Source organism: Megascapheus bottae, chromosome 6, assembly GCF_031878675.1.
Source record: "Megascapheus bottae isolate mThoBot1 chromosome 6, mThoBot2.hap1, whole genome shotgun sequence".
In the NCBI taxonomy this organism is placed as follows: Eukaryota; Metazoa; Chordata; class Mammalia; order Rodentia; family Geomyidae; genus Megascapheus; species Megascapheus bottae.
Window position 1 is genome coordinate 1,722,745 of NC_143514.1, and position 124,756 is coordinate 1,847,500.

Sequence of the window (124,756 nt, forward strand, 5' to 3'; positions counted from 1 at the left end):
GGGAGGAACAGGGTTGTGGGGAGGGCGACGGCCCCTCAGCTCGACACCCTTTCCTCTGCTCTCCTCTCCTCTGATGAGGGCAGCGTGGTGGCCTCGTGTGGGGAGAACCCGACGTGGTCCAGGCCCTGAGCCACACCGTGGCCTCTGCTGCCCAGCCTGCGAGGCCCCTGCCTCCAGCACACCCGGCAGAAGAGGCACTGCAGGAGGTTCCACCGAGGGCCACACCCCTGCACACTCTTCTAGAATCATCTGAGGCCTGCCCTGCTCAGTGGGCAGCATGTGGAAGTCACTCAGGCATGGCATAGCACAGAGCTGTTTCCAGGCCGATAGCAGGGCTGGCATCCACCTATCTACATATGCACATATCCACACATTCACACACACACACACACACACACACACACACACACACACACACACACACCCGGACTCTGTGAGGCACTACTTAGCCCAGCACTGTGAGGACGAACCAAGCCCAGTACTGTGAAGAAGTACCTAGCCCAGCCCAGGACAAGCACTGTGAGCTGGAATTCTACTGCTAACCCCATGTGCACACACGGGGATAGCTCTAGCCACATTTTCCTGTGAGAGACCCAGGCCCTGGGGACGTTTGGCTTCCTGCTATGTCACTGTGGTAGGGCCCCCGAGGATGGGAACCCGGCCCAGGAAAACTTCCTCTGCACTGGGCCCGCCCCATGCCCGTGCTGGCTTAGGGTTGTGCATTTTTCTCCCCGAGCTATCCAGAACCCTGTCACTCCAGGCAGAGCAGTTCCTCTGCGGGACCCCATCCTGCAGGGTCTCCAGGACTGTACCCCAGGGGCTCAGGGACAACCACCTGCCAACAGCAGGCCTTCACTTTGTCCCACACTTAGAAGTGCAGTGACTTAGGGAGGTGGCAGGTAAAGGTATCTCATGCTATCCACAAAGCAAACAAATACATACAAAAATAAAAACATCTCCATCAGAGTCCAGCAATATAAGTGGGTTGTTTCTGGGGAATAAAATTAGGTTGTTTTTCCCCCCACCTCTTGTATCTGAATTTTCTATGCTTTATATTACCTTCGTATTAGCAAGTAGAGGTTTATAAGGAAACTATAATTAGTTTGAACTTTGGGGTGCTTTCCAGTGAATGCCTGCAAAGCCCATCTGAACTCAATGAAGGCTGACAAGGGGCTCTTACTTTTCTTGGGTCCAGGCACCCCAGATTCTGCCTGAGCATCAAAACTCTACATTTCCTAACAAAGTGCTCACCTCGGCCCCATTCCCCCCAGGCCCATCTCTGCAGGCTTCTGAAAAAAAACCATGTTTCCTGGTGGAAGCCTGCCATTTGGTTCAGCCGGCTTCCATCTTCTTATCTGAGGATTCGTGAATGGGAAAGGTCTGCTGGAACTTCCTCAAGGCCGGAAACCAGGCCTGCCTCTGGCTGGATTATGTATGGACTCTTGGTTACTTAGGTGGCTATTTGACCTCAGTTTAATCATCTGTAAAAAGACAATGATGGTGATTACGATGATGGTGGTGGTGATGATGGTGATGGTGACGATGCCTACCTGATAGTTTTCGTCAGAGGACAAGATGATCCTGGTGAAACAATGACCTGATACATGGCTTAGGGTGAGAATTCCACTTATGCTACCTTTACCTTCCAGAGCTTGGCAGTGGTGAGTGAGTACAAGATGTCTGTCTATACATAGCCCCCACCCCTGTGGGTTTCATATGGATAACAAATAGAGCTCTATGTGGTGAGGGCCCATAGCCCAGGTTTCTAGATCTTTCCCTCCCCCCTCTCTCTTTCCCCTCTCCTTCCTTCATTCTCCCTCTCGCCCCATGTCTGTTATTTCCTAACCCAGATTCTGGATGTCCACATCACATTCCTTCGTGACTCATCCCGAAGCAAGATCCTCAGGTTGTGGGGGTGTCCACTGATTCTCTGCACACAGTGAGGAGAAACCTTCTAGATTAGTTGGCTCAGTGCATGGCATGAAGGCCCTGTCTCTATGGCCTTATTCTTACATCGGCTTGGGGGTTATCTCACATTGACATCACTGCCTGTCAAAAAAAAAAAAAAAATCAAGGCTCTGTATGTCCTTGTTTGTCACCTGGCATCCAGGCCCTTGGGTTGGTGAGTTTTAGTGGCCATCTTGGGAGTGTGGCAGAGGTGGCCTGTCACACACTTGGGGCCAGGCTGCTGCAGAAGCCCATATGGTCACCCTGTGTGTCCCAGCATGCCTGGCTGCAGGGTGGTCAGATCTCACCAGTGATGTGCAAGTGCAAGTGACAAATTAGGACCACAAAACCTCCCAGGATCGTCTTAGTCTGGCATGTGGCCTTCAGCCTGTGGCCACTGAGCTGTGACCATCATTTTCACTGCCAAGCACAAGAGGTCAGTGCTGCTTGGGCTCTGCCGTGACTTTCTGACTGTAGCGTTCGAATCCTCAACCAAGCAAGTGTGCTCATTAGAGCACCCAGTTCTATCAGTGCTAGCTAAAGGTCACTGGGGCCACAGGCTGTGGGAGGCCAGGCCAGGCACTGGTGCCCTTCTCCTGTGCCCCCGTGAGTGAAAGGGGCATGGGCTGGGGAGGAGAGAGAGAGAAAGGCATGCGTTTTCTCTCCCCTACGGAAGTGAGATCTGTACACAAATGGCTATACCAATGGTAGAACTCAACAGTCAACTTACAGTTTATCACAACACATACCACACTGTGCATGGGTGACTAACATCTGTAGTTTTAGTTACTCAGGAGGCTGAGATCTGTGGATTTCAGTTTAAAGTCAGCCCAGGCTGTAAAGCCCATGAGATTTCTGTTTCCAGCAAAAAGCTGAAAGTGGAGGTGTGGCTCAAGAGGTAGAGAGCCAGCATGGAAGGAGAAAAAGGTAAAGAAGAGCACCTTGGCCCTGAGTTCAAGCCTAAGCACCAGGAGCACGTGCTTGTGTGCCCACACACGCTCACACCCATACACACTTATACACACATATAAGAATCTGAAACACGTTTTGTCCAAGGGGAGTGGGGTTCAAGGTGAGGGGAGTAGAGGAATGGAGAGAGAAAGGATGGGTAAATGCAGTAAAAATAGTCCGTGTACGTAAGTGCAAACGGAACCAGGTAAGCTGAGGAATGGAGAGGCTGGGAGAGGAGGAGAGATGGAAAGGGGATGTGGTTCAAGATGCATTGTATTCCTAAAGATAGTTATGGTGAGTTGAAACCCCTTTGTTCAACCATTTAACCATTCTAACAAGAACTTGTAAATTAGTCAATCGAAAAAATAAAGCCTGCACTTTCAGCTACGGTGGCCCCTAAGTCACTGGGATGCAGTGACTTCGTGATACCAGTGGTATCACTGGACAGGAAATGCTCAGACACCCAAGTCCATGGCTGTCCCTGAGAGGAGGCAGTGATGGATTTATGCGTAACGCCTGCACCCTCATACATGTATGACGCATGTACTTAGAGTTACCCTCGATTGCTTACAATGCCTCCTACAATACTTCGAAGAAAGCAGTGCTGATGCTATGTTTTTAAAGCATGGTGACAAGAAAAGCTATATGTCCTGTTCAGTACAGAAGCAGTTCTTTTCATTGCCCCTCAACCTTGGCTAGCCTCTAATGTTTCCTCTCATGAACCCACAGATGCCCCCTGAAGTAGAGTTTGCTGGGGGGTTCCGTGGGGTGAGGACAGAGTCACGAGGGGGCCCGTGAGGTGAAGGGCACGGCGGCTCAGAAGCGCCCTCAACCCCAGCCTGCGAGGCTCATTTTCTGCCACAGCTCTCCCTGCTGTGTGATTTGTACACATTCTCTCCCTGCACACATTATTTTTTCCCCTTGTCAAAAAAGTTTCTATTTTCTTCTATGATATCTTTCCCCTGGCAGGTCTGCTTTGTGTTTGGTTCTGTTTTTCCTGCCTTTCTAGACATCTCTAACGAGGTCACAGCCAGCCATCTGGCCACAGGTGACCCACAGCCTTCGGGCCTGGCTGGAGGACATGGGGTGAAGGGTTTGGAGGTCAATCGAACAGGAGGTAGACCAGGAGTCACCACAGCCTCCCTCTGGGCTGCACCCCATCTCCGGGGCTGGGTGCTTCTGCACTCCTCACTCATCTCCCCATCACCCCACATCACAGACACAAATACTGAGTCTTGAGATCAACAGACCGCCCAGACTCAAGCCCAAGTGTGTGTTGTGGTGTGTGTGCCAGGACTGCAGCTTGAACTCAGGGCCTTGCACTCTTACTTAGCACTTTTGCTAAAGGCACGTGCTCTACCACTTGAACCATACCTCCACTTGTGGATTTTTAATGATTCATTGCATTTGTCTATCTGAGCTGGCCTCGTACTGAGATCCTCAGATCACAGCCTCCTGAGTAGCTAGGATTGCAGGCATGAGCCACCAGCACCCTGTCCTTTGTAGTGTAGAATCTCAGGGTGACCCTGCACCAGCTTCACTGAATGGAAATGATGCCATGTACAAACCAGCAAAGGAAATGCCAGGATTGCCAAATTTAAGGCATTCTTTTGGGAACTAATCACTGATTTGAAAGGGTGGACCCTCATTTACTTCATTATTTCTGGAAGACTCTGGTTCCTCCAGGAGCTAGGGTGCTGGGGTGAAAGTCTGGCTTCAAATCCGGTCACCCCACATCTGCTGTGGACCGTTTCCCATCAGGGCTTTCCTGGCTTTGTCAGCCTTTACCAGGGGCTGGCCCGGACCTGGGGCAGCCAGGGCCTGCCTGGCAGGCTTTCCTCCTGTGCCAGCTAGAGAGTGGCCCACTGGACTTTAGGAGCTGGGACCCTGTGACCCAGGTCGTTCACTGGAGAACCTGGTGTGGTCTAGATTAGGGGTGCCTTCTCCAGCCCAGACCCCCGAGCCCTGGGCACCAGCGCTCCCGGGCTGGCTTCAAGTCCAAACGCCTGGCCCTTTGTGGGGAAACTGATTTTACAGTTCCTCTATTTAGGACATCAAGATAGGTTGCCATGGAAAAATGACATCTTCTAATTAAAACCAGAGAGGTCACAAGTTTCCCAGAACAAGTAGGGCACAGATCCTAAAAGGAAAGAAATGAAACATTTGAAAAAAAAAAAAGGCAAATAAACCTCCGGGGCTGTGTCAGGCTGTAACTTTCCAAACCTGGATGGACGTGGATACCGACTGCGCGGGTCGCCTGGAGCAGGGCATCGCTCAACCAGGCGGTGGCTCAGGGCTTGGAGCAGGGCTGCCCTGTCAGCTGTGAGCTCCTGGGGTTCCCCTGCTGCCTTCCCACGCAGTGGAAGGGTCCAGAGCCCCTTCGGCACTGCCAAACTCCCTTCCTCGCCATGCACTGAGCACAGCACCCACCCAGCCTGTGCTGGCCTTTCTAGCTGTGGATGCCTCCAGGCAGGCACCAGGATGTGCTGTGTGTGTCAGGGGCTAAAATGTGGTTGATACACAGCACAGGTGCAGTAACTCCTCCATAAAGGAATAATAATAACAGCAACAATAATAGCTGTCTCCTGGGTGCATTATGATGCATCTTCTTTTATAGTACAGGTGTTGTCCCACTAATGAGAAGAAGTTGGATTTAAATCCATCACTGACTCCGGAGTTCAGGAATGTATGAGTCCCCAAGGCCATTTGTCCTCACTTGAGGCAGATGCCCATCCTGTGGCCAACAGGCCCCTCAATACTCGCCCCGGCCCCCTCACAGCCCACTCATTGGCAATGCCACATTTCCAGTGAGCCCTATGCCAGAGCAAGGAGAACCCACACTCCAGCCTGGCCTAGAGAGGAGGGGAGCCCATGATACAGTGGTGTGCATGGTCAGGGTGGTTCTCTGCCCCCTCTTGGTGAGGCTGTCCATGGGGTGTCATGGCTCCCCGAGAGAGCCGTCAGTGTTATGGATACAGCCTTCCACCTTGAGGCCCTCGGAGCCTTAGCTCGCACTGAACTCATCCCGGTCGCCATGGTCAACAATTACATTGCAGCTGGGGGAGGATGTTTCTCCAAGTCCAGCACAGTGCCTCATCCCTGAAATCCTAGCTTTTCAGGTGGCCGAGGCCTGAGGATTACGGTTCAAAGCCAGCCCAGGCAAGAAAGTCCACAAGAGGAGCCGTGGCTCAAGTGGTGAGCTCTGACCTTGAGCATAAAAGGTCAGGGTCAGCATCCAGACCCACAGTTCAGGCCCCAGAACCAGCACACACACACACACACACACACACACACACACACACACACACTGCATGGCTGAGACTCCCCTGCGCTATAATGTGTTAAAGTGCCTGTTAAACCACTAAGAACCAAACACTGTTATCTCTCATTGCTTCTTAACTATCGTAATAATTTACTAGATATCATTGTTATTATTATACTTCAGACAGAAAAATTAGGAGCTAATGGGTAAACTGAGCTTTCAAATATATAATTATTCCTGGGAGAATCCCATCACATAATGGAATTCTGTGAATACAAAATTATTTTCAGGGAAAAGAAAAGGAAGGCACCGTGGATGACCCCAGGGCTGGCAAACAATGGCAGTCATGATGAAGATAATTATTTGTGGTTAAGGAGGTATTGGGGCCACGCTGTCTGCCCACAGGAACAGGGCCTGGCAGAATGGGAAAAAAAGGGGCGTCCACACTCTTCCTCTCGCAGGTCCTTCAGCCAGCACAAGGGACTCAAACCCAAGGGCCTCGCTTCTCTGTGTAAACTGGAGATCCTTGTAATGATTCCATTAGTCCAGCAGTGGCATGTTGGACGCCACCCACAGGCTGTGTTGTGGTTAATGGGACACTGTTTACAGCGGGAAAGACCACAGGGAGCTGATCCCTTACGGTATGGGAGAGAAGATGGCTGAGGAAAGTCTAAGGCCTGTGATGGGCTTTTTAACTCTCTAGACACTGGAAAGAGGAGGATGGTCCTGGCCTGTGGGGACAATGGGTTATGAGTATGAGGAAGCCAAGGGCCCCTAAAGTAGCAGGTACAGCCCCGGAGATGTTGACTCCTGGCCCATAGGGCATCCAGTGCCAGACTGAGTGACTGGAACGGGGCCCATTGGTCCAAGGCCTCCGCTGAGGCTTGCACAGGCCAGCCCAAGTGTGAAATTTGGAGAGAGAGAGAGAGAGAGAGAGAGAGAGAGAGAGAGAGAGAGAGAGAGAGAGAGAGAGAGAGAGAGAGAGAGAGAGAGCGAGAGAGAGAGAGAGTGAGTGTTGGTCCTGGAGCTTTACCTCTGGGCCTGGTACTGTCCTTGATGACTCTGGCGCTCTATTGCTTGAGCCCCAGATCTACTTCTGGATTTTTGGAGGTTCATGGGAGATAAGAGGCTCACAGACTTTCCTGCCCAGACTGACTTTGAACCACAATTCAATAGATCTCAGTCTCCTGAGTAGCTAGGATTATCGGAGTGAGTCCCGAGTGCGTGGTGAAATGAGGACTTTGAGTGTCTTTTCCAGATGAGGTTGTGCAGTCCCTGGGACACATAGGAACAAGATATTGCCTGAAATCATGGTTTTCTGTGTTCTGTCCTCACACCTGTGCCACACTGTGTCATCTGAGGTAGGCCAAGAGTCCACTTAGCAATCTTTGTGTGACAAGGAAATCATCTGGTCATCCTCCAAAATAAAGTAGTTACATTTTGAATTATAAACAATTTAAAATAGATCATAATTTTTATGAAACATCCAGCTTGTCTTCTGCCTTTTCTTCCCTCTCTTCTCCTCCACCTAGGCCAGCCGAGGCCTGTGGGACACAGGAGAGCAGGGAGGCTTTCCACAACACGCATGCTCAGGAAACGCCAACGACTCATTTCCAAAGGCACCCCAAAAGCACGTGTGAGGTACTGCTCCTAACACTGCTGGGTGCGGAGCGCGTCTCTCGGCCTCATTGCAGAGCACAGAAACGAGCAGGTTCGCAGCCAGTCACCTCCCATGCCCTGTCCAGAATGGGCATGCTGGGCTGAGGGTATGGCTCAAGCAGTGGAAGTACCAGGCCTCGGGTTCAAATCCCAATACACGAAAACTCAAAAAGCCAGGTGCAGTGGTTCATATCTAGGAAAGATTTCAGTTCAAGGCCAACCCAGACAAGAAAGTATCCTCATCTCAGCCAAGAAAAGTCAGGGCATGCTGCATGCACTTCATTGGCGCTACATGAGAAGGGTGGACAGGAAGACTGCGGCTCAAGCTGGCCTGGGAAAAATCATGACTGTCCATTCTGTCTATCTGTCTGTCTGTCATCTATTATCGATTGATCAATCTATCTATCATCTATTCACCCGTCCATGAAATACCTTGAAAAGGTGGAGGTTGAGAACAAGTGAAGTATTTAGGTGAGTCTGCTCAAAGTATATTGCATGCATCTATGTAGATATCACAGTGAAATCTCTTTGTACCACTGAGCTTGTGCTAATAAAGAAGGAAAATAAACTGGAGGTATGGTTTAAGTGGAAGAGCTTCTGCCTAGCATGTGCATGAACCTAAGTTCAAACATCAGTCCTGACTTTAAAACAAGCAAACAAGTGAGCAAGCAAGCAACAACAATCAAAACAAGAGCAACATAATTCCCAGAACTGGTGTTTGGGGAAATCAGCCTGCATAGGTGCTCGGGCTCCGTAGCTCTGTGTCTTGATTTGCACTTGCTTCCTCACTTAAGCCTGGGTGGGGAGAGGTCACGCTGGGGTCCAGGGTCAAGTGTGCCCCCACTTCCAGAAGCACCAGACGCGTCTGCTCCCGCCAGGCTCTGAGCAAGAGTGGCAGCGTGTCTTCCACAAAGGACGCCTGTGCTGCTTGGGTTTTATTACTGCCGTGACGAATCAGAACGAGGGCCAGCCGCATGCCAGCTCTTCCAGAGGCCTGACCCCAGCTGCCCCGCATGTGGAAAATGCTATTCATCCACGCCTCCGAAGAAGGGGTCCTTTTTGATGCTAGAAACTTCAACCTTCTAACCAGAAGTCCAAGGATCCGCAGCCAGGCTACGTCCTTTGTGGGTTTCTGAGAAAGACACACTCCAGGGCTTGGGTGCCAGCAAAAACTGCTGCTTTGATTCTGTCAAAGGGTTTCAACTGGGGGCCATGTTGGCTGGCCCTGGGATTCCATAACAATGGTGGTAGTGGTGGTGGCAGCGGAAAAACTTCCAGTGCACTCACCGTAAGCCAAACGCTGGGTGTTTTGTAGGTGCCCCTTGCTGACTGAGTTACTCTGTGGGGTGAGTGCATCACCACCCAATTTGCATTTGAGAAAGAGATTTAGCCCCGAGCTGAGGCTGGCATCCCTACAGGGCTAGGGAGCAGAGAGAGCAACAGGAAAACCAAGTCCTTGCATAGGGAGGCTCCCAGACCTGGTGCTCACCATCTTTCTGGGCCCCCTATATCGAGGGGCTTGGCCTCCACCTACTGGGGGGAGCCCCTGACCTTTGGTTGAGGGGTGCCCTGAACTGCGGGCAGCTGATGGTTTCTAGGCCCCATTGCAGATGCCTCTCCCGGGCTGGAGCTCACCACTGCCCACGAGAACAGAAGGGGCTCATGGAGGCTGGGACACACACTTGGGTAGCCATGAAGAGCACAGTGAGATTTCCTTCTTCATTGCTTAAATCCTGGTCCTGGGGCTTGAACTCCCTGAGCCTGAATGCTCAAGACTGGTGCCCTACCACTTGGGCCATACTTCTACTTCTGGCTTTTTGGTGGTTGTTTGGAGATAAAGAGTCTCATGGACTTTCCTGCCGGGGTTGGCTTTGAACCATGGTCTCAGATCTCAGCCTCCTGGGACTGAGGGCTCCTGGCTGCCCTCTCAGCCATGGTGGAGCCAGTCTCGGCCTCTATCTTCCATCCCTAAGTAGACAGCCAGGGAGACCTAACTTCCTCTCGAGGTTGGCTAGAGTTCCTGAGACATAGCACCTTCAGGTTGTGAACTGAGGGCCATCTGTCTGCAGAGCACCCACGGGGGCAGGTTGACAAGAGTCCAGAGATTTGAAAGGATGTGCTGGTAACAAGATGGCCACCTATGGATGCAAACAGAGAAGTGACCACACCCCACTGGGCAGAGGAACATGGAGCCCTTGTGCTGAGACCCTAAACTGGGGTGATGGTAGGCGCAGAGAACATGCAGCCATGAAAAATCTAGACATCCATTCTGCCGGCTGTGTGGAGCCGTCCTTCGTCAGCATGCACTCATAACTGAAAAAAGTAAGGACGTAGAAAAAGGACCAAGGAAAAACAAGATGATTGGGAGGGGGTGGGGGAAGAGAACGTGGGAGAAAAATATGGGAAGGGGTATCGATGTTCAAGAAATAACATACCCACTACCTGATGAATGTAACTGTAACCCCGCCATACATTACCCTGACAAGAAAATACAATAATAAAAAAAACATTCCTTCCATCTAGAGAAAGATGAGGGTGTAGGTATAAATATATATTGTAAATATCCATCCCTAGTTGCTGATATTTATATAAAGACACACTGGAACCATAAATCAAAATATAATAAAATGAGAAGAACCGGAATAAACAGTCGGAAGGAAGCAAGATTCAACTGAGCATTCTTGAAACGCGTTTCAGGCAAGTGTGATGTGATAAATTCCAAGAACAGAACTTTAAAAAAAAATGAACAAGAGTAACAACAATAGAATATGTCACTGGAATATTAAACTTTATTTTTGTTGTTGTCACTTGTTTCAAGTGGCATTAACCTTGGCATTTCAAATGTTTCTCATTGTGCAAGAAGTTTTTAAGCTTAGCTTTGCCACAGTCACATAAAAGACATGAACAAATGAGATGAAACTTCTATGCCCCTTACATTTGAATTGTACATGCTAGTATAAAGTTATATATATAATATGTATAGTAAATTTCTATCTTTTCTCTGTCCACTGAAAGTTCCAGAAAGCAAGGTTGCCTCACACTGATGAGCTTCTTAGTGGATAAGGGTCTCACAAACTTTCCCGACAGAGCTGTCGATGCTCAGATCTCAGCCTCCAGAGCAGCGAGGCGTGAGTCACTAAGTGCCCAGCTAACGTTTCCATGTTTAACCAAAACTACGATTGACATCTGCGAGTCCATTAAATGCGAGCATCAAGAAGACATGTTCAGTGATGGCTACCAAAAGCAATTCACAGGTAGAAAGTTCTCGTTGAAAGTGGACTCAGCCTCTGGAGACAGTGGAACAGAAAAGGCCGGGGAAGCGAGAGAGCGAGAGAGCTCTGTGCAAAATGCAAAGCATGGGCTTGGTTAGGGTTTGGCTCCATGTACACAGACAATGAAGTGACATCAAGACGGCCCTAGGGAACTGGGGGCGTGGGTGGTGCTAGGAATAAGTAAGTGTTCATTTAGGTAGGAGTGACCCCGATACTAACAGAAAGAAATGAGGTGCAGGCTGACATGGACAGTGCAGAAATGTTAGCGATATGTCATTGTTCCTCAAACCATGGAACGAAAAATAAGTGCAGAAATGGAGGTAGAGACGTTGGGAGGCTTGATTATTATACATGTGATGTTTATGTCCCTGAGGCCTTCCTGTAATAATTCTTAAAATTATATAGATAATTATTTTAAAAAGTCTTCAACAACCTCAATAATTCCCCCATAAGGGGTTATCTACCATGTATCTTCTAGATGGGGCCACAATGAAGATGATTTTAAAAAACAAAGAAGAATGTTGATTTTCGTTAAGTTAAATGTGAGAATGTAAAAATTTAGTTTCATAACGACTCTGTCTTACTTGGTGGAGAGAGAGAGAGCATCTCTTTGTGTCTCCTGTCTCTTTCTCTGGGTCTGTGTCTCTGTCTCTGTCTCTCTGTGTGTATCTCTCTCTCTCACTCGCTCTCTTGCTCACTCTCCATCTCTCCCTCTGTCTGTGCACATGTGTCCTGTCCTGGGTGGGTGTGTGACCACCATGTTCTGTGTGCTTTGGGTGTGGGCACTTCCGGCACAGCAAGGAACATGACATCTGAGGAGCCCTGGCACCTCGAGGCTGGATCTGGCAGGTCTCTGTGCTCCTTAGCACAAGGAAGCACAGCGTTCCTCTGGCTGTGTTAGAACCAGGGAGAGAGGTGGACAGGCTTAGGAAGAAAGCCACGTGGAGATTCTACATTATACGGGAGCTGACGGTGTCTGGCTCTTTGTTTTACTCAGAAGACTGCACTGAAAGCACTGCTGGACTCAGACCCAGGGAGAAGGCTGAAGAGAAGAGGATACTTGAGGGGCTTCTTCCTGTTCCTCCCCCGGCTCAGCTCTGTGAGGGGTGTCCCAGACCTCCCCTCCTCTCCCTATCTCTCCATCTCCCTGTCTCTCCATCTCCCCATCTCTCTTTCTCCATCCATCTCTCCCTATCTCTCCATCTCCCCATCTCTCTCCATCTCCCCTATCCTTCCCATCTCTCCATCTCCCCACCTCTCTCTATCTCCCCATCTTTCCCCATCTCCCCATCTCTCCATCTCCCCCATCTTTCACATCTCCCCATCTCCCCCATCTCCCCCATCTCTCCATCTCTCTCCATCCCCCATCTTCCCTCCCCTGTCCCATCTCTCCCTATCCCTCTCCAGCTCTCCCATCCCTCCCCATCTCTCCCACTTTTCCTCCCTATGTCTCTCACCTTTCCCATCTCCCTTCCTCCTTCTTTGACCATAATGGGCCTGCTCTGAGATAAGGGATCTAATAGGTGGTTTTATTTTGAGTTAGAAAGAGGCAAGCAGTAAACATTTGAAGAGGGGCGAAGTGAGGAGCCACAGAAAGAGAGATGAGAAGCACCCCAGAATGCCCTTCTCCTCGCAGTCTTCCTGCCTCGTGTCACCCCTGGAAGGACGAAGGCTGTGGAAGACTGAGGAGCCCTCTGTTTACAGCTCAGTAGCAGGAGAGACTGGGCTGGCTTTGGAGGGCTGACATTCTTAGATAACAGAAGCAATAGATCTCATGGTCTAAATGTTTAAACTGGAGAGAAAGCCAAAAATGCTCTGTTTCTCTCTGTCTTTTTGCTTTAGCTATATTTGGGTGCCAATTATATACAGAAAAGCCAAACTGGGTTTGTTCATGTCAGGCTGTAGATAGTTGTGACTTGGCAAAGGGCAGTCTTTTTTATTTTATTTTTTATTTTGGAACTTGTCATCAGGATTAATGGGCTTGGAGAAATAAATGTCCAGAGAAATGTTAGGTCCTTCAAGGACCCTGCAGTCCAGACCCCATGTGGCAGGCAGCCTCCCAGAGCCGCTCACTGTCCCGTGGTTCCACGTGGTGTGGCAGAGTGCCAGGCCTACTGAGCTCCTCCTTCCCCAGCTCCACAGAAGACTTCAACAGGGCCCAGGCCCTGTACAGAAAGCTGACCCGAGGCTGGGACCCTCAGCATCCCCTGTGGCCCCCAGGTAGCCTCTGCAATCTGAGGAGCCACTCCCAGGGTCCAGCCCAACCCAGGGTTGCCACCTCCAAGGTGTAGCCCAAGCCAGGGGCCACTTCTTCTGGGCAACAGTTGCACCCTCTCAAGTACTTCTGTCTTCCGGGCTTCCGCCACGTGTGCGACTGACCCTGCAGCATCACGTGCCCTGCAACCCTACCAGGAAGACAGGGCCACGTGCGTGAGGTACAGGCACACATGGTACAAGAGTATGAGATACAGGCATATGTGGTATAGGAGCATGGGGTACAGGCATAGAAGGTACAGGTACATATAGTACAGGCACACAAGGTACAGGCACACATGTGGTACAGGAGCACAAAGTACAGGTACACATGGTACAGGCATATGCAGTCAACTCTAGAAAAACAAAAATATTCCATTTTGAACCCCCCTCCTTCTCTCTCCATCCCAGGAATTGTTCCTCCCTTCTTCCTTTTTTTTGTGCTTCTGTAAAGGAATTGTCAACCTTCAGGATATCTCAAATTATTTACAAAACTTTAGAGAAACCTGCTTGCCATGGTCCATGTGCAGTGAGGAGATGAGCTCTCTGTGTGAACACTGCCCCACATACCTCCCTAGCCCTGGAACTCACCCGAGCCCCCTCTGCCCCACATACTTTCCTAGTTCTAGAAGTCACCCATGCCTCCAAGAACAACGTACCCCTTTCTGTACTGTGCCCCATGGAAGGTTACTAGTGAAGACCTCCCATCCTGAGACCAGGGGTAGGTGAGACCAGGTAAGGCCGCTGGCTCATCTGGAGCTGCTAGAATAATGTTGAGTGACTTTTGTTTCCTTTATAGAGTTTTGAAGGCTGGGATTCTGTGGTCAGAGTGTAGGACCCCTTTGGGGGGCTCTGGTGAGGGTCTTCTACCAGGCTCTGCCTAGACTCAATGTCTAGCCTGAGCCAACCTTTCCCAGATACTCTGCTGCCTCCCCACTCCCCACAGGGGTAACAGGTGGCAGGTAAGGGACAGGACTGTCCCTTGAGCGTAAGGAACATCCCAGGTTTCAGTCACACAAATATCTGCAGATATTTCACCTTGATGGGCCGGAACAAGAGGTTTGGCAGAATGAAGATAACACAGTTCTCTGGGTTTTGCTAGGTTTGACCCCCCCTCCCCAAGGAAATAACATTAGCTCTTTTAGAATAGTAATTGTGTCACAGTAAGCCTGTATTCTTTGCTTGCCTCTCATGTTTCACTTATGTGAACTAAAAGAGAAGCCGATGGCTATGTCTAAGATAAAGGAGAGGCAAACGGTTGTATCTAGATCCTGCTCTGATTCAGATTGGAACCTCACCCTCCTGCTCCTATAGCCAGCCAGCCATGGACTGGTTCCCCTACTCACTCATTCACCCATCCATCCATTTACCCATCATTCATCTGTCTGTCTCCTCATTCATCCACCCACCCATCCGTCTGTTCATCTATGCATGCATGTATCCATCCATCACCCATCATCCACCTGTCTGCTCATTCACAAAACAGTACTGAGTACCAACTTCATGCTTCAGGATTTGCTGGTGAATTCAGATGGGCCGGCAGTCAGGTAGCGGAGAGCAGTACACAGGCTTTTTCAACATGGTATAACTTGTGGACAGATAAGTAAGAGGCCCCATCACACTGTGTGGGCTTCCTGGACAAGTTTCCTGGGCAGAACATCCCTCTCTAGACTTTTACTTAACTCTGTGAACTCCTTGGATTCCCCCGCTTTCTCCCCAGCCAAATGCTTTGCTGGTACCAGATTATGGGTGACTGTAGTGCATGTAGACCAGTTAGGAGTCTGGAAAGATTTCAGGAGGTCGTTTCTATTCTAGCCAATGTCAATGGAACATGAACCACATACCCAAGAGTATACTGAGGGACTTACCCAAATATCACATTCGTGCCTGGTCACAGACGGATCTTGCATGATAGTTATTTTGATTACCATCTCCTAGATGAGTAGAACTGGGGTTTGAAGAGTTTGAGTAAAACGTCCTGAGGTATTGCTAGAGAGCCTGACCCTCCAGCATGGAGAACCACTTTAAAACTCTCACCCAATGTCAAGCTCATGGCATATACCTTCTTAATAAATAGTTTCCCCCTCAAAACTTCCCTGATCCGTTATAGAAATGAATACAATTTCAAAGTCGCATTTCAAATCTCTACCTGTCTTGCTATGGTTTGGGTTGGAAGTGTCCTCTAAAAAGCTTGTGTTTGGAAGCCTTCATCCTCAAGATGGATTAAATCCTTGAGAGGAGATTGGAGGGCTCAAACCTAATCAACAGATTCATCTCTTGACAGATTTGCTACTGGATGTCATGATTGCGGGGTGAAAGAAAGCAGGAGATGGGACTTAACTGTAGGAAGGGGTAACTGGGGCACACCCAGTTACCAAACCCAGGAAGGGTTTTGTCTGCTTGCTTGGTGGTAATGGACTCAGGGCTTTTGCACTTACGAGGAAGGTGCTCTATCACTTGAACCATGCCTCCAGCTTCCTTTGCTCTAGGTTATTTTCTTCATGTAGAGTATTGCTTTTGGCCATCTGGGCTGGAATAGATTCTTCCACCTCTACTTTGTGTGTAGCAAGGATCACAGGAATGGGTCACCACACCAGCTTACAATCCGCTGGTACGATCAGCATGAGCCTCCACACCTAGTCCCCTGGAAGGTTATGTCTTGTTTCTGGCTCCTCCCTGCCTTACTCTTTCTCTGCTACCTGGCTGCCATGAGGTGAGCTTCTCTGGTCTGCTATGGTCTGCCAGGCTGCAGGCCTGAGGAACAAAGACAGCCAATCACAGGCCTGAGGAACGAAGACAACCAATCACAGGCCTGAGGAACGAAGACAGCCAATCACAGGCCTGAGGAACGAAGACAACCAATCACAGGTCTGAGGAATAAGACAGCCAATCACGGGCCTGAGGAACGAAGACAACCAATCACAGGTCTGAGGAATGAAGACAGCCAATCACAGGCTGAAACCTCTCAACTCATGAACCAAAATAAATCCTGTTTCAAAATTGTTACTCCTCAATGATCTATCAGTCACTTCAGGCTGACATTAGATGTTTGAAACCCAGATCCAGGGCCCCCAGGCAGGGCCATCTCTGCCAGTCTGTGTAAGTCTTTCCTGGGAATGTACAGACAATTGTTTAATTTCCTTTTCTATCTACCTGGCAATCAAATCAGTGCTATACCTCGTATTCTCCAGGAAACACTCCAAAGGAGTGTGTGTGTGTGTGTGTGTGTGTGTGTGTGTGTGTGTGTGTGTGTCAGAATTATCTGTCTGTTTATCTCTCTCTCTCCCTCCCTCTCTCCCTCCCTCTCTCCCTCCCTCCCTCCCTCCCTCCCTCCCTCCCTCCCTCCCTCTCTCTCTCTCTCTCTCTCTCTCTCTCTCTCTCTCTCTCTCTCTCTCTCTCTCTCTCTCTCTCTCTTTGAGGATTTAGGTAACAATACATCCAGTCTCAAATCCAAACCCACAACTGTAATCTTCACCTTGTTACTCTGTCATTTATTTATTTATTCTATTCATTTTGTCAGTCCTGGGGCTTAAACTCAGGGCCTGAGCACTGTCCTTGGACACATTGTGCTCAAAGCTAGCGCTCTACTACTTGAGCCACAGTGCCACTTCTGGCTTTTTCTGTGTATATACTACCAAGGAATCAAACCCAGGGTTTCGTGTATGCTAGGTAGGCACTCTACCACTAAGCTACACTCAGGGCCCCTATTCTGTCCTTTAAACACTTGCCTAACATACAAACTAACCCCACCCCAGAACCCTCCATGACTTTCCTAAAACACTTTGCCACCTGCCTCCATTTCACTTTCTTCAGAGAGACTTTTACTTACAACTTGGGACACAGTACGATCAGGCATAGCCACTGCTGTTTTGAAATTAGAAAATGAAGTTGTGGTATCACACGTGCGTGTCACACACACACACACACACACGCACGCACGCACACACAGAGCCTCTACATTTCAAAGGGCTTGTTTATTTCTTGAGTCTCACAAAGAATGTCATTCTGTAAAATACCCTGAAAAATCACCTTTGGCAAATTCTTGCCAGCCTTGACTCTCAGAAGGGCTGTCTCCCTCAAAAGCCAGCTAGAAACTCTGTGCTGTGTAATTAAGTCAAAGTCGTTTGTTCCATTTGCCCCGCAGACTCTGCTCAAAGCTTTGAACTCCAGTGCCTCAGACTCCCCAGCCACAGCATGTCACCAGCCACTCCCGTTTGTGTACTGTGGCTGTCCCTGGCAGCTCCGGCTGGGGCCCCAAGAGGCTCCTGGACACTCCCTCTCACCTCCATTGTTCTAAGTGTGTCCAGATGGCTCCAGCTTGATGTCTGGGTTTCAGAGCCCCACAGAAAAAACTGGGGATACTTGGGGGTACAGTTGTGCATTCCTGGCTCGAGACACAATTTGGAATCTCCACATCCTGCTGTGCCTTGGGGTTCAAGGTTACGAGCATTTGGTTGGAATGGATGCTGGAAGAGAAATCATGAGACAGCCTGGACGCGGCTGGTGGTTAGTTAGCTGGGATATCATGTTGGATCCCACTGGGCTTGAAGTCTGTCTGTTACCCCTGTGCCCAGCGTCTAGACGTGCTGCCGAGACTAAAGGTGCCCACATGTTTGTGTAATGACTGAGTCGCTGCAAGAGACATCTTTCCATGACTTAGCAAGGCTACCAGAAGTCCAGACAGTGTTTTCTCTTCCTCCCACCAAGCTGACGAGCCAGATGAACTCACTGGCTTCCCAGGTGGCTGACACCAACCTGGAGTTTGGCCACTGAGATGACATTGTCCCTTCTCCCAAGCAAAACCGGAGACCCCTGGGTCAAATGTCTGAGAACAGAAGAGGTTTTCTTTCTCTTGAGCATGGTTCCATGGAACTATGTATGTCAGAGTAAAGGGCCTTTTGTACACCCCCCCCCACACACACACACGCACACACATACACTGTGCCCACCACATGTGACAGCATGGAACTGGAGGATCAATCTTCTCAGGCAGGCACATGGATCCAACGAATTGGTGTCTTGTGAGTCACAGCTCTGATAATTAAGAAGGTTCCCATTTCTTTCCAGGCCATAGCAGGAGCCCCCAGCAAGTATGGCCTGGATACATATATACACATATATGTATATGTATTTATGTATAATATTAATATATTCATATGTATGTAGATTATATACATATATATGTCATGACCTCATGCTCTCACTTGGCTTTTTCACTCAAGGCTGTTGCTGTCATCATATGAGCCCAAATGAACTTTCTTTCCAGATTTTTTTATTTTTATTTTTTTTTGCCAGTCCTGGGCCTTGAACTCAGGGCCAGGGCCCTGTCCTTGGGCTTTCTCAAGGCTAGAGCTCTACCACTTGAGCCACAGCACCATTTCTGGCTTTTTGCTGTGTATGTGGTACTGAGGAATCGAATCCAGGTCTTTGTGCATGTTAGGAAAGCACTCTCCCACTAGGCTAAACTCCCAGCCACTATTTCCAGGGTTTTTTTTGCTGGCTAACTAACGATAAGAGTCATAGGAATTTGTCTGCTTAAGTTGGTGTTGAACTGCGATCCTCAGATCTCAGCCTCCCGAGTAGCCAGGATTACAGGCGTGAGCCACCAGGCTTGGCTGGTGTAGGTGTGTGCATCACCTGAGTTACCAACACCTTAATGACAGGGAAGCCCACTCTGTCCAGCCACAAACATCTTTAGGTCCAGAGCCCAGCTGGTCATCTTGTCTCTGGCCAGCCAGAGAAAGGCTAGGTCTAGAAGTAAGTATGTAGCAGCGATCTCTACTTGTAGAATGAAGTAGAACCTGCTTAACTTTTCTGTCACTTCTCCAGTAATGCCACTAACAAAATCTAGTTGGAAAGCTCACCTCACCACTTCCTGCCAGTCCCCCGCCTGTCCCTCCCAGGGATGCTTTGTAAGAAGGTGAGGGCTCTGGACCACTCATTGTCCTGCATCAGCAAGCTGCCTGCCAGGCTCAGGCACACAAGATGCTCCCATGAGGTAGGGAAGGTAGCGTGGCCATTTGGAGATGGGTGAGAACCTTTAGAGTTCTCATGCTGGTTTGTGGAGTTTGTTCCCGTGGAAATCTAATGGCAGATCCCAACCAGAGACCCTCAGAACTGCGATGGGAGGGGCTTATTGGTGGATTTTCCCCAGCTCCAGTCCCCACAGAGTGCCAGAGAATCGAGGACAATAGGCCACACCAGGCCTCATCTCTGCTGACCTCCAGCTGTGTCCCTGCCATCTGCTCATGCTACTCTGCACTATTCCACTGCCCAAACCTGTACTTAACCGAGGGCCTGTGACTCATACCCGTAATTCTAGCTACTCTGGAAGCTGGGATATGAAAAAAGAGGTTCAAAGCCAGCCTGGGTAGACAAATCTATAAGAGTCTTATTTCTAATTCATCAACCAAAAGCACATAAATAAATAAATAAATAAATAAATAAATAAATAAATAAGCAAGCAAGCCAGGTACTGGTGGCTCACGCCTGTAATCCTAGCTACTCAGGAGGCTGAGATTTGAGGATCACAGTTCAAAGCCAGCCCAGGCACTAAAGAACATGAGACTCTTATCTCCAATCAACCACTAGAAAAGGGGAAGAGAGGCTGTGGCTTAAGTAGTCTTGAGCTAGAAAGCTCAGGGACAGCACAAGGCCCAGAGTTCAAGTCCTCTGGCCAACACCCCCCCCCCAAAAAAAAAGAACCAAACACACACACACACACACACACACACACAAAAAAAAAAAAAAAACCAATTCAAAGAATTCCTATGAAGTCCTGAGTTTATCTCTGCTATCTGGTAACAACCATGTCCCAGAAGGCCACCAGCCAAGAGCCTCACTGAGGAGAAATAATAGTGCCTAAATACTAAGTTCCCATCCCTGGGAATTTACCAGCCAGGTGGACAGCTTGCTCAGGCACGTGCTGACCAGCCTGGCAGCCATCCTGTCTGAAGCATGAACAGCATCTACACTCTATCACACCTCGGTGGGGCGTGAAAGTGTTGCTGGGCCAGCATGGGCCTCCATGCTGGCCTGGGCCTCTGCTCTCCCCCGTGGCAGGCCAGGATGGGTCCAGGATTTTGTCGGTGTTGGATGGTTATAGAAGATTTTGACAAAGGAGATCTGCAGCCCCTGGTCATTCTAAGACGATAAGGATCCTTCCATCATGGTGGGTAATGACACAGAATCCAGGTGGGGCTTCAGATGGTGAAGAAGAATGACCAGGTACTGCCCTGGAATCGCACAGCCTGGATTGCTGCGATAGATGGCATAAGCAGTAGCGTTCAAAGAGGTCATCTTTCCTTTTTTTTCTTTTTTGGTCAGTTGTGGGGCTTGAACTCTAGGCCTGAGCACTGTCCCTGTGCTCTTCAGCTCAAGGCTAGCACTCTAACACTTCAGCCATAGCACCACTTCCAAATTATAGTTGTTGGGTTTTTTTTTCAGTAAGGTCACCTTGACCTACAGTCTGTAGGGCCCAAGAAAAATGAGTGCTGACCTGTCCACCCAAGGGCAAGACCTCCCAGTCTCCAGCTCCAGAACTAACTACAACTGGGACGGACCACCCTGCATCCACAGCCCTCTATGGAGGACATGGCCTTTCCAGCAGGGTGACCTTCTAACTGGCTGACATTCCCAGCAGGAGGGGCATAGCTGCTTTGATGTCACTCTGTTTGGCATTCAGTTAACCCCTTACTAACAATGCCTTCTCCATCCACACTTGAGTTTATCCTCAGACTATACCCAGGACTGTTTGGCTCCCAGAAGCCAGTAAGGGAACAGCTTTAACTATACTGAGACACTCTCCTTCATGGGTTCTCAATCATCATCCTCCCAACCATCATCCTTCCCCTGTCCTCCTAACCACCATCCTTCACCTGTCCTCCTAATCATCATCCTTCACCTGTCCTCCTAACCACCATCCTTCACCTGTCCTCCTAATCATCATCCTTCACCTGTCCTCCTAACCACCATCCTTCACCTGTCCTCCTAACCATCATCCTTCCCCTGTCCTCCTAACCATCATCCTTCACCTGTCCTCCTAACCATCATCCTTCACCTGTCCTCCTAACCATCATCCTTCACCTGTCCTCCTAACCACCATCCTTCCCCTGTCCTCCTAACCATCATCCTTCCCCTGTCCTCCTAACCACCATCCTTCACCTGTCCTCCTAACATTCATCCTTCACCTGTCCTCCTAACCACCATCCTTCACCTGTCCTCCTAACCAGCATCCTTCACCTGTCCTCCTAACCATCATCCTTCACCTGTCCTCCTAACCACCATCCTTCACCTGTCCTCCTAACCATCATCCCTCACCTGTCCTCCTAACCATCATCCTTCACCTGTCCTCCTAATCATCATCCTTCACCTGTCCTCCTCACCACCATCCTTCACCTGTCCTCCTAACCACCATCCTTCCCCTGTCCTCCTAACCATCATCCCTCACCTGTCCTTCTAACAATCATCCTTCACCTGTCCTCCTAATCATCATCCTTCCCCTGTCCTCCTAACCATCATCCCTCACCTGTCCTCCTAACCATCATCCTTCACCTGTCCTCCTAATCATCATCCTTCACCTGTCCTCCTAATCATCATCCTTCACCTGTCCTCCTAACCATCATCCTTCACCTGTCCTCCTAATCATCATCCTTCACCTGTCCTCCTAACCACCATCCTTCCCCTGTCCTCCTAACCATCATCCTTCACCTGTCCTCCTAACCACCATCCTTCACCTGTCCTCCTAACCACCATCCTTCCCCTGTCCTCCTAACCATCATCCTTCACCTGTCCTCCTAACCACCATCCTTCCCCTGTCCTCCTAGCCATCATCCTTCACCTGTCCTCCTAACCATCATCCTTCACCTGTCCTCCTAACCACCATCCTTCACCTGTCCTCCTAATCATCATCCCTCACCTGTCCTCCTAACCATCATCCTTCACCTGTCCTCCTAACCACCATCCTTCACCTGTCCTCCTAACCATCATCCTTGCCCTGTCCTCCTAATCATCATCCATAACCTGTCCTCCTAATCATCATCCTTCCCCTGTCCTCCTAACCATCATCCTTCACCTGTCCTCCTCACCACCATCCTTCACCTGTCCTCCTAACCACCATCCTTCACCTGTCCTCCTAACCATCATCCTTCCCCTGTCCTCCCAACCATCATCCTTCACCTGTCCTCCTAACCACCATCCTTCACCTGTCCTCCTAATCATCATCCTTCACCTGTCCTCCTAATCATCATCCTTCCCCCGTCCTCCTAACCATCATCCTTCACCTGTCCTCCTAACCACCATCCTTCACCTGTCCTCCTAATCATCATCCTTCACCTGTCCTCCTAATCATCATCCTTCCCCCGTCCTCCTAACCATCATCCTTCACCTGTCCTCCTAATCATCATCCTTCACCTGTCCTCCTAATCATCATCCTTCACCTGTCCTCCTAACCATCATCCTTCACCTGTCCTCCTAATCATCATCCTTCACCTGTCCTCCTAACCACCATCCTTCCCCTGTCCTCCTAACCATCATCCTTCACCTGTCCTCCTAACCACCATCCTTCACCTGTCCTCCTAACCACCATCCTTCCCCTGTCCTCCTAACCATCATCCTTCACCTGTCCTCCTAACCACCATCCTTCCCCTGTCCTCCTAGCCATCATCCTTCACCTGTCCTCCTAACCATCATCCTTCACCTGTCCTCCTAACCACCATCCTTCACCTGTCCTCCTAATCATCATCCCTCACCTGTCCTCCTAACCATCATCCTTCACCTGTCCTCCTAACCACCATCCTTCACCTGTCCTCCTAACCATCATCCTTGCCCTGTCCTCCTAATCATCATCCATAACCTGTCCTCCTAATCATCATCCTTCCCCTGTCCTCCTAACCATCATCCTTCACCTGTCCTCCTCACCACCATCCTTCACCTGTCCTCCTAACCACCATCCTTCACCTGTCCTCCTAACCATCATCCTTCCCCTGTCCTCCCAACCATCATCCTTCACCTGTCCTCCTAACCACCATCCTTCACCTGTCCTCCTAATCATCATCCTTCACCTGTCCTCCTAATCATCATCCTTCCCCCGTCCTCCTAACCATCATCCTTCACCTGTCCTCCTAACCACCATCGTTCACCTGTCCTCCTAACCATCATCCTTCCCCTGTCCTCCTAATCATCATCCTTCACCTGTCCTCCTCACCACCATCCTTCACCTGTCCTCCTAACCACCATCCTTCACCTGTCCTCCTAACCACCATCCTTCCCCTGTCCTCCTAACCATCATCCTTCCCCTGTCCTCCTAATCATCATCCTTCCCCTGTCCTCCTCACCACCATCCTTCACCTGTCCTCCTAACCACCATCCTTCACCTGTCCTCCTAACCATCATCCTTCCCCTGTCCTCCCAACCATCATCCTTCCCCTGTCCTCCTAACCACCATCCTTCACCTGTCCTCCTAACCACCATCCTACACCTGTCCTCCTAACCATCATCCTTCCCCTGTCCTCCCAACCATCATCCTTCCCCTGTCCTCCTAACCACCATCCTTCACCTGTCCTCCTAACCACCATCCTTCACCTGTCCTCCTAACCACCATTCCTCACCTGTCCTCCGAATCATCATCCTTCACCTGTCCTCCTCACCACCATCCTTCACCTGTCCTCCTAACCACCATCCTTCACCTGTCCTCCTAACCACCATCCTTCACCTGTCCTCCTAATCATCATCCTTCCCCTGTCCTCCTAACCATCATCCTTCACCTGTCCTCCTAATCATCATCCTACACCTGTCCTCCTAACCACCATCCTTCACCTGTCCTCCTAACCACCATCCTTCACCTGTCCTCCTAATCATCATCCTTCCCCTGTCCTCCTCACCACCATCCTTCACCTGTCCTCCTAACCATCATCCTTCACCTGTCCTCCTACCCACCACCCTTCACCTGTCCTCCTAATCATCATCCTTCCCCTGTCCTCCTAACCATCATCCTTCCCCTGTCCTCCTAATCATCATCCTTCACCTGTCCTCCTAATCATCATCCTTCACCTGTCCTCCTAATCATCATCCTTCACCTGTCCTCCTAATCATCATCCTTCACCTGTCCTCCTAATCATCATCCTTCCCCCGTCCTCCTAACCATCATCCTTCACCTGTCCTCCTAACCATCATCCTTCCCCTGTCCTCCTAATCATCATCCTTCCCCTGTCCTCCTCACCACCATCCTTCACCTGTCCTCCTAACCACCATCCTTCACCTGTCCTCCTAACCATCATCCTTCCCCTGTCCTCCCAACCATCATCCTTCCCCTGTCCTCCTAACCACCATCCTTCACCTGTCCTCCTAACCACCATCCTTCACCTGTCCTCCTAACCACCATCCTTCACCTGTCCTCCTAATCATCATCCTTCCCCTGTCCTCCTAACCATCATCCTTCCCCTGTCCTCCTAATCATCATCCTTCACCTGTCCTCCTAATCATCATCCTTCACCTGTCCTCCTAACCACCGTCCTTCACCTGTCCTCCTAAATACCATCCCTCACCTCTCCTCCTAATCATCATCCTTCACCTGTCCTCCTAACCACCATCCCTCACCTCTCCTCCTAATCATCATCCTTCACCTGTCCTCCTAACCACCATCCCTCACCTCTCCTCCTAATCATCATCCTTCACCTGTCCTCCTAGCCATCATCCCTCACCTGTCCGACGAACCACCATCCCTCACCTCTCCTCCTAACCATCATCCTTCCCCTGTCCTCCTAATCATCATCCTTCCCCTGTCCTCCTAACCACCATCCTTCACCTGTCCTCCTAAATACCATCCCTCACCTCTCCTCCTAATCATCATCCTTCACCTGTCCTCCTAACCACCATCCCTCACCTCTCCTCCTAATCATCATCCTTCACCTGTCCTCCTAATCATCGTCCTTCACCTGTCCTCCTAATCATCATCCTTCACCTGTCCTCCTAATCATCATCCTTCACCTGTCCTCCTAATCATCATCCTTCTCCTGTCCTCCTAACCATCATCCTTCCCCTGTCCTCCTAACCACCATCCTTCACCTGTCCTCCTAACCACGATCCTTCACAAGTCCTCCTAACCACCATCCATCACCTGTCCTCCTAGCCATCATCCCTCACCTGTCCTCCTAACCACCATCCTTCACCTGTCCTCCTAACCACCATCCATCACCTGTCCTCCTAGCCATCATCCTTCACCTGTCCTCCTAATCATCATCCTTCCCCTGTCCTCCCAACCACCATCCTTCACCTGTCCTCCTAACCACCATCCTTCACCTGTCCTCCTAACCACCATTCCTCACCTGTCCTCCTAATCATCATCCTTCCCCTGTCCTCCTAACCATCATCCTTCCCCTGTCCTCCTAACCATCATCCTTCACCTGTCCTCCTAATCATCATCCTTCACCTGTCCTCCTAATCATCATCCTTCCCCTGTCCTCCTAATCATCATCCTTCACCTGTCCTCCTAATGATCATCCTTCACCTGTCCTCCTAATCATCATCCTTCCCCTGTCCTCCTAATCATCATCCTTCACCTGTCCTCCTAATCATCATCCTTCCCCTGTCCTCCTAATCATCATCCTTCACCTGTCCTCCTCATCATCATCCTTCCCCTGTCCTCCTAATCATCATCCTTCCCCTGTCCTCCTAACCACCATCCTTCCCCTGTCCTCCTAACCATCATCCTTCCCCTGTCCTCCTAACCATCATCCTTCCCCTGTCCTCCTAATCATCATCCTTCCCCTGTCCTCCTAACCATCATCCTTCCCCTGTCCTCCTAACCATCATCCTTCCCCTGTCCTCCTAACCATCATCCTTCACCTGTCCTCCTAACCATCATCCTTCCCCTGTCCTCCTAACCATCATCCTTCACCTGTCCTCCTAACCACCATCCTTCCCCTGTCCTCCTAATCATCATCCTTCACCTGTCCTCCTAATCATCATCCTTCACCTGTCCTCCTAACCACCATCCGTCACCTGTCCTCCTAACCACCATCCTTCACCTGTCCTCCTAATCATCATCCTTCACCTGTCCTCCTAATCATCATCCTTCCCCTGTCCTCCTAATCATCATCCTTCACCTGTCCTCCTCACCACCATCCTTCACCTGTCCTCCTAATCATCATCCTTCCCCTGTCCTCCTAACCACCATTCCTCACCTGTCCTCCTAATCATCATCCTTCACCTGTCCTCCTAATCATCATCCTTCACCTGTCCTCCTAACCATCCTCCTTCACCTGTCCTCCTAACCATCATCCTCACCAGTCCTCCTAATCATCATCCTTCACCTGTCCTCCTAACCACCATTCCTCACCTGTCCTCCTAACCACCATTCCTCACCTGTCCTCCTAATCATCATCCTTTCCCTGTCCTCCTAATCATCATCCTTCACCTGTCCTCCTAACCACCATCCTTCACCGGTCCTTCTAACCCCCATCCTTCCCCTGTCCTCCTAACCATCATCACCATCTCAGCCCCTAGGATCCCTGAATTCCAGACTGACAAATAATTCAAGACAGATGCCTCATGAGTTGACCCCAGGTCCCTTACCTCAGACGTCTCGCCCCAATGACCAGGCACTTCTCTGGGATGGACCATTTCTTCCAAGCCAGGACCAGCAGGCTCTGTGGCCTCAAGAGTGTGAGCATCCTGGGAGCTCACAGACAGAGTGTGCAGTCCTGTGAGACAGTGGAGGTAACCCCTGGAAAGCATGTCTTGGGCACAGACACAGACGCACACACGTGTGTGCGCATACACACACACACACACACACACACACACACACACACTTGTGCACCTGCATATACAGCCTACTTGAAGACAACCTCAGTCTTCCCCAGCCATCTTAGTCCAGGTTGAAAGTCTTTATTTATTTGTTTGTTTGTTTGTTTATTTAAAGCCATCACTACACTATGCAGCCCATATCAGACACGGAGACCCAGGGGTTGGAGGCAGTGTTGGTTGCTATGCAGAGACACGTTGCCTGGGAAACAGGACAACTGCCGCACCCCCATCTCTCCCCTCCAGGATCTATCAAATCACCCGCAGCCATGAGTTCACATGAGGGATAGCGTGGAGGAGGGTATGGAGGGCAACGTGGGTGATGTGTGGAAATGACAGCTCAGTTCACATCCAAATAACAAGTGAAGAGGTGTCTGAACCTCAACATGAGGAACAGCAAACTCATTCTCTTCTGAGTATGCATGTGTGTGCATGTGTGCGCACATATGGATGTATGTGTGTCAGAGTATATGCTTGCATGCATATGTGCATGGTTGAGTGTATGCATTCATGTGTTTCTGTATGTGTGTATGCAGGTGTGTTGGAGTGTGTTCATGTATGTCTGTGCATGTGTGAACATATAAGAGGCACATACATGTCTGTATGAGAGGATGAGAACAAGAGGGCAAATATGGAAAGTCGCATGATGTTTGTCAACATGATCGAAGGGTGCTGTGAACTCCAAAACGAAAATTGAACTCTGGTCGGCGCCCACTGCCACCTCAGAGCCCCCAGAATCCAGCTATGCACAAGTCCTACATCTTCAAACAGCCAGAAGAGATTGAGCATCTTGCTCAATCACCAGAAGCACGTCTGGTGCATCTTGATCCAAGATGGCAGCCTGGGAGACTCTGGTTGTTGAGGCCTTGGTCCCATGGCCTGGGATGTGGTGGGAATGCCTTGTGGCAAACAGGGTTCTTCCCATCTCTTTTATCCCAGCTTGACCCTGAACCTGCTCTTTGGGTTGAAGGTAGGGTGAAAGTAGAACAAAGCTGCAAGGGATGCGGACAATGCTTGCTCATGGACTCCCTGTCTTGGTGCTTTGTAAGGGGTTAAAAAAACTAGACACCAGAATCTCTGAACCCAACTTCCTCCTGGACCCTCCCAAGTGTCTATGCTGTGAGGACTGGGAGGTCTTACCTCTCATGATAAGATGGAGCCTCTGTGAGTTGTCTCATGTGGCAGTGGGCTGTCTTTCTGTCCTCTGTGGTGGTAATGGGCTGTCTTGCACCTCTGTAGAAAGGAGTGGGTCAGAGGAGATCTCAATCACTTCTAATGTCATAGCAGATAAATTCCAAGTGTCTATCTACCCAGGCTAGTCTAATTCCATTCTCACAAGAACTGCATGACCTGCACACACTCCTCCTCCTGTATGGAAGCAAAATCTGAGGCTCAGATAGGTCAAAGAAATGCAAAAGTCACAGGGAAGCATCAGAGCCAAGGGTTAGACTTCTAGCACCATAATCTAACTCTGAATGCTACAGTCTACCTCCACGCTGCAGCCTGAAGCCAACTCTAATGCAATAAAAAGCAAGATCTTCTCTTAAAAAAAATAATAACTGAAGAAAGCCAGGCACGGTGACTTGTGTCTGTCAGCCTAGCTACTCAGGAGGCTGAGACCGGGAGGATTATAGTTCATAGCCAGTCTGGGATGAAAAGTCCTTGAGACTTTATCTCCAAATTAACCAGAAAAAAAGCTAGGCTGGATGCATGTTTTGAATGGTAAAGAGCCAGCTGTGAATGGGCAAGCTGAGTGAGAATGTGAAGCCCTGAATTCAAGCCCTGGGGCCGGGGAGGGGATGGAAATATACGAATATATATCATATATTTTTACATTGGCCTGCACGTGTGACTCTGCCTAGCAAGATGGTGACTCTGAGGTCAAGTTCCCAGCCCAGTATCACTCAAAATCAGCAAAGAAATAGTAGTGTAGAGGTAGGCTGTCTCACTCCCATGGCATGGCAGGGGTGTGACCTCCTCAGCAAGCCCCTGCTTGGTGTCTTTTAACCCTCTCTATCCATTCACCTCTGCCATTGCTGAACTTCCAGGTCTAGCCTATCATGAATCAGACATGGTGGCTTCAATCGCCTCCCATCCTCTACTCCCAGCAACCCATGGGCTTCTAGAATGATATTGTGGTCTCAGTCACCCCCTTCCCACCTTGCACCTGGTCCTCACTCACAACTGAAATTCTGTCCCAGTGTCCACCTCTGGGCCACCTGCTCCCTGCTGCCAGCCAATGGCTCAGCTGTTCCCCAAGCCTTATCTGTCCCATCCTTCTACCTCCTGTCCTAACTTGTCCTGTCTCATAGCCAGCCCAACTTCTCTCTCCTTTCATGTCTTTCCACTCAGCCCAATCCAGCCAGTCTGCTCTACCACTACCCTTGCTTAGTGCCCCCCCAACCCTGTTATGAGACCCCTGCTGCAGGCAGCTGCTTTCTACAGGCCTCACGCAGCCTTCCACACACCCCTGCCAGTGTGAGGGGGACACTGGGCTCCTCAGAGCCCTGTCCAACTCCATCTTGAGCCAGCTGCTGTTCACTAAAAGCAGTGGTGAACTTTAAGTCTCAGCATCCAGCACAGACAGTTATGGAATGAATGAATGAATGAATGAATGAATGGATGAACAAGTGGCCTTGTCCATTCAAATTTAGGTGATGGGACTTATGAATGCAGGAATCACAGTGGCTCCTTGAGCCTCCTTGGAAGTTCCAGTGCACTGAGTCATTCAATTTGCACACTTGGGTTAAGGTTAGCAATACTTGCTCAAAGCAGGACTGGGCTCCACTGTCGGTCAGGCTCTTTTAGAAAGCACCCTTAGTGGGTGAAATCCTGGCATGTGGCATGGTCAGGAGGCAGGCGTAATGATGCACAGTACTCAGCAACACCAAGTCTCTGACCACCACTGCCCAACCCTGCCGCCCTCTGCACTGCATAAAGACACATGGACGGACCGGGAGTTTGGCCTAGTGGTTAAAGTGCTTGCCTAGCATGCATGAAGACCTGGGTTCGATTCCCCAGTACCACATACATAGAAAAAAGCCGGAAGTGGTGCTGAGGCTCAAGTGGTAGAGCTCTAGCCTTGAGAAAGTCCAAGGACAGTGCTCAGGCCCTGAGCTCAAGCCCAGGACTGGCAAAAAAAAAAAAAGACACATGGACGCCGGCTCACAGTCGCCACCCTGGGTGGTGCTGGTTGTGCCTGGGGAGTGGATGGAGATGGGGAAGGTACCTAGAGGTCAGACACTGTACCCTCGTCAGCAACACCTCAGTTTGCCAAGAGCTCCAGGATTCCCTTGTATCCTTCCTGTACCCCCTCTGAGTCTCTGCATGAGTCGTCTGGGTGGTCTGGATGTGCCTGGCCGTCCTGTCCCCAGGGGCCCACAGGAGTTCCTGCCCATGCCTGGGCACCCTCGGGTTGTGGACAGAGCCTGCCTTCTGCGTGGCTCACGACTGGGGAGCTGCCTGGCCCCTCTTCACCTTTGAGCTTATATTTTCCATACCATGTCCTAAAATATCTTTGCTTAGCACAAATGGAAAAATGCAAAGCCAACATCTTATTATTCTAGGTTATTTTCAGTTGTCTTCCGATGGAAAAATAAAATAAACTCATCTTTACATTAGGCCTTAACCTGCAGCTATTCTGATTACATTTCTGAGACACATAGTGCTTTTTTTTTAAATTTTATGGACTCATCTCACATTTCTCTTTCTTTATCCTTGAATTAATACGACCACCGTATCCATACTATGTTTCAAAGTTGTTTATGAGAGCTGAAATTTGTCCAGGAACAAATACACAAGTCTTTATGACTGGACCCCACCCCATAACATTTTACAAACCCATCTCCACATATGTGTGCGCGTGCAAACATACATGCTCTCACACACACACACACACACACACACACACACACACACACACACACACACACATTCCTCTACTTCCCCAGACTTCTCACCCAGCAATCCAAGGACAATGCTGAAGAACACAGGGCCAGAATACAACGATTAAATTCTGGTTCTGCCACTTATCAGCCTTACAGCCTTGTGAATGGCCCTAGGATTTTGTTACTACTTCTGAGAAAAAAATGCAGGTGGAAACAGTGCCTTGTGAGGAGGACCACGATTAAGTTTTACTAAAACAGGAAGGGTAAATGTGTTTGAGAATGCGGGACTCTCCATTGTTGGTAAAAATGAAAATGGGCCAGATGCCAGGCACTCACGTGTAGCTAGATCACAGACATGAGCCACCGGGCACTATTCTTCATTTGGCCTCCTTCCCAGCATCAGCATGCACAGAACAGCAAGCGTGCAGCTATGCAAGTGTGCAGCAGTGAGTGTGCACACAGAATCGCAAGAGTGCAGCACTGAGAACGTGTGCATAGAACCAAATGTGTGCCTTAGGAAATACTTTCAGGTCATCATTTCAATTTATGAACCCTGTTGGCAGCTTTTGCTCTTCTCTCTCCTGAGGCTCTGCCAAGTTTATAAATACTTCCTCCAAATGACAATAAATTTCGTCTCCCCCAGCCTTTCATTCCATAGATAAAATCTCATTGAGTGAGCTGGTGTGTCTGCCAGCTAACCGATGCTAACCTGTACCTCGCGCTTGGTCTCTTCCGAGTGTTTAAAAGACTCCATAGCACCCCACTGCTCACAGGAGGACCTGGAGACTTCCCTTCTCTTCCAGGGTTCCTCTCCCTGACGGTAGGCAATTCTCCCAGGTATAACTAGATTGGTTTGGCTTTTCCTTGTGGGAGATGAGGGCATCCTTTGGTTTGATGACCCTCCAAAAGTTTAATGGTAATAAACATGATAAATATGATCGTAGGTCACCTCACTTGCTCTTCTTCTTTGTTACCCTCTGTAACTGGCCAGGAGCTTAACATTGTACTCAATACACAGAAGGCAGGCTTTAAAAGACACCTTCTTTATTGACTTGGAACTATGATCCTCCTATTTCAGCCTCCTGAGTAGCCAGGATTACAGGCATAAGCCACGGGTGCCCAACCAAAGATGCCTTTTTTTTTTGCCAGTTGTGGCCTTGAACTCAGGGCCGGAGCACTCTCCTTGGGTTTTCTCAAGGCTAGCACTCTACCACTTGAGGCACAACACCATTTACAGCTTTTTCTGTGTATGTGGTACCAAGGAATCGAACCCAAGGCTCGTGCATGCTAGGCAAGCACACTACCACTAGACCAAACACTTGGCCCAAACTCCCGGCCCCAAAGATGCCTTCTTATCATCACAATTATCAACAGCATAATACATTTCCTCCCTGTGTATCTATTCCATTTCAGAAAATTCTCTTGACTGCTTTGGAAATTTTTAAGTGACTATTTCAGGCTACAGTTATCTTCATTTTATTTTGTTGCTTGAATTGATAATTGAACATTACCACAGGCTCATTACGTGCTGAAGAGAGAAAGAACTCACTGCTGACAGTTAGTTTGACTCATTCCCTTTCTTATTCATTGTCTGCACTATGTGTGCAGAGAGAAAAGACATGGAAACAACAATGAGAAACATATAGGCAGGAACAAAGGTTAAAAGATCAAGGGATGCAAGGGAAGCAATTCTCATTGCTCTGGCTTTTTCCTTGTTTTGTTGTTAATTTCCTCCTTCCCACTCCAAATGTAACATCACTATGCCTTTTTTTTTCTTTAACATCTCACAACCTTGAGCAGTAATTCGTATTTGGGAGGTTTGTCCTATTTGACTAATTCTTTGAGAATAAGATTGATTCCTCCAATGGTCAGCCAGAGGCTTCCCTGGAGCAGAAAGCATGGTGGGATGATCTAGAAGATTCTCCCACCCTGATCACACTCAGGCTGTGTCACTCAGGTGACCAGGGACAGAGGCATGTGGGCCCCTCCCGAAATCATGACTCACCACACGCCACCTGTGTCTCCCAGAGGCCAGCAGAGCTCTGTGCGCCGTGCAGGCTCAGGTCAGGAAACTGCGAGGTACCAAGAGGCTGAGAGCAGCAGGCTGGGCCCTGGTGAGCGGCCAGGACAGCACGGCTCACACACACAGAGGGCTACCTGAGATCTCCCACCAGGAGTCTCACCCCCAGGTCTGGCTTGTGTGTGGAGACCCTGGGCTCCTCACTCTGCCCTGTAAGTCAGAGGCACTGCCATCTCCCTCAGCTCCTCAGAAGCTTCTGTGAGCTGACACACATCCAGGGCCCAGCACCGCACACAGGACATGAGAGCGAGCCCAACCACCAGCCCCCATAGCATTGGTCCCTGCTAGTGGTTTGGTGGTGCTGTGAGGGACAAGATCCAGGCCCACTCCAAGGGACACAAAGGCCCCAGAGGGGCAGTTGAGTCTCTGCTCACAGAAGAGGCCGTTTTCTAAACCTACTGACTCCACCACGCCCTCTGGCGGCAGAGCAGCAGAAGCCCAGGGTCACCACAGGGTCCTGTGACCTGGAATTCCCAGCCAGTCTCTCTTCTCCCTCTGTCCACTTCCCACTTCAGTGTTTCTCACACTGGGGTCCTCAAGGGCTTTGGACAGGACGAGGATCTGTGGGAAGTCAGATAAGCGCCATTCCCAAACCACTCTGCCCTTCCTCCTGGGCCCCTGGGCCTCAGCGTGGTATCCAGAGTGCCCAAGAAGCCTTTGCCACCACACCCCTGGGCCAGGTCTCCCCGTGACACTGTGGGGAGGGGGTCCTGCTTCAGCTCCACCACCACCACCCCCCATCTGAATTTCACAGTGAACTTCTTGGTTTCTAACCAGGACTAACCAAAGAGCTTGCAAATTGAAGTCAGCCAACAGCAGAGTGTTCACTTAACATGAAAGATAAGACCAAAAACAGACCTCAAAAACTAACAATTTTGGCCAAGTCTATGTTGTGTGAGACTTGCCAGTTTCTACTCCCCATTCTAGAAAAAGTGATTTATAAACCAGAGCTGAACTATTTCTTTCAAAATAGCATTTACAAGAAGGTTTTGGATTTGATTCAGCATTCTCTCCACACCTTACAAAGCCTCTCACTCTTCTCAAGAGCTGAGATTTGCCTTCAAATCCCAACAAGTTGCTCTTGAAATAAGATCAAGTTTGTCCAATATGAAGTGGGTTTTTGAAAGCTCAATAGAAACATTGTAATGTGATAATGAACTTCCTTAAAGGTGGTTAGAAATGCAACCCTTCCACACACTTCATGTGTCTGTTTCTCTGCCAATTATTGACTATTGAGTCAAGGAGGCAAGAATAAAAAATACAAACTTGAGTTCCGATTTAGTCACCTTTCCTTATTTAGATGTGCTCATTAGTAATTCAAAATTTGTAAGGATTTTACAGCTGAGTTACAACAGAGAGCCTTAGAATATGCTTCTAGCTGGACACTGGTGGCTCACACCTGTAATCCCAGCTGACATCTGGGAATTGGGGTTAAAATCCAGCCTGGGGAAGAAATCTGAGTCTCTTATCTACAGTTAACCAGCAAAAACTCCCAAATGGAGCTGTGGCTCAAGTGGTAGAGCACCAGCTTTGAGTGGAAAAGCTAAGGGAAAGTGCTCTGGCCCTGTGTCCAAGCCCATTGGTGCTTGAACTAGCACAAAGAGAAAAAAAAGAGAGAGAACAAACTTCAAAATACCAACAACTCTGAGGGAGGCAAAGATCTGGGTGGAGATAATCACGGGTGTTGACAGGAACAGTTAGAGACAATGTGTATTTCCTTCTCACTTGGTCTTGCCGCAACATGGAACCACAAATCTTACCTACAAGTTCACTTTCTGTGTTTGCCGTCATCTGCAGTCAGCCTCAGACCCATGCCTAGGGCCCACTGTGTCCTCTGCCCACTGGTGTCACGTGGTGGCTATCTTGGTTATCCATGGTGTTCAGGTAGCCTTTATTTGCCTAAGGACAGCTCTCAAAGAACAGGGTCATAATCGTGGTGATTTACATGTGTCAGAGAAAAGCCACGAACTGCTTTTCCATAGCAGTGTGTGGGTGCCACACAGAGAGGAAGAGAGCAAGAAAAGGGATAGCATTCACATTTGTGTGTGTACATGTGTGTGGGGGGGGTGCGTGTGTGTGCGTGTTTGTGCAAGTGCATACATGTGTGCCCATACTGGAACTCGGTCTCCAATTCTTGTTTGGCTTTTCCTTTCCAAGCGGGCACTCTACCACTTGAGCCACACCTCCATTTCCAGCTTTTTGTTGGTTGATTGGAGATAAAAGTCTCTCTGACTTGTCTTCCCAGGCTGGCTTCATTTTGTGATCCTCAGACCTCAGCCTCCTGAGCAGGTAGGATTCTAGGTGGGAGCCATTGAGCCATTGATTCCTGGCCCCATTTCTTCTGTTTCAGAGTATGCTGTGATGGTTTCATCTTTATTATTAGTTGGTGCTCTTCATGTCTTGCTGTGCACAACTGCGACATAAAATGAAGAGATTTACATAAAGCAGAGTGAGTAAGAACTGCCCTCCGCAGCCCAGGGAGATGGCTTGTCCACTCCCTGGATGGACAATGCAGCCTTAAGGCTCAGAATCCTCCTGACTCAGTTTCCAGGGCTGAGATTTCAGGCATGAGCCCCTCCACTCTACTTTCTCTCTTTCCTGTCCCTGGCGGACAGTGGAGCTCTGGTTCTCCGGCCCTTGCGTTACAGTGGGATTTTCTCATCCACTACTGTGGTTGCCAGACCATTGAACTTGGAGTGAATTACAGTATCAGCTTTTCTGAGTTACTCGTTTCCAGATGACACCAAAACCTTGTGGCTCTCCATCATATGAGCTTAACACTGGTAATAAATCTCCATAGCTCCACACAGATCTGTTGGGTTTGTTTCTTTAGAGAATCCTAATACAAAAAGAGAGGGCAGGGCAGGGAGTGTGGCCTAGTGGTCACCTCGCATGCACAAAGCCCTGGATTCCGTTCCTTGATACCACATACACAGAAAATGCCGGAAATGGTGCTGTGGCTCAAGTGAGCAAAAAGTGTCCAAGAACAAATGCCCTGAAAAGAGGAAGGAAAGAAGGAAGGAAGGAAGGAAGGAAGGAAGGAAGGAAGGAAGGAAGGAAGGAAGGAAGGGAGAGAGGGAGGGAGAGAAGAAGGGAGGGAGGGAGGAAGGGAGGGAGGGAGGGAGGGAGGGAGGGAGGGAGGACAAAAGGAAAAGAAAAGCATGTTGCAATGACAGTCACCAGACAAACGCGCAGTCGAGGTGCCAGGGTCCAAAGCAGGCCACTGCCACTCCTGGTGCAGACTGGAGCTGCCACATCAGGTGGATGCCCCTGCCCTCCTCCTGCCAGGCTGAGGCCATGGGGTCAGGCCCAGAAGGGAACCCCTCCTGCTTGAGGCGCCCCATAGTGCCCGTCAGGCCTGCAGGCTAACTGCCCGGAATGGCGGACCACTGGGAAGGAGTCATGGAGACAGGAAGGTCTGTGCTTATTTACTCGTTGGGTTCATTCCTGACATCCAACCACTCGTTCCTGTCCTTGTTCGTGATGGCTTCAGAAGAGGAGTCTTCCGGTATTCAGAAAGCCAGTACAAGGAGAGGGTGAGGGGCACACAAGAGAGACAGAAACGGAGAGACAAAGACAGAGACAGAGAAGCTCCAGTCCTAGGGCTTGAACTCAGGGCCTGAGCACTGTCCCTGGGCTTTCTCAAGGCTAGCACTCTACTACTTGAGCCACAGCACCACTTCTGGTTTTTCTGTGTATATGGTACCAAGAAATTGAACCCAGAGCTTCGTGCATGCTAGGCAAGCACTCTACCACTAGGCCAAAGTCACTCCTGGCCCCAGAAGATTTCGTTTGAACAATCATCTTCTGCATTTGTTGGAAGCTGGAAATTCAAAATCTATGAGACCTACTAATAGACCAAGGCCTCTGCATCGGGATCTGGTGCTGGGTGCTAAGTCCTCAGGAGCAGATGCTGGGTGCTCACGCTGATTCAGGTCTCTCTGTAGGTACCATCAGGCTGCTGACGGGCTCTTTGCTCTCTCTATGCTGCCCACAACCCATCCCCACAGCGTTTAGATTCTGCCTGACCCATGCCCCAGTGTGGCTGGGAGTGTGGTACTCGCAGCCACAGGCAGTAAACCTCAATGATGAGGAGAACCTAAGGTCCCAGGAAGCCCTTGAGTGGGGAAGACCCGGGCCTTTGTGGGTGTGGTGGGCTGGGACCCTCTGTGGGTCTGTTCCAAATGTGACAGAAGCAGTGGGAGTCTGGAAAGGGGCAGCAGGCCTGGGGACCCCTTTGGTGGGACTCTCCCTTCCCTGGGGGCCAGGTGGCTGTCCACTCACAATGACCAAGTCTTACAGTTGCAGAGTGACCATGAGCCTCTGTGGGGAATGATTCTTGTCCACTGCATCCCATAGCACTAAAATAGGATTTCACCTACTGAAAGGATACTCCTCAGGGATCACAACCATATTGCCCTGGGTGGGTCTCGAACCAGTTATGTCCTTTAATGAGTAGGTATAAATGTTTGTCTCCACTGCACTCAGCAGCTCTGCACTCTGCTTCCCAGGTTAGCACAGCGCAGGCCCGAGGTGGGTACACAGGCTGTGGTGTGAAGCCTGTTCGTAACATTTGAAAGTTACTCACTCCCGGCTGGTTCAGTGAAGGACGCCTGGACGAAGCCGCCTGCGGGCCTATGGGTGGCACTGACCTTACCCTGTGTAATTTTCTTTTACAAGCGCACAGAAGCTTCATAATATTATTACCGCTAATTTCAATAAATGAAGAAATGCAGATTCTTCAAGGCTCAGATAGAGCCTGGTAGAGCTCAGCACATACCACCTCAAAACACGACTGTGAGAAGTCAGCACACCCCCACTCTCCACCCCTGGCACCTTCTTCCCTGCATTCCTTGATTTAGTCCCCAGCTCTACACCTCTGTGAAGGAAATTTATATCTAAAGAGAATCTGCATTCATAAAATATTTATACTAGGTACAAGGTTGCTTTCCAACAGCTCCTATTATTTGAAGGGTTTCCCACTCCCCTCCCCCCCTGGACTTCTCTCAGATTTAAGTAGAGGCTAATCTTTATAGTCACAGACAGTAACAATAAATTACAATACAATCTTCAGTCATCATAGAATTCTTCCCTTCCCCCTGGACCTCCCCCCGCAAAGCTCCAAGTCCCTCACCCCCACCCCTCTGCCCTGCAAGGTTCTCTGTGAGCCTCACCACCTCGCCCTTCCTAATGCTTGCATTTCAGTGAGATTCCCACGTGTGTGTATGCAAGTAAAATGGGGTTTGTCATACCGATTTGTAGTACGTTGATGTGATTTGCAATCCACCCATAGAAGCAGGTGTCAGGAGAGTAGAGGAGGGGTCTTGTTCCTTCTCTGGGGCCCAAGGCCATGCGCCCCTGTCACAGGTAGCTCTGGACTACACTGGGATGACTGTGTCTTCCAGAACATTCCCAGCGACCTACATCCTGACCCAGGTGCCACTGAATCCAAGCCCAAACCCCTGGGCTCGTGTAGGTCAGGCCTGGCCTGGCTCACATGAAGAGGCCACGATGGTGACAGGAAGCTCGGCTTTGTGCATCCTCGGAGTCAACTATGAGCTGTAGGCTTAAGTAGACCAAGAAATGGACAGAGAAGCAAAAGTGGGTATGGATACCCCAGGCTGAGGGTGGCCTGGCTGGCATCATTCAGTCCAAGGGTCCAGAGATATCCAGTCACTGACGTGGTCAAGCAAGGGAGGTCTGGATCCTGTGAGCTTCCTTCCTGTCCTGGGGTTCAGCCCGGAAGGGTTGATGTGTGGACGAGGCCAGAGGTCAGGACCCTCCCAGTGAGGGGGGCTCCCCAGCTGGGGACCCAGACTCGAGCACATGAGCCTCTGAGGGCTACTTCTAATCCAAACCCCAGCACCCCATACCTGACCTCTTCCATTTGACAGTGTCTGTCCCCCCCATACCTGCCCCTCCTCCATCTGACAGGTGTACCCCATGGTTTATTTCTGTGGGGAACAAGAGAACCTCCTCCTTCTCAGTTCAAAGTCAGCCTGGGCAGAAAAGTGAGTCTGTAAGACTCCATTGCCAACTAATCAGCAAAAAGCTGGACTGGCAGTATGGCTCAGGTGATAAAGCACCAGCTGTGAGCAAGGAAGTCTAGCTACTGCAAAACTCTGGGCTGGTACCTGCCAAGCAAGGGAGGTGATCGGAAGGACAGAGAGTAGATGGCAGGTAGATGGGGGAATTCCATTACAGATGGATATTCCTTTGGCAAATCGCATGTCTTTCAGAGCTACTTTTGTGTCTTCAGAGCTCTGCAGTCTCTTTAGATAGACTTTTTGTGTGTGTGGGAGTAGTTAATGGGGCTTGAACTCTGGGCTTGGGCACTGTCCCTGAGCTCTTCAGCTCAAGGCTACCACCCTACCCCTGAGCCACAGCCCCACTTTCCAAGATAGACATGGTTTTTTTTAATGTCAGTACTCAAGGTCTAAGTGATATCCCAAGGCTGGCTCTTTACTCCTTGAACCACAGCTCTGCTTTCAGTTTTGTGCTGGTTAGTTGGAGATAGGAGTCTTATGGACTTTCTTTCCCTCTGTGGCTTTGAATGGTGACCCTCAGATTTCAGCCTCAGGAGTAGCTAGGATTACAGGTGTGAGTCACCAGCGCCTAGTTTTTTTGTGTGTGTGTTTAATTTTCAGGGAGTTAAGCTGAGGCAACCAGCTGTGGAGAGGCAGGTGGGAAGTAGAGATGGTGATTTGATGGACATTCCAAATGAAGGAGTCATTTGGAAATTTCAATGTGATTTTCTAAATTGTCCAACTGAAAGATTGTCATGAAGGTGGGAGCATGGCCTAACGGTAGAGTGCTTTCCTTAGCACGCATGAAGCCCTGGGTTAGATTCGATTCCTCAATACCACATACACAGAAAAAGCCAGAAGTGGTGCTGTGGCTCAAGTGGGAGAGCTCCAGCCTTGAGAAAGCCCAAGGACAGTGCTCAGGTCCTGAATTCAAGCCCAGGGACTGGAAATAAATAAATGAGTCTGTGAGACTCCAAAAGATTGCCATGGCACAAGAAAGAAAGCTGCATCTTTGCACAAACCAACTCACTGAACAGCCAACGTGGGTTTGAAAATATGTGTTTGGTTTCAAAAGGATTTAATTGCACAGGGCGCTGCTTCTGCTGGCGGCCACTAAGTAGGCAAGATGACCCATGTGGAAGTGACAAGCCACCACAGTTGCAAGAATAGCACTCACTCCACCTGAAATTGCTGCATCTAGGATAGAGCCCCAAGCAGGTTCAGGTTCTTCTGGCTGCCAGTGACAAATTCTATTCCAACTTCCTTGGCAGACAGAGATTGCGTCCAGCCAGCACTGTGCTAAAGAGGTGCAAAGCTCCGTGTGGCTTCGCTCTGGCATATCTTCCACACCCTGACTCTGCCATGGTGCTCTGGAGAGGCCTGAGGCCCGTGGGGATCCTTGGATACACCGTGCCCCAAGTTAGGCTGACTCAGCCTGGCCTCTGCACTGCCCGCTCTGGCCAAGCCCAGGGAGACGGGATGGCTGCTCAGGTTAGATACGGACTTATAAGCCAAACCAATCCCTGGGGCCAGTACTGTGTGTTTGGCAGTCCAACCACTTGCTCTGAGAGCAGCACTAGGTCCAGGAGAGAGGAAAGCCATTGCTCACTCAGGCCTCTGCCACCCACAGGCAAATTGTGCACCCAAACAAGAATACTGCCTCTCATGAGGGCTGCACGCACAGTGGGTGGGCAAACTTCTGAGCTGCTGCCTGGTCTTGCAGGACCTGCAGGGTGGAGTCCCTTGGCTGCTCTGTCACCCCTCCAGGAGCCACATTCTGGGTCGCCCTCCCCCCCCCACAAATCAGAGTTCCATTTGCTTAAGTTCAAGGTGATCTGATGATTTCATTCCTGAGTCACGCTGTGCCTCTCTCAGCCCCACCCATTCCACTCCTTTCATTGCTTGGTTGAGTCATTTGACAAAAATTTTGTGAGTGTCTATTATCTGCCAGATAATTTGATATAAAAGGTATGTAGAGATAAGGGCTAGTCCCTGCCCTAAAAGAGGATGTCTGTCAGATAACCTGATTATTACACCTGTGATAAGTCATGATGTTGGCATATTCTTTTTTAGTAGCCTGGAGGTTTTCAGGAATAATTGCCCCTTCCCCTCCCACCCCCCGACACTGACGTCTACCTGCCTTCCTGCAGGGACTAATGTCCACTCACAGGTACAGGTAGAGAGTAAAAGGCAAATGCACAACTGGTGCTTGTGTTGCACACCTGGATAGAAAAGTCCATGAGACTCTTACCTCCATGTAACCAGCTCAAAATCGGAAGTGGAGCTGGGACTCAAGTGGTGAAGCCCCAACTATGAAGCCAAAAAGCCAAGTGAAAAGCACAAGGCCCTAAGTTCAAGCCCCAGTACTGGCACAAAAACCAAGTGCCGTAACAATAAAATGAAAAGGCAAAGTGCAAGTGCCCCTGGGAATGGAAGATTTTCTATTCACACGGGTAAAACGATCTCCCATCATTTCCAGTGGGTGGAGTGACCTTTGTGTCTCATTTATCACTCAGACTGGTTCATTTCCGGGAGGAAGGAAGGACAGAATGCTCGAGGAGACCCCAGCAGGACAGGTGTGAGATGCTGGTGTCTCCTGCTACTCAGGAGGCTGAGAGCTGAGGGTCCCAGTTCAAAGCCAGCCCAGGCACAAGAGTCCATGAGATTCTTATCTCTAATTTAGCACCAGAAAACCAAAAGTGGTGTTGTGGCTCACATGGTAGAGTGCTGGCCTTGAACTGAAGAGCTCAGGGATGGTGCCCAGGCCCAGAGTTCAAGTCCCATGACCAAAAAGAGGTGGTGAACCCCCTCCTTGGCTAATCCCAGGGTTCTCTTCACAGAAAGTGGCTTCTCATTTTGGAGCCTTTTCCTCATGGAATCTGGGGGCAGCACACCGGCAGGAAAGGCTTCCAGCCCTGAAATTCAGGAGTCCTTCCTGTGAAGCAAGTGGGACTGTGGTGTGTGCTGGGCTGGCTGTGAGCAGGGGCTTGCTCCGGGCTATGGGACCTTGCAGATGCCCCCTGGAGGAGGGGCAATGACAGCTCACTCATGAGATATAGGAACCAAGTTCTATCGAATGTAATCAGGTACATTCCTGCAACCAACCAGCACACAAAGCCAGGATGGGGTGCGTGGCTCAAGGGACTTCGAGCGCCCCAGTACTGGCAGGAACACACAGCAAAGCCAAACCAAACTGCCCCATCCTACTGTGAAGTCCCGGGCACAGTGGCTCACGCCTGTCATCCTGGCTACTCAGGAGGCTGAGATCTGTGGATCGCAGTTCAAAGCCAGCCCAGGCACTAAAGTCTGAGAGACTCTTATCTCCAATGAACCACTAGAAAACCGGAAGTGGTGCTCTGGCTCAAGGGGTGGGGTGGTCGCCTTGAGCTGAAGAGCTCAGGGACAGTGCCCAGGCCCAGAGTTTAAGCCCCATGACAGACAAAAAAAAAAAAAAAAGCCACTGTACTCCCTCCTATCCACCCCTGCTGAAGGGAACATGAGAACTATCTTGTACCCCCCTCCCCACTATGTCTCCCGGCAGTGTAGGTTTCTAAGTCAGATTGTACTGAAGTGGTTATTTTAAGGGACAAATCAGTAATTAACTAATTAATTAGTTAATTGTGCAGTACTGAAGCCTGAACTCAAGGCCTCATACTCCACTGGTGTTTTCTTTTGCCAGTTAATTGGTATTGAATTGCAGTCATTAGATCTCAGCCCCCTGAGCAGCTTGGATGACAGTGCAAGCCACTAATGGCCAGATTCAATCATCCATTTTATCTTTTGGCCATTCCTTTTCTTCCCTCAAATATTTATCAAGTGCTTGTCATGTGTGTCTGAACTTGAGTTTCCATTTCTACAGGCTTTTAACACAAATTCCATCATCAAGTTGCACTCTTCTTGGGAGGGTTGCCAATGGGGTGGGGGGGGTGGCTCGCAGAGACAAAGTAATATTGGCAGAGAGTGGACGGTCCAGCTGCTGGCCAGGCGGGAGGCTCCACACCCTGGCAGCTGGAAACCATCTGGTAGGAAGCAAATCGGATGATTAGTTGCCTGAGGAGTTTCACTGTTTGTCTACACCCCCATAGGGGGAAAGCCTCTGCCTGTGGTGTGCAAAAACAGGGTCAAGTGTTAGGAGAGGGTGCAGATGTGAACGTGCATGGTGGGGGAGGGGACAGTGAGTGTGAGCTCTGTGTGGACAGCAGCCTCTCTGTCTGCCTTGCTGTTGTCACGTGACTGCTGGCTGGGGGGGTTTCACCATCCATGTGAAATGAGAGCTTGTAGATCATTCATTTCTTCCAGTGTCCACATCCTTGAAACTCTAAGAACATTTCTGAGGATTGCCTTGAGTTCAAGCCCCAGTGTGCACTTGCGCACACACACACACACACACACACACACACACACACACACACACACACACACGTGTTCCATTTGAGAGCCAACCCAGATCAAGAGATTTGGTAGAAATCCCTTCACAGAGGCTCCAGCTACCTCGTAGTCTGGAGATGGAGCAGGCCTACATTTTTGGTTTTTTTGGTTGGTTGTGGGGCTTGAACTCTGGGCCTGGGCACTGTCCCTGAGGTCTTCAGCTCAAGGCAACTGCCCTACCCCTGGAGTCTCAGCCCCACTTCCGGTTTTCTACAGGTTAATTGAAGAGTCTCATAGTCTTTAGTGCCTGTGTTGGCTTTGAACCTAGATCAGGAGATCTCAGCTTCCTGAATAGCTAGGATGATAGGCGTGAGCCACCGAGCCCAGTGCAGGCCACATTTTTGGGAATGGTTTTTCTTTTTCTTTTTTTTGTGAGGAGGAATGGTAGAATTTTACCAAGTGTAAAGAGAGAGCTGTCCCAAAGGGAGGAGAGTTTTAACCCACATCATCTTCCAGCCTTGCTTTAAAAATAATGGATTCGGGGCCAGGAGTTTGGCCTAGTGGTTAAAGTGCTTGCCTAGCATGCATGAAGACCCGGGTTCAATTCCTTGGTACCACATACATAGAAAAAAGCCGGAAGTGGTGCTGAGGCTCAAGTGGTAGAGCTCTAGCTTTGAGAAAATCCAAGGACAGTGCTCAGGCCCTGACTCAAGCCCAGGACTGGCAAAAAAAAAAAAAAAAGAGTGGCACGTTGGGGCCGGGAGTTTGGCCTAGTGGTTAAAGTGCTTGCCTAGCATGCATGAAGACCCGGGTTCGATTCCTCGGTACCACATACATAGAAAAAAGCCAGAAATGGTGCTGAGGCTTAAGTGGTAGAGCTCTAGCCTTGAGAAAGTCCAAGGACAGTGGTCAGGCCCTGAGCTCAAGCCCAGGACTGGCAAAAAATAAATAAAAATAAAAATAATGGATTCATGATGTATTCCAAAAGAAGATTCTTTTTCTCTTTATTGTCTGTCTGTCTGTCTGTCTGTGTTTATAAAATCCACACAATCAGATCATCATAGGAGTGGTAGTGTTTTAGTTAGTCTTCTAAAGCTACAGAACAACATCTAAGACTGGGTGATTTATGAAGAGTGGAAGAAGCCGGGCACAGTGGCTCACGCCTGTAATCCTAGCTACTCAGGAGGCTGAGAGCTGAGAAGTACCATTTGCAGTCAGCCTGGGCAGGAAAGTCAGGGCACTCACCTCACTAGTTAACCAGCAAAAAGCTGAATATGGAGCTGTGGCTCAAGTAGTAGTAGAGTGCTAGCCTTGAGTTTAAAAAGCTAAGGGACAGGTCCTGAATTCAAGCCCCAGTACCAGAAGGAAAAAAAAACGGGAAGCTTTACTTGGTTTTTTATTTTGGAGGCCAGAGAATTTTGTGCCAAGGTGCTGGGCAGAGCTCACCTGGGGTGGGGTACGTGGTGCCTGATGGAGAGAGTCCCCCCTGAATACTGGCATTAAGCACATGGTCAACTTCTAAAACAAGTTCTGGGCAGGAGAGGCCAGCTTTCTCCAGCAGAGAGAGAAGGGAATCCCAGGCTGAGCATGGCCTTTCCTACTCTTCTTATAGTGTGAGGCACCTGTTTGCGGCTCCTGAGTGCTGTCTGTGAACCCCTGGAACATCCATCACCCTGGGAAATAGCTCAAAAGAAGAACGTGTGACAGTTCCCTGGTGGGTCATACTGGTACTGGCTACTGTGTTTGTGGGTTGTTTTGTGCTGGGACCGGAGCTTAAACTCAGGGTTTTCCTTTTTTGTGGGGGGTAGGGAGCAGGGGGGTGGTCAGGGGGCTTGAACTTGGCCTGGGTGCTGTCCCTGAGCTCTTTAGCTCAAGGCTACCGTCAGGGATTTCCTGTCTTGCTTGGCTTTTTCACTCTAACACTGAATCCTTCCTATTCCAGCTTTAGATACAGAAAAGATTGGGCCTAGAGGGAAGAGGCAGATCCTTTACTGAGGGATTGAACCTCGGGTGTCATGCATGCTAGGCAAACACTCTACTATTACGCCACATTCCCCGCCCCCTACCTCTGGCTTTTTGCTGGTTAACTAGGGCAAGAGTCTGTGATTTGTATGCCGGGAGTATTTTGCTCTTCAGTAGCAGGGATTACAGGCATGAGCCACCAGTGTCCAAGTCTTCACTTTGAAATGTCCCAAGCTCAGGCCTGGGTGAGGGTCCCTCTGTCACACTAAAGGCATGCAAAGAATCTGCAGCTATCTTCCATCCGGGGCAGGCTCCATGCCAGAGGGACCCATCCCCCTGCCAGACACCCACATTCATTGCCACTCAATCCCTTTCTTGTTGCTGGAAGAAGGAGGATTGCTGGGAGCAGAAGGCTGGTGTTGACCTGGGCTAAAAGATCTGGGTGGAAAGGGAAGCAGCAGTCAGCTGGCCCAGGCCTGGGGGCCGGGGGTGGTATGGGTGAAGAGAGAACCTGCCAGAAGCCTCTCAGCTCTGCCTTCCTCACCAAAATCCCCTCACAGGATGTCTGGGACAGCCAACCTGTGCTGCGGCCCCCAAGACCAGCTCCCAGAGCGCACACACCCTGGCCCTGCCGGATCTTCCCTGCTTCCAGAAGAAGCCAGAAACATGGGGTACAACATGCAATTTGCCAATTTTTAAAATCCTATGCAGGCCAAGCACAACATACCGCTGGGGCCAGACCAGATGTGCAGACCCCCAGGATGTGGGCATCAATTCCACATGAGCCCCCATTTGAACCAAAGACACGAAAGCAGCCACTCCCCCAGTGGGAAGATGGCTGCTAACTCCCCAGTGTGAGTACACACCCGGGCACACATTACTCACCCCGTCTCAGGGCTCTCCTCTCTTCTGTGCCTTGTGTTCACCATTCTGTCCACAGCAAACTGAAGGGGAAGAATACACGGCTGGAAAAGAAAAACAAAAGTTGATGGAAGACCAGCCATGCTCAAACCATCACCTCTGCCCCCACAAGTGGCCTGGGCCAGTGCTCATGACAACATTAGTCGTGTGTGTGTGTGTGTGTGTGTGTGTGTGTGTGTGTGTGTGTGTGTATGGTATTAGGGACTCAGTACTCATTGCTAGATGACATTCTACCACTTGAGTCATGCCACCAGCCTCTTTTGTTCACTGATAACTTTTGAAGTAGAGTCTTGCACTGTATGTCCAGCTCTGTGCTTCTCCGGTAGCTGGGATGACAGATAAGGGCCACCACACACAGCCATTGAGCAAGGAGAGTCTTGAACCTCAATCTGCCTCCTAGACAGCTGGGATTACAGAGCTGGGCTGCCAAGGCAGCAGGGCAGGAATGTTTTCACACTCTACTCAATGAGCAAATGCAAGAATGAACAAGCGGAGGCCTGCTCTCTCCCTCCCTCCCTGCCTCCCTCCCTCCAGGCTCCCAGCCCCTCCTAGCCTAACTCGGGTGCTGAGCCTGAGACCCCAGGAGCAGAGCCTTTATGTCCTACTGAGACACCAGCATCCTGCTGTGGTTGGTGGAGAAGAAGATTCCAAAAAGCAGCACCCCTTTGCTGTCAGGGAGAGCATTTCTTCCTACTGTTGATCACGCCATGCCTGCAATGTGGGGTGTCCATCCCCCACCCCAGAGCCCCTCCCCAGCCTCTACCTTGGGGCCTCCAGTCCTCAGTACCTCTGTTGAGTCCCCCACCCTGCAGCTGGCTGATCAGCCACCATGCCCCAGTCCCAGCCCAGCATCCGCCTAGATGTTTGTCTCTTCCTGGACATGGCTGGTGTCTGCTGTCTGCTCTGATTCAGAAATCCCTCCTCCATGAATGCCCAGGGCCTGGCCATACATGGCCTCCTGCTTGCTGGAGGGCTGTACACCCTGGGTCCCTCAGCAGGTTGATTTGCCTTTGTTGTCCCACCTGATGGGTGGGAGAACTGAAGAGACCTCTTTGTCTTTTTTTTTTTTTTTTGCCAGTCCTGGGCTTGAGCTCAGGGCCTGAGCACTGTCCTTGGACTTTCTCAAGGCTAGAGCTCTATCCCTTGAGCCTTAGCACCACTTCCAGCTTTTTCTTATATATGTGGTACCGAGGAATCGAACCTGGGTCTTTGTGCATACTAGGCAAGCACTCTACCGCTAGGCCAAACTCCCGGCCCAAGAGACCTCTTAGAGTCAGAGCATTTCTCCATCTGTGCCCCTTTCATTGTCCTCTGAGACTTCCTGAAAGCCACAACTAGCTGTTTCTGGGGTGTTGGGGACCGACTGTGGGGTCAATGACCTTGGACCTGACCTTGGACCTGACCTTGGACCTACACAACTGTATACACAAGGAAGTAACTCTTATCAGGATAACTTTAAGCAATGTCAATCAGTTCTTATCAGGATAACTTTAAGCAATGTCAATCAGTTCTTATCAGGATGACTTTAAGCAATGTTAATCCTTTCTCATTTATCCTATATGTAACTTGTTTACTATTTTGTATGAATGTAACCTCTGGCAGTTCCCTAGCTTTAAGAAGAGTATTTAAGGTCGGAACTTAAAATAAACAGGAGAGTCTTAGGCGGCAGTCTGGAGCTCACAGTCTTCTTGGACTGCTGACTTGGGCTGTAGTCCTCCCGAACTCCATCTGTTTGTCTCTCTTTTAATTTTTCCTAGTCCTTGCCCCTACTTCAGGAATCCCAATCTGCGAACCCTGGTTTGCTGCCAGCTGGCCCCGGCACTGGGGGACCTGGCATTTCCTGGTTTCTATGTGGCATCTCCTGAACTCACAGCCAAGAGGACTGCAGGCACTTTCTTTCTTTTCTTTTTTGCCAGTCTTGGGGATTGAACTCAGGACCAGGACACTGTCCTTGAGCTTCTTTTGCTCCAGACTAGCACTCTACCTCTTGAGCCATTGCCTTTTCTGCTTATGTGGTCCTGAGGAATCAAACTCAAGGCTTCATGCATGCTAGGTGAGCCCTCTACCACTAAGCCACATTCCTAGCCCCCACTTTCTTAAGACTATTCTTTCACATATAGTTTTAATCATAAAGCGGGGCGCTGGTGGCTCACACTTGTAATCCCAGCTACTCAGGAGGCTGAGATTTCAGGATTGAGATTTGAGGCCAACCTGGGCAGATGAAATCATGAGAATTTGATTTCCAGTGTATCAGTAAAAAGCTGTGAAAGAGCCGCGGAGACCCGCACCCAAGGACGCACACACGGACCACTGGATGCAATGAGCAAGAGGGTTTTATTCGGGCATGCTCGGGCTCCTAGGTACACGTGACCTCGAGATCCGCAAGGTTCGGGTCAGTGGCTGAGAGCCCCGAACTGTCCTGGGGCTGGTTTTTTATAGGTGCACACACTCCGTTACAGCAGAGCCCGCGCTTCTTTAGCCAATAAGTTTAAAGCATTACAACAAGGTCTGCACGCAGGCAGCCAATAACTTTAGAACAAACCATACAATTTGACCAATCACCATTTAGATAGTGTTTGTGCTAAGTTGCACATCTCTGGCCCCTGGTATGAGGAAACAATCCTTGGTATTCAGCAAGATGTGAGCTCTTGCTTTGGAGGGTGAGGGGCTCTTGCTGCAATCCATTTTTACTACTAAGGGAAAAGGGTAGGTTTAGGCTTTACACAAGTTTTTGCCCAGTTATGAAAGGCACGGGCATTAGCAAGACATGCTTACAAACTATTCTATGACCTCCTGGTTCTGATTAATTTTTAGTGACCATGTACAAGTGACTCTTGGATATGGCTTTCAGATCAATGAGTCCTACAAAAAGGCCACTTTACTCCAATTTAGAAATGACAAAGTGGTCAACATAGAAATAGTTTCCAAGCATGATCTTACCTGGAATACAAAAGTAAGAAAACAAAAGTAAGAATACAAAAGTAAGCTAAGTAACAATCAAAATACAGGAATAGGCTAAATCTCAGGTTTACACCCATCAGGTGGTTGAATGAGATAAGATAAGGATTAGGGAGCTTCCCAAGCTGGGGGAACTGATGGGAAGTTCTCATTCAATTGTCAAGGAGTAGTTTTATGGCCCGCAGGCTCCAATTCCTTAGTTAGCAAAACACCTGGTTATAAGCATGAGCTAAAACTTAGAATGGCAGTCCTATGATTCTGACTTGGGGTCTTTCAGCTGGAAGTGGAGATGTGGCTCAAGTGGTAGAGCACCAGCCTTAAGTGAAAAAGCCAAGCAAGGGAGGAGGCCCTGAGTTCAAGCCCCATTATTGGCTTAGGTGCGTGCGCAAACACACACACACACACACACACACACACACACACACACTTAGATATCTGAGACACTATCACTGGCCATAATGGTTCTTCATTGGAAAGAGATGTGTGCCAGTGATTTGGTTACCTCACACCATGCCCAACAGCTTTGTTTATTTGTTTGAGACTGGGTTTCCTTACGGAGCTCAGGCTGGCCTCAAGTGTCCCATCCTCTTCCTCAGCCTCTGAGCCTGGATTACAGGCATGCGCCATGACATCTGGCCAGGCCCTTATAAAAGTTCTACTTCCTCGCCATTACCACCCTGGGTACAAGGCTCCAGGCCATGAACCTTTGGGGAACAAATCTCATTGGAACCACTGCACTCCTCGAGCATACCAGAAAAGTAACGGTACAGTTTTGAAAGACAAGAAATTGTGTCTTGATGACGGAGATCTCATTGTGTTCACTTCTCCAGTGGTGTCACCAACTTTGGTGACAAAAACATGGGTTCATGTAAACTCCTCTGGTACATCCCCATACCTGCCGGGACGTTTCTGCTTGGCCCCCATCCAGCTGTGGAGGCCAGCTGTGGAGGCTCACAGGTGCATGCCCAGACACACCGAAGGGGTAACATCTGGAAATCTTGGAATCATATTCTTGGTGTTAAAATATCCCTAAGGGAAATTGGGGGGAGGGGGGGGAGGAAAGAAAAATCTAACCTTTCAGTGGTGGGTATGAGGGCTGTAAGCTGTTATGTTTTTCTGACTTAATTAAAATTCCCAGGCAACCATGCAGAAACTCACCTAACGTTCTAATTGAAACAAGTCTTTGCCTTCAAGTGGCGTTGTGATGCCCTCATTCTGTTTGATACGCACCCGTAAGTTCCTCTTCCCAGGCTTATGGTACCCCTGCCTTCTGTCTCCAGAGAGGTAACAGTGCCCAGGTCTTCTCCTCACACCCCTTCTTCAGCTGAGGAGTCCAGAGCCAGAGAAGGCAGTCCCATAGCCAGGCAAGGGCCCAGGCTCCAGAAGAAGGGACGTCTCACCAGGAGAGAAACCTGTCTGTCCCCCAACCCCCGGCCCCCTTCCTCCCCCCACTGGAGGCTGGGGAAGAGTGTGGGGGCATGAACCAGAGGCATGAACTGGGGTGGACACCCATCTGCCTTTCCCTGGGTTCCCTGCCTTTGCAGAAGTGGAAGCGAGTGGAAGACCCCCCCCTGGCCAGCTCCTTGCACACCAGGATCTTCTTCCACTGCCTCCAGGAAGGCCCTGACCCCGGGTCAGATTCCATCAGCTCCTGGTTGGCAGGGCCTCCTCTGTCACCCAGCAAGCAGCAGCAGTGGTTTCCAATGTGCTTACTGCCATCTAGTGCTTGGTTGTCCACTTGCACCCACTGAGCTGCCCATGGCTGCCTTCCCAGGCCTAGTGTGCCCCCAATTCCATCCAGGGAAAGGGTGGGCTCTGGGCTGTGAGATTCTCATCTACCCTGGGATGAAATTCGAGCATGCATCTTCCTAGCCAGCATCTCCAGGTCTTTCTGCTTCCTCCTTTTCATTACTGTGTATTAGTTGTACAAAAGAGCTTCATTGTGAAATTTCCACACGTGTATAATGAACTTTGATAGTGACACACTCCCTCTTTTTTCCTCTCTCCCTCCCTCCCTCTCTCCCTCCCTCCCTCCCTCCCTTCCTTCCTTCCTTCCTTCCTTCCTTCCTTCCTTCCTTCCTTCCTTCCTTCCTTCCTTCCTTTCTTCCTCCCCCCATTTCTTTCTTGTGCCAGTGTAGCCTTGCACTCTCCCTTAGCTTTTTCTCTCAAGGCCAGTGTACTATCTCTTGAGCCAGAGCTCCACTTCTGTCTTTTTGGAGGTTAATTGGAGATAAGAGTCTCTCAGGGGGCCGGGAGTTTGGCCTAGTGGTAGAGTGCTTGCCTAGCATGCACAAAGACCCGGGTTCGATTCCTCGGTACCACATACATAGCAAAAAGCCAGAAGTGGTGCTGAGGTTCAAGTGGCAGAGCTCTAGCCTTGAGAAAGTCCAAGGACAGTGCTCAGGCCCTGAGCCCAAGCCCAGGACTGGCAAAAAAAACAAAAAGCGTCTCTCAGATTTATCTGCCTCAGCTGACTTTCAGACTGTGATCCGCAGGTCTGCTGAGTAGCGAGGGTTACAGGCACGAGCCACTATCACTCCACGACTTACTGTTACCCTTCTGTACATTTGTAAATAGCTGTACCCATGTCCTATGCATGTTCATACCTGTATATGAAGTACTTTGATTATATTCAACCTTCCTTGATGCTCTGCATATCATCTTCCAACTCCAAACACTCCAACAGTATTATACTCCTGGAATTCATTTTCTTTTCCTTTGGACTAAATTCTACACATGTGCTAGAATGTGTAATGTTTGTTTCATTTGACATCATGATGCTTTCGAGTTCCATCTGCAGATGGCATTATTGTCTACTCTGTGTGTGAGCCCACACATGCGTATGCGTGTGTGTGTGTGTGTGTGCGTGTGTGTGTGTGTGTGTCACATGTTGGTGAGCACCTAGGCTGGTCTCCCGAGTGTGAGTGCTGCTCCCAGTGCAGGCACACTGGCTTAGGCTGATGTGCTTTCCTTTGGACGTGTGCGCAGGCGTGATCCAGCGGGGCGGGGGGCAGTGCTCGTCTTAGTTTGCCTTCCCTTTGGGCCCTTCATCCTTGCCAGCATTGCTTTCTTGTTGGCTTGGTGATAGCCGTTCTGATCGGAGTGGATGGAATCTGGGTGTCACTTTGATTCACCTTCTTCATGGCTAAGGGTGTTGAATATTTCCTCATGTACATTTTGGCCATTTGAAGTTCTTTTGAGAACTGTTTCATTCATTTGCCCATTTATGAAGCAGATCTGATCTGCCTTCAAAGTGCATTAGAGCAACCTTGGGGTTCTGGAGAAAATGGAAACAAAGGCCAGGGCTGGGGAGGGGGGTGGGGGAGGCCCAGGGTAACATGTCTAGGTTGTCCTGGACTGCCAGCGGTCTGATTGGTCCTGACCACAGGACTTGTGGGTAGCTCCAAGCTTCTGGTGCTTAAGTGAGGGTTTGTCTTTGGTCTTGCATTCATCACTCTGTCCTGCTGCTTCCAGAAGTAAAGTGACTGTCAGGGGAAAAGACTGCAAGAGTAGAAGGAAGGAAAAGCAGCAGGATGCATCCAGAAATGGGAAGGAGTTGGGAGGTCAGTGACCGGGCCTCATGCCTGACTCTCCACCCTCCTTAGCAGCCAGGTCCCAGGGTCTCACTGCCATCTCCCTGCAGACCTTTCCTTCCCTGGGCGAATCCCCTGCCCCTTGGTGAGGGAGCCAGGACAACAGAGGCTTCACCAGAGGTGCCACTGGGGTGAATGTCTCTGCACCTTCCATCCAAAGCTGGGGATCCACCCACACTGTGCACTGAATGCTGGGAAAATGGAGCCTGGAAGTAGGCTTCATCCAAAGAAGGCTGGGGTTCGAAAGCATCAGACAAGAGTAAGGGGCACCTGATTAAAACCAGGCCTGAGGTGACGCACACGGCTGTAATCCCAGCTGCTTGAGGCAGAGGTGAGAGAACGAAGGACCAAGCCCAGCCTGGGCAAAAGCTCAAGATCCTATCTGAAGGGCAAACTGAAAGCACAAAGAGTGGAGGTATGGCTCAGGTGACAAAGCCAAGTGTGAGTGTGAGGCGGGAAGGTCAAGCCCCAGTTACCAACAGGCAGTGCATGTACCACACACACACACACACACACACACACACACACACACACACACAATCTGTGCATTTGAATTTTTACCCATGTCCTCCTTTGTGGGTCTAACTAATGGGTCCAAATATCTACCCTGTGATGCCAGAGTCACTTCTCTTGGGGAAACATGGATCTCCTCAGACTCTACCACTTCTCTCTCTTTCTCACCAGTAGAGTCCATGCTTTGAGCTTCTCTGGAGGGGGTGACTCTGAGCAACCACAAGGGGGGGCACTGACACACTCTGGAAATATAAAGTATAGGGGTGTGTGTGTGTGTGTGTGTGTGTGTGTGTGTGTGTGTGTGTGTGTGTTCATGCACTATAGTAACCTGTCAGGATTAGCTGTCTAATTCTGTTTTTGTAAAACTACTTAAACTGCTTGACTACCTGCGTGCAGTGTCTCCTTTAAAAGCTCAGCCCCACGGAAGGTCAGAGTTGCTCTCTTATCAGCCCGAAGGTGGAGGGTAGCCGCTGCCCTGCTGTTAAACTGACTCCTAGCTCGATTCACTGAGTGCTGGTGACTAATGCTGGAGGTTGCAGAGACCCCATATAGATAACATATGGAGGCCCCATGGAGATCCAAGCCTCAGGCCTTAATTTCAGGAAGCCCAGGACAGGTGAGCCCCGACCTTTCAAAAGGGGTGGCCACTGAAAGAAATTCCTCCCAGCCCGGGAGAATGGTGGTAAGTTTCCCCGCCTGGATATTTCTGTGGTCAACATTAAGCAGGAGTCAGTCTAAAAATCCTTCAGAAGTGAGCATTTTGTATAGTGACTGAGACTGATGAGTGCTTTGTGTACCAGCCGAAACAGACTGGTGAGTTTTGTCTTATGCCTAGTGCACCGGTTGAAACGGATTGCTGAGCTTTTATGTACTTGCTGAAACAGGCCTGTGTGTTCTGGCCTTGGATAGGTTTGTCAGTGAGCTGGATGCAGCTGTACACCCCGACCTGAGTGGCGGTGAGATGTTGCCCCACTGTTGGACCAACTGAACCTAGTTGGTACCAGTTGAAACAGGCTGGTAAAGAACCTTGTGTTCCAACTGAAATGTCTTGGCACCAGTTACCCTGGCGAGTGTTCTATATTCTGTTTATAAATTGAAGCTGAACTGAATCAGAACTGCACCAGGGCAGGTAAGTGCTGACTTCGGGTGGGTTTGAGTCCCACCTGGAGCTTGTCTGTATAGTCACTTGTCTAATTGTCCCACGGGAACACATGGGCCAATTGACATCAGTCTCCACCCCCAGTGGAATTAGTGCTTGTATGTTTCTCTGATTTCAGGAGTAGAGCCAGTGCTCATGCACCATCTCTGGGCTCTGGTGAGCTTGAATGGCAGGAGTTCAATGTAAACTGGCCATCCGGGGGTTCCTTTAGTCAGCCCCTTCTTCACAGGATCGTCTTTGGGGAGCCTGGTCATCTAAACCAGTTCGTTAGCACGGGAGACTCAAGGATGACGTACCCCCTCCTTTTTCTGAAAGCTTCAGGCTTTAATTCCTTGAGTCTATCCTCTTTATTCATTAACCCACTTGGAATGGTAGCAGCTTTTACAGATCTTCTTTATCTCCGAGGCATGGGATAGCCATCAGGTGTCTTCAAAGCTGCATGCTACAATTTGCCCTTCATAAAAGCCAGTCAGCTCTTTCGAATGGACAGACCCAGAAGGCAGCTTCTCTGGCCAGCAAACCTGGACAAGGCTTCTGCAAGGTTTCAACAACTCTCCAACTCCTTGAAGCCCCAAGTCAGGACCAGTCAAGACCTGGCAGCCGTAAGCAGAGAACATCCAGAAGTAATTCTTACAATGTTGATGGGAGCCTCAAGCAAAGAGATTGTGAGGCTACCTGAGACTTGCTTAAAAAGCTTGAGCACTTGAGCTAAAGAAAGCACAACTTTGTGTGTGTACCAGGCTGCTTAGCTGGGCTATGAGTTGAAGGAGAGACCAGTGAACCCTGTCCAAAAAGAGAATTGAAGACATTGTAAAAAAAATACTTCCCTTTCAACCAGACTTTGCTGAAGTAGCTAAGCCTTTGTATTTGACTATAGCTTTTGTATTCGACTCCAGCTGGGGTAGATAACACTTGTAAATTGGAGAGGAGCAACAACAGGCCTTTGACTCATTAAAGCAGCCCTGATGTTGGCATCAGCCTTGGCCCTGCCCAATTTGCAAAAGCCTTTCCAGCTTCCCAGTTAAAGGGGTGCTGACTCTGGACTTGGGTCCCTGGAGAACTGATTGCAGGCCCTAAGTAGAGGCACCTCTGTCCAGAAAGTGGAACTGATTGCCCTAAAGCTGCAAGGTAGGCCGAAGGAACCCTTCTTCACGGATAGCAGGTCTGCTTTGCCACAGCTCATCTCCAGAGGCCAGTTAACCTCAGCAGGAAAACAATGTGGAAATCTTGGGAATATTGGACACAGTCTGCCTTCCCCAAAAGGTGGCCATTATACATTGCCCAGGCCCATTATACATTTCCCTGGAGGAAAGAGGAAACAAGGATACTGCCTATCGGGCCGGGAGTTTAGCCTAGTGGTAGAGTGCTTGCCTAGCATGCACGAAGACCAGGGTTCGATTCCTAGGTACCACATACATAGAAAAAAGCCGGAAGTGGTGCTGAGGCTCAAGTGGTAGAGCTCTAGCCTTGAGAAAGTCCAAGGACAGTGCTCAGGCCCTGAGCTCAAGCCCAGGACTGGCAAAAAAAAAAAAAAAAAAAAAAAAAAAGTAAAGCCTATAGATGCTTTTAGTTGTGCCCCTCTTCCAGATCTCCCCAAAAGCCTGCTTACTTAGATGGGGGCTTGCAGGTGGAAGAACAGATGCTTTCAAATACTTTGTCTTCATGCTGAAGACATTTGAAGACCAAAGAATTTTAATTTCTCATGCATTAGGAAGACTTGTGCACCAACCACATCAAAACATTGTCATGAACCTACTTTATTCCCACCTGAAATCTTGTGCATTGTTTTGTTTCTAGGTGTTTCTAGTAAGTAGATAGCAAAACCTCTGTTCAGAAGAAGTAAGAGCTTTTGCCTGGAGAATTCTGGGAATTAGACTTCACTGAGGTGAATCTTGGGAAATAGTGGATATAGGTATTTGCCTGTCTTGTAGATACTTTCTCAGGTTGATTGGAAGCTTATACAATTAAGATATAGAGACCACCGGATGTTTAAGAAGTTTCTGCAGAAGATAGGGTAGATTTGGTCTCCACAGGTAGTTAGACCTGACAATTGGCCAGCATTTGTGACTTGTGTCACTAAATCTCCAGGAAAGAACCAAATGGTCTTGACACTCAGAGGTAAGTGGGTGAGTTTAAACTCCAAAAGTCATGTTTTAGTGCTTAAAAGGATTTATAGACAGCTGGGAGTTTGGCCATTATAATGGTAGAGTGCTTGCCTAGCATACAGTCTAAGACCCGGGTTCAATTCCTTGGTACCACATAGAAAAGTCAGAAATGGTGCTGTGGCTCAAGTGGTAAAGCACTAGCCCTGAGACAGCCCAAGGACAGTGCTCAGCCCTGAGTTCAAGCCTCAGGACTGACCAAGAGAGGCTTTTTAAGGATATTTTGATTTGCAAAGTGAGATCCGGTATTTTAAGGCATGAAGCTGCTTACACTGTAATTAGGTTATCCCGGTTTAAGAAAAGGCATCAGGGAATTTGCAATTTATTCCTTTGGCTAAAATCTGGGGTCGAGTACTGTTAGGGAAACAAAGGAAGAAGGCCAGACTTGATCTTCCACAGGCGAGGACAGTTTATTGAGATAAGAGCAGTAAAGGACACAGTCTTCTCTTGGGCTTGGAGACTGCCTGAGCTCGAAACAGGATTTGGGTTTCTCTAAGGTCTAAATAAGGAGGTAAAGGGACATGAAGGGCTTTTCTGCTGAGTCCATGACGGAATGCTTACAGTTAAGCTTGGATTGCCGTTTGGGTGAAGCAGTCTGCACTTCGATGGCTTGCTTATTGTCTATGAACCTGGAAAAAAAAGGGTAGGGATCAATCCTTCAAGTATTAGAAATTTAAATGTTAAGGTCTATTAGTACCAGAAACTTGGTCTGTTCTGTCCATCTAAACCCGCTTGGGTATCTAACTATTAAATACTAGAGAAAGGGACAGGCCTAGGAGATGCAGATGGCATGAAGACAGCTCATCGACCAGGTTTTGATGAACCAAGTGCACCAACTTCATATGCTGGAAATCTGATGGATGATGATGGTATATCTAAACATTGCCCCATAGGAAACTTTAAAAAGAGGGTTAAATGGTTTAAGACAGTTAAAAGTTTATCTGTGTGATGTAATTTGCTCTCAATACTATTTTGTAATTGAATATTTCTTTTTTAATAAAAAAGGCCTATGCTGGTCTGGAATTCTTAGTACAGTGATGGTGCTTGGTAATTCTTCCATTTCTGCCAAAAAAAAAAAAACCCTCATTTTTAATTCAAAGGTTCTCTAAGAGTTAAACTCAGGACCGGGAAAAATTGGCCTATTTTAAAATAGGTGACTCAAAGCAATGGGGGCTGTGTCTAGTGCTTCAAGGCTTCAAATGAAAATAAAAGCTGAAGTGTACAAAGTGTGAAAGCAATGACACACACACATCCAAAAATAAAATAGGCTAAGGCTAACGGTTTCTGGCTATGAAGGATCAACGCCCCTGGCTCAGCTGGAAGATGTTACAGAAGATGAGAATCTTCACCCATCAACCCAACAAAGAACCAGTGTCATTTTTTTAAAAAATTGAGGCAAGATAGAGAAAAAACTTAAGAGGAGACAGGAGAGTGATAATTGACGTGAGTGTTCATTTTGTGGCAGCGTTGGGTCACTACGCTTTGACCTGGCCCATTACTTCCCTCAAAGATTTGATTATACACAAAGGAGTTGGTAGTAAGCTGTCCGGATTAGCTGTCTAATTCTGGTTTTGTAATACTGAAACTGCTTGATCACCTGTGTGTGGTGCGCTCCTTTAAAAGCTCAGCCCCTCGGAAGGGCAGGGCTGGTCTCTGTCACCCAAAGGTGGAGGGTAGCTGCTGTGCTGCTATTAAACTGACTCCTTGCTTCGTTCACTGAGTGGTGGTGAGTCTATTGCTGGGGGGTTCTGGGACCCCAAAATGCCTGAGTGCCTTTTTGCTCCACTTCTGCTTTTGAGTAGCTAAATTGTAGATGTGAGCCACCAGCTCCAAGCCAAGGTGATCTTAAGTGATAGAAAATGGGAGATGAACTGCAAAACCATTCCTGCTTTAACTCAGGTAACTGGCAGGAAGTCCCTCCTGGAAGCTTCCTGGAGAAACTCTGGCGTCCAGGAGAATGGGTCGCTTCCCTGGGCTCCTTGTGGAGTGTGGTGTGGCACAGTTAGGCCTTGTCACGTTGGCCACAGTACACTTGCCTCACTGTTTCCTCCATCAAGACCCTTACGTTCCCCATCAGGAACCTAAGGAGAACCTCTGGCTCTGCTGTCAAAGGAGCTGGGCTGACAGCCTACAAGTCAGCCATGAAGAAAAAATATACTTCATACAAAACAGCAGGAAGGGCCAGGAGTTTGGCCTAGTGGTAGAGTTCTTGCCTAGCGTGCTTGAATACCCAGGTTTGATTCCACATACAGAACGAAAGCCAGAAATGGTGCTGTGTTTCAAGTGGTAGAGCCCTAGCCTTGAGAAAGTCCAAGGACAGTGCTCAGGCTCTGAGCTCAAGCCCAGGACTGGCAAAAAAATAAAGAAAGAAAGAAAGAAAGAAAGAAAGAAAGAAAGAAAGAAAGAAAGAAAGAAAGAAAGAAAGAGAGAAACTCTATCCTTCAATAGTCTTATTTTAGAAAAGAGAAAAGGTTGAAGATTAATATGATAGCAAGTCACAGAAGAAATAAAACAATAAACCCAAAGAAAACAGGAAGTAAATCAAAGTAAAGCTAGATGTCAGTGACTCTTACCTGTAATCCTAGCTAATGAGAGGATTTCAGTCAAAAATCAGCCTTGAGGAAGTGGGGCTGTGGCTCAAGGGGTTGGGCAGTAGCCTTCAGCTGAAGAGCTCAGGGACAGAGCACCCAGGTCCAGAGCTCAAGCCCCTTGACTGACAAAAAATCAGCCTAGAGAAAGTCCACAAGATTTTTATCTCCAACATAACCAGCAAAAAAAACAGGTAGGAGGCATGGCTCAGGTGGTAGAGAACCAGCTGAGTAAGTGTGAGGTCCTGAGTGCAAACTAATACGGTCAAGTAGTAGTAAGACAGATAATAGTGGAATGGGAGTGTGGCCTACTGGCAAGTCCCTGGTTAGCATGCATGAAGGCCTAGAAATAATAGTAGTGATAATGATGCTAGAGTTAAAAGGAGTTAATGAAATGAGCAACAAAAATATAGCCTGAACAGTGGTTTCTTAAACATATGATTAACTTTAGAAAAGCTTACAATAGAAGGATCAAGAAAAAAAAAATAAGACACAAATAACTAAATTGCTAATAAAGAGAAAAACTACATCAAAGTTCCCAAATGTTTAAATATATTTACCTCAGTCAAGTTGCACTCCCTATTGCTTCAATACTGACTGGAGAGAGAATAAGAACAGAGGAAGATCTCTACAGAAATGTCTGAAGGTAGGGCAGCCCAGGGCCAGCTACTCTTCCTCTCATCTGGTCCACATCCGGGGACAGCTGACCTCCCAGCAAGGAGGGAATCTATACTGCCTGCCGAGGCAGTGACACCACCTCCCATGGAGTGGAGAGCAGGGGACAGGAGATGTCCCTTAATGGCTTGATAATAAAATATGACAAAATTACCCGCTTGTGCGGGCACAAACACATACACATGCTGTTAAAGAAGTGGAACTTCATGGTATCACCAGCAGAGGCCGCCATCGTGCCAAGTAGCCCAAGTCAACCACATCCTCCTTCAAGGCCAACCTGAGGAGGCCTTGCAAACTCGAAGTTTATTCTAACAAGCCACCTGAAGAAGCCCAGCAGAGAACCCGGGGGGGGGGGAGGAGAGAAGGGGATCCAGGCTAGGTTGTCTTGTCATGGCTGTGAATGGTGAGGGCTCAAACTCTCTTGGATCCCCTGTGGAACCAAGAAGCATTCATTCAGTTGCCTGCCTTCCTGGGTGGTCTTCCTGGAAGAATGAGTCCTGGCCAGCAGCCTCCAGCTGTGTTGCCTTGGAGATGGGCCTTGAGTACACACATAGGGGCTTGAACCCAGAGCCTGAGCGCTCTCCCTTATCTTTTTCACGCCAGTTTGGCACTCTACCACTTGACTCACTTCTGGATTTTTTTTTTTTTAAGTGGTTGACTGGAGTCTCAGACTTTCCTGCCTCAAATTGCAATCCTCAAGTCTCAGCCTCCTGAGTAGCCAGGATTACAGGCCTAAAACACTTGCACCAGCAATGAAAGTATCTTTTCTTCAGTAGAGAAAAATCAAGGGACAGGAGCATAGCCTAGTGGTAGAGTGTTTACCTAGCATGCACAAAGCCCTGGGTTTGATTCCTCAGTACCAAATACTCAGAAAAAGCCAGAAATGGTGCTTGACTCAAGTGGCAAAGTGCTAGCCATGAGCAGAGTGTCCAAGGATGAGACAGAGAGACAGAGATCTCAAACGTATGAGAAAAACAACTAGTTAAGGAAAACTTAAGACTTCAGTGCTGACCTGGGAAAGAAGCCTAGGATGGGAGGGGGACCCCAAATGAGGAGACCCCAAATGAGGAGGCAGATCCTCACAACCTTAGTTCAGTTGGGACTTGCAGGCCAAGGCTGCCCTCACCAGGCATAGATGACCAGGCCAGGCTGGACCATGACTACTCTAGAAGAGGAGAGTGTAGACAGATCTCCGAGTCTATGAGACTCCCATATCCAAGTGTCCGCCAAAAGCTGTAAGTGGTGCTGTGGTTCAAGTGGTAGAACACCAGCTTTGAGCTACAAAGCTCAGGGGCAGCCCCTGGGCCCTGATTTCAAGCCCTGGGACCAGCATGCCCAGCCAGCGCCTCATCTCTTCAACTGTTCTTATGAAGTTTGCCGGGTACCCCTGGCCTGCAGAGAGTGTCCTGCAGCCAGGGTTCAGCTGTGGCTATCACCTATTTGCATGCCTCACTCTTGCGTGATTATTTACCAAACCACTTTGTATCCAGGGGTGGACTTTATTGTGTGTGTACCAGTACTGGGACTTGAGCTAGTCCTTGGCTTTTGTGCTTAAGGCGAGAGCTCGACCATTGAGCCACAGCTGCAGGCCCTGTGTTCAAGTGGCACAGAAAGTTTAATGTGTATACTCACGTTTGTGCCTGAGTTTGCAGATTTAAGAATGGTGAGAACTGGATGGGGTGTCAGCCCCCGGAGCCACGCATCTAAGATATGTGTTTGCCCAATCCAGGAGACACCAAAGAGGGACTGATCCCCGGACTTCGCTGGTCCCGCCCCTTAGCCACGCCCACAAATGCCCCACCCGCAGGCCACGCCCATCGAGGGCACGCCTGCAGGCCCCGCCCACCGGCCCTATTCCTCCAAAGAGCTCCCGTCCCGCAGGCCCAGCCCACCCAGGCCTCGCCCACAGAGCTTCCGACAGTCCACGCCAGTCACGCCTACGCAGCTCTCTCATTGGTCTCGCCTCTCCCAGAGGCCCCGCCTACAAGTCCCGGACACACCTCTCCGGCCCACAGAGCCCTGACACGCCCATGCAGGCTCCTCCTACAGGCCCGCCCCCGCCGGCTGGCCCCGCCCACAGGCCCGCCCCCGCCGCAGGTGGGCCGGCCCGTCCCGGGGCCGCTGCGCTCGCAGCTCTTGGCTCGCGGCCGCGCCAGGCTCGCTGGGCTGGGCTGGGGCCGCGGGGCGGCGCCGGGACAGGAAGCGGAAAGTCAGCACTGCAGCGGCGGGTCGGCGTCCACTGCACCCAGCTGCAGGCCGCGGAGCCGGGGCCGCAGGGCGCCAGGACCGCGGGCCACCAGCCTGGCCGGCCGGCTGGAAGGTGAGTCCGTGGGCGGCCGGGCGCGGAGGCAGCCGGGGCGGACCCCCATCCGGAGGCGGCCGGCGTGGGGACACCCTCGGGCCCTGGAGACCCTGCAGTGGAGAACCCCTCTGCCGTGGGGGCCCCTCCGCCACGGGGAGCACCCACGGAGAGCCCCTCCCGCGTGGGGACCGCTCCACCGGACGGCCCGCGCGCTCCAGCCCGCCACGCGGGCTCCCAACGCGGGTCCAGTCCGGATCGCGGCCGCGTCCCGCCGGGCTGCCCCAGAGCCCGCTGCTCCCATCCCTGCCGGGCGCTGGTGCCCTCCACGCCCGGCCCGGCCCGCCCCTCGTGCCGGGGCTCCCTGCCCGGCTCCGGCGTCCTCTCCCCGGTAGCCCGCGGGGCGCGTCTGGGCGCGGCGGAGGCAGGGGCTGTCGCCGGCGGAGGTCCTGCACCCTGCCCGGACGAGATCCCACTTCCCGGTCCCGGGACGGTGCAGGTCGGGGTTCGGGTCCGATTCCAAGGCTGGGGCGGTCCGAGGTCGACACGCACGTCTTGGTCGCGCTTCGGGGAGCGCAACAGGCAGGTGGGAGTTTACTTTTAAAAACGCCGGGACGGCGGGCGCGCCGCCGCAGCCCTGCCCGGGCTGCCCGCCCCGTCCTCCCGCCCCGCCCGGGCTGCCCGCCCCGTCCTCCCCGTGCGCCCTCCCGCCCCATTTTCCCGCCCCACCGGGGGTGCCCGCCGGGGTTCGCCCTTCCGTCGCCCCCCTCCGCCTTCGGCCCGTCCCCCGACGCTTCTTGCCCCGGGATCGCGAAGCTTGAGAAAATCCAAACGCGTTGGTGGAAGCTGGAGAGGTCGGAGCCGCCGCCGCCCGGTGCGCTCCGTCGACCAGAGCCCCGTGGACGCCCGCCGGGCCGCGTGGGCGCCGGGCTCCCGGGCCGGCGGCGGGGCCGACAGCCCCACGCCCGCGGCGGGCCCCGGCCCTGCCCCTTAGCGTCCTGCCGGAGGCGGCAGTAGCCCAGTGGCTGGCAAGGGCCGTGGCAGGAACTGAATGTGGGGGACGGAATTAGCCATCGTTACAGATGTTGGAGCCGAATTAAATGGGCGTGATTGCGGGGTGGAGCCCACGCCGGCCGCTCCCCGCGTGCTCAGGGCTGGGCGCGGGGCCCGGGGCGCGGGGCCGGGTGGCCCTCTTGTAACGACGGCGTTCAGACGCGCCAGACGCACCACCTACCTTTCCTTTGTTTCCTTTTCTTTTTAGTGGTGCTGAGATTTGAACTCAGGGCCTTCGGGCTTAGCTGGCATCTTGACGGCTGAGCCAGGCCTCCAGTTCTGGTTTTTTTGCCCCTGCCCAGGCACAATCCACTTGTGTTAGCTTTGTGGCTGGGGAGAAGATCCAGCTCTTCCTTGATGAAGGCGTCAGAAGGACTGTTTTTTATTTTTCCTTTTCTGGCTGGGCACCCGTGGCTCCTGTCTGTAACAATCCCAGGAGCTCAGGAGGCTGAGATTGGTTCAGAGCCAGCCAGGTGGGAAAGTCTGAGACTCTTCTCTTCACTTACCACCCAAAGCCCGAAGTAGAGCAGTGGCTCAAGTGATCGAGCCCCCACCCCTGAATGAAAACGACAAAGAACAGCACCCAGGCCTTGAGAGCAAGTCCTAGTGGGCAAGACAGTACAAAAGGCTTGTTGGTTTTTTTTATCTGTCTGTCTGGGCTGGCCTTGAACTGTGATTCCAGCCATGTCAACCTCCCAAGTAACTAAAGGGACAGAGTGAGCCACTGGCACCCACTCCCAGTTCTCACCATTCTGTGTGTGGAACAGCATGAAACCATGCAGGAAATTGAAGTCTTTCCCAAAAGAAATTCCCTGTCACCCTCTGCTGAATAATTACTAAGGAAGGAAATGTTCTCTTTCTCTCCCCACCCCCTCTATTTCTTTTCTTTCTGTGCCAGTATTGGAGTTTGAACTCGGGGATGACATTGCCTGGCTAACCATTCTGTTTTCTTTCTTTTTTTTTTTTTAACCCCTCCTCTTACAAGAACACAGCTTGTGTGCTGCCCCCGCCTCTGTCACACAGGAGTTTCACTGGAGGAGGGTAGGGGTCCTGTTTGGGTTGTGTAGGCCCCATTGGGCTCATTTTGTTTCTCCCAGTCCCCTAATGCTCATCAGTTCCAAACTTACCTGTGCTCTTTATGGTTTAGAACAATTGACGCTTGTTGCCTGCCCTACTGTGATGTAAATAAGCAATTCTGGTAATTGCCACCTTGCTAGAAACTTTCCATAAGAAAGAACCCAGAGAGGCATGGAGTTTGGCCTAGTGGTTAAAGTGCTTGCCTAGCATGCATGAAGACCTGGGTTCGATTCCTCGGTACGACATACATAGAAAAAAGCCGGAAGTGGTGCTGAGGCTCAAGTGGTAGAGCTCTAGCCTTGAGAAAGTCCAAGGACAGTGCTCAGGCCCTCAGCTCAAGCCCAGGACTGGCAAAAAAAGAAAAAGAAAAAAAAAAAGAAAGAACCCAGATTCTGAAATCCAGCCTTCAGAAGTTCAAGTCCTTGACTGTGTGGAGCTTGGTTTCCTGAATTGCACTGTGAGATTATTTGTACCAGCACCAAAGGAAAAAAAAGAAAAAAGTTAGCTTTAAGATACAATTAATAACAAATGAGAGCAAACCTATCTGAATTCTGTGTCTGGTAAAAAGTGACTTATAGAGTAAGGTAGCCCATACGTGCAAGCATAACAATCTGAACAGCAAGCTTGCAGAGCCAACCGGGGCTGTGATGGTGTCTATCTCTGCTGACTTTCTTCCTTCCCAGCTTGGCCTCTTAATTACTTACTTAATGGCTCTAGGCAGAGCTGTTGATGTTTTTATAGCTTCCTTTTCTTGAAGGCTAACTTATGGGTACCACTATCATTATCATGACCTCTTATTTCCGCCATGATATTCTGAGCACTGTTTGTCTTCTATGTTGGACTCAGGTGTGTTTCATGTGAGAGAAGCCAGCTGCAGGGGGTTTGTATCTGAGGCTTGTATTCCAGAATGAGACACTGCCCCCCCCCTCAAACAGAAGTGCCCTGTTCATCTCCCACCCACCCCCCGCCCCGCACCCTTATAGTTGGTGTGGGCTTTGTGCTCTTGTTTGGTCTTTTCTGCTCAAAGCTGGTACTCTACCTCTTGAACCACAGTTTCACTTCCAGCTTTCTGCTGTTTCCTTGGCGATAAGAATGGCATGGACTGGGGCTGGGAGTTTGGCCTAGTGGTAAGAGTGCTTGCCTAGCATGCACCAAGACCCGGGTTTGATTCTTCAGTGCCACATACATAGAAAAAGTTGAAAGTGGTGCTGTGGCTCAAGTGGTAGAGCTCTAGCCTTGAGGAAAGCCCAAGGACAGTGCTCAGGCCCTGAGCACTGGCAAAAAGAAAAGAATGGCATGGACTTTCCTACCCAGGCTGGCTTCGAACTTTAACCCTCAGATTTCAGCCTCCTGAGGAGCTAGAATTACAGGTGTGCGCTACTATAGCTGGCATGACGCTTTCAGTTTGATGTAGAAAGGAGAGTTGGATTTCTAAGGGAAAGAGCCTGATCATGGAAGCTGCAGGGTCCAGCGAGCCAGCCTGGGGGCTGCATGGAATCCTGGCTGCATTTCCTGAAGCTGGGTGTCTGCCAGGGATGAAGCCAACGAAAAAGCAACCAAGCCTGGAGTGGAAAGGAAGTGGGACTAGAAAGTGTTGAAAGCTGGTTGAAATTGCTGATGAGAATGTTGGGAGACAGGAGGGCGGTGCAGCAATATTCCAGCCCAGAGACCTCAGTCTCAAAGACCTCAGCCCTCAGCCTAGGAGATCTCGGCCCAGGAGACCTCAGCCAAGGAGACAAAGGCCTTTTTCCCCCAGTGCCTGCTGTATATCATGATATTTAGAGACCCCTCTTTACCATGGAGCTCCAAGGTTAAACAGCCCGTCTGTAGGCACAGCTGCTCCCTGCCCTGGTAAGCCAGCAGGTGGGCCCTGTGCTGTCTAGCTGGTTGCTTTCCAGCCTTTTTCTCTCACAGAGGAACAAGAACCTGGAGCTTTGGAACTGCCAGTGGGGATAATAGCTACCCACTTTGATGTGGGTGACTAGGGCTTGAACTCCGGGCCTTGTGCTGCCCCTTAGCTTTTGCACTTAAGGGTGTTGCTCTATTACTTGAGCTACAGCTCCATTCCCAGTTTTTTTGCTAGTTAGCCGTACAGGAGAGTCTCACAAACCTTACTATCCCAGCTGGCTTTGAACCTCTGTCCTCAGAGCTCAGCCTCCTGAGTAGCTAGGATTACAGGTGTGGGCCTCAGACCCCTCTGTTTTGACTTCCTAAGGCCCCATAGAAATGCGCTGCCCCTGCTGCCCTCAGACACTCTAATGGAGCTTCAGCCAGGCAGAGCCATTTGACTGTATAGCTGGGAGGTATGTGGAGTGGAGGATGGAAGCTTGTGGCAAGTGACTTCACCCCAGCTCACCAACAGTCACACAGTGTGGCTCCAGAGGCCAGTGGTTCCTCCCAGGCTGTGCTGGATGAAGACAGAGTGGGGGCTGGCACCCAGGCACCCCCACGTGCTTTGGTGGCAGAGACACACAGTTCAATAACAAGCATGGCCCTTCAGGGTCAGGGAAGTAGTGTGGGTAGGCCCAGGGCACGTGTGCCATTCCATCTGGAGCAGGCTGTGGGGTTTGGTGTCACCTCACCTGCAGGTGTCCTGTGCTGACCTCCCAGGAGGGGCGGAGCTGGCATCTGCAAGTCCTTTGTTTTCTAGGCTTCCTGGGGGGCTTCAAGAAAGGACTGGAAAGTGGGGGCAGGGAATCAGAACTTGTGATCTGTTTTCTTCACACAGTTGCGGGATCCTCAGTTCTCAGCCTCCAGGGTTACTAGGATTGTAAATGGGAACCCCAGTGACCAGGAACCCCAGTGACTGGCTCGGTGTCTTTTTAGTGCAAAGCGTTGCCTCAGCAAAGTGTGGGAAGGGACCCGTGAATCTGGGCTCCCTCCCCAGTGCCCCTCCATTCCTATTCCCAGTAAGCTGTTGTGTGGATTGTGACTGGCTAGTTCTGCCGGTATCTGTGATGCTTTTAACCTCTCGAATTCCATGATAAAAATCTCCTTTCCTCACCATTATCATTTTATACAAGTAATTGATTTCTTTATTTGTGTTGTCCTTATCTCTCTCTCTTGGTGGTGAGGGGGGTATTTATATTATTTCTATGTTTTTATTATTATAGACAGTGAGGCCACCCTTTTTTTTTCTTGATTTTCTCAGTTCATAGGAGTTTGGATTCCAGGATTAAAAAGACTTAAGAACTTTTGAAATTGACTTTTGGAAAAGATCACAAAATCCCTTAAACTCTTAAAAGTGGTTTCCCTGGAAATTGTGTCCTGGCAGTTGTGGGGGTGGGGGGGTGAGGAGTTGGGGGAGGGAGGGAGATGAAACCAGGTATGGAGATGGGTGGTACCTGTCTCCCCACTGTCCCTGTGCCTGCTGTTGAGATAGGGTTTTGTGCTCAGCCCCATCCAATCATCTCCCAGATACCCAGCCTGGCACAGCGGCTCCCTCAGCGTGGCAGCCTCACCCTTGACGTAGCCCAGTGTGGATGGTGGGGCCTTGTAAACCCCCAGTCCGTGAAGACCTGCGGGTTGATCTCTCTCTTTTTCCCCCCCTTTCCTAGGGTTTTCTCCCACTCTGCTTCCCTGGCTCCCCGAGGCCCTTGACGCCAACAGGGACCACAGGCCACTACCAGAGGAAGACACGCTCCCTGGGGAAGAGGCCCTTCGTTGCTATGGATACGGAGTCCACCTACTCTGGGTACTCCTACTACTCAAGCCATTCCAAAAAGTCTCAACGACAGGGGTACGTAAGCGGAGAGGGGTCCATGACTCTGTTGGGTGGGGGGAGCGGATGAGGTGCCTGAAAGGCTAAGCCCTGATCTCCTGCATGAGGAGGAGGTACTACAGGGCAGCTGGCAGCTTTGAGGGTGACTACACCCCATTCCTGCTTTACAGCCACCATTGGTGTGGGTGCCTTCTGTTTCCCCCAGTTGCGTGGAACTGAAAGTCTCGCGGGAGGTACTTCTCACAGCTGTGCGGGAAATGTCAGTGGAAGTTAGAACCCCGGTGCTAAGGCATCGCTTTTCACTGACTCATTGGGCTTTGACCCACAGCCTGGCCCTTGTTCCCCACCTTGGACTCAAGTGTGCAGGCCTGGTTTGGATGAAGCCGATCTGGTGGCAGACATTGCCCCCCTCCCCCCCTCACCCCGTCACCTGGGGTGAACCCACCTCTAGGATGACAGGAGATGATGACACCACTGGCTGGGGCCACACCCTTCCCTGCAGGAGGTTAAGAGGATTTCAAGGTTCTGTGAGCTAACCAGCACCGAGAAGGAGGCCACCAAAACTCTGCCTGTGTTCCTGCTATTGATGTTCAGAGATACCCACTGTGCTGGCCACCGTAGCTCACACCTTTATAGGAAGCTGAGATCTGAGGATCACAGTTCAAAGCCAGCCTGGGCAGGAAAATCCATGAGACTCTTATCTCTAGGTAACTAGCAAAAAAAGTGGAGTTGTGGCTCACTGTGGTAGAATGCTAGCCTTGGTTGTTAAAGCTGAGTGAGTACTCGAGGCCCTGCACCCAAGCCCCAGTACCAGTTTTAAATATAAATAAATGACCCTGGCTTTAAAAAGAATCATAAATTAGCACCAGTGGGTGAATTTAACCAGGTTTGTTATATACTGCTAGAAACAACTGTTGTGAACTATTAACTCATTTTATGCTCCAGACTTCCTTCCTTCCCCACAAGCCTGGGTGGGATCTGGAGCTTAGGGGTGGCCTGCAGTGTTCTGAGCAGGAGCCAGCGAGCTGGGCCACTTCTGTATTTCACAGAGAGATCATTCCACACACTGATTTTCCAATGTCATCATGGGGACGTGAAGAGGCTGTAACTTTCCATGAAAGCACAGCAGAACTCACCTGTGCTGCAGGAGGTGGGACGGGGGGGGGGGGGGGAGGCAGTGGGACAAAGTGCCAAATGTGAATCAGGTGATCAGAGCAGCCTGAAGGGGACCAGCATGGGGAGGATCCTCAGCACAGTCCACCACCAGTTCTAGAACCAGCGTCAAGGTCAATTCCGGGTGGACTGCCTGGTGGAAGGAGAGCATAAGAGGTAGTGGGTTGTTTTGCTGGGGCCCGTGGAGGATGGAGTGGTCCTGGGAACAGGCCTGGCCACAGTGATAGCTTGTGTCATGTCCCGGGAAGGCTGCTCTGGCCCGGGCTCCATGGGCTTTGAATGAAGCGTGAGCGAGGGGAGAGGGACTCCTGTTCCCAGAGGACTCATGGAATGCAAGAACTCGATACACCTGCGGCCTGGAGACATTCTGGAGGCCCAGCCAGGCTCTCAGCAGACACGGGGAACTTTGACAACAGGCCCGTGGCCTGGTTTTATAATACCCTTGGTCTCCAAAGAGCGTCCTTGTTCATTGTGGGAGAGGGCCCCTCTGGCCTGGGCCGACCTCACCTCAGAGCGTTAGATGTCAATGTGACAGGGGCCTCTGGGGTTCCCAGAGGCATCACCCCCCCTCACACAAGTCCTGAAAGGCTGAAGCCAAGCGTGAACCTGGCTCTCCCGGCTTGTGCCTATAATCCTAGCTACTCAGGAGGCTGGGATCTGAGGGTCACAGTTTGAAGCCAGCTGAAGAAGATAAATCCATGGGATTTTTATCTCTAGCCAGCAAAAAGCCAGGAGTGAAGGTGTGGTTCAGGTGGCAAAGTGTCAGCCTGAAGTGAAAAAGCTAAGGGACAGTATCAGGACAGCACCCAGGCCCTGAGTTTTAGCCCCTCTGACACCCGCCATGTGTGCACACGCTACACACACACACACACACAGTAGTGGGATGTTGTGATCATCTTTTGCACATCGTGAAGAGAGGCTTGTGGAGCAAGATAGCTGCCTTTGGTGAAGGTGGAAGGTGGCTGAGCCCACTTGGCTTGCTTTCCCTTTGGAAGGGAGGGTGTGCCAGCATGCACAGTGAGGAGGGGCCAGCCTGTCCTGTGCGGCCCTCAGGAAGTCAGCCTGATGGTCAGCAGAGTGGACAGGCAGCGGGTGGGTGGCAGGGCAGGGAAGGGAAGGAACCGGTAATCGGTGGGGTCAGCTCTCCCTAAATAGAAACAGATAACACAGAAACAGGATGAATAATCTCTAGGAAACACTGATTATGCAGGCCCGGATGGGAGATCCGGGATGCTGGCTACAAGAGGGTACCTCTGCCTCCAGCACTGTCGTGCAGGTCCTTCCAGTGCCCCCACAGCTGAGGCAGGCCGCTGCTCCTGGGGGGCGGGTGGCCTGTGGAGATAGATGCAGAGACAATCAGAGCAACGCTGGTCCCCGCAAAGGCACATGGAGCCTGACCAGTTAGGCAGAACTGGAAAGACACAAGTGTGCATGTGTTTGTCATACCTAGTTCATAGCCCAGACTCACGTCTGTACTCTCAGACCGATTGTCTTTGGGGATAGACTGATTGTCTTTTGGGGATCCCTTGTAGAATAACTTGGTGGCTTGCGCTGTTCCTTGTGGTTACAGAATTTGGGGCCACAGAGGAGCATTTTGGTGGCCACACTGACTTAACTGCTCTGTGAACTGGAAACCCCTGGTTGGACCCTGGATGGCGATGGTGGCGTGTGCTAACACCGGGCTTCCACGCAGGGTCTGGGTGCTGTCCCTGAGCTTTTTCTCTAGAGGCTAATGCTCTGCCACTTGGCCATAGCTCCATTTTCAACTTGCCTGTTAATGGGTTATTAACCAGTAAGTGTCTCAGTGGATTTTCCCGTCCAAGCTGGCATCGAGTTGGGATTCCATGCAGGAGCAGCTGGCACCCAGCTCAGATGGCTGTCATTAAGAACCACATGTCTAGATGGCATGTGGTATCAGGTGTGCCACCCACTGCTCCCCACCCCTGCGCCATAACCAGTGGCTTCCATGGCAGGCACTGTGGCTGCCCATTTCCCTTGTACAGAAGGCTCCTGGCTCAGGCTACCCTTGTACACACAGCAGCTCACCCATTTACTTTGAAGCACTGCTGATAACAGTGTTTAGGGGGCACGCAGATGCCAGTGCTCTTGTTAGGGAGCCCCTGTGTTTCTCAGGGCACTGCCCGCTCAGGTGGGCTTCCTGGCATGCCTTTCAGACCTTTCCCACAGGCGCTGCTGGGGGTCTGGGATCATTTCCTGCTCCCCCCCAAGTGGGGAACAATGAAGCTGGGACCAGGAAGTTTGGGTTCCTGGTGTCCCCCAAACAGGGTCTTGTGGAGGGGGGGCACTCTGCTTAAATCTGCTCCCCAGCGCCTGCTGGTCTGACCAGGCTGTGAGTTCTGGGCTCGTCCAGGCTTCTTGAGTTCTCCCGTAGAAGGCCGTCACTTGCCTTCTCCGAGTTGTTACAGGCAGCTGCAGGACAGTTGTTGAACATCTGGGTGGTTGTGGGCTCTTCACGAGCGTGGTGGGGGAGGGGTGGGGGTGGAGGAGGTGCCCCCTCCTGCCCTCTGCTCTGGTGAGGTCAGAAAGCAGGAGGTGACACTCAGTGAAGGACTTGGATTTCCGGTGGAGCAAGTGCCGTCAGGGATCTGAACCGTGGCCTGTGAACAGAGGGGAGGGGAGGCAGGCACGGGGCCTGGCTGTTGATCACATAACTGAGGAAAATGGAAATGACCAGGCTAGGAGAGGGGGCGGCAGCCAGGAGACCTTGAGCTGGATAAGCAAGTCTAACTTGCTGTGCGGGTGGAGCCCGTGGGAGGTCTCCTCCCGACCTCCAGAGTTGGGGCACAGCTTGGCACGGCCTGAGATCGCACCCCAACCCTGGCACTCGAGCCTGGCTGCCTGTGTAGCCTCGGAGGCAGTCTTAGCTCTAGTGGTTTGACAGGCACAAAGTGGAAACATGGAAAATGCACTCTGTAAATTCTCTCCACTGGGGCGGGGGTGGGGGTGGGCTCAGGCTCAGGGTAGACATTTGCCTGGCAGGCTTGAAGGCCTGGGTTCCATCCCCATCCCCACCCAACCTCCAAAATCTTCTAACACTGTACCACTGAGGCTTGGAACAGAGGCCCCCAGTGACAACAGACTTGAATTCAGAGTCTCCCCTGCCACTTAAGACAATTTGGGAAGTCGTGTAAACTCTGTTCGCCTTAGTTTCCTCATCTAGAAGGTGGGCACAAGAAGGCTGGCATGCTGGGGCCATTATTAGGAATGAATGAAGCTAGTAAAAATACCTGTATTACATGCTGGTAAAGTACTAAGTACTGATATAGTACTCAATAGTGATCACTTAGTACTTAGTACTAGCGAAGTACTTGGTAAAGTGCACTAAAAATTGGGAATAGGGAAGATGTGCTGGGTGTTGTAAGTTGCATCTCTGGATTAAACAGCGGGACTCTGTTCAGTTGCCAGGTTGGAATGACACCAGACTTAAGCAGAACACGTCGTTTCTGGGCACGTGGAAGGGATTGCCTGCACTGGGCACCTCTCCGCAGCCAAGGAACCATCCAGTGTCTTTCTTGGGAGACTGGTGCCAGGAAGATACCTGCTGGACAGCAGATGGACAGGAGATACATGTGGAGGCCTGGGGTTCACATTTGTTGATTGCCTTTATTTACTCCGTGTGTGTGTGTGTGTGTGTGTGTGTGTGTGTGTGTGTGTGTGTGTGTGTGTGTGTGTGTGTTGGCACTGGGACATGAACTCAGGGCCTGGATGCTCTTCTTTATTTTTTTTTCCACTCAAAGTTGGTGCTCTACCACTTGAGCCACACTTCTGGCTTTTTGCTATTCTCTTGGATTTGTCAAATAGCTTTGAGCCACAGTCCTCAGATCTCAGCTTCCTGAATAGCTAGGATTATAGGTATGAGCCAATGGGCAGTTGGACTTGGTTTATAAACCATGCATGCCAGAAACCCTCTGTCTCCGTGGAGACCCTGGGTTGAGGAGGGCAGTGTGATTGGTGTCATGTAGTGGGCCCAGTCTGGCCCAAGTAGGCTGCAGCCAAGGGAACTTGAGGACCCTGGTCTCTGCAAGGCTTTACTGGGGCTGCAGGAGGCCCCAGCTCTGCTTCATCCCATAGGGACTTCTTGTGGATTGGGCCTCCAGACCACCCAGAGAGCTCACCTGGGGTACAGATCTGCATACACCTTCACACCCTTGTGTCATTTGTCTCCTGCTGTCTTTGTTTCTGTGGGGCCCTCCAAGGGCAGCTAGGACCTGCAGGAATGGCTTTTAATTTTGAACTTGAGAACAAAAATGATTCTCTGTCCTGGTTTAGAATTTCCTTTTTCTCTTCTTGTCCAAAAGTGAATGTCCCAGATATGTTTTTTTTAATTCTTATTTTTTGGTTAGACTAAAACTTACATATTATGCAGTATTGACCCAATTAAATTCGGTAGAAGAAGAATTTAGGTGAGCTAGAGATATACCTTAGCTACAAAAAGTCTGAAGTTTCCATTTAAAAACAACAAAAAAAAGATGTGATCACGATTATAGAGGAGGAGAAGGAATGGTGGTTGGGGGATGGCAGGAAGAAAAAAAAACCCAATAATGAGATAATAAAGATCAGGTGACCAGGTGACTTCTGGGTTGAAATGAGTATCAGTGCTCTGTGTCTGTGTGTGGCATTTTCCCAGATTCCACACAAAAATCTGCCATACATTTCGGTGAACTAGAGAATGCATTAACATGGCATAAGATGACAGATTTTTTTTTTTTCTTTTCCAGAGAAAGAACCAGAGAGAGACACAAATCACCCAGGAGTAAAGATGGCAGAGGGTCAGAAAAATCTGTCACCATCCAAGCTCCCCCTGGAGAGCCTCTGCTGGCAAATGACTGTACACAGACAGAGGAAGTGCAGGTAAGGACCCAGGCCCTGTGGACTGTGGGCACGCGGTGGCAGGCAGCCGTCCTCTCACAAACGTTTTCCTGTGTCTTGCTGCAGTAGGTTCTCGTGGGTTGGTAACCTTTATTTTCCTAGCACAGCAGTTAGCCTCTCTGTGGCCCGGCCGTTTCTTGTTGGTCTAAGGACAGCCTGTCTATCGGGGCGGGGTGGAGGTGGGGGCTTCTGCTCCCTGGAAGTAGGATTGCTTTGAGTGATTTGAAAGGAGCAGGGTGAAGAAGGGAAGTCACTGCCAGGATCTCTGGAGACCCCGGCTTAAAGACAGTCTCAAGCAGGAAGGAGAGAGAAGTTAGCCAGATGTGCAGCTCACATCTGTAATCTTAGCTACTCTGGAAACAAATCTGAGGACTGATGTCCAAGGCCATCTCTGGCAGGAAAGTCTGTGAGACTCCTATCTCCTAGTTAACCAGCAAAAAGCTGAAAGTGGAGCTTAGCTCAGGTAGTAGAGTACCAGCCTTGAGCAAAAAAGCTAAAAGACAGTACCCAGGCCCTGAGTTTAAACTCCAGTACTGACACCAAATGGGGGAAGAAGAAAAATTGGGAATTGGATGGTAGGATTTTAGGTGTAACTACCCAATTTAGAAATGTTGCCAGTTGTTGTTTTTTTTTTTTTTAATATTATGCAAGTTCTTCTTCTGGGTCCAACTCTGGGAGCTTCCTTGATTTAAATAAACATCTGAGCTCTCCCGAGAGCCATGTTTACATATCTCAGGAGCCTCCTGCACTGCAGACATGCCCAGCCTTGTCCCACAAAGCAAAGCATGCCTGTGCAGCATGAAGATACAGAGACACAGATAAACTGGTATCAGTCTATTACAACACACAGGTGGGCATCTGAACCACAAAGACAGACTGCTGCCCTACAGAGCACTTCACATGCTCCTGGGAACCGAAACTACATGAACAGATTTCTCTAGTACTTGTTTTTTACTGTTTGCCTTGGCTCTGGAAGGATGGGTGGATGGATGATGGGTGGGTGAACAGCTAGATGGAAGATGGATGATGAATGGATAATAGATGGACAGATGGATGATGGGGGAAGGATGGATGGATAGATGGATGAAGTGTAGATGATAAACGATGGACAGATGGACGGATGGATGGATGAGGGGTAGGTGGAGGATGAATGCATGGATGATGGAGAAAGGCTCGATGGAGGATGGATGGGGTCTCTCCTGGGAATGGTGTAACCCTTACGTGCCTCAGGTCTGCATCCTCTCATAAATCCAGGATGCTGGTGACTGGCCAGGAAGGTGTCGCTTACTGCATTTGCTTCTTCCTTGGCTGCTTTGGCATTGGTGCCACCAGGGCACGGGGAGGAGTGTCTGGAGGTTCTGGTGGCGAGGGCAGGCATAGCCTCCGTAGGCTTCCAGTTTCTTCATTGAAAATCTGAGGACTGGATTAGAGTTTCCATCCTTTTTATGCTGAAGGAGCTTGAGCTTTCTCCACATACACTTTTTAAACAAGAGATATGTATGACTTCTTCAAGTGGACAGCATATTTAGCAAGCAACTCTTCGGTAAGAATCATAATGATGGTGATTCACCCATGTAATGGGTGACTCACCCCTGTAATGCTAGCTGTGCAGGTGGCTGAGAGCTGAGGATCTCAATAAGAAGCCAGCCAGGGCAGGAAAGTCCATGAGACTCTTTAACTACAATCCTTGCCTTGAACAAAAAAGCCAAGTGAGATGGCGAGGCCCTGCGTTCAAGCCCCAGTACTGGTACAAAGAGATAGTGAATGACCAACTAACTGCATTGGGGTCAGCACAGAAAGACTTGTAATCCTTTCAGCACTGATTATCACCTGACTACCAGACTGGTACCAACAGAGTCCAGCAATGTCTCTACTAAGCCTATTACAAATACATGATTGTTGTTTGCCATTTGTAACTCACCCTGCATTAACAAGTTGTGTATCATTGAATGTATGGCTCTTGCTAATGTATTGATGTAGGTTTTTTTTTTCTTCTTTGAAAAAAATGACCTAAATTTATGAGTAATACAGCAGATTTTAAAGGTTTTAGCAGATGAACACACCATGTAACTTAAACTCCACAACATCGTCTTGGGTCTCCCTGCTCATCCCATAGCTGCCTTTTCTATCTCTGTGTGAGAACTTGTTATAATTAGAATCCTTTGATTTCTTTTTCTCCGTTCAGCAGGACTTTGGCCTTTGTCTGTGTGCCCATGTGTTTCAAGAGTTCATTTTTAAAACCTTTTGCTGAGTGATACTGAAGTGAATTTACCCCAGTTTGGAGCCCATCATGGTGGGGGTGGCTATGTATGAAGTTGTTCGGGAAGCTCTGGGACAGGTGTTTCATAGACATGTGCTTTCGTTAGCTTGAGGTAAAAGCTGGGAGCTGAATTTCTAGACCATCAGTGTATATTTAAATTTTTGTGAAATTCTCTCTCCTCCTAGACATCACCCAGCCATGCCTGAGAGTTCTGGTGGCTGCTGCCTGCTGTCTATAGTCAATGTGTGTGTGTGTGTGTGTGTGTGTGTGTGTGTGTCTGTGTGTGTGTGTGTGTCTGTGTGTCTGTGTCTGTCTGTGTCTGTCTGTCTGTCTGTGTCTGTGTCTGCGTATGCATGCTCCAGTCCTGGTACTTGAACTCCGTCTCACACTCTCACTTGTCTCTTTTACTCAAAGCTGAGCCATGCCTCCACTTGTGAATCTTTGGTGGTTGATTGTAGAGATAAGAGTCTTACAGGGGCCAGGAGTTTGGCCTAGTGGTAGAGTGCTTGCCTAGTGTGCATGAAGACCTGAGTTCAATTCCTGGGTACCACATATATAGAAAAAGCTGCAAGTTGGGCTGTGGTTCAAGTGGTAGAGCTCTAGCCTTGAGAAAGCCCAAGGATAATGTTCAGGCTCTGAGTTCAAGCCCCAGGACTGGCAAAAAAAAATTAAAAAAAAAAAAAAAGTCTTACAGACTTTCCTCCCCAGGCTGGCTTGGAACTTCTATCCTGAGACCTTCTGAGTAGCTATGATGACCGCATGAGGCGTTGGCACCTGGCTGTCTCTAGTAATTTCTCTAACCGTGTGTGATACTTCCCTTTTAAGATGAAGGTGTGTGTGTGTGTGTGTGTGTTTATCTGCTGAGACCTTTCCACATACTGTGCCTTTACAACCTACGTTTTCATAGATCATGTTGGTAGAATTACAGGAGTTGGGGTTATTCAGTTGTGAGAGGCCTACCTTGCCAACTTAGCTGTGGAATCAATTTTCCAAAGTAGATGTCTTTTTCCCCAATCTGGCAGCCACATCAGACTCTTTTTCTTCTGAGTTAACTCTGGTATACAAATCTCTGAGATCCAAATCCTCTTTGGATCCCTGTGGCTTTGCCATGTCTCCACGCTCTGTTGTGCCGTGAGAGTCACAGTTCACAGAGAAGCAGCCCAACCGTTTGAAATCTTAGCAACTAGACCTCGTTTAATGAATGTCCTCATTGTTCTGACTGCCCAAAAGTTTTGAAAGGGAGAGAAGCCAGCCTGCGTCCTCATGGCTACATTCCCAAACACTCGGGAGGTGGAGATCTGAGGAGCAGGATTTGAAACCAGCTCGGGTAGGAAAGTCTGTGAGACTCTTCTCTCCAGTTGATCAGCACAAAGCTAGAAGAGGAGGTATAGCTCCAGATGTGCCAGCCTTGAGCTGAAAAGCTCAAGGTCAGCATCCAGACCCTGAGTTCAAGCCCCAGTACCAGCACCAAAAAGAAAAGAGCTGCCATTATTTCAATACCCTTGGTGTTTAGTTTGTCTCAGAAGCAGGATTTAGAAAGAAGTTTTGAGCTGATCTCATGATGAATAGATTCTGGAGCTTGCTTAGCTTGCTCCCTGAGGAGTTTGGGGAGCAGAGCTGCTTGTAAAGTAGGTCTCAAAGGTGGCACAGGGTTTTGGGGGATGGCGCTTGTTGTGGCTGAGGGTGGATGTGTTCGGGAACCCAAAGCCTGTCTGTGCTCTCTGCCCTGCATGGCAGTGTTCTGCACATCTACAGGTAGGAGCCTCAGACCATGGCACACGTGGGAGGGTCTTGTGGGGGGTGGGGGGGTGCTGGCGGCGGGGCTGTGGCCTGCAGGGGGTGATGATCATTGAGACACCACGCTATGCCTGTGTGTTTGAAGAGGCAGATATGGAAGGTGGCTTAGGATCCCCGCAAAAACCTAAGCCCCCATCTTTCTAGACCACGTGCCTACCTGGGACCCCCCTTCACCGACCTCTGTCCCTGCAGGACGACAACTGGGGGGAGACCACCACGGCCATCACGGGCACGTCGGAGCACAGCCTTTCCCAGGAGGATATCGCCCGCATCGGCAAGGACCTGGAAGACAGCGTGGGGCTGGACTGTCGCCGCCACCTCGACCTGGCCCTGGCCGCCTTCCTGGGCCTCCTGGTCTTCCTCACGCCCGTGGCCTTCCTCCTGCTGCCGCCCCTGCTGTGGAGGGCCGAGCTCGAGCCCTGCGGCCCCATCTGCGAGGGCCTCTTCATCTCCATGGCCTTCAAGCTCTTCATCCTGCTCCTGGGCACCTGGGCGCTGTTCCTCCGCCGGCCGCGGGCCACCGTGCCCCGGCTCTTCATCTTCCGCGCCCTGCTCCTGATGCTCGTCTCCCTGTGCGTGGTCTCCTACTGGCTCTTCTACGGGGTCCGCATTCTGGACTCGCGGGACCGGAGCTACCAGGGCATCGTGCAGTACGCGGTCTCGCTCGTGGACACGCTCCTCTTCATCCACTACCTGGCCATTGTGCTGCTGGAGCTGCGGCAGCTGCAGCCCGCGTTCACCCTGCAGGTGCTCCGCTCCTCCGACGGCGAGGCCCGCGTCTACAGCCTGGGCCACCTGAGGTAAGGGGCGTCCTCGGGCAGAGAGGAGAGCCGGGACCCCCGCACAGCAGCCGCCGTGACACCCGGGGCGAGAGGCATGCATGCCTGTGTGTGTGTGCGGGTGGGTACGTGCATGTGTTTACATCCTCCTGTCGTGGCACTCTCAACAGAAGCCTGCCGATGCACGTGCTCAGCCACGTAAACTCATTGGCTTCTCCCAGTAGTGATGTGCCATGCGTGGCCGGGCCCCGGTGGCTCACGCTGTAATCCTAGCTACTCAGGAGGCTGAGATCTGAGGATCGAGTTTCCAGTCTGGGCAAGGAAAGTCCCTGAGATTCGTAACTCCAACTAACCACCAAAAACCCAGAAGTGGAGATGTGGCTCAAGTGGTAGAGCACCAGCTTCGAGAGAAGCTGCATTCAGCACAGTGCCCAGGCCCTGAGTTTAAGTCTCAGTATTGGTGTGCATGTGCATACACACACACACACACACACACACACACACACTTCACTCTGCCTCCTGGTGTGGGGGATAAATCTGGTCCAGACCTGGCCGTGGCTGGGCCAGAAATTGAACTCTGAAGCCCTTTTGTGATGTATAGGCATGGGGGTGGGGGGAGGTGTGGCTTGGCAGGGCAGCGGGGCCCCAGGCCCCAGGCCCTTCGTGGTCCTCCCAGGCCACCTCTTGCTCTATGCAGGCTTCGTGGCAGAGTAATTGTAGTCTTAGGCACCTGGTGGTGGAGAATTCTCTTGTTCCTGCATAAAAGGTGGTTTTATTGACTAGACTGAGCTATTTTTGAGTTAAGAAAAAAAATGCCCACTCTCTGGTCTTAGAGAAGACAGGATTCTTGAAAGCACTCATAAAAGGCACTTGCTGAGCCCTGCTTGGTGGCTGGAATTGAATCTAGGGCTTATTTGAAAGCTTGTAGAAATTTAAAAGGTTGCTGCCGCTGGAGTGAGGCACCGTAAATGCATTAAGACACGGCTGCCAGCACCTGCGTCACAGGGCTTTCACCTGACAGGTCTTAATTGACCCTACCCTGGTCAGAGCAGCTGGGGCCATGGGCTACCCTGATGAGGACCCAAGCAGACCCCAGCTCCGGGGCCTGCTCAGGGTCTTCAGAGCCTCCGCAGGTGCTGCAGCTGGCTTGCATACCATACACGCCCCACTGGTCACTCTTCCAGGTCCTACTTTTATGGTTGTTTGCTAATTTTTTCACAATCTTTCCAAAGACTAGTGGTGGGGATGGGCATAAACTCTCCAAGTGCTGGGATTACAGGCGTGTACAACCACACTTGGCTTTTTGATTGGGGAAGAAACTAAAAGGAACAAAGAGACCGATATAGACATTGAATTATTCAAATGACATGGAATTATTAATAACTTCTCAGTATTACAAGTTTTAAAGGGAAATATTGTGAATGTTGGGAAATAAATGCTAAGTCGTATAATTGAATCTGAGACATAGAAGCTCAAGAAAACTTGAACCATGAGCAATCACATTGTTTTATTTATGTATTTGTTTGATGTTTTTGGTTGGGAGGTCTTTATTAGGACATTGGTGCCGTCCTGGGCCTTTTCTATTCAAGGCTAACACTCTACCACTTAAAGCCATACCTCCACGTCTGGCTTTTTGGTAGTTCTTTGGAGAAAAGTGTTTGTTAGACTATTGCTCAGGCTGGCTTTGAACCTTGATCCTCCAGTCTCAGTCTCCTGAGTAGCGAGCATTATGGGCATATGCCACCAGTGCTTCGCCAAACACTGTCTTACTATGCGCCAGGTACATCATCAGTGCCCCAGCCTTCACAGCAGTCCTGTGGGGAGGGAGGAAACTGAGGCATCCTGTGTTAAGTGGATTGTGAAGGTGTATACTATTTGCCCTATTTGTAATTGTTGGGCCCAGGCTTTGAGCCCTGGCACACTGCTTCCACCACTGCCCTTGAGTAGAGGGTTCACATTGCTGCTGTGGAAACGCATGCATGAGCTCGCCAGCATGGCCCTGAGTGCTTACCATGTTCCGGGCCCGCCCTGTGCCGGGCGCCAGCTTTGGCTGTGTGCAGTCATGCCCACTGGACTCGGCTCAGAGCTGGAGTGGGCAGAGCAAATGCCCGGAGGTCAGCCCGATTCTTAGGACCACAGAGGTAGATTTCACACCTTTTCATCTTGTCCCCAAAGGTAGTGGCTTAACACAACCGCCATTCCACTTCCTGAGATTCTGTGTGTGGGTTTGGGCTGGGCTGGGAGGGTCTTCTCTAGCTCTTGCCTGTTCCCTGTGTGATTGCACTTGTGTGGCGGCCGAGCTTCACTTCTTCCACTTTGTCCAGGTGTTTTCTCACTATCTCTCTCTGTGCCCAGCATCTTAGTTGTAGCTACGTTGAATGGCAGCTGGGGGTGGTCAGGGGTCTGGGGCTGGCCGGGGCAGCCTGGCACAGCCTCCTGTGTGCTTATATGCGCAGTCATTCAGACAAAGAGTAAGAGTAAGAGCATTGAACATGGTGTTCTTGTGAAAGGTCAGCACGAATCCTTTGCTTTAGAAATGATCTTGGAGCTGGATGCTGGTGGCTCATGCCTGTAATCCCAGCTACTCAGGAGGCTGCGATCTGAGGGTCAAAGTTCAAAGCCAGCTTGGGCAGGAAAGTCTGGGGATTCTTATCTCCAACTCACTACCAAAAATCTAGAAGTGGAGCTATAGTTCAAGGTTAGAGCACTAACCTTGAGCACAAAAGCTCAAGGAGAGGGCCCAAGCCCTGAGTTCAAGCCCCAGGACCAACACACACAGTGATTCTCAAAATGGTTACTTTCCAAGCTGTGGAAGCTTGTGCCTGTGGCCTGTGGCATTACTGGGTTGGAGTGGATTGTGACACCCTGCATGTGTCCTCATGCCGTGTTGGGGGGGCTGAAGTCCTGATCGGGTTTGGAGATGGGACCATGAACAGACCAGTTGAGGTTGTGGTGAGATCTTAACCCAATTGAATTGGTGTCCTTACCCGGGAGCTCCAGCGAGCTTGCCGGCACACATGAGTGTGTGCGAGTGAGGTCATAGACACAAGGCCATTGGGAACCCAACCAGAGAGTTCTCACCAGGGGAGAAACCGATTTGAGCCTTCAGAAGAAAGAGACGCTGTGTTGTGTGAGCCACCGAGACTTGCACACTCCATGACAGGGCCACAGGCCCGGACAGGACGATGCCTCGCAGTAGTGATCTTTAACCTCTGGCCAGGAAACCATGGGCTCAGGAGGCACAGCTGGGCTGCCAGCAGATTGACAGAGGGTGCTGCCTCTCCCGGTTGCACCCTGGGTTTGTGGTTTAAAGGGAGGAACAAGGGAAGTTCATTTCACCACGGATCCTATCTTCTGTCTGAGTGGCATGGTACCAGATGAGCCGGGCCTTCCCTCCCTCCCCGTCCCCCACGTCCTTCCCCCACCCCATGTCAGCCCCTCTGCTCTGGGCATGTCCAAGCCATTGGCTGGGATGCTGGTGAGTGTTTTAAAATGACCATTCAGGGTTCATATTTACTACAACTGTGGTTTCGTACATACTTAACTTGAGAAGGAGGGGTGTTTTTTTAACTGGAGGAGCTGCTTTCCAATGAGGAGACTTCGCCAGGCCCACAGTGGGCAGGAGTGGGTGGGTGAGTGGAGAGGGAGGGTTTTGCCAACCGCCCTGCTGTGGGAGCTCTCCCAGGGTGGGCCCGGAGCTGCCGTTTGTGGTTTGGTGCTGTGGTGCCTCTTGGAAGTGGCCTTAATGAGAGCCCCAGGTGCCCGCACAAGGAGGCCCTGTGTTTGTTCAGCTGCCCCTGGCAGCAGCCCCCGTGCCGGGTCTATCCACAGCCACGCTGTTGCCCGGGGCGGGAGCTGGTGCCGATGCCATCCTCATCACTGTGGTGGAATGCCAGGTGGGCGCTCGCCCATGGCAGCTGTATGTCACTTGGTTCCTGGGATCGAAAGAGGCAGATCTCACTGAGACCCCTGCCCATGTGGACAGAGCGGTCTCCTCCGGACTGGAACTCAGGGCCTTAGGGTTTTCTGCTCAAGGCTGGTGCTCTACTACTTGAGCCTCACCTCCAGTCCCACTTTTCTTGTGCTTCCCAGGACGACATGTCATCGTTGTACATTAATGCAGGAATAGTTGGGAACACGGAGCGGGGCTGTGGGGCCCGGCCTGCTCAGTGAAGGACTCCCCGGTTGCTAAGGCATCTGTGTCCCCCTTGGAACTCTGGAATTGGATCTCCAGGCCTCCCATCTGCTGGCTTATCTTTGGCTCCTTGGTGATAACCCTACACCCCTGCTTAGTCTGGGGACCCGTAATGGGAGGCTTAAACTAGGAGAGTTACAGTCCCCAAAGACGGCTTTCTGATTGGTTGGCTTCCTCTCTTGTGTCTGGTAAAGTTCTGACACCAAGAATTTGCGGTCCTGGCTTATTTCCTCATTCCTTTGTCCTCACTTCCTCGTTCCTTTGTCTCTCCCTCCCCCATGTCCTTGTCAGGCAGGTTCTGGGGTACTAAGATATCTGCCCCAGGCTGTGTGGACTCCAGCTCCCTGCTTGTCTGTCTCCCCACCAGTCAGGACCCTGTCCCTGGGAAGGGGTGACTCCACCCTTGGGGACACTGCCCTCTTGCTCTTAAGGCTGGTGCTCTACCACTTGATCCATAGCTCCACTTCTGGCTTTTTTGTGGGTTAATTGGAGTACATGGAGATAAATTCTCATGGATATGACTGTCGGGGGCTGGATTTGAACCTCAGTCCTCAGATCTCAGCTTCCTGAGCCTCCGGTGCCTGGGTACATGCAGGTTCTTAAATATGAGAATGGCCAGCGTGCCCTGAGAGTTGGAATGACCAGTACTTTCACAGTGGGATGGCTCTTGACTGTCTTGGACTTGATCCACGTGGTTGATTCGATCTGCTTTCCCAGGCCACCTTCCCTCACCCCACATGGTGGTGATAATGAAGTCTTTACCGGTAGGTCTAGGAAGCACTGCCCTGCCTGCAGTGCTCAGGAGGGCAGCAGACTTGTGGACCTGTGGGAAACTCGTAAAGCAAGTGCTAGCGGGAGCTGGGCAGAGGGGGCCCTGAGTCTCTAGCCGGCAACCCCAGCACCACAGTGTTTGCTGTGTAGACCCCAGAACAATGCCTGCTGGACCCGAGTGGACATCCTCCTGAGAGTCCTGGCAGCCCCGCCTGCCGCTCCTCCCGCCCATCCTCTCCTCAGTCAGGAAAGTCAGTCCCCGCCAGAGCTCCAGCTTTCCTGTGGGATATGTGAGCCACTGTGGAAACCATGGTGCTTGGACATGTGTGTATGTGTGAGCGTGTGCACGCATGTGTGTGTGCATGTGCGCACGCGTGCCAGGACTGGGCCTTGAACTCAAGGCCTAGGTGCTATTCTTTAGCCTTTGCAAACTCAAGGCTGGCACTCTACCACTTGAGCCACACCTCCACCTCTGGCTTTTTGCTGGAAAACTGGAGATAGGAGTTTGACAGACCTTTCGTGTCTGAGCTGGCTCTGAACTGTGATGCTCAGATTTTAGTCAACAGAAAAACTAGGATTGCAGGGATTATAGGGGTGAGCCACATTCTCTCCCTGGAGACGTGTGTGTGTATGTGTGTCTCTGTCTTGTCTGTCTGTCTCTGTCTGTCGTCAGAAGAGCCCCCCCACATTCTAAACTTGTAGATTCCAAGAAGCTCTGCATTAATTTTGCCCTCTTTTCCCAGCATCCAGCAAGCAGCTCTGGTGGTTCTGGAAAATTACTACAAAGATTTCTCCATCTATAACCCGAACCTTTTAACAGCCTCCAAATCCCGAGCAGTCAAACACATGGCCGGCCTGAAAGTTTACGACGTGGACGGTAGGTGAATGAGACCACCTGGGGTCTTTTCTTAGCTCAGAGTTTCTTTTCTCCTTAAGGAGGCAAACATATTTTTCTGAAGGTTGTTGACTGACACTTTATTTTTGTGGGAATTTTTCTGATTGGAAACAATTGAGGCATAGTCTCTGATTCCTGCTGTGCTCACTTGCTATAAAAGCTACTTTAGGAGCTGGGCTCCAGGGGTCACACCTGTAATCCTAAAGTACTCGGGAGGCTGAGTTCTGAGAAAGGTGGTTCAAAGCCAGTGCAGGCAGGAAAATCTATGAGACTCTTTATCTCCAATTAACCACCAACAAGCTGGAAGTATGGCTCAAGTGGTAGAGTACCAGCTTTTAATGAGAAAGCCAAGGGAGATTGCAAAGCCCTGAGTTCCAGCCCCAGTAGCCGCAGAGAGAGAGAGACAGATGGAGAGACAGACAGAGGGAGAGAGGGAGACACTCATTAAGCCTGGAAATCTCAGTCGCTGTGGCATCTGGCATGCCACCTCCCAGTCCTGGCGAGGGGTGGCAGGAGGCCGCAGGCCCACGCTTGGTCTCTGAGTATCAGGTGGTGAAGATGGAGAAACAAGATACAGTGTCATGTCCCACGGGCACTGTGGCTCGGAACAGGAGCATTGCTGGCTCAGCAGGATTTCGCTGGCCGCTCAGCGGGCATGGCCGGTGACCCTGTCCTCCCTGGGGTTTCCAGGTATTTCACTTTGTGTATCAGATGTGAGTCTTGAAGGGGGGGCTCTGTATCACCAGTGATCTGACACCTTAGCAGATTTCTACTGGTGAAACCAAGTTACCCAAGAGACAGGTGTCCCACAGGCAACCTGACATTCTGCCAGGCCCTCCTGGCACATGGGGGAAGAAATGGCAGCTGGGGTGCACACCTGTAATCCTAGCTACTCAGGAGGCTGGGATGATCTGGAGGATTGGGGTTCAAAGTCAACCTAGACAGGAAAGTCCACGAAACTCTTATCTCCAAGTAGCCAGCAAAAAGCTGTGACTCAAGTGATAGAGCACCAGTCTAAGCTGAAAAAGCCAAGAGAGAGCATGAGGCCATGTGTTCAAGCCCCAGTACTGTCAGAAAACAGTAAAATAATTAAGTGGGCCATTCTGCATGTCCTTGGGGTTTCTCTACTAATTGTGGCCAGTGGCGTCCAGCCTAGCTTGTCCCATATGGTCATAGTATCAGTCCCCGGGCTTCCTCCTTCTTTCTTGGTCTTCCACCCCACACATTCTCTCACTGTTTCCTGACCTGTGACCTCCGAGCCGCCCCTGTGGCCAGGCTGGAGGTTTACGCAGCAGATGGTCAGTGACACTCGTGTCTCTGGGCCTCGTTCCTTGCTTGTCCTGTGCAGGTCTTTGCCCCGCCCCTCCCCATAGGGCTGGAGTTCTGGAAGGCCTGGCCTGGTTGTGTGACTGGGGACGTGGGTGCTGTACCTTCTGGGAGGTCACCCGAGGCCCCTGTGCACAGCTCAGCATGGCAGTGGGGCCTGGGAGACGCTGTGTCCTCAGCTGTGTCTCCGCCATTGGCATTAAAATTGTCCCCTCTGCTCTTTTCTCCCAACAGGCCCTGCGAACAACACGGCGGGCCAGTCCCGGGCCATCATTGCAGCGGCTGCCCGGCGCAGGGACTCCAGCCACAACCAGCTGTACTACGAGGAGGCGGAGCACGAGCGGCGGGTGAAGAAGCGGAGAGCGAGGCACGGCCCTTTCTTTTCTTTCTGTGTTGTGCCTGCCCAGGGCAGGGGTGCTGTCAAGGCTGATACTCTACCACTTTGAGCCACAGCTCCGTTTCCAGTATTCTGGTGGTCGACGGGAGCTGAGAATCTCATGACTTTGCTGCTTGGGCTGGCCTTGAAATCCAGTCCTCAGATCTCAGCCTCCCGAGTAGCTGGGATTCCAGGCGTGAGCTACCGGCTCTGGCTCATCTTCCCTCTTGTGCCTGCTCTTCTCTTCTTTGTTCCCTGTCCCCAGCTCTTGGTCAGCCGTCATGGCTAGGAGCAGCGAGGCAGCCTTGGGCAGGTTGGTGGTGGAGCAGGCCATGGCAGAAAGGGCAGGCGGCCCTCTGCGACCTGCAAGGTTCGCTCTCCAGCCAGGCCCTGGGGTGGGCATCGCGTTGATGGGTGTTTATCCCTCCAGGCTGGTGGTGGCCGTGGAAGAGGCCTTCCTGCACATCCAGCGTCTCCAGGCGGAGGAACAGCAGAAGGCCCCAGGGGAGGTGCTGGACCCCCGGGAAGCAGCACAGGCTATCTTCCCGTCCATGGCACGGGCGCTGCAGAAGTACCTGCGCACCACGCGCCAACAGCACTACCACAGCATGGAAGGCATCCTCCAGCACCTGGCCTTCTGCATCACCCACAGCATGTCCCCCAAGGTGTGTGGGCCCCTCCTGTCCCAAGCACCCCTGCCCCCTGGGCCCAGCGGGCGGGATTGTCTCCCCAAGGGAAGTGCTCAGAACGAGGAGCGTTCGGGCTTATAATGAGGGAGACCCCATCTACATGTGTGACACGCTAGCTCTTTCCATATCCCCCATCCACAGAGCCTGGAGGCTGTTTTTACACAATATTCCCAGGACTCGTGCATGGGGTAGTTTGTTATTGTGTGGCATTGAACGTTAGACTACGGACATTGTGTTCATGCTCAAAAAAAAGTTTCAGGGTTTGGAGCATTTTTTTCATTTGGGGATTTACAGGTGTTAAAGTAGAATGGGAAGGATAAGTCACAGGCTGTTCCTCTGAAACCCCTACGGATAGAGTTAGTGATTCTTCCACGTTTCCTATCACAGTGGTGCAAGTATCACTGCAGTGCAGTTGTTTTTGAATGTGGCTCTCAGAGGACTCTGGATTCCAGCAGGGGAAGGAATTCTACCTGGACTTATTGTAGAGTGATGATTAGAACTTAGACGAACAGCTAAATTTTTCTGTGTGTATGTGTATATACGTACTGGAGCTCGAACTCAAGGCCCAGGTACAGTCTTAACATTTCTCTCAAGGTTAGAACTCTGCCACCACTTCTGGTTTTTTGCTGGTTAATTGGAGATAAGAATCCCATAGACTTCAGAGAGCAGCCGATTCAAATCCTGGCTCTATCACTGAATTGTCTGGTGTTGCAAACATGCTGCTATGTAACTGCTTCCCTCTTTGACAGTAGAGTGTTACTTTGTACATAACTCGTGCAAGCCAGTATGGCTTAGTGTTTGTGTGGAATGTGTACCCACATGTAATATGCATTGGCTTTTCACGATAGAGACTGTGTTTAGGGACTGTATAAGGACATTGTCTGTCCTGCTGGCCTTTGGGAACTAATGGAAAAGTTATTCTTCCTCACCTCCTCTCCTGAGGGTTCCACATCTGGAAATCCCAAGCAATAAATAGTCGGTGGGGGAAAAAAGCCACATACAGTCTTCTCTTGTCACTGCTGGGGGACAATGCGGTGTCAGGTGTATTTGCGTGGTGCTCTTGCTGTGTTGGGCACTGAGTAACCTAGATGTGGACTGCCCGCCTGCGCACACAGCGCCCCCTGCTGGGCCCCAGGCGCGCAGGGCCTCCTGAGCCAACCGGAGCTTGTCAGCCACCCCAAAGAAAAATGCAGTGACCTTCACCCCAGAAGGTCAGAAGGATGCAGCGGAGTCCCGACGAGCTGGAACACAGGACGAGTAGGGTGGATGCTGGTCTGGCTGTCGCTTGGCTTAGCCAGGGATGAAGTCAGTCCAACATAAAAATAACCATTGCTCACACCGAGAGCTGGTGGCTCTCTGACTCCTCAGGAAGCTGGTTCTAAGGTTCAAGGTTTGAAGGCAACCGAAGCCAAGTCGGGGAGACTCTTTGATTAACCAGTAGAACTCTAGAAGTAGAGCAGAAAAACCTAAGTGAGCCTCGAGACCCTGCACTTAAGCCCCAGGACCAATGTACATGCGAATACAAGAAATAAGAAACCGGGACTGGGATTGTGGCCTAGTGGTAGAGTGCTTGCCTAGCATGCACAGAGCTCTGGGTTCAATTCCTCAGTACCACATACATAGAAAAAGGCAGAAGTGGTGCTGTGGCTCAAGTGAGAAAACCGAAAGACTGTGCTTAGGCCCTGAGTTCCAGCCCCAGGACTGGCAAAAAAAAAAATTGCTCGTGCCAACCCCACATGCCACGGGGGATGTGAGTGCTTTCTGGAAGCCGGCCTCTACCCTTGCCCCAACCCTTCGAGCCACAGAGGCAGCACATGTGTCTGTGTATTCAGCTGGCTTTTCCTGAGTGCCCCCTGGGCCTGGGCTTCCCCAGCCACCCAGGAGTTCCCAGTGAGGCCCAAGTCCCCAGGGGACTCGAGGGCCCCTGGCACACATCAATACCAGCCACCCCATCCTCAGCCCTGGGCCCACCACAGGATGCGGGGGTTCTGTGCCTTCTCCTAAGCCGGTCTCTCTGCTTCTAGGCGTTTCTAGAACGATACCTCAGCGCGGGCCCCACACTGCAGTACGACAGGGACCGCTGGCTGGCGACACAGTGGAGACTAGTCAGCGAAGAGGCCGTGACGAGCGGGCTGCGGGACGGGATTGTGTTTGTCCTCAAGTGCCTGGACTTCAGCCTGGTGGTCAGCGTGCGGGAGATGCCCTTCACTGTCCTCTCCGAGGAGTTCGTGGACCCCAAGTCCCACAGGTTTGTCCTTCGCTTGCAGTCGGAGACATCGGTCTAGAACGTCTGCGTTTGTGGCTTTATTTCAAAAGAAGCAGCAGCAGGAGAGTACGCACAGAGCTGTGTCTATCCAGAGGGGCCTTTCTGGTTTTGAATAAGTTCTTTGTGGACTGAAGCTGGCAGTGACAGCATACCTGTGTGTGCCCGCACTTTACTTGAAGGAAGAGGAGGTGGCCGCCACTGGACACAGCCCCCCGAGGCTCTTGGGGCTTTTTTGTGGATGGCACATTTCAAGAAGCTCTTCCCAGAGTTCCTGGGACAGCTGTCAACCAAAGCGGAGCTGCTGCTGCCAGCAGGGAACCCACACACCCCCCCCTCCTAATCATCCCCCGACCCCCAGCTCATTCCTATGACAGCTGGCAGGCAGAGCAGGAGCTGCTGCGGGAAGCCCCGCCCCCACCAGCACCCCCCCATCTCCTTCCTATGATAGCTGTCAATCAAAGTGAAGCTGCTATGGGGAGCCCCGCCCCCACCCAGCACCACCACTCTGGTTCATCTCTGACCCATTGTGAAGGGACTCTGCCTTTACTTAGCTTCAAGACACCAAACACTACATCCATGCATGTGGGGGGGGGGGTGCATGGACTGTGCCTCCCCTCTGTGTGTGTGGGCACACATGCAAATGTGCCCCTCCCTTAGGAGGAGCAGTGGGTAAGGGCTCAGGGCTGCCTGCCTTGTCTTTGCTCTTTGTTGCCTTATATCCTCTGAGAAAGAGGTTTTGGCCAACCTGTGAGCCGCTTCATTTGATGGGGAGCTAAATCCTGGCCCTCTCTGCTCCTGGTCCTCTGCTGGCCAAGGCCCTCAGTCCTTCCTGAGTCCTGGGATTGCCCAGCACTGGCCTGGCCTAGCTATGGCTCAGCTTGCTCCTGTGCTCCACACCAGCCACGCACTCCACACCAAGAGTGGGGTGCCACTCGGAGCCCGGGGAATCGAGATCTAATCAAGCGCAAGCCCTGCCAGGCAATCTGGCGAGGCCGTCCTCTCCTGCCTGTCCCCAGCCCTCCTCTTCCACTGTATGCCTTGCCCTCAGGTATGCTCACATCGGGAGGGAGTAGGAGCCGAGGGCCTGGTCCAGAATGTTCCTTCTCCAACCCGATTTTAGAAACAGCTGGAGTTGAGCAGAGGAGCCTCCTAAGCAGGGCCTGCTACACCTTGCCCCTGCTGTCTGGGACTCAGTTTACCCTCCTGTGTCTGCAGCAGGCCTTTCCTGGGGAAGAGGAGGGGGAGGCCCCCCCACAGGGCTGTCCACTGCTGGGTGGCGGGGGGTCATTGTTTTAAGTCAAAACTGGCCTTGGAGGTATGTAATGCACCTGGACCTGGAAAAGGCGGCCTTATTCTTGAGTCTGAATCCTCCTGTGCCAAGAAATAAATTGGAGAAGGGGGGGTGACCTTTGGGAGGGGTGGGCTGAGGTTTTCTGAGTCTGTGTTTATACAAGCAGACCCCGTAGCCATGGTGCTTTTGTCTCCAGGTCCCTTCACACTGGACGTTCCTTATGGTATCTTTCTCAGGAAATATTTTAGAGAGGGCAGAGGATTCTTGGTATGTGTGAGACTTAGGGTGCAGGGGGAGGAAGTCCCAAGGGAGCTGTGTGACTCTGGGTGTCACCAGCAATCGTGACAGTCTTGCTGGGCTCATTTGCTTTCTCCATCAGGGAGAAGAAAAACTAAAGAATGCATTCTCTCATTCTCTCTCTCCTTCTCTCCCTCTTCCTTTCTCCTTCTTTCCCTCCCCATTTCTCCCTATACCTGTCTCTCCCTCCTTTCCTCTTCTCTTCCTCCCTCCCTGTCTTTCTCTACCCTCCCCATCAGAGTGTCATTCCTGAGATCATTCTGTTTTAGATTATTGATTTTTTTACACTAATTTTATAGTGAGTCCCCAAAGACAATGCAGGATCCTTGTAAAGCCTTTGCACTTTGAACCCTTAATAAATGGAAACTGGGGGGGGGGGGGGCGGGGGTCAGGCCTCATAGACTGTGCTGACATTTGAACACAAGGAATCTCTAGTTCAGTTCTTAGACCCAGGAGCTTGTGCCCTAAGGCCTGGTAGTTTCCTTTGCAGGAGCTAGGATTTCATTTACTGCAAATGTTTTGTACAGTTTTCTCTAACTTCGGACCTAAGATATAAAAATTGTAACGTTAAATGAGAGCAAGGAGCTTGCTAAGGAGTGTGGGTCTCAGATTGCTGTTGCCTTGCCTGGCAGTGTTTGAACCAGTAGATAAATTTTGTGTAGAATGTATGATATGTTTGTGTGTGTGAGTGTGTGTATGTGTGTGTATAAATGTTTTAATAGTCCATGAACTGAATGTTAAAGTCTGCCTTATGGGAGAGAGAAGAGAGTTTAAGATTATACGTCTTATCCATCCAGAGCATCGATGCAGAAAATGGATTTTTCGCTAAAGCTCATGAGGCAGAGCCTGGAAAAAGTGCTTCACCTGTTACCTCTCCCCTTTACTAGCTACCATCTCCCCTTCTCCCTTTCTGTCCCATTATAAAGAGCAGTAGATGGCTCTGTGTGCTATGTTCAAGAGCTTGAGGCTTCTCCCTCTCTTTTTTTCCCTCCCTGTACTAGGGCTAGAACTCAGAGCCTAGGCCTTATCCCTGAGCTTTTTCACTCAAGGCTGGAGCTCTACTAGTTGAGCCATGGACAGCTCCCTTCGGACTTTTGTGCTAGTTAACTGGAGATGAGAGTTTCGTGGACTTTGCTGCTGGCTGGCTTTGCACTATGAACCTCAGATCCCAGTGCCTGGCTTTGAGGCTTCTTTTGAAAGGGGAGACAGGTGGAGAGGCAGCAGGTGCCCTCGGCGCCCCTCTGTTATCCATGCACGGGGGGCTTTGATTCTGTTTGCCTCTGTGCACAGGTGAGCTAGCGGACCACTGACACCTCTTGCTCCTCCCATTGGCTGAGCACTGAGACCCAAACTCCCAGGGAAGCTCCCAGATCTGGAGTCCTGCTGTGCCCCTTCCTGCCAGGGTCTGGCACTCCCCATTCCCGTCACCACATAGCCATGCGTGGTCCCTGTGCAGTGCAGTGTGGATGCCCCGCTGGGCAGGTGGACAGGCAGACAGGTAAGCCCGCGTTCCCTGGCCTGATGGGATGCCTCCGCCAGCCCTTGTAAGCACGCATGTGGCTAAGTGGTGAGTGATCGTTCCTGATGGCACCCAGCCTTTGCAAGGCTACTCTAAAGCCACTTCTTTTTCTCTCCCCAAATTATTCTTCCCATGGGTAAAGGGCGTTAGCACCATGGCATGCACTGGAGAGACTCTTCCACCTGCTCCTACCACTCAATGCCTTGCTTTAGGACCGTATGACCTAAAACCAGCAAAAGAGAGACAAAGAAAGGGCAAGCACTCAAAGCTTCACCACCCTGGAAGCCTTATTGTCAATTTTTAAAATACAGTTTACTAAGAGGAAAAAAAAAAAGATTGGTTACTTAAAGGAGCACAGAAATGTTACATATTTATTTTAAAAGTCCTACAGTACTCACCCTGCTGTTCTAAAGCAAATGTTAAGTATTTCTTTGTAGTGTTTGTTCTTTTTTCCCACCCAGATTTTGTTACTTAGAACAACAAGTCATTACTGTGAATTTACTACAGTGTAACCTTGTTCTAGCCCTGTATAAATAAAAGATGGATTTTTGTTAAGGTCATAGTGTGGTGCTTTTACGCAGTACAGTGGTGGAACAGGTCCAGTCAAACCACTTAGGATGTGAAGAAAATTTGATTTTGGACATTTTGGCAAAATACTTTTGGTAACAGAAAAATGGAAGGGTGCTAACGTTTTATCAGGCATTATGCATAATATGCATTCTACATAGCCTTGTAACTGACACATTCTTTGTTAGGTAAAAATGATTTCCGTTTTACATCTAAGAAAAAAGGAAGATGGGGCCAAGAGTTTGGCCTAGTGGTAGAGTGGTTACCTGGCATACACGAAGCACTGGGTTCGATTCCTCGGTACCACATGCACAGAAAAAGCCAGAAGTGGTGCTGTGGCTCAAGTGGTATGGAGCACTAGCCTTGAGAAAGTCCAAGGACAGTGCCCAGGCCTTGAGTTCAAGCCCCAGGACTGGCAAAAAAAAGAAAAGAAAAAAAAGATCAGGCTCATCCCTATCATCCAAATTACTTAGGAGGCTGATATCTGAGGATTGTGGTTCAAAGCCAGCCTGGGCTCGAAAGGCTGTGAGACTCATCTCCAGTTAATCACCAAAAAGCCAAGTGGCCCCAGTTCATGCCCTGGCACAAAAAGAAAACTGGAAGATCAGAGAGGGCACACTGTGCCCACACAGCACGTGGAACTTCAGGCCAAATGTCTGGCCCTCAGCACACTGACCATGAAGCAGGCCCCAAATGGAATGTCCTTTATGGGTGGGAGGAGGGGCTGGAGACAACCCCCAGTCAGAGCCTGAGGTACTGGAAGCCCTGCTTTCTCTTCAGAGAAAGAAAGTGGGCCCCTGGGAAGCCTCTCTATGGAGCTGGCAGAAAGGCCTGCCCACCCCTTCAATGGGGCCCCTGGGTCTGGCCTCGCCCCTCTCATCTGATGTGGCCCCACCCTCTCCGCTGGTAGAGTCCAGCACCAGAATCCAGGGGCTGTGGACTGAATTGTTTCCCTCCCGATTCATGCTAAAGCACAAATAACAGCATGACTATTTGGATAGAAAGCCTTGAAGGCCCTAAGTAAAGTTAGATGAAGTCACAGGGGTGGGGCCTTATCTGACAGGACTGGTGTCTTCATAAGAGGAGACCACGGTGCTTTGTCTCCCTTTTACTCTCCTCTTTCTTTTCTCCTCTCCCTCCCCCTTCTCCTCCTCCTGCCTTCTCCTCCTCTCCCTCTCTCTCCAACTTCTCAATTTTCACTAAGACAATGCTCAAAAAGTAATGTACTCTCTACCTTATGAATGTAACTATAACCCCTCTGTCCATCACCCTGACAATAAAGTAAAATTTAAAACATAAAAAGAAAAGGCCACATCTGAAGGAAGGGGGACAGGAGTGCACACATCAGGAGCCAACCCAGCTGGCAACTTGGTCTCCAACTTCTGGCTCTAGATCCGTGAGAAAACTTCTTCTGAACCAGGCACTGTTGACTCACGCCTATAATCCTAGCTACCCGGGAGGCTGAGGTCTGAGGATTGCGGTTCAAAGCCAGCTTGGGCACAAAAGTCCCTGAGACACTTATCTCCAATGAACCACTAGAAAACCGGAAGTGGTGTTACAGCTCGATGGATAGAGCACAAGCCTTGAGCCGAAGAGCTCGGGGGCAGCTTCTAGGCCCACAGTTCAAGGCCCATGACTGGCCAAAAAATAAACAATAGAACTACTTTCTGTTGCTTCCAATCTATGGTATTTTGTTCACAGCCAGTTACAGTTTGGATACCAAGTGTTGCCCAGACACTTTCAGTCCCCAGTGCACTGGTGCTGAGAACTGAGGCCTGAGAGGTGACAGAATCAGCAAGGCACTAACCCCTCGAGCACCAATCGGTGAGGAGTTCACCGCTGTTAGGAATGGGGCAGGCTGGAGAAGGGCAGTGCCCTAAAAGGCCATTTGGGGACCCTGGTTCTCTTCCTTCTTCTTCCTCCTGTTCCTTCTCTCTTTCTATCTCTCCCCTCACTATCTTCCCCAGGAAGAGTGTAGGCTCCTCTGCTACATGATCCCATGGCCCTGACAGTTTGCCTTAACACATGCCCAAAGCCATGGGCCCACAGGCTGAAAGCTCTGAGGATGTCAACCAAAACATTCCTCCTATAAGCTGTTTTACTCAGGCATTTTGTCACAGAGACAGAAAGATGACGAATACATAAGTAGCTGTTCTCCAAAGCTAGGGAATGATGGCTGTTGTGGTCCAGTGATCATGAGCCGACTCAATAAATGAGCATCTACTTTGTGATGGATAAAGTCAAAAGTGCTAGAGATACAAAGGCAAGCTGACTGATGAACCTACTCTAAATATGTAAATATGTATTGTCACTTGATTGACAAGTACCCAGACCATGCACAAAATACCATTGGAGCAGAGTGACATAGAGCATTTTCACACCACTAAACAATGGGCCAGATAGTAATATCACACAGCCACACTGGGCCTCCATGAGGAGGGAGAGAAGTTTAGAGGAGAGGTAAGGGGTTGAGTTTGAAGTGTTTCTATAGCATCAAAGCCAAGATGTCCAGAGGCCATTGAGTGGGAGGTATACAAGATCAAGGTTAGGTCCAGTGGGTGGAGGCCCTGGGCAGGTGATATTGTCTAGGGAGCATGGGAAATTCCAGTATCAGAAGGGTGTGCAGGAGATGTGCGAGGGCCAAACCCTCAGACAAGAGATAGGATGGATGGGGCAGGATCCGAAAAACCACCGCAGGCATTTCAAGATAGTCTCAACGCTTTACAAAATGAGTTTAATGCCAGAGTTTGTGAGCTGCTTTTTCACAACAAGACTGCTATAGTCTCTGCATCCCCTAAAATAAACCCCCAAAACAAAACCACAGTATCTCATACAGGTTAATCAATGGCGAAATAATAAATTATGATATTTAACACAAAAACTTACAGGCATCAAAAGGCACTTGGGGAGTTTCTCAGTGTCTCTGAATTTGGTTACAAACTCACAGCGACAGCCACCAAGAATAGCTGTGGGCACTGATACACGGAGAATTAACTGACCAGTGGGCAAGGCAAGCTTTAGCACAAAATGGGCCAGCTCACAAGAAGCCACAGAGAAAGGCTGTTCCATTCCCCGCTCAGGCCTGGAGGCCCCCCACATGGGATTGGGGACTCGAGAGACGTGTCAGCCAACTGGTCAACCTCCACCCTGTGTCCAGCCCTGCCCAGGCCTCTCCACAATGCACAAAGCCCAGGTCTGCCATTCACGCAGGGATTGAACTGATTCCTGGCGGACCCCTCCTGCCCCAGTTCCTCCTATGAGGTCGCCCCATGATCCTGAGTCACAAGCTGTGGAGGTGACAACAGGTGAGCGTGAACAACATCCTGGCAGCCCCACTGCTGGGCGCCAGCTCCACGGGCCTCACAGAGCGGGAGCAGCTGAGGCCAGTGAGGGAGAGTCACTGGGATTCCTGTGTTTGAGGGACTCTCTGGATGAGAGGGGATGGGAAGAGTGTGGGGAAGGAAAGGAACTGAATGGGTGGGGGCGTGGTAGGGTTTGTGTAGTGGGTGCTGTGATTGTGATGGGGCCTTTGGCTCTGAGTTATTCGTCATCATTGTCATCACTGTCGTCATTATCCTCGTCATCAGAATCATCATTATCATCATCATCGTTATCATCATCTTCATCGTTGTCATCATCCTCATCATCTTCATCATCATCATCATCCTCTGTGTTGATCTTTCCAGAAAGCACATCCTCGATCCAGTCTTCCAGCTCCTCGGCTGTAGGCAGGTCATCGTCATCCGGAATCTCCATCCACACGCTGTCTGCCTGCAGCCAGGGAAGGAGCGAGTGAGTTAATGTTGAGTGCGTTCACTCATTAATGAGTGAAAAAATGAATGAGTGAGTCAGTGAATGACTAGTAAATAAGTGAGTAAATGGTTAGTGAATGATTAATGGCGTGAATAAGTGAATTAGTGAGTGAACGAGCCAGTGAATGATTAATGAGTGAATGAATGAATGATTAGCAATTAGTGAATGATGAATGAGAAATGAATAAGTAACGAGTGAATAAGTGAATGAATGAGCAAATGAATCAGTGAATGATGAATGAGTGAGTGAATGAGGAATAAAAGAGGGAATAAGTGAATGAATGAGCAAATGCGTAGTAATGGTGAATGAGTGAATAAATGAATGAGTGAATAAATGGATGATTCGTGAATGAGTGGATGAATGAGTCAGTGAATGAGTCAATGAATGAGTGAATGAGTCAATGAATGAGTGAATAAGTGAGTAAATGGTTAGGGATTAATGAGGGAGTGAATGAATAAATAGAGGAGTGAGTGAGTGCATGGGGGCTGAGCCAGACCAGAGTCCCAAGTAGCTAGGCTGAGCAGGCTCCAGGTCTCCCTCCGCTCTCCTAGCCAGGAGCCAGGGGCTTACGCTTGTAATCCCAGCTACTCAGGGGCCTGAGATCTACAGAATCAAGATTTGAAGCCAGCCTGGAGAAGAAAACCTGGAAATTCCATCTCCAACATAACCAGCGAAGCTGGGCATCAGTGGCAGACCCCTGTAATCCTACTGGGGAGGCTGAGATCTGAGGACTGCAATCTGAAGCCAGCACAGGCAAGCAAATCTGCAAGACTCTTGGCTCCAACTCACCATAAAAATAAAGCGGGAGGGCCAGGAGTTTGGCCTACTGGTAGAGTGTGTGCTTCAGTACCACATACACAGAAAAAGCTGGAAGGGTGCTGAGGCTCAAGTGGTAGAGCTCTAGCCTTGAGAAAGTCCAAGGACAGTGCGCAGGCCCTGACTCAAGCCCCAGGACTGGCAAACAAAAATAACAAATAAAAAAAAAATAAAGCTGGAAATGGAGCTGTGGTTCAAATGGTAGAGAGCCTGCCTTGAGTGAAAAAGCTAACAAATGACTTCCAGGCCCTGAGTTCAAGCTCAGTACCAGCACAAAACAATTATTATTAATAATTTCTCCAAGTAAATGAATGAAATCTTAACATAGCATCATTGATAGGGCCAAAGGACTGACTGGAGATTCTTCCTGCATTACTACGGCCATGCCACCCGCCCCGCCATGTCTGTCTGGACTGAGGCCTGAGAATCGGAGCTCTCTGCGGGCCTCACTGCCTCCCCACACCTAGAGTTTGGAGTGTGGACTGCCAGAAGAGCCCTCCGGGGCCTGGACTCTGGGTAGCACATGCCATTGAGTGCTGGGGGAGAGAGGGCAAGATGCTGGTGTGTGTGTGTGTGTGTGTGTGTGTGTGTGTGTGTGTGTGTGTGTGTGTGTGTGTGTGTGTGTGTGTGTGTTGGGGAGGGCAGGCAGTGTTGTCTGCACAGGCTTCAGGCCCGGGGCACTCACGTCGGTCACGTTCACCACCCCGATCTGTGGCTTCGACAGGTCAATCTTGAAGGTCTTCTCCCAGTAGGCAGTGAGCTGCAGCAACAAAGCATCCGGTTAGAGAGCGGCGCTACCAGCCACGAGTCCCCTGCCTCCCGCCGCAGAGTGGTGCAGGGCTTTCCACCCATGTGTGCTTGCCCAGCCTCCCACATGCAGAGTTTCCACGCTGTGGGATGGCAGAGATGCTTCCCCTTTCAGTCCCAAACACTGTGCCCGGGCTGGAGCCATTTCTAGCCACCGCTTCCTCCTCCTCCTCCTCCTCCTCCTCCTCTTCCTCCTCCTCCTCCTCCTCCTTCTTCTTCTTCTTTTTCTTCTTCTTCTTCCTCTCTCTCTCTCTTCAAAATCTCATTTTAAAAATATCCCTTCTGAGAAATCAAGAAAATGATCCCATTTGCAATGGCCCCCAAAAGAATAAAATGTTTAGGAATTAACCAAGGTTATAAAGGAATTATTTAATGAAAATCATAAAAGCCTAAAGAATGAAATCAAAGAGGATACCAGGAAACGGAAAAACATCCCATGCTCATGTGAAAATGACCATACTGCCAAAATTGATACACAATTTCAATGCAATCCCCATAAAAATCCCAAGGACAATCTTTACTGAAATAGAAGGTGCAATCCAAAGGTTCATATGGAACACAAAAGACCTAGAATAGCCAAAACAATTCTAGGCAAAAAGAGCAATGCAGGTGTTATTGTAATACCAGACTTCAAACTCTACTATAGAGCCATAATAACAAAAACCCACATGGTATTGGCACAAAATAGACCAGAAGATCAATGGAACAGAATGGAAGATCCAGAAATAAAACCACATACCTATAGTCAACTTATATTCAACAGAGCAGCCAGAGATATACAGTGGAACAAACACTGCCTCTTCAATTACTGGTGCTGGAAAAACTGGGCGGCCACATGCAGAAAACTAAAAATCGATCCCAGCCTATCGCCACGCACGAGCACTAACTCAAAATGGATCAAAGACCTCAATGTCAGACCTGAAACCCTGAAACTGCTACACAGCAGAGTAGGAGAGACCCTGGAACTCATAGGCACAGGCAAAAACTTCCTGAACAGAGTCCCAGGGTCACAACAGATTAGAGAGAGACTCGACAAATGGGACTACCTCACCTAAAAATAAAAAGTTTCTGCACAGACAAGGGCATAGCTACTAAAGTAGAAAGACAGCCAACCAACTGGCAAAAGATATTTACCAATAATACATCAGACAAATGCTTAATATCTAATATCTACAGGGAACTCAAGAAACTAATCCCTCCCAAACCCGACAAACCAATCACTAAATGGGCAAAGGAATTAAAGAGAGACATCAGAAGAAGAGGTAAAAATGGCAAAGAAACATATGAGAATTTGCTCATCATCCATGGTCACAAAGTAAATGCAAATAAAAACAACCCTAAGATACCACCTTACTTCTATCAGAATGGTTAACATCCTGAACTCAGACAACAACAAATGCTGGCGGGGATGTGGAGAAAGAGGAGCCCTGCTACACTGTTGGTGGGAATATAAACTCGTACAACCACTCTGGAAGGCAGTTTGGAAGTTTCTTAACCTGAAAATAGAGCTTCCCTACGATCCCGCCATACCACTCCTGGTCATCTACCCTGAACATCATAACCCAGGATATGATAAGGACACCTGCTCAGCTATGTTCATCTCTGCACTATTCACAATAGCCAAGCGATAGAAACAACCCAGATGCCCTACTGCAGATGAATAGATACAAAAAAATGTGGTGTATATATAGACAATGGAAATCTACATAGCCACCAGACAAGCTAAAATAATAGCACTCACTGGGAAGTGGATGAAACTAGAGAGAATCATGTTGAGTGAGATAAGTCAAGACAAGAGGAACAAAAGGTTCATGGTATTCTTGGTATTTGGATATTAGATCCAAACAGCATATGAGCGATGACTCTTGAGTACTCAAGGTCATTGACATGATCTAGAAGATATAAATATAACTATGGATATATAAATCTATGACGGGATATATATTCTATAGACATAGTGATATACTATATAGATGGATATGTGTCTATGACATAGCTTAACTTTCATTTTGTTCTTAAATTTATGTGTCAATGATTGCATATAGACATCCCATTCTTGAGTACTTGTTAAACTTGACATTTGAAATAAGATGTAAAAAAATCAGTGTTAAGAAAATATTTTAATAAAAAAAATAACCCTTCTCACCAGGCACCTGTGGCTCAGGCCTATAATCCTAGTTGCTCAAGAGGCTGAGATCTGAAGATCACAGTTCAAAGCCAGCCTGGGCACTAAAGTCTGTGAGATTCTTATCTCCAATTAACCACCAGAAAACCAGAAGTGGCGCTGTGGCTCAACGGGTAAAATACTAGCATTGAGCTGAAGAGCTCAGATGGCACCCAGGCCCAGAGTTCAAATCCCACACCCAACAAAAACAAACAAAATCTCTTCTCTGGTGCCATCCTGCTGCATGAGAGAGCTGGGAGAGGGGTGGGAAGTTGGCGGGTAAAGACAGGGCCAGGGAGCAAGAGGACCGGGTGCCAGGGAGGGAGGAGGATGGAAGGGGTGACCCCTCAGGACGCTTGGCACTCACAGACAGACATGCTGGATGGAAGCTCCTGTGGACAGCACTGAGTGGTCACTTCAAGACCAGGTAAATTGTCACAGTGTCTTCATCCTAGCTACGTGGGATACTGAGATCTGAGGACTGCTGCTTAAAACCAGCCCAGGGGAAGTCGGTGAGCAAAACTACAAGAGCGAAGGTGTGGCTCAAGTGGTAAAGTGCCAGTCTTGAATGGAAACGTTAAAGGAGAAAGCAAACCCAGGAGTTCAAGCCCCAGTACAGGCACACATTTGAAAAAAGAAAAAACAACACACAATTTTCCAGGCACCAATGGCTCACCCCTGTAATCCTAGCTACTGGGGAGGCTGAGATCTGAGGATCATGGTTCAAAGCCAGCCCAGGCAGGAAAAGTCTGTAAGACTCTTATCTCCAATAAATTACTCTGGAAAAAAAAAAAAAAACCAGAAGTGGTGCTGTGGCTCACATGGAAAAGTGCTAGACATGACCAAAAGAAGTTCAAGGACAGCGCTCAGGCCCAGGGTTCGAGCCCCAGCATCAACACAAACAAACCCAGTACAACAGTGCACCCAGAGCCGGCAGCTCCCCCTGGCTCTCATCTTGTGTCTTTGTCCCCTTCACCTTAGCTGCCATGCTCGGGTTGCTGCTGAGCCAGCTTGGGGTGGTGTCACAGAGCCTCGGCCTGGCACTCACCAGAGGAAAGTCGTCGGGGTCCACCCAGAGAATGCTCAGGGCAGGGTTGTCCGTGTTGTCCCGGGCCACCTGCTTGAGGATCTCCAGAAACTCGTACCCATCTGCAGAGGGCCAAAGAAGGTTGGTGGGCTTGAGTGTGAGTGTGTGGCTGCACACTTGGTGAGTGAGAACACGCGTCTTCTGAGGGGTCTTTCACGTAGTCTGATGCCCAGCCACCATCACCAGACTGCTCAGAAAAAGGAGTTGGATGAGCGCTGTGGGCCCAGAGACCCTGGGACAGGACAGCCAGTCTCAGCAGAGAAATGAAAAGATACTAAGTAACTGTAACCCCAGCTTTTCAGAAGGCTGAGATCTGAGGACCCCAGTTCTCAACCAGACAGAGCAGCAAAAACTGAGAAACTCTTAGGTCCAATCAACCAGTAAAAATCCAGAAGTGGAGCTGTGACTCAAGTGGTAGAACATCAGGCCCAGATCAGAGAAACTCCTGCCTTGTCCTGAGCAACGCAGGGCCACCCCTGACATGTGTGCCAATGTACACCAGCCTTGAGACCCCTTTGGTGTCTGCTGGATGGCTGGGAGCATTTAGATCTGGTCTCTGAGATCTATGATCAACAATTCCTAGATCCTTCGACTGAGTTCAGTGTGCCTTTGGCCACAGTCCTTCCTGGTTTTGAGACAATACATGGAGCCCCACTCCCCACCAGCTCAACTGCACACCCCGCCTTTTCTCTGGGCACTCCACCACCATCAGTGCAATCATCTTATTCTTTACCCTTAGGAGCGAGTGAGTCACAGGAAAAGCAGAGGCAAGTCTTCTGAGTGTCAAGAAACTGAAGGACAAGAAACAATCTTTCCCAGCCGGGCACTCACGCCTGTAATCCTAGTGACTCAGGAGGCTGAGAACTGAGGATCGATGTTCAAAGCCAGCCTGGGCACTAAAGAACGTCAGACTCTTATCTTCAATTAATCAGTAGAAAACCAGAAGTGGTGCTGTGGCTCAAGGGGTAGAATGGTGGCCTTGAGCTGAGGAGCTCAGGGACAGCACCCAGGCCCAGAGTTCAAGCCCCATGCCCCTCCTAAATAAATAAATAAATAAATAAATGAAATAAACAATCTTTGGGGTCTGGAGTTTGGCCTAGTGGCAGAGTGCTTCCCTAGCATGCATGGAGAGCCAGGTTCCATTCCTCACTACCATATACATAGAAAAAGCCAGAAGGGGTGTGTGGTTCAAGCAGTAGAACTCTAGCCTTGAGAAAGTCCAAGGACAGTGCTCGGGCCCTTAGTTCAAGCCTCACAATGGCTAAATAAATAAATAAATAAATAATCTTTGCCATGAACAAATAACTGGCAAGAAATATTGTGTGTGTGTGTGTGTGTGTGTGTGTGTGTGTGTGTTTGTGTGTACTGGCATATGCCAGTACTGAATCTTGAACTCAGGGCCTGGGTATCGTCCCCTAGATTTTCCACTTAAGGCTGGTGCTCTACCACTTGAGCCACAGCTCCACCCTGGCTTTTGGGTGATTAGTGGTTGATAAGAATCTCATTGACTTTGCTGCTCCTGGCTGGCTTTGAACCTTGATCCTTGTATCTCAGCCTCCTGAGTAGCTAGGACAACAGGCATGAGCCACCAGTACGTGGCACTGACACTGGATGATGCCCTCTAATACCTGGGACCACTTTTCCACTCCAAGCTAGAACACACACAGAATTTGGGTTCTGACAGCTCCTGGGAATAGCTGCTGATCATGTGTGCATGCGTGTACACACATGTGTACATGTGAGGAACACGGCTGTGCCTGCCTATGCTGTAGGTGTAATGTCCGAGGGTAGGAGGAAGAGCCAGCTGCGGTGCCACTGTGGGCAGGGACAGGAGCCAGCAGACCCCCAGTCACTTTGACATATGTGGGGTGGGATGGGGTGGGGGGGGTTATCAATTGTCAGACCATCTAGAATAAACTGAGTCCTACTTCTAAACAATGAAGTTACTAATTCTTTTGTATAGCTGCCTTGGTAGCCTGAGGTTTCTTGGGAATTCAGAGTGCCTTTTTTTGTTGGTTTTCTTTTTGGGCCAGTCCCCGGGCCTGAACTCAGGGCCTGAGCACTATCCATAGCTTTCTCAAGGCTAGAGCTCTACCACTTTGCTGTGTGTGTGGTACTGAGGAGTCTTCCTGAGGGTCTTTGGCAGTGTTGGTGGTGGAGGGGGTGGTGGTCGGGCATCCAGCCAGCCCCCTGCATCTGGCTGCCACGGCCTTCAGCCTTCGTGGTAGTCGTAGGCCAGCAGTCTCCATCTTTTAAACGGATTTTGATTTGTTTTGTTTTGCCAGTCCTGGGCCTTGAACTCAGAATCTGAGCACTGTCCTTGGGTTTTCTCAAGACTAGAGCTCTACCACTTAAGCCACAGCACCACGTCCAGGTTTTTCTATGTATGTGGTACCAAGGAATCGAACTCACATCTTTGCATGCTAGGCAAGCACTCCACCAGTAGGCCAAACTCCCAGCCCAGCCTCCATCTTTTCTAGCTGCTCCCAGGGTTCACCTCTGAACCTCAGTTTCTTCCAGTGTCAAATAGGAACCGAAACAGGCCCTCCTTCTGGGGCTTGTGACCTCAAGATGCTCCCGTTGAGAGGTAGGGGAGCGATTCAACCTCTCAGCCATCTTTTCCCATTGGACACAGGATCCTCATCATGCCCACCTCACAGGGCGGTCTTGGGGGCTCCAGGAAGCTCCTACACCCCTGCACCTCCAACTCCTTAGGAAGAGCCTGGTGGACCCCTCCTGGGTGGGGCTGGGGAAAGGAGCAGAGGAATCCAGGGGGCTGTGGTTGGCTACAAGTGATGCTCTGTGAACCCCCCTCACCCCGGCCTGAACCCAAGTCACAGCCCAGCGCCCCACGGGTGAGCCCTGGCTACACAAAGCTCCAAGTCAGCAGGAGAGCAGTGAGCAGTGAGGCCAGCCCTGTCCTGGATGGCAGACTTTGTCTATAGTGCTCAGCTCCTCCTCCTCCTCTCCTCCTCCTCCCCCACAGGCTCCCTCCCAGCCACAGGCCCCAGCCTGGGCTCTCTCTGGGGCAGGGCAAGAGCTGGGGCCCAGGGCTATTTGTGCAGGGAGTAGGAGTAGAAGTTCCAGAAGCCTGATTCATGGCCACACCAACCTCCCAAACAGGTTTCTGTGGCTTTGGGGAGGGAGGGAAGGAGAGAGGGAGGGAGGAGAGAGGGAGGGAGGAGAGAGGGAGGTCTCTGAGATCCATTGTTCCCTAGCACCCACAGACTTCTCCAGTCCTAGGCCCAGAGTCAGCCGAGTCCAGTGCACTTCCACGAGCCACTCCCATCTCTGTTCACACAACACGGATGGACTGTGCTTGGTCCCATCCTGTAAACCTCAGCGCATGGTTCTCGCAGGACTTCCTCCTCTGTGGTAAAGATGTGCTGCCTTTTCTTTGATTGTGGGTTCAGGACAATCCTAGAACCCTTTGAAGAGGGGAATCTGGCAGCCACAGGAGTAGACATGCAAAAGATTGAAAGAGAACAGAGCATGGCTGACACGGTGGCTCGCGCCTGTCACCCTCGCTACTCAGGAGGCTGTGATCTGAGGATCAAGGTTCAAAGTCAGCACGAAAGGACCCGAGCCTCTTATCTCCAAATAACCTCTAGAAAAGAGGGAAGTGGGGCTTGGCTCAGGGACAGCGCCCAGGCCTAGTTCAAGCCCCAGGACCCACAAAATAATTAATTAAGAAAGAAAGAAAGAAAAAAGAAAACATAGCATGGTGGCAGAGCATCCATGGGCCATGGAACATTATTCAGCCCTAAAAAAGGAGCGAGCTGCTGATTCTCTCTGTATAATGGATGGACCTTGACAATATGTGTAAGTAAACAAGGCTGGACACAGAAGACCACCCAGTGGGAGCTGGCATGATCCCACTTACACACGTGTCTGAGAAGGTGCTATCTACTGAATCTACTGAGAAAAGACAGTTGTTGGGGGAGGAAGACAGAAGTCAATTGCCTATCTCACCATCTGCCCCTTGAACATGCATGTGTCAGGCCCTGGGGGAAGTCAGGGGGCCCCTCTGCTGGGGATCATGGGTCCCCCAGGGTGCCAGGCCGGAGCAAGCCCCCCTCACCTTTCCTGCCCTCTGCAGTACCCTCTCTAGGTAAGATTCGGAGCCTCTGACATAGACCATGCCGCTCCACCCTTGTTGAAGCCACAGCTGACAGGGCATTGTGGCTGGTCTTGGGGTTCATCAAGTCCCCATTCTTGCCAAACCTGCCCCAACCTGCCCCCCAGGGGGCACTCCAGCCCTACCTCCCTGGGGGGTGCTGGGCTGTCCCTCGGGAGCCTCACAGAAGGGCCCCATGGATTGGGCCTCATCAGCTATCTTGCCTCTCCTGGGTTAAAGAGCCAACCAGGAAGTGGGCACAGACACAAAGCTAAAAGTTTCCACTTTCTACAACAAACTGCTCTTCTTGCCCAGTTCTCATGGTTTCTGAGCACATTTCCTGGTCTGTTTTCTAAGCATAGATAGTATTTACAGAACAAGGATACAAGTCACAGTGTGTGTGTGTGTGTGTGTGTGTGTGTGTGTGTGTGTGTGTGTGTGTGTGTGCCAGTCAGTACTGGGGCTTGAACTCAGGGTTCTGTGTTCTTGTTTGGAGTTTTTGCTCAAAGCTGGCATTCTACCACTTGAGCCACAGTTCCGCTTCCAGCTTTTTGCTGGCTCATTGGCATCTCATGGACTTCCCTGCCTGGGTTGGCATTGAACCATGATCTTTAGATCTCAGCTTCCTGAGTAGCCAGGGTGGCAGGCGTGAGCCTGGCTCAGAAGTTCTTGTTAAAGGCTAAGCAGGCTGGGTTCCTACCTGGGTCACTCTTCTCTGCAAAGGCCACGATGTGGATTCCGTTCAAGTCATCCTCCTGTGGAAGACGAGAATGGAAGATTACACACCAGGGGCCAGCCTGGAGCGGAGACTCACAGGCCGGGATGGAAGTGTGCACAGGGGGACACACATTGCTGGGGTGGGGACAAAGGAAGGCAGGGCACACCATCCAGCAGCTAGACACAATCAGATGGCATTCAACCGTGGATAGACAAGATGGCAAGACAGGACCGTGCAAGCACGCACAAAACATTAGCACGTGTGCGAGGCGGGTCTCACTCCTGTGGCCTGCTGGTCCTTGAGCACCGCAGCAAAGGGAGAGAGAGGGAGAACTTGAGTCAGTTTGGCTTCGCAGGAGCTCGAGGCAAGGAGCATTCTGGAAGTCTCTCCATGCCCAGCCCCAGTCTGATTCAAGAATTCACCCCAGGAGCTACAGCAGATCACGGAAGCATCTTTCAAATCGTGGTGTAAGCAGGGGTATTTCCTATTTTCCCTCAGCTCTGTCTCCTTTACCTTGGTTATTAAGGGAGGAGGTGGAGCCCAAGCTTGGGGAGCCTCTGTTATTGACCAGGGAAATGGGGTGACGCTGCACAGACTAGGCTGAGGTACCGGGATGCAGGGCCAAGTGAACCCCAATGGTGGCTGATAAGGAGAGGGGCCTCGCTTTGGGCACTTGAATCGTGATGCCATCATATTTGGGGTGGAGGGGGCACCACTCTGTTCCAATTGATTTCAATGCTCCTGCAGCAATCCTATCTAAATGCTAATTTTTCCCCCAGAGTTGAGTCTGGAATGGACAAAACCCTCAAAAAGAATTGTCAGAGGAGATTAAATAGAAAGCATTATTATTAAACACGAGAGGATGGGCTCTGCCTCGGCCGGGCTCCCTGGGGAATTGAATTTTTCCTCTATGTCGTGCGTGCCTCAGTTTATGACACACCACGCAACGGCCAGGCCGTCAGACACGAGTGTGGCACTGAGACCGTACCGAGTGTCCTCACGGGGGTCTCATCAGCCCTTCTGTCACCTGCCATCCTGGGAACACAGGGACACAAGCTTCATTTCTGTGGGCGCTACTAGAACACATCTGGAAATTGGTTTTACAATGAAGAATCCATATTGGTTTTCAAAGGGCCTGCTAGCAGCTGCTGAGTGAAAAAAGAGACGGGGTGGGGGGGGAGGTGGCAAGTGGACCCCACAGGCTCAATACTTGAATCTGAACCAAACACCCACATAGATGCCTAGCACAGGCTTTTTTCAGTAGGTCAGCCTGTGCTTCACAGTTATTCTTGGGTGTACCCCAAGATGGAGCCAGCCAAGGGCCATGCCACCGCTTCCTGTAGGCCAGGCACCTTCGTGACACCCAGCCATGCCCTTCCTTGGAAGCTCTCTGTGGAACTGTACAACCAGTCCCTCATAACCAGACGCTAAGTCTCTGAGAGGAGGGGCCTGCATTCAGACACACTCTGTTGTGAGTCCTTTGTGCATACAGCGTTTATAACCATCAAATGGAAGTCATTCCATGAGCTTAGACAATCAGAATGGAGGTTGGCTCCCACATGTAGTCTAACAACCTAGGAGGCCGAGATCCATGACAGCTGGGGCAGAAAATTCTGCTCTTCTCTCCAATTAACCACCACCACCAACAAATACTGGAAGTGGTTTGAACTTGGGGCACCTCTGTTGTCCTGGGAGACAGGCTGACTGCACCTTTAACTGATGCTACATAATTGGGTAGAGAAATAGATAGATAGATAATTGATAGATGGATAGAGAGATAAGAGATGATTAAAAGCTACCATTCTCAATTCTTCATCACACATTGCCTTACAACGCCTCGCCCCCCCCCCCATTTTCAGTGGGAAAATTAAATCTTGGGGAAGATCACATGATTTGCAAGGGACAGAAAGTGACTTGCTGGCAGATTCTGGACTGGAACCCAGGCTTCTCTGATTTTGTAGCTTGAACTCTCCATTGTTGCCGTGGGCCTCTGTGGCACATGAAAGAAAGCCTGTGCTCACTGTAGAAATGAATAGGGGGCCACTTGGCCTCGGGCCCTCAGGAATCCGGCCAGTGGGGTCTTCCCCACTGGTTGTCTTATCCATTGTTCTCAGTGCTCCTCCCTCTAGCCACCATTCTGGCCCAGGAAACTGAGACTTAGTCTTGGGGGTCCCTCTGGGGGCACACATACTCTAGCAACACAGAAAGTGGGGGCTCCCTGGAGGAGTTCATATACCCTGACAACACAGAAAGGGTTTGCCACTTTCTTACCCATGTTTCAAACATTTCTTCTGGGCGCAGGCGCCGCAGAGTGGGTCTAGGAAAAGAAAGAAAGGGGTTTCCCTGAGTGAGAGGATTGCCAGGCAGAGGCTGGGGCTCCCCTCAGAAAGGGTAAATGAGCTCTGCTAAGAATGCAGAGCCCAGTGTGGGGGTCCAAACCCATCTTCCCATAAGGCCACAGGCCCACGGACCCGAGGCACGCAAAGGCCAGCTCCCTCGTGGGGCCCTTCTTTGTGGACACGGTCACCCCAGACCCCAGCCCAGACCCCCCCTCACACACACAGAGGCTTTGAGGGGATTCTGGCCCTTCTTGGCCCCCGTAGATTTCGGTTTAGAAGTGCATGTTACCACCATTTTGTCAGCATTTCACAAGACCCTGCTCTGCACTGTCGCTTGCATGTGTCTCGGCTCCTGCTGCATGCGCCCTGACCGTGCCCCCCCCCCCCCCACAGCAGCTCAGGCACCTTTGGTGCTCTTTTACGAACTCCACAAGCTCCTCCTCTGTGTAGGGCTTGTTGGGAATGACAATGGGCTCCTCCATGAATGGCTCGTAGAAGTCCACTTCGTTCATCTTCAAAGACAACTTCTTTGCCACCTGTAACAGAAATGAGACAGCAGCGGGGTTGCACACGACCAGAGGAGCAAAAGCACTTCCATCACACACATTTGCTTTCTGGCAGACTGTGTAGTTTGAACTTCAGTGCCTGTGACAGGAGCTCATGGCCTGTGGTAGTCTGGGCTGTGCCAATCTTCTGCTCTGACCAAAGAATCAGGGCTGGGGGTGGGGGGACGGGGGATTCACCCAGTGAATGGACTCAAGGAGAGGCAGAGCCCACTGAGAAGGAAACCCAGGAAATTCAGCTGTGCGGCCACCATGGCTCTACTGTAGGTGCCAGGGGTGGGGAGGGGAAAACGCCAGCAGGGGGCGCTGGCCTCAGGGTCCTTGGATCTAAATGAACTAGGATCTCTTTCTTTACTTGTGACGGTCCTGGGGCTTGAACTCACAGCCAGGACACTGTCCTACAGCTTTTTAAATTCAGTGTTTATGCTCTACCACTTGAGCCACACCTCCACTTCTGGCTTTTTGCTGGGTAATTGGAGATAAGAGTCTCCTGCACTTTCCCACTGGAGCTGGCCAAGGGCCTCCTGATAAGCGAGGGCTGGAGATGTGAGCCACTGTGTCCCACAACAAAACTAGCAGTTGATGGAAACTCTTACAACCCAGGCGTGTACAGAATCAAATCCAGGCCCTAGGTGTCCTGAATGAGCCTGGGAGCTGAAGCTGCTATGTGAGCCAGGTGTGAGCACTAGGGCATGGCCTCTTCATGCCAGGCCTGCTTGGTGCTTTACCCAGCTCTAGGAACCTCACTGGCAGTCAGAAGGAAAGCCAGTGCAGCAGGGTTCCTGGGCTATGAGACCTTCAGAGCTAAAATATGTCCAGCCCCCACCCCCCCAATCCCATACAGCACAGGAAGGAGGAGCCTGCATGGCAGATAGAAGCAGCCACATGCCAGCCTCGGTCAGGGCAGAATGCTCCCGCAAACTGTTGACCTCAGGCCTTTTCTCTGGGCATGATCTGAGAGGCTTGGAATGTGTGTGCAAAGAAAACCCAGTACTGTTCTCTTCCAGCTCAGAGCTGCCGTGCCAGACAGCCCAGAGGAGCTGGCTGGAGCCCGTGTCCCAGGCAGCAGTGCCCCGACCCAGTGACCTGAGTGGAAGGAAGAACGTCCACTCTGACGGCAGCTCCCCAAGCCTCCTGCTCACCTGTATCGCACATTTCTATTTGAATATTATCTTCTCCTTGACAGGGTAAGGGCAGGAATTGAGCTGGGTGCTGGCGGCTCACACCTGTGTTCTCAGCTACTCAGAAGGCTGAGATAGATTCAGGCAGAGTGCCAGCCTTGAGCTGGGAAAAATTCTACCCAAGACAAGAACACTACCAAGTACGGATGGCTGTTTGTTGCCTTTTTTATGAGTGTGGAGTTTGAGGCAGGTGATTTCTGTTCAGTCAGCAAGCCATCCAGTGACCAGAGAAGAATCAAGGCAAAGTGCCCCTGGTCTGTTGAGCCTCTCTTATCTCTAGCAATTCCACTCAGCTAGTCACCGCTCTCTGGACCCAGCGATACCCAAAGACACAGTGATTTTTCCAGAGGGACCAGACTGGCAGGAGAGTGCAAATCTCCGGGAAGTGTGATTCAGGCTCAGGACTGGAAGATCACTATGTCCCAAACCTGTATGCTCCTCTGTTAAGAGTCTCTGGAAGGTTTTTTTGAAAATGCAGATTCCCAGGTTTTTAGCACAATCCTAAAAATGTCCAAATTTCTAGCAGGTGATTTCATAGCCCAGTGCTCCTAAAATCTACTCAGAGGAACCAGTTTTTCATAGAAGTTGGGAACTGTAGTCACTGCAATAGCAGCCTGGATCTATCTATCTATCTATCTATCTATCTATCTATCTATCTATCTATCTATCTATCTGTTGTGTGCAGGTACTAGGACAAGAACATAGGCTCTACTGCTGTCTCTTAACATTTTTTTGTCAGTTATGGGGCTTGAACTCTGGGCCTGGGAGCCGTCCCTGAGCGCTTCAGCTCAAAGCTAGCACTCTACCGCTTGAGACACAGCACCACTTCCGGGTTTCTGGTGGATAATTAGGGGTTAGAGTCTCACAGAGTTTGGTGCCGGGCTGGCTTTGAACCATGATCCTTAGATCCTTAGGATTACAGGCGTGAGCCACTGTGCCTGGCTTCCCTTGGCTTTTTCACTTAAGGCTGGGGCTCCTCTATGTAAGCCACATTTCCACTTAGAGATTTCTGTTGGTAGTCTCGAGGTCTTTCCTGCCTGACTTGGTTTTGAGCTGTGATCCTCAGATCTCAGGCTCCTGTGTAGCCTGGCCTCCCTCTCTTTTCTATTCTCCACCTGTGATGGGGCTGTTGGTTTGCTGCTGAATTTCCTCTCTCTCTCCATCCTCCATCTTCTCTCCCACACACAGCTTTACGAGGGTGAGCATGGATGTCTGTGTTCCTGATGCCCAGAAGAGTCCCTGGCACAGTGCAGGTGCTCAGCACACACAGCTGAGAGAGTGCTGCGTGGATGACAGTGCAATGTTTTACAAGTTGTAGCAAGTACGACCTGTAGTTGTGCCTTCCATTCCCTGATGGAGTTTTCTTCCCAGATGTGCTGTTTCACCTTCTCTTCATCACTGACCACATCCTCTCTTTAGTACCTCTCTCCTGTCTGAGACAGTGTGAGTGCTCTCCTAGCCTGGGACCTCTGAGATTCCCTAAGGGGTGTAGTACATACAAATTGATCTTCTTGGGGGGGACTCTAGCACTTCCTGCTGGACACTGCTGGGACTGCAGCCGGCCCAGCCTTCTGGAGCCACAGGAGAGGTGGGGGGCTGCCCTTCCCCCAGGGTGATGGAGCAGCCCTAGCACCACAGGGGTGTGGAGAGCACATCTCCCTTGTGGTGTTACAGCTTTGTGGCCAGTGGTGCTTAGGACTCAATGTCCTTCTGCCAACCCGGCAGCTTTTTTTTTTTTTTTTTGCCAGTCCTGGGCTTGAGCTCAGGGCCTGAGCACTGTCCTTGGACTTTCTCAAGGCTAGAGCTGTACCCCTTGAGCCTCAGCACCACTTCCAGCTTTTTTTTTTTATGTATGTGGTACTGAGGAATCGAACCCGGGTCTTCGTGCATGCTAGGCAAGCACTCTACCACTAGGCCAAACTCCCGGCCCTGACCGGGCAGCTTTTATTTCTTTACATCATAGCTGATCTTCATCCTATGCCACAGAGAGAGCGGCAGGGAGATATTGTGAAAACAGAGCCAGGCCACCCCTATAAGCTTAGGATCAGGTGCTCAGCTCAGCATGTCTGCGGCCTTGGTGCTTAGCCTGCAGTCTCTGAGCTACTCCCCACCCGACAGAACTCCAGATGGAGCCAGCTGGGCCCCAGCCTTCCCTCCCACCTTCCTAGCTCAGCCTTGCCCTTGTCCTGGGCCTAGGATGGCTTTCCTGTTAATAAATGCCCTGAGCTGAGTGCTGGTGACTGACACCTGCAATCCTAGAGATCTGGGGATCACCATTCAAAGCCAGTCTGGACAGAAAGATCTGTGAGACTCTTATCTCCAGTGAACCACCAAGTGGTAGAGTACCAGCCTTGAGCGAAAAAGCTAAGGACCAGTAAGGAGGCCCTGAGTTCAAGTGCACACACACACACACACACACACACATGCGCAAAGAAAGTGACAGAAAATTCACACTAGATTCCTTCATGCCTATGAGTTTGTGTGGACTTCCCTAGATACTTACCCCTTTGTCAAAAGTGGCAAAAAACTTTATGTAAGGCTGGAAGTGCTCAGCTGCCTCCTGGAAAGCCTTGTAATCTGGGGGAGAACACAAACAACGAAAGAAACATTTGCAAGAACGCTGCTGCTGTGGCTGCTGCAGGCTTCTCTTGTGCAACGACTGCGTGATTATTTAGCAGATATTACTCAGATAGCTTTGTTTGTTTACTGGTACGAAACTGTTTCAATTCAGTTTGCTTGCCGATCTGGTACCCTACTACTGGAGCCATGGCTCCAGACTTGCTTTTTGCTAGTTATTTGAAGACAGAGTCTCAGAACCGTTTTATTCTTTTTCCCAGGGATGGCTTCAGACCTCCAACCTCTAGACTCCAGCCTCCTGAGTAACAAGGATTACAGGGGTAAACCCCAGTGTTTGGCTACTTTTTTGGGGGTCCAAGAGTCGGAATTTGAACTCAGTATCTGACACTTTTGTTCATTAGCTGGTGCTCAACCATCTGAGCCAAGCCTTCAACCCCCGCTGCTTCTTCTTTAGTACTATTCAGACCTATCATTTCCAAGAAGGGTTGGGATTAACTGGTATTGGATCACCCAAGAGAAGTTGTCTTTGCCACACTTAGAGGAAGGGAGTGAATGCAGTCCTAACGATCAACGTACAAAAGGGGGAAATGGATAAGGAGGAGAAAGTACGATTGGGTCTCCAGGTGTGGCTATGCCATCAGAATAGGACCTGTCACCAAGAGGGAGATCCTAGGGCCTGGGCATGTGACGGGCAGCGTGGTGATTAGTCCGGGGCTCATTCAGAAGTTTCCACAACCTGTAGAAGTCAAGTCCTTTGGTAACTCTTGAAATGGCCACGTGGGAACCCACTCAGGGAGGTTCCAATGCAAGGCAGGCAGGGGGATAAGGAGGGAGGCCTGGCTTTCTCCTGTATGTACATACACACACACAGACTCAGACACACGTCAGGGCCACAGAAACCAACTGACACCATCTCCCCCTCCCCCCTCCCCCTGCTAGGAAGCAGGACAGGATTCGCATCTGTGCCCCCAGCAGAAGATGCTGCAGAGATGGCCTGACACCCCCTGTCAGAGCCCAGCGTCTAGACGACAGGCAGGGGTCTTCAGATAGCTTACACTCAGAGTCCTCGCTCTTGAAGAAGCCCAGGAGTTTGATCTGGTCCTCCACGCGTTCAAAGGCCTGGACTTCCAGTTTGTTGTTGATGATCTCCACGGGGTCTTCGATGAGCTGAAAGGCAGCCCCCCCACATATGTATGCACAGGTGATCCTGGCAGAACCAGCCTCGGGATTTGAACCTAGGCACCCCAGCCACTCACTGGACAGTACTTTTGGAAGATCATGTTAGAGATAGGATCGACTTTATTCCTCTGTGTGTGAATTTTTCATCTTAGATTATACATCTAATATCATAACCATACATGTTTATGGGACATAAAGTGATAGTATGAATTATATGAACACAATGTGGGTTAATTAAATCAAGTCAATCAGTATACCCATTTCTTCAAGCGTTTATCTTTCTTCTGTGATGAGGTCATTTGACATTTATTCTCTTGCTGATTTTGGACTGCATCATGCATTCATAGTTTCTAGAGAATCACCATCTTGCTATGACATGGTCCCAACCTGTGCCCCAGGGGCAGGGAGCCAGCCCTGCAATGCTGTTTTCTGTGAAGGCCGAGGCACCCATTTCAGCCTGTGTCAGGATGCTCAGCTTCCCCCCCCCCGCCCCCCGCCCTCCGTATCCCAGCCCAGACAGCTCCTCAGGTACACAGATACTTACATCCAAGAGAAACTCCACCAACACGTCAGCGGCGAACTCACCATCAAACTCAATGGTGTGATCACCCTTAAGAACATACAGGCTCCCTTCTTCATCAAAGCCTGGAAGCAAGCAAGAGACCCAAGGTCAAGGTCAAGGTCATACTGATATCAGGAAAATCCTTACATTTGGCACACGTCCCTCCAAACACCACTTTCACACACCTATCATAGTCCCAGCTATGGAGGAGGCTGAGATTTGAGGAGCACAGTTCAAAGCCAGCCTGGGCAGGAAAGTCTGTGACTCTTATCTCCAATTAATCACCAAAAAACTGAAGTAGAGCTGTGGCTCAAGTGGCAGAGTACATGCCTTGAGCAAAGACTCAAACCGTAAGTTCAAGCCCCACTATGTGTGCAGGCACATGCATGTGCATACACACACACACACACACACACACACACACACACACAGCTCTCAAAGTGTGCGTTCCTTTTGAAATAGCTAAGATCATTTTTTTTTTGCCAGTCCTGGGCTTTTAGCTCAGGGCCTGAGCACTGTCCTTGGACTTTCTCAAGGCTAGAGCTCTACCACTTGAGCCATAGCACCACTTCCAGCTTTTCTATGTATGTGGTACCAAGGAATTGAATCCAGGTCTTCATTCATGCTAGGCAAGCACTCTACTACTAGGCCAAACTCCTGGCCCCTGAAATAGCCAAGAACTTTTAAGTTAAAGCCCAAGTTCACTCTATTACTGCTTTTAGTTTTCTAACAATACAGCTGAACCCATGCTGGTTTTAGTTTTTGGAGTGTGTGTGTGTGTGTGTGTGTGTGTGCGTGTGCATGTGTATACTGGGGGTTGAACTCAGAGCTTTGCATTCCTGCATTCTCCCTTGACTTTTGCTTTTATTAAATAATTCCTTCACCCAGAGCTAAGATCATTTTCTATTTACTTAAAAGTAGCCCAGTTATCAAGCAAGAATACAACTTGGTTTTTACAAGACACAATTTGTCTCTTCCTATGATATGTCGCCAATCACACTTACCCAATTTCTTGGCAAGCTTGGCTTCCTTCTTGGCATCCACCATCATGAAACCGATGTCTTTATGTTCTAGGACCTGGGCCACAAGCTGAAGGGACAGAGAAGAGCAGCTGGTGAGGACAGGGAGGTGGAGGCGCTGGACATGGCCTCCTCTTACTGCTGGACCCTGCAGGGTCAGCACACCACTGCCCAAGGCAACTTATGCTTGTCCCTTAGAAAAACGTCCTAGGACCCAGACATGAATGGAACAAGCCCTGGATGAAAGCACACATGTCCCATGGGCACTGTTTTCTGCCCGGGGGCAGGAAGAGCTTGACGAGAATCCAAAAGGAAGCAGAATGGAACACCCACAGATGCCCGCCAGCCAACATTCCAGGTGGGAACGCAAGCCTGGAATAAAGGAGGCTGAGCCCCAGGACCAAGGCACAGACAGGGACCCCTCCCAGGGCCTGGGGGGTGCCACTGTCTGTCACCCTCTGGAGCTCCCACAGCCTAAGAAGACCCACGATTAGGAGCTCTGTAGACTTGGCAGAGAGAGGAGTGCACGCCAGGACAGGTCTGGGGCTGGTCTCCCTCAACAGACGTGCCAACATCCCCACGAAAGGACACCTATGGCCTAAGTCTTACCATCTATCCGAAAGAGGCTGAGAACAGAAATGGCGTGGGGAAGTTTCCAGAATGAATTAGGAGCAGGGCGGATCTGACAGAGACTCACTTTGATTGCTGTTGCTGTTGTTAGTATTATTGTTGTTGTTGTTTGCAGAGCGCAGGAGAACACACTCAATGTTTTCTGCCAGACAACTGCGCTAATCACTCAGCTCCCCCAGATCTACTACTACTTTTTAAAGGTTCATCTTAAACCCACTAATTGCCATGCGAATGTAAGAAATAAGGCAGCAATCCCGTCTATATTTTATCCAGTTTTCCCAGTAGTGTTTATAAAACTGAGGAAGAGTGGCTCTGGTGGCTCAGTGGAGTTGAGAACCTCCCCCGCCAGGCCTTTCCTGTTGACCTTGAACTGCGATCCTCCGATCTCAGCCTCCTGTGTAGCTAGGATGACAGGTGTGAGCCATTTGTGCCTGGCCCCTGGCCCGGTTTGAGGAAATTTTGTGTAAGGTGTGAGGCAGTTTGGGCTCTTTTACCTGGGTGTATCAGCAGTTGTAGGTCAGCTCCAGCACTGTGGTAAGTACACAGTGGTGAGTGTTTGGGGACCATGATTTCTCCCTTCTGTTCCTGTCACCTCAGGCTAAGTCTCTGTTTATACAAGAGTCTGTAGGACCCTTGTTTTTTTCTTCACTTCTTGATGTGAGGAATTTAGCAACACTCCCTCTCAGTCCTATTTCATATTATGCCATCCTGTTATTGCGTTTCCTTCCCCCCTTACGATTTGTAGTAAGTCTTGAAAACAAGTGAAGTTCCTCTCCTGGCTTTATTTTGTTTTTAAGTCCTTTGACTTTTCCACATATGTTGGAAGATAATCTTTGTTATGCCTAGTAAAAAATGTGACTAAGGTTTTGGTAGGGATTGTATAAAATCCATACATTAAGCCTGTCAGTTTGCCGAGAATGCTATTTCTTTGTGCCAGTATCTGATATTTATTTCATACGCTGCATCTCTGGATCATGAAGATTGCATGTATCTCCATTTCTTAGGTTGTCTCTGGTTTCATTCATTTGCATAGTGTAATTTTCAACATTGTAAGTCTCACGCAGGTTTTGCTATATTTATATATAAATATTTGTCTCTATCCATGCCACCCTGAACACATCCAATCTCTCCTCTGATTTCAATCTGCTTTACGTTATCTTAGGGATCGTAAGTGGTATATTTTTAACTTTAATGTCATTGTATTGCTAGTGTATTGTAATGCCATTGTCTTATGTTTGTCTTCTACCTGGCACACTGGTAGACCCATTTATTATTTGTAAGGAGTTTGTATTTCATTTCATTTCTTTGTTTATTAAAGTATAAGGTTTCATGGTTCCTATAGTTCAGGACATTTCACCCCAATGGCTTAAAAAAAAAACACCTTTCTACTGTTAGTGTAGAAGGAAAACATCAACAATAGTAACAATGATAAACAAAAAAGAAATAAATGGGGCATGTGAGTTGGACATCCCCTAGCCTGTGGTTCCACTCTGCCCCCTGTGTGCCAGCTTGCATCGTGCACGGCCCTCTTACCATTTCATGATTACACGTGACTCTCAAGACGCAGAACTGGGCAGGGTGCTGGCTCTCACCTGTAATCCTAGCTACTCAGGAGGCTGAGATCTGAGGATTGTGGTTCAAAGCCAGCCTGGGCAGGAAAGTCTGTGGGACCCATATCACCAAAAAAGCCAGATATGGAGCTGTGGCTTGAGTGGTAGAACACCAGCTACTTCCAACACCAAAAAAAATGTCTAAAGTATGGAAATGGAAGGAGAATTTGATCCATTCATTAGAGATGGACTATGCTCAGGAACTCTACAAAACAAAAAGAAAGTGTAAGACTCAAGTCAGCTTCTGGGACTGGAGGCTTCACAGGAGAGGGGGCTGAAACACAGAGCAGGGGAAGAGCACGGGGAGGGAGGGCCGTGGCAGCAGTGATCCACGTGTGGCCGTGTGAGATCCAGTGGCTGTTGACATATGTCACAGAGGCCATGCATGAGCTGGCCCTTTCAGGTCTCTGCTCCCAGGACTGGTAAGTCACAGATGACCTTGAACAGAAAGCTGGGACAGAAGCCAAGGTGCCAGGCACAGCCCTGCCGAGTGGGTGGCAAGGATGGGCGGCAGCAGGTGTGGACGGCCACTGTCCTCTCCCTCCAGTCAGGGCCCACACCCAGAGCCCAGGCATAGAGGCCGGAGGGGGGCAGGAGAGGAATAACAATGATTTGTTTACTTGTCGTTTTGTTTTGTGCTGGGTCTAAAGCTTGCACTCAGGGCCTGTGCCCTGTCCCTGAGCTTTCTAACTCAAGACACTCTACCACTTGAATCACAGCTCTACTTCCAGCTTTGCCCTGGTTAATTGGACATGAGTCTCATGGACTTTCCTGCCTTTTTTGGCTTTGAACCACAATCATCAGGTCTCAGCCTCCTGTAGTTAGAATTACAGGTATGAGCCCAGTGCCCAGCTTTCATATTGTAGTTTATATTTCAACATAGAGGACTGGGCCTGCGTGTGTGTGTGTGTGTGTGTGTGTGTGTGTGTGTGTGTGTATGCATGTGTGTACCAGTACTAGAGCTTGAACTGCAGACATTTTTGCTTCTTTCTTTCCCTCAAGGCTAGTGCTTTATTACTTGAACCACGCCTCCACTTCCGGCTTTTTGGCGGTAAATTGGTGGTTAGAGCACATTTCCATCAGGTTCTGGTGACTCACACCTGTAATCCTAGCTACTCAGAAGGCTGAGATCTGAGGATCATGGTTTGAAGCCAGCCTGGGTAGACAAATCTGTGAGACTCTTATGTCCAAGTAAATCACAGAAAAATCTGGAAGTGGCGCTGTGGCTCAGGTAGAACACTAGTTCTGAGCAAAAGGAGTCCAGGGACAGTGCCCAGGCCCTGAGTTCAAGTTACAGGACTGGGGGTCAGGGAGGGAGGGAAGGCACCTTTCCATGGGAGGAGCTGTGGTGGGAACAGATGGAATGGGGCTAATTTTAACAACAGACATGGGGCTCAGGGAGGAGGGCGTCCTGGGAGTCCCCTGGGAGACCACAGGCGCCCCCCCCCCGCCCCGCCCCCGGCTTCCTTAGTGATCACAGCTGCCGACCAGCAGCCTGGCACTTTATCCCTCCTGGCCTTCCTCAGGCTGTGAGGCATGGAATGAGCTGCTATAGGTGGCTGGACTGAGTTCCATAACCCCGCTCTCTGCTGCCACCACCGGCCTAGATCAAAGATGCATGGATGTGAATAGGGCCCTTTTGTGATTCTGCCCAGGGCTCAGCCTCCCTGGATGGTGACAAGATGACAGTGTGCCATCAGCTTGCTCCTGGGTAGTGCAGGTCAGCACAAGAGCACATGGCTCTCATGCTAAGTAAACCCCGCCCCCTCGGTGTCCTATCTGCACCCAAAGGTCTGAGGTCCACACAGCTTTCCCTGCCCGGACTGTCCACAGAGAAGCCTGAACCCCACACTCAGCCCCCAGGGACAAAAGGCAGCAAAGTGAACTCCAAAACTCCCTGAGATTTGGCAGGTGCTCAGGATTCTGAACTGTTTCATGAGTCAGCAGAGCTATTTGGGTGAATCCTGGGTGGTTTTGCGGCGCTGTATTATGGGCCACCACGGGGAATCTCAAAGCACCCTGGGTTTCTCAGGGTGAGTCTGATAATCAATGTTTGTGATGAACCAAAGTTGTCCAGTTGTGCTGGCCATGAGGTCCCAAGGAGGTCTCTCAGGAGAGGTGCATGGACCACGCCTGGGGCCCCCCAAGAGGCTCTGGGGCCAGGGAGGGTTCTGGCATGGCGCCTGAGATTGTGGGTGGCCCTCAGCTGCCTGGAGACACTCCAGAGATTGTTTCTGAGCCACTCACAGAGGATTAGAAATAGTCCTAGTGCCAGGTGGCCGAGAGGCCACGTAATACAGATAAAATAAGAAGTGACTTCAGCCTGTCCCTGTGCCCACGTCAAGAACTTTTTGAGAAAAAAAAAAATCCCCACTCAAGAGTGTGTCGCTGAGAAGGCCACACATCTATGTTTTGTAAGGAAAACCCAGAGGAAAAAAATGCTCGAGGAGAGGCAAGGTCAAACAACTCTTGCCCCCAACCACAGGGCCAGGGGATACTGGAATTGCAATAATGGGGTCCTGGCACCCTGGTAACCAACCCTTAAGCTCCCCATCCTCCGATGCTTTATCAATAGTTTGCACACTGTCTCAAGAGACAGCCATGGAACCAGAGTGACATTCCGACTGAGACACAGTGGTGACACACAGTGGTGTGCCTGGCCTCAGTTTCCCCTTTGTGAGCTTCATCCACACATCGCGGCATTAAAACAAGATCATCTCCAATTCACAAGAAATCCAAAGGCTGCAGTATGCATTCTCTGCACCCCCCATGCCCAGGCCAAAGGCATCCTGACCCCTGGGCCCACTGAGGCAGGAAGCCAACCCCCCCCCAGACACACTCACCTCCAGTACAATCTCTTTCATCTGGAACTGTTTCTGTGCCATCTTGTCTGAAGACACAGGCCCATGATAGTAGAGGCAAAGCACATCGTATTTCTTCAGCATCTGCTTGAAGTTCTTTTCAGAGAGGCTCAATACCCGGTCCTTTCCATCATAGGTGGGGAAGTTCAACCCCTCTTCTGCCCTGCAGCAGCTTAGCAAGGAGACCCCCACCACCAGGAGATGGATTCTCTCCATTCAGGAGACGTTTTCCTTCTCTTTCCCGGAAATGGCAGTGGCGTGGAGGAGCAGGGGTTCTGGAGGTCTGGGCAGCCCTGGGCTCGGGATGGAGTGGAGGCTCTGGCACATGCGCACAAAGGGAGACCCAGGGGGAGGCGGGCGGCCCAGAGCCAGATCACTTTCAGTGCCCAGCCCGGCCCCTGGCTCATTAAGAGCTCCATTTTTAGGATGCAGTTGTTTCAGGCTAAAAATAAATGGTGCCATGAATTTAAAGAAAAAGTCCGATGTGACTGTTGAGAGATGCTGTGGGCATGGTGTCCAAGCGTGGACAGGCAATGGGCAGGAGAGAAAGAAGACCACACACACGTGGTGAAATGTGGAAACCCCGCATGTCTAAAGAAGAGAGGGGAGAAGAAAGCAAGGAAGACGGGAGGACAGGGCAGGCAGGGGAGCCGGGGCAGTGAGAAAACACAGGCAGCAGGCCCTTTGGCTGGGCAAAGCACACAGATGAGGCATTGCCAACTCCTGCAGCGATGTAAGGGCCCCGTCCTTTGCCTGCTGAATGGCAGCCCAGCCGTGGACTGGGGCCCAGGGGTGAGACTGAGTGCCCGGGGGCCTGTCCAAGTCTTCCTGGAAACCTGGCCCAGGCCTCCACATCCTGACCCCGAGGCCTTGCGAGCACTAGGCGCTGGGCATAGGGCACAGGGCGCAGGGGCAGATGCCCTCCCTTTCTAGCCCAGCACACAAGGGGCTCCCAGACCCCAGCCCACCTACACCCCCAGTTCCTTCTTATTTCAACTGTCTATATCCGAGCCCTGGTGCAACAAAGGAGCCCATCTTTGTTACACACACACACACACACACACACACACACTTTATTGGAGATAAGAATCTCACAGACGTTCCTGCTTTGAACGATTGGGGTTCCTGAGTGGCTAGGATGACAGGCGAGAGCCATGGATGCTGGCTATTCTCTGAGTCTGTCCTCTATTACAGAGATTGATATAGTGGGAAGGTCAGAGTTCAAATCCCCTCTCTGCCTTTTTGCAGCTAGCTGGCTTTGGGTGACTGCCCTAGGTAGACAAGGGTAAGGGTGGCTGCAAAGCTCAGTGCACACAGTAGGACTCAAAAATCCCCTCCCACTTGCTCCCCCTTGCTGGGGGTGAGGGAACATGGCTTCCTACAATGATGCATGTGCTTGCTCGTTGAACTGTCCTGTGTCTTCTCTTCTTGAGCTCAGGAGACAAAGGAGCAGGAGTAGCTGTCCTCCACGACCGGAGGAAGGTCACGGAGCCACGTGTGGGGGCTCAGCTCCACCTACAGCTGGACTCCTGGCCACTTCCCCACACCTGCCCCCTCCCAGCCTGTATGGCTTCCTGTCCTGGACCCATTGGAACCTCCCACTCACTGGAGGAGTCTGTGGTCTGCAGGAAGCTCGCCATGCTTTTGTCTCTCTGTCCTTGAAAGCCATGGCTTTGTCATTTCACTGGGTCGGGAAGGGACAAGGAATCACAGTGGCTCCTCCAGTGCTCAGCTCTTTCCAGTAGCGTGTGAAGAGTCCATGGCTACTCCAGTGACAGGTGGCCCTGAGGTGAGCCTGGGTGAGTCCCAGGGAGCTTTTGCCATGGAAGAGTGTGGCGCTATTGTGCCTGGCCTCTCCAAGGTCAGCTTCCTCACTCATTCCTGCTGTCTGTATCTCACTGGGCAGCCCATATTTAGAACTTGGCCCATTTTTCCTAGTGTGTACCTGTGGGTTTTTTCCTTTTTTTTTTCCTTTTACGGAAAACCTGGGATGTATTTAAAGCCACACTCTTCTTTCTTTCTGACTTACAATTGGGAAAACTTCCAGGGACAAAGAATTTGTTTTTTTGGCCAGTCCCAGGGCTTGTACTCAGGGCCTGCGCACTGTTCTTGAGCTTACTCAAGGCTAGAGCTCTACCACTTGAGCCACAGCACCACTTCTGGCTTTTTTCAATGTGTATCAAGGAATCAAACCCAGGGTTTCATGCATTCTAGACAAGCACTGTACCACTAGGCCACATTCCTGGCCCAACAAGGGGAAGTTTTAAACATGGAGTTTAGTCTGGGAATGTGTCTTCTGCAAGGCCTGTCTGTGGAGCTGCTGCCTGGTGTGGTGAGCTCTGTGCGGGGTCAAGACCCAGCCCCGAGGACAGCAGACCCTGCCATGGGCCCTGAGGGTCTACTGTCATTGGAGAAGGGCTAGCTTAGTCTGTTCATGTGATGTGTGTTCCTTCCCTTTGCTTTGTGGTCACCAACTCTGGCCATTTTGTGACTGTTACTGGATCAAGCTGGTATTCCTTAAATTAGCTGCTTCACATGACCTTTGCTGCTGTGGCCCGCTAAATGCTAATGTTTTCACGTGTTCATAAACAGCTATGCTGTGTTGCTGTGGAAAACATCCTAAACCTAACACAAACACTCTTGCTACCGTCACACTATCTAATAGAGGTTTTTGTTTGTTTTGAATCAAGTCCCAAGCCTTCACTCCTTGAAAGAAGAATCTAGAATCGTCAAACTTCAACCTTTTGCATTTGCTTATTCTCGGCAGGGGAGAGAGCAATTTACATGTTATTTTATTGGCTATTTTTCAAGTTCCAGGAGAATCGAAATTTGAAGCGATGGTCTGTTCATTTGCTTGCTAGTTAAACAAAAATCTTACGGGCATTTTGTATGTATCTTGTGTATACCAGATACTCTTCTGGGTATAACAAGGGTTAAGTTAACAGTAATCAAAACACAGAATGTGAAAACACAGGAATGTGTGCATGAGTGAGTGTATGCATGCAAGCGTGAGAGTGAATGTGTGCACATGTGTGTGTGTGTGTGTGTGTGTGTGTGTGTGCAATCCGTGTCAGGCAGAGCATTTGCCCTGAATGCAAGGGGAAAGGCCAGGGAGAGCCTGCAGGAAGCCGTGACAGGAAAGGCCAGGACTCCAGAAAGGAATGGCCAGAAATTCAGAGTGATCCAGTCAGCAATCCCCACCCTTTGGTGCCTGCCCAGCTGATGGTGGAAGGACCATCAGACAGCGGATCCCCTGCCCTTTCAGGTCTAGAACACGGACGAGGCTTCCTCTCGGCATGTTCTAGAATGTGGACACAGAACCAGGTGTCCTCTTGGCGGTCCAGGCCGGCACAGGCAGCCCTGGTGGGCAGACTCCCGACAAGCCAGAGCTTGCAGGTCCTGGCAAAGCCCCAGGAGAGGCCTCCTGGGCCTT

General features: G+C 50.4%; 2 protein-coding genes across 2 annotated transcripts; one reads left to right on the forward strand and one right to left on the reverse strand.

Annotated features, from left to right (window-relative positions):
• Positions 1–68,033: 68,033 nt before the first annotated feature.
• On the forward strand, positions 68,034–90,300 carry Vangl1 (VANGL planar cell polarity protein 1). Its single transcript, XM_090334088.1, has 7 exons — positions 68,034–68,207; positions 74,102–74,234; positions 78,502–79,109; positions 84,798–84,931; positions 86,510–86,642; positions 87,082–87,316; positions 89,365–90,300. The coding sequence occupies exons 1-7, from the start codon at positions 68,137–68,139 to the stop codon at positions 89,623–89,625; spliced, it is 1,575 nt and encodes a 524-aa protein (XP_090190214.1). The 5' UTR covers positions 68,034–68,136; the 3' UTR covers positions 89,626–90,300.
• Positions 90,301–96,236: 5,936 nt separating this feature from the next.
• Casq2 (calsequestrin 2) lies at positions 96,237–121,598 on the reverse strand. Its single transcript, XM_090333657.1, has 11 exons — positions 121,306–121,598; positions 116,208–116,292; positions 115,186–115,286; positions 114,518–114,629; positions 113,389–113,462; positions 109,547–109,677; positions 109,074–109,119; positions 106,785–106,839; positions 101,929–102,029; positions 98,595–98,669; positions 96,237–97,051 (listed from the first exon to the last, which is right to left on the reverse strand). Exons 1-11 carry the CDS (start codon positions 121,537–121,539, stop codon positions 96,821–96,823), a joined length of 1,245 nt encoding a protein of 414 aa, XP_090189783.1. The 5' UTR covers positions 121,540–121,598; the 3' UTR covers positions 96,237–96,820.
• Between the last annotated feature and the right edge of the window lie 3,158 nt (positions 121,599–124,756).

Excerpts from the sequence above, each read along its gene's own strand:
- Vangl1 (XM_090334088.1), top strand. The coding sequence starts at position 68,137 with ATGGATACGGAGTCCACCTACTCTGGGTACTCCTACTACTCAAGCCAT. Across the intron at positions 79,110-84,797 it reads TACAGCCTGGGCCACCTGAG|CATCCAGCAAGCAGCTCTGG; the intron begins GTAAGGGGCGTC and ends CTCTTTTCCCAG. Across the intron at positions 84,932-86,509 it reads GAAAGTTTACGACGTGGACG|GCCCTGCGAACAACACGGCG; the intron begins GTAGGTGAATGA and ends TTCTCCCAACAG.
- Casq2 (XM_090333657.1), bottom strand. The coding sequence starts at position 121,539 with ATGGAGAGAATCCATCTCCTGGTGGTGGGGGTCTCCTTGCTAAGCTGC. Across the intron at positions 109,678-113,388 it reads TTGCCACTTTTGACAAAGGG|GTGGCAAAGAAGTTGTCTTT; the intron begins GTAAGTATCTAG and ends TTTCTGTTACAG. Across the intron at positions 106,840-109,073 it reads AAGAAATGTTTGAAACATGG|GAGGATGACTTGAACGGAAT; the intron begins GTAAGAAAGTGG and ends CGTCTTCCACAG.